The sequence below is a fragment of the Panthera leo genome, chromosome D1 (genome assembly GCF_018350215.1).
Source record: "Panthera leo isolate Ple1 chromosome D1, P.leo_Ple1_pat1.1, whole genome shotgun sequence".
In the NCBI taxonomy this organism is placed as follows: Eukaryota; Metazoa; Chordata; class Mammalia; order Carnivora; family Felidae; genus Panthera; species Panthera leo.
This window is the reverse complement of record NC_056688.1, coordinates 78,892,625-79,036,803: the sequence shown is the minus strand read 5'-3', so window position 1 is coordinate 79,036,803 and position 144,179 is coordinate 78,892,625. Positions and strand designations below refer to the sequence as shown.

The following is a 144,179-nucleotide window of genomic DNA, read 5'->3' as shown; positions in this document are numbered from 1 at the left end:
TGTGCTTCTGCGGAGCCAAACCTCCGGCAGCGGATCTGACTCCCTCCCGCTGCCACAGGGCTCCTCCTGAAGTGGATCACCTAAGGAGAAGCGAGCTAAGCCTGCCCCTCCAGCCCCCGTGCACCTTGCCTACCCACCCCAGCTAATACGCCAGATCCCCAGCAACACAAGCCTGGCAGTGTGCAAGTAGCCCAGACGGGACACGCCACCCCACAGTGAATCCCGCCCCTAGGAGAGGGGAAGAGAAGGCACACACCAGTCTGACTGTGGCCCCAGCAGTGGGCTGGGGGCAGACATCGGGTCAGACTGCGGCCCCGCCCACTAACTCCAGTTATACACCACAGCACAGGGGAAGTGCACTGCAGGTCCTCACCACGCCAGGGACTCTCCAAAATGACCAAACGGAAGAATTCCCCTCAGAAGAATCTCCAGGAAATAACAACAGCTAATGAACTGATCAAAAAGGATTTAAATAATATAACAGAAAGTGAATTTAGAATAATAGTCATAAAATTAATCGCTGGGCTTGAAAACAGTATACAGGACAGCAGAGAATCTCTTGCCACAAAGATCGAGGGACTAAGGAACAGTCACGAGGAGTTGAAAAACGCTTTAAACGAATTGCAAAACAAAATGGAATCCACGATGGCTCGGCTTGAAGAGGCAGAGGAGAGAATAGGTGAACTAGAAGATAAAGTTATGGAGAAAGAGGAAGCTGAAAGAAAGAGAGATAAAAAAATCCAGGAGTATGAGGGGAAAATTAGAGAACTAAGTGATACACTAAAAAAAAATAATATACGCATAATTGGTATCCCAGAGGAGGAAGAGAGAGGGAAGGGTGCTGAAGGGGTACTTGAACAAATTATAGCTGAGAACTTCCCTGAACTGGGGAAGGAAAAAGGCATTGAAATCCAAGAGGCACAGAGAACTCCCTTCAGACGTAACTTGAATCGATCTTCTGCACGACATATCATAGTGAAACTGGCAAAATACAAGGATAAAGAGAAAATTCTGAAAGCAGCAAGGGATAAACGTGCCCTCACATATAAAGGGAGACCTATAAGACTCGTGACTGATCTCTCCTTTGAAACTTGGCAGGCCAGAAAGGCTTGGCACGATATCTACAGTGTGCTAAACAGAAAAAATATGCAGCCGAGAATCCTTTATCCAGCAAGTCTGTCATTTAGAATAGAAGGAGAGATAAAGGTCTTCCCAAACAAACAAAAACTGAAGGAATTTGTCGCCACGAAACCAGCCCTACAAGAGATCCTAAGGGGGATCCTGTGAGACAAAGTACCAGAGACATCACTACAAGCATAAAACATACAGACATCACAATGACTCTAAACCCATATCTTTCTATAATAACACTGAATGTAAATGGATTAAATGCGCCAACTAAAAGACATAGGGTATCAGAATGGATAAAAAAACAAGACCCATCTATTTGCTGTCTACAAGAGACTCATTTTAGATCTGAGGACACCTTTAGATTGAGAGTGAAGGGATGGAGAACTATCTATCATGCTCCTGGAAGCCAAAAGAAAGCTGGAGTAGCCATACTTATATCAGACAAACTAGACTTTAAATTAAAGGCTGTAACAAGAGATGAAGAAGGGCATTATATAATAATCACAGGGTCTATCCACCAGGAAGAGCTAACTATTATAAATGTCTATGCGCCAAATACCCGAGCCCCCAGATATATAAAACAATTACTCATAAACATAAGCAACCTTATTGATAAGAATGTGGTCATTGCAGGGGACTTTAACACCCCACTTACAGAAATGGATAGATCATCTAGACACACAGTCAATAAAGAAACAAGGGCCCTGAATGATACATTGGATCAGATGGACTTGACAGATATATTTAGAACTCTGCATCCCAAAGCAACAGAATATACTTTCTTCTCGAGTGCACATGGAACATTCTCCAAGATAGATCATATACTGGGTCACAAAACAGCCCTTCATAAGTTTACAAGAATTGAAATTATACCATGCATACTTTCAGACCACAATGCTATGAAGCTTGAAATCAACCACAGGAAAAAGTCTGGAAAACCTCCAAAAGCATGGAGGTTAAAGAACACCCTACTAACGAATGAGTGGGTCAACCAGGCAATTAGAGAAGAAATTAAAACATATATGGAAACAAACGAAAATGAAAATACAACAATCCAAACGCTTTGGGACGCAGCGAAGGCAGTCCTGAGAGGAAAATACATTGCAATCCAGGCCTATCTCAAGAAACAAGAAAAATCCCAAATACAAAATCTAACAGCACACCTAAAGGAAATAGAAGCAGAACAGCAAAGGCAGCCTAAACCCAGCAGAAGAAGAGAAATCATAAAGATCAGAGCAGAAATAAACAATATAGAATCTAAAAAAACTGTAGAGCAGATCAACGAAACCAAGAGTTGGTTTTTTGAAAAAATAAACAAAATTGACAAACCTCTAGCCAGGCTTCTCAAAAAGAAAAGGGAGATGACCCAAATAGATAAAATCATGAATGAAAATGGAATGATTACAACCAATCCCTCAGAGATACAAACAATTATCAGGGAATACTATGAAAAATTATATGCCAGCAAATTGGACAACCTGGAAGAAATGGACAAATTTCTAAACACCCACACTCTTCCAAAACTCAATCAGGAGGAAATAGAAAGCTTGAACAGACCCATAACCAGCGAAGAAATTGAATCGGTTATCAAAAATCTCCCAACAAATAAGAGTCCAGGACCAGATGGCTTCCCAGGGGAGTTCTACCAGACATTTAAAGCAGAGATAATACCTATCCTTCTCAAGCTATTCCAAGAAATAGAAAGGGAAGGAAAACTTCCAGACTCATTCTATGAAGCCAGTATTACTTTGATTCCTAAACCAGACAGAGACCCAGTAAAAAAAGAGAACTACAGGCCAATATCCCTGATGAATATGGATGCAAAAATTCTTAATAAGATACTAGCAAATCGAATTCAACAGCATATAAAAAGAATTATTCACCATGATCAAGTGGGATTCATTCCTGGGATGCAGGGCTGGTTCAACATTCGCAAATCGATCAACGTGATACATCACATTAACAAAAAAAAAGAGAAGAACCATATGATCCTGTCAATCGATGCAGAAAAGGCCTTTGACAAAATCCAGCACCCTTTCTTAATAAAAAACCCTTGAGAAAGTCGGGATAGAAGGAACATACTTAAAGATCATAAAGGCCATTTATGAAAAGCCCACAGCTAACATCATCCTCAACGGGGAAAAACTGAGAGCTTTTTCCCTGAGATCAGGAACACGACAGGGATGCCCACTGTCACCGCTGCTGTTTAATATAGTGCTGGAAGTTCTAGCATCAGCAATCAGACAACAAAAGGAAATCAAAGGCATCAAAATTGGCAAAGATGAAGTCAAGCTTTCGCTTTTTGCAGATGACATGATATTATACATGGAAAATCCGATAGACTCCACCAAAAGTCTGCTAGAACTGATACATGAATTCAGCAAAGTTGCAGGATACAAAATCAATGTGCAGAAATCAGTTGCATTCTTATACACTAACAATGAAGCAACAGAAAGACAAATGAAGAAACTGATCCCATTCACAATTGCACCAAGAAGCATAAAATACCTAGGAATAAATCTAACCAAAGATGTAAAAGATCTGTATGCTGAAAACTATAGAAAGCTTATGCAGGTAATTGAAGAAGATATAAAGAAATGGAAAGACATTCCCTGCTCATGGATTGGAAGAATAAATATTGTCAAAATGTCAATACTACCCAAAGCTATCTACACATTCAATGCAATCCCAATCAAAATTGCACCAGCATTCTTCTCGAAACTAGAACAAGCAATCCTAAAATTCATATGGAACCACAAAAGGCCCCGAATAGCCAAAGTAATTTTGAAGAAGAAGACCAAAGCAGGAGGCATCACAATCCCAGACTTCAGCCTCTACTACAAAGCTGTCATCATCAAGACAGCATGGTATTGGCATAAAAACAGACACATAGACCAATGGAATAGAATAGAAACCCCAGAACTAGACCCACAAACGTATGGCCAACTCATCTTTGACAAAGCAGGAAAGAACATCCAATGGAAAAAAGACAGTCTCTTTAACAAATGGTGCTGGGAGAACTGGACAGCAACATGCAGAAGGTTGAAACTAGACCACTTTCTCACACCAGTCACAAAAATAAACTCAAAATGGATAAAGGACCTGAATGTGAGACAGGAAACCATCAAAACCTTAGAGGAGAAAGCAGGAAAAGACCTCTCTGACCTCAGCCGTAGCAATCTCTTACTCGGCACATCCCCAAAGGCAAGGGAATTAAAAGCAAAAGTGAATTACTGGGACCTTATGAAGATAAAAAGCTTCTGCACAGCAAAGGAAACAACCAACAAAACTAAAAGGCAACCAACGGAATGGGAAAAGATATTTGCAAATGACACATCGGACAAAGGGCTAGTATCCAAAATCTATAAAGAGCTCATCAAACTCCACACCCGAAAAACAAATAACCCAGTGAAGAAATGGGCAGAAAACATGAATAGACACTTCTCTAAAGAAGACATCCGGATGGCCAACAGGCACATGAAAAGATGTTCAACGTCGCTCCTTATCAGGGAAATACAAATCAAAACCACACTCAGATACCACCTCACGCCAGTCAGAGTGGCCAAAATGAAGAAATCAGGAGACTATAGATGCTGGAGAGGATGTGGAGAAACAGGAACCCTCTTGCACTGTTGGTGGGAATGCAAATTGGTGCAGCCGCTCTGGAAAGCAGTGTGGAGGTTCCTCAGAAAATTAAAAATAGACCTACCCTATGACCCAGCAATAGCACTGCTAGGAATTTATCCAAGGGATACAGGAGTACTGATGCATAGGGGCACCTGTACCCCAATGTTTATAGCGGCACTCTCAACAATAGCCAAATTATGGAAAGAGCCTAAATGTCCATCAACTGATGAATGGATAAAGAAATTGTGGTTTATATACACAATGGAATACTACGTGGCAATGAGAAAAAATGAAATATGGCCTTTTGTAGCAACATGGATGGAACTGGAGAGTGTGATGCTAAGTGAAATAAGCCATACAGAGAAAGACAGATACCATATGGTTTCACTCTTATGTGGATCCTGAGAAACATAACAGAAACCCATGGGGGAGGGGAAGGAAAAAAAAAAAAAAAAAAAAAGAGGTTAGAGTGGGAGAGAGCCAAAGCCTAAGAGACTGTTAAAAACTGAGAACAAACTGAGGGTTGATGGGGGGTGGGAGGGAGGGCAGGGTGGGAGGGAGGGCAGGGTGGGTGATGGGTATTGAGGAGGGCACCTTTTGGGATGAGCACTGGGTGTTGTATGGAAACCAATTTGACAGTAAATTTCATATATTAAAAAATTAAAAAAAAAAAAAAAAAAAAGAGATACACATTAAATAAATAATTATCAAATACTTAAACACTAGTGTGATAACTGTAATTGTTATATATAACCTTAAGCTAATTGTTTACATCATGTGACCCGCAGTTTTCATAGGTTTAAAATAGGTATCATAAAACATTTTACAAGGTGTGTTGGGATTAGATAGATATGTAAAATATTTGACATATATTAAGCACTCATTAAATAAGAGGTATTGAAAAAAGAAATACTAAAACAATTTGTTTCTAAATGTATTTTTAAGTATTGGGGAGAATCATTAATCACTTAAATATTTTAATAGAAAAATATGCTTGTAATGTTTTCTTATAATTGTAAAGTTAGTAGAGAATTATAATAACTTTAATTTTATAACAAAATCTAATATTCCATAGCTTACGTTATTCAAAGCACATCTGAATACATTTATTCTGCTGCTTACTGTGGGGCACAGACTGAAAATTTTCCATGTAAGAAGCAGCCAGATAAAAACTAAAGCCTATAATATAGATCTTCTTCTTTGATGAGGCTTATTATAATATAAGAAATTTTTAATGATTTCCTATTTTGAGGAACTTAGTGTTACCTGGGCGATAAATACCAATTCTCTTTTGTTTGTTCTTTCTTAATCACTTGTTCATATATTGTAGACTTGAATATCATCTCCCCTGTCTGGATTCACAGTTTCTCCATTAATAAATACTGTCAATGGGGTCACAAGAATTGGTTCAAATATGATCTTACCAGTGATTTACATTATGCCCCTAGATCCCCTTTCTGTGTCAGAATTTACATTAGAGGAAAATTTGAAGTAGTGAATTACTTGACCAGTTCTTTAATATAACATATTTAAAATATTTGAAATCATCCAAATTTCTTTCATTTAAGACATCCTGATGCTGGTGACCTGTCTCTTCCAAGTATTTCCTGGACATTGCTCACTCTGGACTTTATTTTTATTTCCTAATACTAGAACATATCATATCTAATCAACAGTCCAACAGTCTATTCATTTTACTTCATGGTTAATTTCTCTGGAAATCAAATCCTCTCTCTTTAGGTGGCTACACTTTCCTTAAAAATCTTTTTTCGTTCTTCAGAAAGTACATTCCTGACCCAATTCCCTATTCTCTCTAATTTATATATCTGATAATAATATGTGTGTGTGTGTATATATACATATATTTATGTATATATATATATATAATATACATTTCAAATGCATGTATATTGGGGCACCTGCGTGGCTCAGTTGGTTGGGTGTCTGACTTCAGCTCAGGTCATGGTCTCACAGCTCATGAGTTCAAGCCCCACGTCGGGCTCTGTGCTGACAGTTCAGAGCCTATAGCCTTCTTCAGATTCTCTCTCTCTCTCTCTCTCTCTCTCTCTCTCTCTCTCTCTGTCTCTCCCCCCTCCTGCACTCATGCTCTGTCTCTCTGTCTCAAAAATAAATAAATGTTAAAAAGATTTAAAAAAATAAAATGCATGTATATTAAAGTCTACTAAATACTTAATATCTATATATACTATTAAAAAACGATGTAGATATACACCCTTTGTAAAGAATTCCCTAGGGACCCTCCTATAAATACATGCATATTCCCACATAATATACAGTTTATATTTTAAGTCGAACTATCCTAAATGCATCGTGCCAATTTGATAAATATGTATAAATTATATAAGTCTGGTGCCGGGAGGCAGGTAACACAATTCTTCCTATCTTGCAGGAAATCTCACTGGTAGCCATAGGCAACAAAGTAGCTTTATAGAAGTTGCTTCCCTTAAGTGGTACAAAAAGTGGACACTGTAAAATGTTAGGGGTCTCTCTTAGATTCTAAAAGAGTACTTGAAAAGGCAAGAGTGATGGAAAATTTGAGATGAAAAATAGGAAAATCAAAAGAACACGTTCAACCAAATGATCTAAGTGTATTTCTTGGGACTAACAGCTCTAAGTCATGTGGTAGCTGAGCTTTTTAGTACACCAGTGGGAGTATGAACGAAGGCAGTAATTTTCATTTAAAATGCCAAGAATATATAGTGCTAATACCAATTATCACAGCAGTGGTCATGGAAACTTTTCACTTCAAAATTACAGCTCCGCACAGTGTAAAATGTGTGAGTATAACTTGCTGTTTTCACTCCCTCACACCCCCTCACTCTTTAGCCATTTTTAATCTGTTTCCAGCCACTCCCTTTTGAGAAATGGCCTGAGTATTACTAATGGTCCCAAGATGGACAAATGTAGTCACATCTTTAGTAAGTCAACTGAAAAATTTGTATTGAGTGCATCATTCTATGGTCTCATGGATCTGAATACAGGGTTGAATGCGGCAAGAACTCTTGTTCTAAAAGAAACCCCTGTTCAATGAGGAGCATAAAAACATGTAAATATTTATGATTCAAATCACTGTTTTTTCAATGTTTTTTACTTATTTTGAGAGAGAGGAAAAGAGAGAGAGACTGAGTGGAAAAGGGCCAGAGAGAGGGAGATAGAGAATCTCAAGTGGCCTCTACGCTGAAAGCATGAGACTCACAATGCATGGGATCATGACCTGAGCCAAAACCAAGATTTGGACGTTTAACCTACTGAGCCCCCCAGACACCCCAGTGTGTTGTGTTTTGATGTCAGTATAAAGTCCTATCAGACTCTAGAGGTAAGATCAAGGACTCAAAAAATAATCTGAAAGATTTCACTGAAATTTTTAAATTTAAATTACAGTTTTGTAGAATATACAGTTTCTAGAAAATTAGCAGTAGGAGTCACCTCAGGAACTTCCAGTGAGGAAAAAAAGTTATACAAAGGTTTTCTGCATCTAAAAACATTCTGTCTCTCCAAAGCTATCATATTTGTATGTCAGAGAGCATTATATTTCCAAGTTATAGATCTGAGAGTTCTAGAATGGAACTTATTACAATGGAGAGAAGACACAAAATACCCGTCAGAAATGGGAGGAGTAATATCATCACAGATTATATAGACATAAAAAGATACTAAAGAAATATTTTTAACAAATTTATGCAAGTTAATCTGACAGATTATCTGAAATGGACACATTCCTTAAAAAGCAAACTACCAAAGATCACTGTATTAGAGTTCTCCAGAGAAATAGAACCAGCATTTATATGGAGAGAGAAGTATTGTGAGGAATTGTTTCACATGATGATGGAGGCTGGCAGATGTTAACATTATAGGGGTAGTCACCAAGCTCACCCATCCAATGTCTAGCAGGCTCAAGACCATTAGAGCCAATGTTTCAACTCGAGTCTGAAGGCAGGAAAAGGCCAATGCCCCCGTTTGAACCATTTAGCAAGCAGAATAATTCTTGTTTACTAAGATGAAGGCCAGCCATTTTACTATATTCAGGCCTTCAACTTATTGGACAAGGCTCACCTACATTAGTAAGAGCAATCTTCTTTACTCAATCTACCAATTTAATTGTAAATATCATCCCCAATATCCTTACAGAAACACCCAGAATAATGTTTGATTAGATACCTGGGCATCCTATGGTCCAGTCAAGTTGACACATAAACTTAGCTATCATACTCACTCAGGAAAAAATTAAAAAAAAAAAAAACCTGAACAACTCAATATCTGCTACAAAATTGAATTTTAGTCACAAATATTCCTGCCAAGAATCTTCCATTCCTATGGTTTCCTGGTAAATTCTACTAAACATATAGGAATAAATCGTACCAAGTTTATACAAATTCTTCTAGAAAATTAAAGGCGCAGAAATATTTACCAACTCATTCTAAAAAGATTGGCATTATTCTGATACCAAAATAAACGTAGATATAATAAATTAAAATAGAGACCAATACCAAATATCAATGCAAATTTTAACATACTTTTAGAAAATCGTATATAACAATACGTAAAATGGATAATTCATCAATTCCAGGTAGATTTTATCCCAGAAATGCAAGTTTAGTTTAACATTTGAAAATTAATCGATATAATTTGCCATGTTATCAGGCAAAAAAGAAAAATCATCTGGTCGTCTCACATATGCAGAAAAATCACTTGAGCTGAGCCAATATTTCCTAATCAAAATCTTTAGTAAGATGAAACACCTGGGTGGCTCAGTAAGTCGAGCATCTGACTTCAGCTCAGGTCATGATCTCATGGTTCATAAGTTCTAGCCCCACATCAGGCTCTGCACTGACAGCATGGAGCCTGCTTGGGATTCTCTCTCTCCCTCTCTCTCTCTCTCTGCCCCTGTCCCACTCGGGCTCTCTCTCTCTCAAAATTAATAAATAAATAAACTTTAAAAAATCCTTAATAAGCTAGAAATGAAAGAAAACTTTTCAACCTTGTAAATATATCTTTCAAAAACCATTAGCTTACAACATATTTAATGATGAGTGATTGAATGCTTTCCTCCTAATATCAAGAATAAGGTAAAGATGACTGCTCTTGCCATCTTTAACATCATACAGGAGGGTCTAAGTTGTATAATAAGAAAAAGAAATATGGGCATCCAGGTTGAAAAAGAAAGAATAAAAACTTTTTTTTATTCATAGACAAAATTATCAACTATTTAAAATATTCTATATAATCGACAAAAGTGTTAGTATAACTAAGTGAGTTTATCACAGTGGTAGGATAGAAAAATCAATATCCCCAAATTATATTTTTACACAGTAACAAAGAAAGAGCCAGAAATTGACATTTTAAAAATAGAGTTTATAATAGTATAAAAATATGATTTCTAGAGGTAAATCTGACAAAATATGTACAAGATCTATACCTGAAAATTAAAGATTGTTGATGGAAATTATAAATGACCTGAAGTAAATGGTTGTGCATGATACATTTCATCCACATTGATTGCAAAAATAAATATCGTTAAAATAATAATACCTCCAAAATCAATCTATGAATTAAATGGAACCACCAGTTTATAAATTGGCAAACTGATTCTAACATTGATATAAAAATATAAAGGAACCAGAAAAGCTGAACCATCTTTGCAAAGAAGAACAAGGATGGAGGACTTAAGATTATAATAAGTCTATAGTAATCATGAGAAATTTTTTGCTGGTGATAGATATGTTGTTTGTCTTAAAGATGGAGATTGTTTCGTGGCTATTTACATATCTGCACACTTGAATACATGTGATTCATTATATATCAATCATACCTCCATAAAGCTTCAAAAAAACTATGATAATGTGAATACATTTTTGGGCATTCTCCCAGGCTTTGGAAAAGTTCTATTAAAATGAGGACCTCTGATATTTTACTTGCTCAGATTTACTATAAACCTATAATGATTAGAATCTGCATCTGGACTTATACTGGCCAATGTTTTGCTCCATAAATGAGATAAGGGCTTGAGCATAAAGTTCTATGAGGAGAGGTACTTTTTAATGCTTATGTCTGCTCTACAGTGTTCATGACTGTGGGCCAAAGAGATATTTAGACTATTAAATGAATGAAATAAGTCATCTATCATAATCATCAGAAAGTGCTTGGCCATCAGAAATTCATCTATTTATCACCAAATAGTTAAACTCTTCTAAAAGAATGTGTAACTAAATGATTTGCCACCTCATAAATATTGGAAAACCTAGAGATCCATTTCTATTTAGAGTGAACCAATGAATTCTTTTGAGAATTAGCTTTCAAAAGAAGGGACAGCATGACTACACTTTGCCAGAATTATTATTTATCTTTTTTTCCCTTTTATTACCACCCAGTAAAACTAAGAGGTCACAAAACCAAATTTCATTATGTCTAAAAAAAAAAAACAAACTGTGAGATAGATAATCTCAGCCACAGGTAACAGTGAAGAACATTAGGGCTTAGCAATATAAATAACTTGCTTGGGTCCTAGAGAGTAAAGTGGCAAAGCTAACACTTGAATTAAGAAGTTACTGGTTCCGGGGCGCCTGGGTGGCTCAGTCGGTTAAGCGTGCGACTTCGGCTCGGGTCATGATCTCGCGGTCTGTGAGTTCGAGCCCCGCGTCGGGCTCTGTGCTGACAGCTCAGAGCCTGGAGCCTGTTTCAGATTCTGTGTCTCCCTCTCTCTGACCCTCCCCCGTTCATGCTCTGTCTCTCTCTGTCTCAAAAATAAATAAAAACGTAAAAAAAAAAAAAAAATTAAAAAAAAAAAAAAAAGAAGTTACTGGTTCCAAAGCTATGATCATCCCTTCTATTGTGGATGGAAATTATGAACAGCATATCTAGGAATATTTTTTTCAATCTTATGATGAATGACTTCTACATTTAGGCTGCTAACAACAACTTATACATGGTGTTCTCTCTGACTTTGCTGTATTTTCCTTTTAAGGGCTTTTACTCATTAGGCAAGTACTTTTTTTTAATTTTAATTATGCCTCAGGAAGTCACTTATGACCACTTTCTTTATACATTGTAGACTTTGAACTCTCTCTTGGGCTGGAATCAATAGAACATTTTGTGTTGAGATGGAACATGGAAGAAATAAAGAAAGCATAAATTGAGCAGGGAGGAATGAGGCCAGCTGAAGGCAGCATCTAGAGAAATTAAGTGACTTAGGAATTCAGGAAGTATAAAAGAAGAACAGATGTAATGGAAAGAGGGCCCAAGAAGATTAGGCGCATTCATTAAGTTTTGAAAAAAAGTCGTCATCAAAGGTAACAAATGTGGTTTACTGATGTGAGAGCTAGCAGTGGTAAAATATGAACTTAATTTTTGTTTCCTCGAAACTACTAAGAAAAGCAGAAGAAAGAGTGAAAAGGGGGGGGGAGAGTGTGTATCTCAGGAGTAAGTGAAAGATGTGCTTGAAATAGAGATCACACCAGCATCAGTGATCAGAGAGACTGATGGTCTCTCCAAGGGAGACTTGGTAAGGCCAAGGAGAACCAGCAGACTGGGCAGAGAGGGGCTGCAGCATGCTTTTGTGTGCACTGTCTAGAGACTCCATGCTCACAGGACTCACGTTCCTGGAGGAGGCGGCCTCAGTAGTCATCTAGTCAAGGATTCCTACATACGGATGGAGAAGCTAACATCGGGGGACCTAGCCAGGTCAACAAGCTCATACATTCCCTTTGTCCTGCCATCATACCACCCTGCCCTTATTGATAACCAGAGTTAGCTTGCACTTGGTTTCCCTTTCACGTGCATGCATATGTGTGTGTGCATCCTTCTAAGGAAAGAGTAGAGGGAGCATGTCACCTATAGAAAATCCATCTGTAACATATTGCCTGATGACTGAGAAACCCCTAAGAGGAGGATGTTGGGATCAGCCAGCTAGTGAGTAATAGAAGGAAAATTTTTCTCCATGTAATGCCTCAAATGACATCCCCCTATTTCTATTTTATTAATCTTAATTTCAAAGGAATAATATCATGTGCCACTAAAGTGCCTTCTAAGAAGTATCCTGAATAAAAAATACAAAAACAAAAACATAGACTATCCTGGGAATCAGAGATTTCATTGTCGGTTTTACCACACATATGCTGTGTGGCATTAGGTTTTTGTGTACTGTCTGTGCTGTGAGATTTATTCAGAATAAAGAAACATGATCTCTATTATTTCCTCTCACACTGGCATTCTGTAATGTGTCATAAAATGATAAATAACAACTTTCCATAGACTTACAGCAACCTGGAAGTTCCTTTTCTCACTGCCCACCACTCACAGAACTATCCCCAAGTTCTGTTATTCCATCCACACTCTACCCAACCACCTTCAAGCAGAAAAAATTGGAACAGACTATATTCTCCATGATGACCAGGGTTAGGACTCATTGTGAAACTTGTGATACGTGTTAGTCTTTGCTTATTTATTGAATGACTATAAAGGTCATTGAGGATGCAGTATATAATTGTCTACCTAGCCAAATAAAAATACAATCTTCACACTGTACTTAAAGATCTTTAAAGATTGTATTTCTTTTTTTTTTTTTTAATTTTTACATGTTTATTTTTGAGAGGGAGAGAAAGAGACAGAGAACAAACGGGGGATGGGCAGAGACAAAGAGGGAGACAAAGAATCTGAAATAGGCTCCAGGCTCTGAGCTGTCAGCACACAGCCCAGTGCGAGACTTGAACTCAGGAATGGTGAGATCATGACCTGAGCCAAAGTTGTACGCTTAACCAACTGAGACACCCAGGAGCCCCTAAAAATTGTGTTTCTACTTATTGTGAAACTAAAGATAAGTCTTCATCATCATCATTGGCAACATTTTCTTAAAAAACAAGAACATATATTTAGTCATATGTAATAATAGACAAAAACATACAAAGTGATAAATAAAAACAATTTTAGACCAGAGACTGCTAATAGTCGTTTTATTCCTCCCCCCCCAAAAAAAGATATTTAGTCTAATCTATTTTCACAACACACCTGAGAGAGTGTCCCATACTTTGGCTGGCAAGATGAAGTTTGAATATTGTATCCCTGCCTGTTTCTTAATGTTATGAATTTGGCAAACACTCTATGAGATCTAAAATACATAGGCATCATACAAGGCACTAGTTATAGAAGGCTGAATGAGGTAGGTTTTTTTACTTCAAGTTCAGTCTATAGCAAAAGAGGCAGAACTCTAAATACAAATTTACTGGATACAAATTAAGTTCAAAATAAAGTTTGTATAAGGTGTTACTGAGAACAGAGAATAAGTGGCAGCTAATTCTGCTCGAGAGACATGAACAATTTCACAAAGAAACTGGTTTTGTTGAATAAGAGATTTCCCCCACTCTTTAAGAGGATGTTTCCTTAGAGGGAAGGCAGGGGGAGTTTTGCAGATTGAACAACACCAGACCAGAGAGTTGGATATGGAGAGTGAATTTAGAGACTAGATAATAAAGTGATGTTGGAGCATAAAGCTATCCTTATCCTAAAGAAGTGTCATGGAGAAGCTAATGAATTGGATAGAGACAATGTAGTAAGAGGACTTATATATCAATAAAAAAAAATGGATATGCTGACCCATGCTAATTTTAAGACAATATTCTGTATAGACATTTTCCCCAATATCTGACTCCCCCACCTCTTTTTTCATAAAATAATATAATTTCTTTGAAAGACCTAATTCCCTTCTATATTCAGTCAGTATTGTTTTACTAGAGATGATTCTAGTAATTAGAATGTAACCAAGGCCTGATAAGTTGTATACAGTGTTTTTCTCCTGACAATGATAGTGACCTAAGAATGGATATGATTCATGTTAGTCCCCTAAGAATATAGCTCAGAAACATTGCTGTGATGGTTAAAAGAAGACAGACTGAAGCCAGAGCCTAATTTAAAGGCAGAAATTATCCTGAATTTTTTGGTTTGTAAAGCATTAAAAAAAGAAAAGGCCCATTTTGCTGTAGCTAATTTGAATTGAGATCCTTTCATTTGCAACCAAAATAGAGGAAAGAATGAGGATTTAATATGGTAATATTTTATAATGTTAAATACAATTGTATATTTAAATATAGATGACTGACCCTCAGATGCCAGTTTATGGCAGATTGCAGAGAGTATGAACCTGAAAAGATCAGGCTAAAATCTACTGTGATGGAGCCTCCTTGAGATCCTCTCTCTCCTCTCTCTGCCCTTTCCCTGCTCATGCTCCCTCGCTCTCTCTCTCTCTCTCTCTCTCTCTCAAAAAAAAAAAAAAAAAAAAAAAAAAAAAAGAAAGAAACTTTAAAAAAGAAAGAAAGAAAGAAAATGGAGATTACCCTTGGTGAACGTGGTATAATCAGATGAAAACCTTTAAATAAAAAATTGGCCTTTGCTTGTAAGGGACAGACTCTTTTACTGCCTTTGAAGAAGGAAGCTACCATGTTGTGGGACAGTGATATGACTGTATATATTACACACTTTCTTCGTGCCCGGCTCTGGGTTTGGACCTGGGAATTCAAGGTGGAATGAAATAAATGAGGCTTCTAGCCTCCATTTCTAGGATCACTTCATTAATCTAGGCCCTTATCATTATTTTCCTAAGATAAGTACTATGTGATTTTGTTACTATTTGTTATGCCATTCTTCATCTTTAAAAAAAAATATGTATTTTTGAGAGAGAGAGAGAGAGAGAGAGAGAGAGAGAGAGAGCTAGCGAGAGGGGGAGGGGCAGAGAGAGTAAGAGAGGGAGACAGGATCTGAAGCGGGCTCTGTGCTGACAGCAGAGAGCCTGATCTGGAGCTCGCACCCATGAACCGTGAGATCATGACCTGAGCTGAAGTCGGAAGCTTAACCGACTGAGCCACCCAGGTGCCCTGCCATTCTTCATCTTTTAGTGCATACTGTAATTAATGAAGAAAAAATTTAACTTCCTACTCAAACTTGAGTGCCTCCAGGTCAATACTTAATGCTTTCTTCCTCCTGGTATATCTCAGTTCCTCAGAAATGCGTGGCACTGTGTAGATGTCAGTAAATATTTGTTTAAAAAATGAAATGAGAAACTTGAAGTTCTCATATTCATAATAAACACTTTTAATAGAAATATAGTTGTGTGTGTGTGTGCGTGCATGTGTGTGCGTGTGTGTTTCACATTTCTGTGTTCAGGCTTTAGTTTCATAATGCATCCACGATTCAAACCCTTCTCACCACTGAAGCAGTTGCTGTCCCCACCACGTTAATATTCTCCCAGCACTTCCCTCTACATGATAAAGCCTGCTTATTTTGAAAACCACGAATCTCCACCTGAGGGCTTTTGACTTGCAATAGAACATTCTTGACCACAAGAGGGCAAATCAGAAATGTCCCTTTAAGTAGTCCTCAGCCACTGATTAGCAGAAATTTGACGGAAATCTCCCCCAGCTTCCTGACCCCTTGACTGGAATAACTCTCAAGTATGTTCTATCCTTTCTCCCAGAGGTTTCCAGAGAAATTGGGCACCAGATGCCTGCAGGCAAAGTAACTTGTTAGATGATGTATTCTCTGTTGACTTTCTTTTTTTCTTTCTTTCTTTCTTTCTTTCTTTCTTTCTTTCTTTCTTTCTTTCTTTCTTTCTTGTCTATTCCAGTCCCCTGCTTTCTCTCCTGTCCGCTTGCCCTGAAATACTTGCCTCAAAATCTGCATCTGGGAAACACACATAAAGGCTACATCTTCACTGCTACACTTGTCCACACCACCATTATCTCTGGTCTGGATTTTTAAGGTAATTTGTGGAATTTTTGTCTTGTTTTCATCTTTGCAGTTCCTGCAAAATATTCTCACTTCACCAGCTAGAATGTTTCCTACAAACTTTTCAAATTGTGTCACTTCTCTGACCAAAATCTTTGTTAACACCCCCCCCCCCCATTTATTAGGGTGCCTGGTGTCTCGGTTAAGCGACCAACTTCTGCTCAGGTCATGATCTCACAGTTCATGGGTTCAAGCCCCGCTTCGGTCTCTGTGCTGATAGCTCAGAGCCTGGAGCCTGCTTCCTACTATGTGTCACCTTCACTCTCTGCCCCACTCACGCTCTGTATCTCTCTCTGTCTCTCAAAAAATGAATAAATATTAAAAAAATTAAAAAAAAAACCCTCATTTCTTGATATTAAAGGACTTGGAAGGCTCTGCATGATCTGACTCCAGGCTTCTCTGACCTCTCCTTCTCCTCCTCCTCTCTCTTTTGCTCACTCTGCTCTAGCTACACTGCCTTCCTTACTGTTCTTCAACACAGTAGGCCCAATATTCTCCCAATTCCATCAGCCAGGGATTTTGTGCATTCTGTTACTATGGTCTGGAATGTTTTCCCCATCGACAGCTGAATGATGCTTCCCCTTGTATTTCAGGTGTTATGCAAATGCTATCCTCTCAGTGAGGATATCCCCCATAATAATGAAACTTTTCTCCATTATAGTTATCACCTTCCAGCCTCCTTCAAAATATACACCTCCACCCCAGAATTCTAATTCCAGACTTATATACACACCTGCTCTAATACTCCACTGGGGATCTGGACATTTCAGCTCAACGTCCCAAGCTGAACTTCCAAACCTGATTCACACATTCAGTTGATGGCAACCATATACTTACATTTTCTCAATTGCTCAGGTCAAAAGTCTCGAAGTCAACTTAACTTCCTTCTTTTATTAAACCTCAGGTCCAGTAGATCAAAAATTCTATTGGCTCATTACTTAAAATGCATTCATAAATCCACCGCTTATCAGCATGTCCAATGTTACCACCAGCTCAAGCCTCCATCATCTCTCATCTGGATTATCCGATGACCTCTCTTTGATTTCATTGCTTCTATTGTCAAAATAGAGCAGCCAGAGTGATGAGTTTATGACATGTCAACTATTTTACTCATTGCTCAGAAACTTCAGGGTTTGCCAGTTTTAGTCAGATTACAAACCAAAGCTCTTGCAATGGCCCACAGGACCCCACTATCCTTCTTAACATCTTAGCAGTTTTGCTCTTAGCAGCTTAGCTGTTCCCACTTCTTAAAGTACTCTACCATAAGATATTTGGCAAAAATCCTTTACCTTCTTCAAGCAATATCTATCTGACTACCCTATTTATTGCTGCAAATTACTCAGCAATTCCTACTCCCTCAGGTCCCCCTTGCCATGTTATTTGTTTGCTTATTTTTATATGACTTATCACCTTTTAGCCATGACTATAATTTTATTTTTGAATTTTTAATTTTTTGTTGCTTTTGTAAAATTTTCAAGTATCTACCTCCTCTCAAGAAAATGTAAAATCTCAATAAAATGTAAAAAATAAAATATAAAATGAAATTCAGAACTTTTGTTTATTTTCCTCTTCAAGATATCCCAAGTATCTAGAACAGAGATGTGAGTAGTACACAAAAATAGTCACCAAGATATACTGAATAATTAAACTATGTTTTGTGTTCACATTGTTCAGGGTGTGTCATATTATGTAATATGCATCGTGTAGTCTATGTGAATGGTATTGTTGGTAAGATTACATGCACAGTCTCTGAAACCCAAAAAACTAGACAGAGATAAAGATTACTGTCTATTTTGTTCCCTGCTGTATCTTCAATTCCTACAACAATATCTTACATAGAGTAGGCATTCACTTAATTACTATTTAATAAATGAATGAATGATGAAATAATCCATTATAAAATATTAGAAGGTTGCAACTCAACTGAGGTTGATAGCTTAGACATTTTAAATGTAGGGCTCCTTGACATTAGTACAGTGAATGAAACATTTATCTATATGCTGTCAAATAATAGATAAAATCAATGTTTATGATTTAGTTGGAAGAGTAAAAATCAAGAATAGCAAGCTATAAATTTTATTTCTTCACATTCACATTCTTTCACACTACACTCCATCATATTTAATAGCCACGGGAAAAAGGAAAGGGCAGAGAAAATCAAAGATACAAAATATTTTTTTGCTACACACAGGTAGGGAATTGGTATAAGAGATTCCATGAGCCAGATCTGCAATAAACAGGGTGAAATTGATATTCATTACCTGCTGGATCTCTGATAGAGTCTAGTATATACCAAAGAAGCCTCTGAATGAGGTACATAGGCATTTTGATATCTTATGTCAACAATAAGAAATACATAAACAAATTTAGAAATGACAAAAGAACATTTCTGGAAAAAAGAGAAAAAGGATGCAGTATATAACATTCACATTCTCTTCCTCTCTCTCTCTCTCTCTCTCTCTCTCTCTCTCTCTCTCTCTCACACACACACACACACACATCTTGCTCCAAACTCTTAGATTGGAATTTCTGTACTCTGAAGTAAGATGATTATAGTGGGGGTAGTTAGGAGACTTTCAGTTTCTATTATTGCTTATTCATGATCATATTTCACTCTGCAGTGAAAAATAACAGGGACTGTAGGTCTGCAATTTTAATCATCAATATGATGCCGGAAAAGATCTTTGGCTACTAGATTTCTACTTTTGTGCCACTGATTGCCTCAGACAGATGCTTGTCCACATTTAATTTATCCTAAAGATTCTACTGTGTTAAAATTGTACACATTTTCAAAGCTCAGTCATCATTTATGAAGATAGCTGCTTTTTGGACTGTAATGGGGTTTGTGAAATTTCTATGGTAATTGATACTTTGCCCACTTTTCACCTGGTCACTAAGCATCACCCTTACAGGGAAATTTCTAATATTCCCAAAGTAATGGAAGGAACAAAACTTACTTAGAGCCATAGGAAAAAAAAAGCAGACAATGATTCTGTGCTAGTTGAATTTACTTATTAGTTGTGGAAGACAGGCAGTAAATGGAAAATGGGTAAGTACATTGTATAGTAGAAGGTGATAGGTGCTACTGAATAATAAAGAAATAAGAGGAGCGCCTGGGTGCCTCAGTTGGTTAAGTGTCTGACTTTGGCTCAGATCTCATGGTTCATGAGTTTGAGCCCCACATCAGACTCTGCACTGGCAGCACAGAGCCTGATTTGGATTCTCTGTCTCTCTTTCTCTCTGCTCCTACCCCACTCACATTCTCTTTCTCTCAAAAATAAATAAATAAACATTTAGAGAAAGAGAGAAGAGCTAAGAGACATGTATTGTAGGTGATAGAAATTTTGCAGGTTTAAATTGGTAGTTACATCAGGTTCTCAGGAAACTGACCCAGAGGTCAAAGTAAGGGTACAAATGACTTATTACAAGTGTTATCAAAAGAAAATGTTGGGGCAAACAGGATAATGATGAAAAAGAAAGCAAAGATTCAATTTCAAGTGAATTACTGGCCCTAGCCTGATACTGCACAGGATCTCTGGACTCTAAATCAGTTTCTGTCTCAACAAGAGATGAGAGGGCTGGGCTATTATACTTCCACATCATGCTGAGGGCTACCCTGGTGGGACTGAGATGGGATGTAAGCTCCCAGGCACTTCTGGGTCTCTGGAAATGGCAAAGCGGCTCCAGTGGCACAAGAACAATCTTTCATAGAGTGTCGTGGTTGCAAGTGTTAGAAGGAAAGCTAGGAAAATGGTAAAAGGAAATGGAAAAATGAACATTAGGGGATTGGTATAATGGTGTCTGCTACAAGAGTCATGGGAGGTTTCTTTGACAACGTAGATTTGCACAAAGACTTGAGAGCTGATGAGTGTAGCCAAGCAGAATCAAAGAGGAGAACATTTCAACAAATAAGGAGAGCTAAAGCAAAGGCCTTTCGTAATTTAAGTAAGTCCACAAATTCTTTGGCACTTCCTTCAAACATTGGATCTAAATTCCCTTCCTTTTTAATGTGGCCCAGACTTTGTAGTTTGCTTTCAATGCATCCAATAAAACAAAAGTGATATTATGTGGTATCTGAAACTAGGTAATAAAACACATGGAAGCTCTGTCTTGGTCTCCTCTTGGGTCAGTCACTCAGTGAAGCCAAGTGTCATATTGTGAGGACACACCAAACAGCCATAGGAAGAAGGCCCTGGTGAAGAACTTAGGCCTTCTGCCTGTAGCCATGTGAATGCACCACTGGGAAGTGGATCTTCAAGGCCTAGTCAGTCTTTCAGATGACTACATCTCTGGCCAATATCTTGACTGTAAGATCATGGGAAACCCTGACTAGAGCCACCTATTTAAGCCACTCGTAAATTCCTGACTCACAAAATCTGAGGTTATGTAAATGTGTTATTTTAAGTCACAGAATTTTGGGGTAATTTGTTGTGCAACAATAGGTAATTCAGACCCTAAGTATAAGACATATCTAGCAGGTTCAAGAAACATCAGACAGGTAGCTTGATGTATTAAAGACTAATTTAGTAACAGGAAGACAGATTGTTATAATGCCAGATTGTTCTCAATAAGCTATATGGTTTATAGATTTTTAAAAAATCAATTGCATATTCAAAGTCAATTTTTCTATATAAAGTAGCATAGTCACAGGTTCTGGGAGACCTGGATATATTTGGGGAACCATTATTCAGCCTACCATGGTTGTTAACACTCATTTGCGCAAGACAGGACTTGCAAAATTAAGGTCTGTGAAAGCTATTTCTGCAAAGGCAAACAAGGCAATTGAGTTTCTTTTGCTATCTTTTTTTTTCTATGAAGCCTCTTGAAAACATATGGTACCAAGGTTCACTAGGATCTGATTAGAATAAACAGGCCTCAGCAAGCATGTCTCTAATTTCTTTTGGGAAAGAATAGCAAAAACCCCAATAGTGAGGGCTGAATGCTTGAGCTTTTTGAGTTTTGTTTTTATTTTTTACTTTGCCTCTGATGACCAAAATAACTATTTCAAAGGATGCCAGTTAGAAGATGGAATGAAATTATAAAATATATCCATTATTTATATTGGCAAAATGTCCAAAAGATTCGTCATAGGTAGAGAAGGTGTGGAGGGTCCAAAATGAGCCCAGGCTAAGTTGTGGCCCTGAGGTGCGGACGAGGGGCCATGGGCACAGTGTGGCTGTTTCCTGGTGTTAGAGCAGAGGTTCTGAAAGAGGACAAGGAGTGGAAAAGAGAATTCTGGGAGAATATAGGGTAGAGGAATATATATATTTGAAAAGTCACGTGTAATGTTATAATTCTGTTTTATATCTGAGAAACAAAAGACAGTATCATTGTTTTCATAACACAAATCGGAGACATTTTCATGAATTGAGAGTTAGGGGTTGAAAATGATTGGGAAGCACTGCTTTAGAGAATATGCATGCTTAATCCATTAAACACACGAATATATCATTTGATGAAAATCTTCCATATTCGATTACATTTTCTTCTTTTAACTCTTCAATATATTAGGAAAAGTTATCATGCATCAATTTAAATACAGCAATGCTCCAGAGTGTCCATGCAAGGCGCAGCAAGATAGAATGGTTTTATGTAAGAGAAAGGCATGAAGATGAAAGAAAAGGCATGACTGTGTTTTTAAAATTCTCATGTACTAAATCCGTACACCATGCAGTTAGCACTGAACACAGAGAAAGATTGTTGGTTTTGTGAATGTAATCAATTAAAGGGATAAGAAAGTCAATTGTTAATGCAGGTTTAGAATATGTCTTTAAGGGGCACCTGGATGGCTCGGTTGGTTGAGCATCTGACTTCAGCTCAGGTCATTCATGATCTCACGGTTCATGAGTTCGAGCCCTGCGTCAGGCTCTGTGCTGACAGCTCAGGGCCCGGAGCCTGCTTAGGATTCTGTGTCTCCCTCTCTCTCTGCTCCTCCCCTGCTCACACTGTGTCTCTGTCAGAAAAAAATAAAGATTTAAAAAATTTAAAAGAAAAGAATATATCTTTAAGGAAGGTTTATTGAGGTATAATTTACATAGACAAAATTTGACTCTTCTAGGAAGATAGTTCTATGAATTTTGTCGAATGTATACAGTCATATAAACACTACCTCAGAAAAGTTGATACCGAATTATTTCCGTCACATCCAGGAGTTCCCTCCTGCTGTTTTGTAAACAATCCATCTCTTCTCCCTCCATTCCTGAAAGCCACTCGTCTGTTTTCTCTTTCCAAACATGTCTGCCTTCTCCAGAATGCTGTATATATGAAATCATGCAGTAGGTAACTTCTAACTTTTTTACCTGGCATAATGCTTTTGATAGGAAATGCATATTATTGCTTGTAGTTTATTCATTTTTATTGCTGAGTACTCAAATGTACAGAGGTACATCAATAAGTTTAAGTAAAGCTGTGCAAAGTATTCATAAACAGGTTTTTAAAAAATTAGCATGAAATCAACTCTATGCACTTAATAAATATAATTAGGTAAGTTTGATATTTTTATATGCCTATGTGAACATCAGAAATCGAGTTATGGACGTACAGATGATTGTGAAATTTTCCATATGCTCCTTTGCAATCCCCCTCTCCTGCCCCTCCCCCATTTTCATACAACAGCAGCTTGCATTTTCAAGAATTTTCTACAAATGAAATTATACAAAATGTAGCTTCTTTTAACTGGCATATTTCACTCAGCATAATTATTTTTAGATTCATCTATGTTATTGAGTTTGTAGTCATTCCTGTCTATTGCATAGTAGAATTGTAGGGATCTCCCACAATTTGTTTTTATCCATTTACTGTTAATGCACATTTAGAATGTTTCCAATTTTTGGCCGTTACAATGAAGATGCTATGAACATTCATGTATAAGTACATGCGTGGACATTTTCTTTCATTTGGGGGGTAAATACTTAAGAGTACCTTGGTAGGATAATAGTTAACTTATATGATATGGTGAATATTTAACTTTTAAAAACCACCCAACTGTTTTCCAAAGTGGTAGTATCACTTTACATATTATCCATTAGTGCATGAGAACTCTAGATGTTCCACATCCTTGCCAAAACTAGATATGGTAAATCCTTTAAATTTTATCCATACTTATAAGTATTTAGATATATTACATTGTGGTTTTAGTTTGCATTACCCTAATGACTAATGATATTAAGCATTTTTCTAATGTGCTTAATTATCATTCCTGTAACTTCTTTAAGTGTCTTTCCAAATGTTTCACTCATTTTTTACTGGATTGATTTGTTTTGGTTATTTTACCATTATAATTGAGATTTAAGAGTTATCTATATATTTTGGATAAAAGTCCTTTATCAGATGTATAATTTGCAAATATTTTCTCCAAGCCTGGACCTGTGTTTTCATTCTCTTAACATAGTCTTTCAAAAAACAAAATTTCTTAATTTTGATGAAGTCAAATTTATCATTTCTTTTTTTCTTTTTTGGACTGTGCTTTTTGGTGTTGCATTAAAGAAACATTTGCCTAACACAAAGACAGAAAGATCTTTTCTCATGTTTTATTTTTACATTTAAGTCTGTGATCCATTTTGTGTTAATTTCTGTATGTGGGCTGAGTTATACATGAATCAATGTTGTGTTGTGTTTTGTTTTTGTTGTTTTTTCCATGTAAGTGTCTAGTTGTTGCCCCGTCATTTTTTGAAAGACTTTCTCCCTTGAACTGCCTTTGTTCTTGCATCCTAGGATAAACCCCACTTGATCAGGATCTATTATCCTTTTTACATATTGCTGGATTTCATGGGCTAAATTTTTGTTCAGAATTTTTTCATCCATATTAATAAGGGACATCGGTCTGAAGTTTCCTTTTGATATTAGAGTAATTCCTGCTTCACAGATTAGTTGAAATATGTTTACTTCTCTTCTGTTTTTTTGGAAGACTTTATATAATGTTGGTATTATGTCATCATTAAATGTTTGACAGAATTTTCAGAGATTTTATCTACCTCTGCAATTGTATTTGTTGGAATGTTTTCTTAATGGACTTTAAAAAAATATGTATTTATTTTTGAAAGGTGGGAGAGAGTGAGAGTGGGGAAGGGGCAGAGAGAGAGAGAGAGACAGAGGATCTGAAGCATGCTTTGGTACTAGCTCAGAGACTGATTCAGGGCTCCAGCTCACAACCATAAGATCATGACCTGAGCCGAAACCAAGAGTCTGATGCTTAACCAACTGAGCCACCCAGGCCATCCAATTTGCTGGAAGGTTTTTAACAAGAAATAAAAGTCTTTAATAGATATAGAGTTATTCAGATTATCTTTTTTTTGAAGAGTATTTTCATCTTTCAAATTATCACTCCATTTTGTTTATATTGATCAATTTATTAGTATGAAGCTATTCAAAATATTCCTTGACAATCCAGCATATAGCTAAAATTTTGGGATACCTGGCTGGCTCATTCGGTTGGGCGTTCAACTTTGGCTCAGGTCATGATCTCATGGTCTGTGAGTTTAAGCCCCCCTGTCAGGCTCTGTGCTGACAGCTTGGAGCTTGGAACCTTCTTTGGATTCTGTATCTCCCTCTCTCTCTGCCCCTCCCCTGCTCACGCTCAGTCTCTCTCTCTTTCTCTCCCTCTCCCTCTCTATCTCTTTCTCTCCCTCTCCCTCTCTATCTCTTTCTCTCATACATAAACAAGCATTAAAAAATTTTTTTAAAAAATAAACAAAATCTGTAATGATACCCCTTCTTCTATTCCTGGTATTGGTAATTTAGATACTCTCCCTACTTACACATACCAATGCTTAGGTAATTTGTTTTCAATGTGATGCACTATTGCTAGCAAGGTCTTGAAAAAGTAGTTCTTGCCAAGATAAGAAAAAAGTTAAAAAAATCTTACTCTTTTTATCTGAAAATCACAGATATATATATATATATATATATATATATATATACACAGTATAGAATACACTGTAGATATGCACCATACAGATACACACAATACAGTAGATATGTACCATATCTGTAGTATTAAAATTTCAAAAGAGGAAATTAGGCAATTATTGGAGAAAGAAATAACTAAAAAAATCCCCTTCAGGACTAAAAATTAGTGAAAGTTTGAGAAACACTGACTTAGAGATTTAGTAATTTTATTGATCTAAAGAATCAGTTTTTGGTTTTTTTTTTTTTTTTTCTCTTTCTCTATTTCACTAGTTTCTGCTCTAATCTTTATCCCCTTTCTTTTTCCAGCAAATTTTTGGTGTCATTTTCTCTTTTTTACCTAGTTCTTAAAATGGAAGTTGGGTTCACAGATTTGAAAACATTGTTTTTTCATATATATTAACTACTCTAGTTTCCCTTAAATACTTCTTTAGCTGCATCTCACATATTTGATATGTTGGCCTGTCACTCACATTCAGTTCACATAAGATCTGTTTTCTATTTTGCCTTTTGACCTTTTAAAAATGTATTTAATAGTTTTTTGTGTTTTTGTTGTTGTTGTTGTTGTTGTTGTTGTTGTTGTTGTTTTAAGTTCATTTACTCAGGTAATCTCCACCCAATGTGTGGCTGGAACTCATGACCGAAAGATCAAGAGTCACGTGCTCTTCTGACTGAGCCAGCCAGGACGCCCTATTTTAAAATGTTTATGTATAAGGGTGCCTGGGTAGCTCAATAGGTTAAGCGTCCAACTTAAGCTCAGGTCATGATCTCTTAGTTCATGAGTTTGAGCCCCACTTGGGGCTCTGTGCTGACAGCTCAGAGTCTGGAGGCTGCTTTGAATTCTATGTCTCCCTCTCTCTCTGCCCTTCCCCTGCTCACACTCTGTCTTTCTCTGTCTCTCAAAAATGAATAAACATTAAAAAAAATTAAAGGTTTGATGTATTTATTTTTTATTTAGTAATCTCTACATCCAACACGGGTCTTAACTCCTGTCCTGGAGATCAAGAGTCACATGCTCTTCTGACTGAGCCAGCCAGATGCCCCTGACCCAGGAGTTATTTAGATGTTTCTATTTAATTTACAAATATTTTGGAATTTTCCCAGGTACCTTTCTCTTATTCTAAATTTCTAAATTAATTCCATTTTCTAGAGAAAATACACTTCGCCTGACTTGAATCATTTAAGTGTGTCAGTACTTGCTTTATGGTGAAGAACAGGTCTATTTTCATAAGTTTTCTGTATATACTTGAAGGAAATGTGTATTCTGGTATTCATAAATGGAGTGGTCTTCATATATGGGTCTATACATCCAGTATTATGTAAAGGTAGTTCACAGATTTCAAGTTTTCTTTATTCTTTCTGATTTTCTGTATACATTCTATCATTAGTGAAACACTGATGTGAAAAGTTCTGACTGAAATTATGGTTTTGTGTACTTCTGTGTGTTATTTTATCAGTTTTTACTTCCAAGTGTTCTGAAGATCCATTATTAGGTACATAACCATTTGGGGCTATTAAATTTTCTTAATGAATTAAAAGTATTATCATTATAAAATGATCTTTTGTATCCCTGGTAATATTTGTTGCACTGAAATAGACTTTGCCTGATATAAATATAGTCACCCCAGTTTTTTCCCTTAATACTAGCATGGTATATCTTTACATCCTTTTGCTTTCAACATAATGATGTCTTTATATTTAAAGTGGATTTCTTGTTGGCAGTGGATAATTGTGTCTTATTTTTTTCTTTTTCTAAATAAAAGAGACAGCAGTCTTTGATGAGAAGTCTACTAAAATGCGTATCTTCTAGTTATCTGCATAATGCGATTATGGAGCAAATAAGAGATATTTTAATGGCCTAGAAGTAGCAAACATCACCTTTGCCTAACTTATGGTAGCTATAGTCAACCACATAACCACATCTAACCGTAAAAGAGGCTGGGAAATGTAGCTTTGCTATGTTTCCAGGGAAAAGAGAAAATAGGTTTTGGTGAAAACATCACCTCTTCCACATTATACCTTTTGGATCACCAAACCTTCACATTATCCTTTTTCAGTATATAAAAACATCACATTCACCCTTCCCCAAGGGAACAGCACCAATAACTGCTTTGAACTCAAAAGTCCAAGATCTGTGTATGATGTGCCATTTTCCCATATCGAAGCTCCATATTATCTGGCAGACTGTTAAATAAAAAGTTGCCTTATTTATCTTCTGAATACACATGTACACTCCATTTGTGGTGGTGGATCTGAGATGATAGCTCCACCAAGAGATCATAGCAAGAATTCCTCCCATTGAAACAAAGAGAAAAATGGAAAACATACAACATTCACTGGCTCATAGCAATAATGCCAGGCAAAGATTTTGAAGCTCTTTTTTTTTTTTTTTGTGGACAGAGGGCCCTTATAATTAGACTCTCATTATCCTGAGTTATGTGAATTTCCTTGTTCATTGTTTTCCATGGTCCCTGGATCTCCCTTCTGTGCAAAAGGGTATCAACTCTCTGCTTTCGTTCCTTTTGCTAACGTCCATCTTCTCTAGCTCAGAGTCAATGGTGAAGAAGACTAAACAAAGAAGTAAATTACAGGTAGCTGGTTCATTAAGAGTCATCAAGGTAGCATAACTTCAATTAGTTTTGAATTAGAAAGCTGGAATTGTACTGTAAATCCAGCCCCCAATTTTGGGTTTGTTCTACTCTCTAAAACACCAGAATGCTTGAGGTTTCATTAGATAAAATGTATTTGGAAAAAAAAAATGGTGTATCAAATTGATAGTCAATTTTAAGACACTGAACATTTGCTTTCACACTCAAAGTGAACTTTACTATTTGGTTTACTTTTTTTCTGAAGACACAAGGTAACACCACAAAAAAAGCCTCACATAATAATCATCCTGCAGCATTCATGGAAAAGAACAAAGAATACTTCGACTTCCATAATTTCAGCCTCAGACCAAGGACAAGGCTCTCAGTCTTTGAATTAGAACGACATAAATCTTATAGCTTCAATCCAACACACACACAAAATCCCTGCTCTTGTCAGTTTTGGGGTTTTATTTTAGAAATTGGTGAGTAAACCCTTGAATATAAGAAATTATAAAGGACATTAAAGATCTTAAATTTCCAATCTCCTTGTTTTATGCACAAGGATAATTAATTTAAGGGAGATTAAGTGATTTTCCCAGAGTCTTATAATTAATTAATGATAGAACTTCCAATTTGATAGTTCTTTCCAGTAAAATGATTACCTAACACATTTCTATTGCCTGTGTCTTTTATGTCAGATTATGCCCTCCTCCCAGACTTTTCTGTCACGAAAAAGGAACTGCTTTTCTCAGGCATCATCCTTTCTCATCAAATTAGGAAGGACATAGTTTTAATACCAGGTAGTGGCACAGCTCTAGAAACTCATTATTGCTGTCTTTGTCCTGAATTTTCACACAGAGAGGAGGTGCCATGGTTTGACAGCTGATGAAATGCTTTACTTTCAAGATAAATTTTGATGGCATGCAGATTTTCAACATTTTTGTGCTGATAATTTTTGAAACTATGCAGGAAATAAGGAGTTATTCAATGTATTATTCATATTACAATATGTGTGGTCAAGCATGAGAAATTGATCTTACTGCCTAGTGTTTGTATGCGTGCCTAAGTAACATAGCTGGTTTTTATTGTGAGAAAGTGAGAGACTGACTTCTTTGTCTAATTTTATTTTGTTCTTGGATTCTGTATTTTGCTGTACTATAACCTAATGGCAGATCTGAATTCATCCAATTATTTAAAAAATGTGTCCAGTAACAAGAAAAAAAATCATTACAACGAATCGGCAGCATTGTTCATTCTTATCGATTTTCCTTGTAACAAAAACTATATTCTAGGAATTGTGCTAGCCATGTTCTGAGAACTGTTAAAAGCTGTGAATAAAAATATGAACATGGGGACACCTGACTGGCTTAGTATGAGGAACATGTGACACTTGATCTTGGGATTGTGAGTTCAAGCCCCACATTGGGTGTAGATATTACTTAAAAATAAAATCTTTTAAAATAAGATGAACACAAAATGGCTTTTGCCTTCAAAACTCAGAGTCTAACATCAATGAAGTATGTGCCATAGAAGTGGAGAGCAGGAAATGAAGCCCTACCTAAGTCGTGAACACAAGTAAGGGGGTGATAAATTAGAAATCATGCTTTATTCTTCTCAGTTTTCTGAATTCTTTTAGATAAACTTCTATATCCCATAAAAGCTTCATCTGCATCTACCTATCACACCCTCCAGCTCTGCCAGATCAATATTAAAGATGAACTTTATTTTTTTTAAAGTAGCTTTATTGAGGTATTTGATATACAAAACACTGCCCATATTTAATGTATACAATGTGATGAGTTTGGACATATATATGCCCCATGAAACTATCACCACATCATGGTAACAGACATATGTATCACTTCCAAAAGTTTCTTTGTGTCCTTTTTCCTTAAACTTTGTAATATAAATATTTAAAATGAGATCTACTCTCTTAACAAATGCACAACATAGTATTGTGAACTTGGACACTAGATGGTACAGCAAATCTCTAGAACTTTTTCATCTTATATAAGTGAATCTTTAGACTCATTGAGCAAACTTTCTATGCTACAATCTAAAACAAATCTTTGCATTTAAATGCTGGATCAATTCCCTATTCAAGGACAATGAACAAGTAATTTTACTTTATTTTGTTTTATCATTTTTAATATAATTTATTGTCAAGTTGGCTAACATATAGTGTATACACTGTACTCTTGGTTTTGGGGGTAGATTCCCTTGATTCATCATGTCAACATCATGTAGATTCCGACTAATAATGACCAGTGACTGTAGCATGCTTTCCCGAAATGTACAAAGGTTGTACTAAATAGTCCTTTGATTTTAACATTAGGTCAGTTCTTAAAGGTTGCTTTCCCATGATACAACCATCATTTCTAAAATGTGGAGGATACAAGTTATTCTCTAAGGCATTTATCACAAATGCACTGGTGTAAACCCTAGCCCAGACACAGAACTGATTCATTGTTTTTTAAAAGAGCAATCTATCAAGTGATATAATTACTGTATATTTTCAGCAGTTTAATTCAGATGTTTATTCAAATACTGTAGCCCAGATGGCAACCAAGGCATTGTAGATAATTACCATGACTAAGATAGTGTTATTTCTTTGAAGAAACTTAGCATCTAATGTGAGATAACACAAAAAAATGTACATTATTTAAATATATATTATAGGAATATATGTGTGATTATATGCATTTGATAAAATGCTGTGAGGAAGGTTTGCTTTCTCTAGGGCTATAATAGAGGACTTAATATGGGAAGAAGACTATGAATTGGGTCATAAGTATGTGTTTAATTTCACCAAGTGTATAAAGAACAGAATAGTAGCTGTATCCTAGAAAAGCTTGGAAAAGCTTGGAATTCACTTAGTTCTATTTCTCCATTTTGATAATAATGAAACTAAAGACCAGAGAGGCTATAGGATATAGCCAAATTTTCATAAAGATTTTGAGATTGAGTCAGATTGGGTCCCCAGAACTATTTGTGGATTAATCACCTTTCTGTTGTATAATATTATACCTCAGATTGCAAAGGAAGGATGCTGGTGATTTTGTTTCTCTATATCTTCCATTAATAACTAGCCACTTCTTTATTAACAAAACCTTTATTAACAAAAACCTTTTTTTTTCTCTGTCTTCTCCTATGTAAGAGACTGGAGGTAATTCCTAATAAATGTAAATTCTTTTACCCTTTTAACAGTTACTTTCAGAAAAAAACACCTGATACAGTTCTGCCCAATAATGTCACAGGAAGACCTTTAAGAGTTGCTTTCTGGTAAATCTTTTATCCTTGATAAAAAGAGAATTATGGTGTATCAATCAGAATTCCATCCAGATTCAATTTGCCTAGCCAACTGGACACATAAAATTATCACCCATAGTGGAAGAAAGGCCTTCTTTTTCTGATGAAAGCCTTTCTGAAATGCCTGGAACTTTGCCAGTCATCTTGTAACCCTGGGTCAAATTAAACTGACACACTGAAGATGTCAGAGAATAAAGATGAAAAATTCTGGATCCTTATAACATTGTTAGACCACAGATTAAACTAACCCTGGAGCTACTTTTATAAGATGATAAGTCTTTTATGTTTAAGCCAAGTGAGTCAGAATTTACTGTTGCTTGCAGCTAAGAGCATCCCACTATACTTTGTTCTGAACAATCTCAAAAATAGGTATTAAAATAGAAATACTTTTAAGATTACTATGTTCTTGCATTTAAGGTTTGTTGTTTGTTTGTTTGTTTGTTTGTTTTTCTTTTTTTTCCCCCGTGAATGTTACCCACAACTATACCAGATAAATGAATGTTGCCTCTGCCTTTAAAAAGTCCATCTAACTTTCTGGTCCTAATTGGTTTAATTTAGAATACCGGCATGCTTTGCAATAAGTTGCTTGATTAATGAACGATGATTTGAGGTCCCTCATTAAATACAATATTCACATTTGGGGATATCTTAATTAGCTAAATCCACAGGCTTGCCTATCAGCATGTGGGCTGATTTTGAAGTCAAAGTCAAAGTAGAGTGTTAAACAGAAGTGAATGTGGAGAGAGTGAGTGCCTGCCTGCTGGGATAACCCCACAGTTTTCACTGCTGGTAATGGTTTTCCCTCAGGAAAAGGAGAAATCTGATGGACATCAGAAAACTGGTATATATAGGGCCCTGAGGGTAAACAGGAAGAACAATGAGGATCAAGGTGACTCATATGTATATGTAGATGTACACATAGTTTATCAGCAGAGTAATACATGTCCTCCCAGCGTGTATCCAGACCGACAGAAACGTTATTGGAAAGACTTACGTGAAGTTGTCCCCAGCGATTTTCCCTGGATGTGTGGAATTTGAGATCACTTTTTATTTTGTTTCTTTTCATGACTCCGTATTTTTCTCTAACGTCGATTGCTATTATATGTGTAAATGTGAATGAAATTAAAATCGTGTTAGTGAAATTAAAATTACTGTGGTGGCAATTTCTCCAACACTTCAAGAGATCGCTGTTGGTTAACGGCCCAGATAACTGAGATCGAATGGTTTTTGATTAATAGTCCTGGGGCTACTACCTATTAACTCGATAACTGTACTGGTTATGTCTTTGTGTAGTTTTGTTATTTATAAAATGGGGTCATAATGATACTATGCTCCCATTGTTGTAGTGAGACAGTGAGATAGTGCATGTAAACTACACAGTAAGGGTCCAATAAATAATAGATATTTTGTCACTCTTGCCTTGTCTAATTGAGAAATAACCGACATAAAACATTGTGGAAGTTTAAGGTGTACAAAGTGTTGATTTGATACATTTATATATTCCAAGATGATTACCACACTCTTGTTAGCTAACACCTACCTCTATAATGTCATATAATTGTCTTTTTTTTTTTTTTTTTTTTTTTTTTTTTTTTTTTTTGAGTGTGTAGTGAGAGCATTTCGGATCTATTGGTGACTATAGTCATTCAGCTGTACATTAAATCTCCAGATTTTATTCATCTTCTAGGTACAAGTTTGATCCTTTGACCCGTATCTTCCCAAGTGCTCTACTCCCCAGACTCTCGTAAACCCCATTCTACTCTCTGTTTCTTTAAGTTTGGCTTTCTTAGAGTCCACGTATAAGTGGTATCTTACAGTAATTTGTCTCTCTCTGACTTACCTCACTTAGCATGATGCCCTCAAGATCCATTCATGTTGTCACAAATGGCAAGATTCTCTTTTTTCTCATAGTTGAAAAAATATAGTCTATTATATATTTTTGTCTATTGAGAGAGATATTGATATCTATCCATCTATTTTTTTTAATTTTTTTTTTACATTTTTATTTATTTTTGAGAGACAGAGAGAGACAGAGCGCAAGTGGGGGAGGGTCAGACAGAGAATGAGACACAGAATCCGAAGCAGGCCCCAGGCTCTGAGCTGTCAGCACAGAGCCCAATGTGGGGCTAGAACTCACTAACTGTGAGATCATGACCTGAATGGAAGTTGGACGCTTAACCAAATGAGCCACTCAGGTGCCCCTATCAATCTATTGACTGATAAGATACATATAGGTATATATATCCTATATCCTTTATCCATTTATCTTTTGATAAACACTTAGGTTGTTTCCATATCTACCTTACCTATTGTGAATAATGCTGCAATAAATATGGAGTGCCAATAGCTTTTCAATATCTTGTCTTCACTTCCTTTAGATATATATATGCAGAAGTAGAATGGTGGGGTTACATGGTAGTTCTATGTCTAACTTTCTGAGGAATTTCTAAACCATTTTCCATAGAGGCTGAATAAATTTACATTCACCAATACTACACTAGGTTTTATTTTCTCCACATCCATGCCAACACGTATTTCTTGCCTTCTTAATGACAGCCATTCCAGTAGGTATGAAGTGATGGCTTGTTGTATTTTGTTTCAATGTTCATTTATTTAATTTTTTGGGTTTAATTTGAGGGGGGGGAGGGGCAGGGAGAGAGGGAGAGAGAGAAAGGATCCTAAGTAGGCTTCACGCTGCCAGCACAGTCCAGTGCAGGGCTTGGACTCTTGAAATGTGAGATCATGACCTGAGACGAAATCAAGAGTCAGACACTTAACCGACTGAGCCACCCAGGCACCCCCTGCTCCTTGTGATTTTGATTTGCATTTCCCTAATGATTAGTGATGTTGAACATCTTGTCACTATTGTTGATGTTCCTGTGTCATGAATGAAGTCAAGGAAGAATAATTAGTATCACTTTTGCAAAACAAAGAACACACACATGCACATACACACACATGATTAAAACCAAACCTTTTAAGCAATAGAGCAGAATGTTAATGCAGCAGGTTTCTAAGGGCACCGAAGACTCTTGTAGCACCTGACATCATTTTGCTACTTGAGGTTTAGCCCTAATTACTATCATAAGCATAATCATGAGGCCACAGTTTCAGCGATTGGAATCTATATCAAGAGAACTTTCACCTCTGGGATGTAGCTTAACAATTCTATAGGCTAAGTGCTCAATATCTCAGATACTTTGAATATCTAAAGTCTTTGCGTCTACATGTTTGCCCAGTTGAATAACTTCAGAGTTGAAGGAAGGATGAATTGAAGGTAAGAATCAATAGATGTGTAAATATTTACTAGCAGCTGCCTTATAGGGTATATAAGAGCATGCACATATACAGATATTTGTATATATTAAAGGGGACAATGCATAACACAATATTCCCTTTTCTACCCAGATAGTATAAAACTGTTCTTTCAATACACATACATACGATTGGCAGAGACACTGTGACTGGAATGATATATGCTAGCACAAGAATTTTTGGCACAGAGATCTCTTTGGGGTGCCTGAGTAGCTCAGTTGGTTAAGCGTCTGTCAATTTCAGCTCAGGTCATGATCTCACGGTTCATGAGATCAAGTCCACTGTCCAGCTCTGTGCTGGCAGTGAGGAACCTGCTTGGGATTCTCTATCTACTCCTCACCCACTTGCATTCTCTCTCTTTCTCTCAAAATAAATAAATAAACTTAAAAAAAAGAACTTAATCATCCTAAAAATATTTTAGATGTCTTCACAAAATGATACCCATGCTTTATTTTTTTGGGTTTTTTGTTTTATTTTTGTTTTTTCTTTTAATATTTTATTATTTATTTATTTATTTATTTATTTATTATTTTTTCTTAGGGAGGCCCCATGTTGAGGAATTTCCACTCTCATTGAGAACACAGAATTGTGCTTATGTTCCATTATCTGTATAGCCGGTTGCCCTGGTTCACTGTCCGTGTCAGGTGTGGGGAATGGCAGTGTGTCATGTTGCAGTGACACAAAGCTGTCACCTACTGAGGCAGTCACAGAAGTACCCAATAGTATTTTGGCTCTGATTTGACTGGCATGAATTTATATGCATATAAATTATAATACAAAATAAAGGTGTATGTTGTGATGTGCAGTAGAGAGGGGGATGGTGTTTTGAGATGCCTGGACTAGGATATAAACCTGGCTAAAGCAATATAACTTCAAGTGGTCTGGATTTTTTAGGCCTGTCTTCTTGCTGTTTTGTTTGTGTATGTAATGGGTACAGTGATGCCCAACTCTCAAGTCTGTGAGGCTGAAAGAAAAGAATATAGAGGATCCCCTAACATGCAGTGGAGTATCTAGGAGGCAGTAAAAATTGTTGACCCTCTTTCCCTTCTCATTTATTTACATGACTTCACAAATTGTGTGTACTTGCACACACAGTATATGCACACACACATATGCACAGACATAGAGGGTTTTCATTTTTTATTTTTTTATTATACTTTCACGCTTTTTTGTATGGTTCTTTAACAACTTTCCAAACAAAGCACTTACAGATCTTAGGAATACCAAAGTGAGAAATAGATAATGGATGGTGAGTTCATATCACATATATTTGATGGAAATATATGAATCTTCTATTTTTTGTGGTCAAAAATTGCTGAATATTGACAGTTATACATGCTTCAACCTGATACATTAGAAAGGCTCTGAAACTTTTTTGAGGAAGTTGTGAGTTAGAGAAAGGATATGCTTTTCTCCATGAAGAATGGACAAGTTCTAGATAGACAGCAGTTGGGGAGGAAGTTGTAAGGATCAGAATAAAGCTCTAGCCACAGCAAGCTTATTTAGAGTATACCAAGCCAAATAAAGCCTGCCAGGTGTTCCCAGTGACAGAGACAAAAATCTACCCTTCCTGCTCAGCTAAATGTATTCAAAATTTAAGGGAGGAAATGACTTAATACTTATTGGTAACTGCTTTAATTACTTGCATTCATTATAGCTTACTTGTGATCAAGTCTGGGTATTTTGAGGACAGTAAAAAGTTATTGCAATTCTTTACTTCATGAATAATCTTTCTCTTGCCAGGACGTGTATTTTATAAAGAGATTCTCATTACAATCCAATGCTTCATTCCGATCAAATTGTCCATTGCAATTTCCAGGAAATAAGATATGCTCAAGCATCAACATAGAGTTATTTGCTAGATGCCTTATGTTGCCATTAGAATTACTCCTAATGGCTTTTGTTTGGTGCAAAACCTAAATTCCCTGATGCATTAAGTGCAAATGATGACAAGCATAAAACCGTGTCTGAGTCTTGCAGCTAATGAGGAAGCCTGTCAGAAGAACCATCGTTTCCATGTTGAGACTATTCTGTGCTACAGAAGATATAACAAAGGTTTTACTCTCGAAAAATCTACTGTCACAGCTAGTCTGCTGCTTGTTAGCTCTGACTTTGGACAATTACCTTAACCCCTCCATGCCTCAATTTCCTCATCTACCAAATGGATATAATAATAATTGAATATATAGTAAATGAGTTCATTTTTTTTAACACTATGACAATATTCCTAATAGTGTTTGCAAATGGTAAAGGAAGGTCCGTATGCTTGTTTTGGTTCAACAAAAAGCTTTTAGGTGGTTACTAAGTGTCAGACACTGGATCCACCTCTGGAGATACACAGATGAATACAGCAAGGTCACTACTCTCAAAATCTTCTAGTCTAGTGAGGAAAATGGTAAGACATGATTTCCCTTCAGTGTTGTAACAGCTGGTGCAATAGGTAAAATTTATGGAGCCTTTCCTATGTTTTTGGATCCTCTGCAAAAGACTTTATTTGCATAATATCATGCAATCTTCTCAATCTGATGAATTTTCATTTTAAACTTCATTTTGGAGATGAGAAGAGAGTTTTTAGAAAGGTTAAGGTAATTTTCCAAAGTGGGGGAGGAGGGATTTGAATCCCTATGCACTTATCTCCATAGCCCCAGTCTTGGCCACCACACCATAGTGCTAGGATTGAGGAAGGAGCAATCTGCTAATGCAAAGGTCGTTTACCTAACACATCCTTGAGGTTAAGACTCTCTAGAATATATTCATGGAGAACATAACTGAGTTTCGTATTATAGAATGAGTACAGGTTACTTTTGATAAAAAAAATAGAAATTTATAAGCACAGGCAAAAGATTTAATCAAATCTCAGAACACTGAAATAGCATGATGTTTTTTCAGAATCGCAATAAATATTTTGTTACTGGAGCATTCTTTGTGAAAGAGGAATAGCTGGTGATTGAGGGGAAAAGAAGCAGGGCCCAAACCAAGGAAGTTCCTGTAAGCTGTGCTATAAAATTTATCTCTGCCCAGAAGATTATGAGGGACCATTGAGGTGTTATAAAATGGGGAATGATATGGTCAGACTTTCGTTTAAACTATGGCATCCCGTAGAGGCAGAGAGTCAAAAAAGGGTATCACAATAGTTTGAGTAATGGACAATTAAGGGCCTAATCTTTGACCATGTAAGTAAGGATGTTGGGTACAGAAGAAACATAAGAAATATTAAAGATGTAAAATTAACAGAACTGCATGATTGATTGGATATATAAGGAAACATTTTCTATAAGTTTCAAATTTCTTGCTTGGCTGATATAGACAAGTTACAGGCTGATATTCATTGAGCTATGAATACAGAGGGTATTCACTAGTACTGTGATCATTGTTACTAAGAGACCAAATGCCAAATGTGACAACAAATGAGCAGACAACACAGCCAGCTTGGGAAATGCTATATCCAACATAGAAAAATATATTTGTTAATTCCCATTCATCCATATATCCAAATTTAAAATTATTTAGTACATATAAAGTTTCAGGAAATGAGGGTTAAGTGTGATAAATGCTATGTTTTTAGTAATCACACAGTTCCAAGAGCTTATATAATGAGGTTTGTACCTCACTTTTTGTATGTAGCAAGTTATATTCTGATTTATTCAACGTTAATTTGTTTAATGTTATCTTTTGTACTAGGTATTGAATTTCTTAAGATCAATGACTATCTTATTAATTTCTTTTTGTCTAGCAAGGATTTTAACTTTTTCAAACAGAACAATTTCCAAGTAATTCTTTCTTTGGATTGATTTAAATGAGAATGTAATCCAGATGAATCATTAAGCTTTTTATGGATTATGTAATATACTTGAATGTTCAGTTTTGTATGTGTATATTTATTTGGGTTATAAAAACACTCAGCTTTTTTTAAGTATCATAAATATCTCAGTTACGTTGCAATCATCAGCCAACTTGTGACTTTAGGGAAAAAAAATCAACTAGTATCCTTAATACCATCTATTCCATCAGCCTTATTTAATCAGTTAATCTTATTGCTGCTGGGACTCTTTGAGCTTATATCAACATGTGAGGATATCCTGGTAGGTACAGCAGAAGCTGTGGGTGTATAGCAATCAGAACATAGTTATCCTTATTGCTTTCTATGAATGGACAGAGTCAGGGAATTTACATAGTATATGCTAGATCAATAAGTGGCAAAACAGAAAAAAAAGCAGTGATCTTTAATCAAGTATCCATTAAGACTTTCACATATTTTCTTTTTCATTTCTTATATCAACTCTAGGAGATAGATATTGGTCAAATGTCATTATCATCATTTTAACAATTGGAAAATTGCAGCTTTGGAGGTACTCCAATATTATTTTTGATGTGTCAGTATTGTATTCTTTTATTTTGTGGAAATCACCTTTCAGTGGAGCTTGAATTTTTCTATGCTTGTGCCCAACTACAATAATCATCTTCTATTTTTCCCCCAACCAATCAGATTAGATTGCAACTTTACTTAGGTGTTAATTATTTATACACCCACTTACAAATAATCACACGCTAAGAAATGTTGAAAGAGTCACTACTTTTTCTTTTTAATATCTTTTTTTCTTCCTCTATGCTATATCCTAGGATTCTAGAGCCCACTTCTTAGCAACTGAGAAAGGTTTATTTTTCCATTCACAGATTTCATTCTCATTTCACTATATCAACTACTGAACTAAGTGCTAAAGTGTGTAAAAAATCTTAAGCAGCAAAAATATCTAGGAAGTAAAAACAATATGTTCAGAAGGAAACACGCATGCACACTCAAGGTAATAAGTGCGATCAATGAAATAAACAAAAGGTGATAAGGAAGCAAAAAGGAGTGACCTATTAACCCTTCCTGGAAGACAAACATTTTATTTGAGACAAATGTCAATTATGTTATTTGAATGGTCACTTTGAATTCAGATTTTTGGCCGACTCAGGTTAGAGAAGACTCAGTTTCAAGATATTAATCAGAAGAGGCAACCTGGAAACTATACAAGTTACTCTCTTACATAATTCTCATTTAACAAGCCAACACACAGTTGGTCAATTTAACAATGAAACAGCTATGAGCCAACAGAAAAGAAGGTATGCACTACCTTGTTCCAGGACATTAGTCACGTTCCTACTTTGGCCTACTGTTTACTTCTAAATATTGCATCAGAGCAATCCTTTGTTTGGGTGTGTTCTTTAACAAAACAGTTCTCGGTTATGGAAATGACCTATGCCATTCAGATATTCTGTGTCAGGCTAGGCTCCTTATGCTAATTAGGATCCTGGACCATTTAGAAACAACTTGTTTTATTGGCATAACAGTGTATCATCCCTATCAGTACTTTCATATTGTAGTAAACAAGGATGGGACTTACACATGTCACTTGTATGCAAATCATGTTTTCATATACATCCTTACAATTTCATACTGTTTATGGTATAAGTGTATGTATATCAGGCAGTTATCAGAGAGTAGGTGGGCTAAACAACACTGGTTTATCCTTGAGGGAAGCAACTGTCATGAATAACATGTTATATTTTAGTAAATTAGCCTAGTGCCCTAGCAACAATGATTAAAAGTTTAAATTTAAAAATATATTTATTTACAAATTGTTTCTTTTGCCCACAGTAAATATTAATAATACAAATTTTATAAATTACACATATCAAGAGAAGGGGTGTGAAGGCTAATAGATGATCCCATAGGATAGTGCTGAGCTGGAATTAGCATGAGCTAATAGGTCAGATTACATGAATTTGGATTCTCATACTTTCACTTACTTGTTGTAAGTATACCTGTAAAGTCTTGTTGACCTTAATTTGTAGAAAGGGTTAAATGGCTAAAATCCCAAATCATAGGCTTTTAAAGATATAATTACAGAAGATATATATAATATGTACACATAAGAGACATTCAATATGTAATATGTGGGGCACCTGGGTGGTTCAGTCAGTTAAGCATCATACTCTGATCTCACAGTTCCTGAGATCCAGCCCCGGGTAGGGCTCTGCACAGAGCCTGTTTGGGATTCTCGCTCTCCCTCTCCCTTTTCCCTTCCCCTCCCCCTAAATACATAAATAAACTTATTTTTTTTTTAAAAAAGTATGTAACAATCAGGACTATAAACAAAGGTAGTATTGAATTAAAATATGCTATTGAGAGTATAATGCTAAGTAACATAAGTCAGAGAAAGACAAATACCATATGATCATACCAATATGTGGAATTTAATAAACAAAACAAACAAGCAAAAGGAAAAAAAGAGAGAGTGAGAGAAACCACAAACCAAGAAATAGACTCTTAACTTTAGAGAACAGATGGTTACCAGAGTGGAGGTGGGTGGGTGGGGTGGGAGAAATAGGGGATGGGGATTAAAGAATGCACTTGTTATCGTGAAAAAAAAGAAATAAAATGAAAGAATACAATAAAACCCCCAATATAAAATAAAATGAAATAAAATATGCTATTGAGAAAATAAATAACTCTATTTATTTATTTATTTATTTATTTATTTATTTATTCATTCATTCATTCGTTCATTCATTCCATGATTCTGGAAGAAAGCATGCAGATATTGGAATTAGGTTGTTTGGAGTGTTTTTTAAATTTTTTTAACAATAATACCTACCGATGATGAAGTTTTAGAAAAATGGAAACTTGTACACTGCTTGTGGGAATGTAAATAGTATAAATATTTTGAAGATAAATTAGGTAATATGTATTCAAAAGCCTAAAAATTCAGAAGCATCACCTATATCATTCCAGACTCCTGGTGGATGACAGTATCCACTGTACCTAATTTGAGACAACAAAGATTTATTAAAGAGTATTCATTTACAGAATTAATGGGGCCTGTAACCAACACATCTGCCACAGAAGTCAGAAGAACTAAACACTACCACCTCTATGCTTGAAGGAGGACCAATCCCCTTGCAATGGCCTTGAACCCTGGAATCTAGTAAATGTAGTTTCTCAAATGCCAGAGTGCAGAAGGGAATCTAGAAGGGAGGCAGTCAGTATTTAATGAGCCAATCTGCAGTATCTTCCTCATTATTTATAATGCTCTTTTGTATCCTGAGGGAGAAAGAAATAAAGGGGTTACACAAAAATGGAAGTAAAAATCTTTATTATACCAAGTTGAAAAGTTTGAAATAATATAAACAAACAACAATAAGTGTATGGTTAAGTAAGAAATATTTCATTTCATACAAGGACGTAATATTTGGCCAATTGAAATGGTGCGGGTGAGGATTGTATAATGGCATGTGTGTGTGCACATATGTATGTGTAATTACTGTGAATGGCTTTGGCCGCTTTGTAAAACAAAATAGAACAAATAGTACTGAAAGGATCAAAGCTAGTTTAAAATGACAGAATGTTGGAGGCCATAGCTCCTTCAGCAAGGAGAGGGAGGACAAAGCCCCATGGACCTTGCGAAGGGGCAGATGCTATGGTGACTAGCTGAGCTGCTACACGACAGTGACTGTCTATCTACATCTATGAGCAAAGGGCCGTCAGCAACTTTGCAGTAGTATTTCTTTCAACATGTCACATATTCAGTATTAAAACATGGTACCAAATTTCAGAAATAGTTTTTGAACTGTTTCTGAACATTTCAGAAATGTACAGTTTCAGAAATAGTAACAGCAACCTTATTTCTTTGATACCTATTTAACTAAGGACCTATTATTTGCCAGAATTTGGGAGATGAATAAGGCCTGGATCGACCCTCAATAAATTTTCACAATCCTGTGAGCATTATAGACATAGCAAAGGATTTCAAACGTGTTAGGATTCTTCCACTATCTACCTAAGTGAAAGGAGTAGGACAAAAGAAGGAGTAAGCAATTGCTCTGCTGCAGGGGGAGGGTGATAACAAAGGTTTACAAAAAAGGAAATAAGCAGGTGTAAGTAAGACAGCCAAAATAGGATAGTAATAAATGAAGCTTTGGATTTCTTAAGATGTGCTAAGTACTTGGCATAATTTATCACATCTAATCATATCACAGCCTATGACATAATTATTATTATTATTATCTCTATTTTGAAGAGAAGGCCCTGAGGAACAGAGAAGTTCAAACTTTGCCCAAAGACAATTAGTTCGATAGGGGAGGGGAGTTCGATCTTTGCTAAAGCCCTTGCTCAACCACCGTACTATACAGTTGATCTTATAGAAGGAAAGAAAAGTATCTCTGGCAGAAGGCATATGTATAAGAGCCAGAGGTGAAACAGCACTGTGCTTTTGGAGAGCTATAAATAACTCAGCATGGCTGGAACAAAGGCTGTATTTGGGAGTGGTGGGGTGAGGGGTCTGATGGAAGCATCAGGAAGCAGACAAAAAGATGTGAATGTGAAAGATGAAATGCAGAAAGGTAAGACTAAGTAGGTCAGGTAATCAGTGAGAGAAGACCACAGTAATCAAGGTAATAGCACGGTGGTAGACTGATTAAAGCAAATAGTAAGGATAAAGAGGCAGGTAGTGCCGAGCAAGGGAGTGATGACAGAGGGTAGACAGAGTTTGGAAGTTCATTGAATGTGGTGAATGAAGAAAACTAGAATGACTTCCAGATTTATCTCTGAAGCCAAATTGGTAGATGCTAATGCCATAAGCCAGAAAACAGGGAAGAGTTGCTTTCTCAGAAATTAGAATCCTTCAGTCTGCTGTCTTTGAGTGTCATGCACATCTTTTAGATGTGCCTACACCTAGTGAACCACTGTGAAAGCAATCATTATTCATCAGAAATTTATTCAAGGTAGCCAAGCCTCTCTCCTTAAACCTTCATGCAACCATAGAGGAATGGCATCCCTGGTGCAGGCAAGAGAGGATCTCCCTTCACCTTTCCCCAGTATTCATAAAGTCACTGAAAGAATGCAATTTCATGGGTTTCCTTTTCAGCCTCTGGGTCAGAAATTCCAGCAAGCTGCTCCAAAAACAGTTGGCCCCCCTTTTTTTCCCTAAGACATTCAAATTGTTTCATAGACATTATCTCACCAATAGCCATTTCATCTTGGTGAGGAAGGCCAAGGAACAATTTATTCGTATCTTTAAAGGGTAAAGAGAGGTTAAATGACTCATCTGGGGAGCTGGAAATAGAAGCTCAGTCTCCAGAGTCAGCTCTGTGTGTAAGAGCAAGTGCCAAATGACTCTGTAAATGGGTGTGAGTTAAGGGTTATTGATATCTCACAAGACCTGAGTTGTTGGAGTCATCATTTACGGGTAAATAAAGAGCTCAGAAATGGAACAGGAATTGAAGTTTGTTTTCAGAGGGTAGGCAGTTTTTCTGTTTTCTGCGTAAGCTTTCCTCTGACTCATAGACCCTGTAAACAAGAATAATAGGGTGATTTTTCAGCATTAATAGAATATCCATAGCACATGGACAAAAGTGTGTACTATGTTTAAAATAATATAAAATATGTTTATATTATATATCATCCATTATGCTACTAGTCATCATTATATGAGGATGGAGAAGTATAGGTGACATTTAATATCTAATGATTTTATATAATCCAGATGTTTCTTCCATACAAAGACATCCTAAGAACTGGTCTGTCTCTATATTCTTTACTATAACTTGGTAAAATCTTGGATACAAAACTGTAGTCCTGCATTCCTAATGAAGGAATATATATATATATATATATATATATATATATATATATACACATATATATGTGTGTGTGTGTGTGTCTACCTTCTGAAAGGTAGATTATATATACAAATATATAATCTACCTTTCAGAAGTTCTCAATCACTTGATTTTCTTGATATACTTCTGGTCATTCTGTGCCAAGACTTAGCTCTCAGACCTCTTCTCTTTTCTGTGTGTGCTCACTGCCTACATGATCTCATGTAGTTTCTTTATCCTCCCTCAGGCTTGCTGTAGTCTATCCACGTTGGCTTCTTGCCTTTACCAGGCACTCTCGCTTCAGGGCCTTTGCACTTGCTCTTTCTTCTGTTGGGATTTTAATAATCTATAATACATTAGAATAATTATTTTGTCACTCCGTTCAGGTTTTTTTTCTATTCCTTGAGATAAGCCACTTTAAACTGCTTTCCCCATTTCCACAACCTAATCCTCTTTCTCTGCTTTTCCTTTTTTCTTTGAAATTATTAGTATTGCAAGGGAAACAAAAGCAAACATGAAGTATTGGGATTTCATCAAGATAAAAAGCTTCTGTAAAGAAAAGCAAACAATCAATAAAACTAAAAGGCAACCAATAAAATGAGAGAAGATATTTGCAAATGATATATCTGATGAAGGGTTAGTATCCAAAAAATCTATAAAGAATTTATCAAACTCAACACTCAAAAAACATATAATCCAGTTAAAAAATGGGTAAAAGACATGAACAGACATTTCTCCAAAGAAGACATCCAGACAGCTAATGGACATGTGAAAAAATGTTCAACATCACTCATTATCAGGGAAATACAAATCAAAACCACAATGAGATACCACCTCACACCTGTCAGAATGGCTGAGATGAACAACACAGGAAGCAACAGATGTTGGCAAAGGTACAGAGAAAGGGTAACACTCTTACACCGTTGGTGGGAATGCAAACTGGTGCAGCCGCTCTGGAAGACAGTATGGAGGTTCCTCAAAAAGTTAAAAATAGAAGTACCCTATGATCCAGCAGTTGTACTACTAGGTATTTACCCAAAGGATACAGAAATACTGATTCAAAGGGGTACTTGCACCCTGATGTTTTAGCAACATAATCAACAATAGCCACATTATAGAAAGAGCCTAAATCTCCATCAACTGATAAATGGATAAAGAAGAAGTGGTGTATATATCCGTGGAATATTACTCAGCCATCAAAAGGATGAAACTTGACATAGATGGAACTAGCATGTATTATGCTAAGTAAAGTAAGTCAGTCAGAGAAATACAAATACCATATGATTTCCCTCATTATGTGTAATTTAAGAAACAAAATGGATGAACATAGGGGAAGGGAAGGAAAAATAAAAGAAGATAAAAACAGAGAGGGAGGCAAACCATAAAAGACTCTTAACTGTAGAGTCTGAAGCAAACTGAGGGTTGCTGGAGGGAAGGTGGGTGAGGGCATGGGCTAAATGGGTGAGGAGCATTAAGGAGGGCACTTGTTGGAATAAGCATGGGGTGTTATATGTAAGTGACAAATCACTAAATTCTACTCATGAAACTAGTACTATACTGCATGTTAAGTAACTTGAATTTAAATAAAAAATTTTAAGAAAAAAATAAATTTTTACTATTTAACACATCGTAACTACCTTTTATTTATTTATATTATTAATTTTCATTTCCTTACTAAATTGTGAATTTTGTGAGGGTAAAGAAATTGTCTCTTCTGTACTATGCCCTATACACAGCAGCATATGGTCATGACTCAATAAATATTCACTAAATGAATGAAGAAAAACTAAATCTATGATTAATAGAATAGCCTAAAATTTTACAGTGCATATTGATCATAATTTCAGCCATCTCATCATGAAAAATATCTGTTAGCTGTTACAGACCTATCAAAAATTTTGTGTCTATTTTCTCTATTAAATTGAACCATATGAAATTGCCAATAATTGACTCATTTTGAATTATAAAAGCATTAATTTCATGATTCAACCTAGATGTAAAATGAGATCTGGGAAAAATGCACAACAATCTAGACAAATATACTACTAATAAAATTGTTCTGTTTCTTCCTCAATGATGATTGTTTCCACTTTTGACTTCCTGAGGTTTACAAATACAGTTCTCCAATTATAAAATCTACAAACCAAATGGAGACCTGTTATTTGCATTAAAAAATAAAATTAAAAATATGACAATTACCCAGAACCCAACAGTATGTGATATAGCCTTACCTCTGCAGTTACCAGTAGGTTTCTGAGAAAGTTTTATGCAGGAAAGGTAATAGAGTTGGCAGCTGAAATGTGTGTCCCATGGATGATTGACAAGTATGTAGTTGAGGAATGACAATGTTCAACATCTGGTTGAGTGACAGCAATGGTGGAAACCAACTTATGTGGTAAAATATCAAGTTAATGGGTAGGCTAACACACTGATTCCTGCAACAGTCACTATACAGTGATTCTATACTTCATATTTAAGTCAAGAAATGCTTCTGTGGCATGAACCTTTTTAACTTCAATTTTATCAGCTAAGGAAATATATTGATAAGAATAGTTATTGAGTTTTGCAATTTTTCAAATTTCACAGTTAAGTAGATTGCACATCTATTTAGAAGCACTATTAAAGGACCTCAGAGATAGGAACCAAACAATTACTTAGAATTGATCTTGTCTATTTAGGAAACAATTGTTTGGACTAAAGTATATGGCAACAGTTACAATATGGATCTCTTGGATTTTCCTGGAGTAACTTGAATAATTTGAAATTAAAGATGATCATATATGAGAAAGTGCTTTAGAAACTATAAAGGTTCACAAAATATGCATTGTTGTTTTATTTCTATTACTATCATAATAACTTCTGTTTAAATGTTCTTAACTGATTTACTAATAAAGTAGCACAAATTCGAGCAATATTGTCCCCCTATCTGTTTCTGGGGAGACACGGTTTCCATTTGATGAAAATAGTTTTATTTCACTTCTGATCTCATTCACCATTTGTATGTAACCTCTGTGACCATTGGCTCCACAGTCTTCTTTCAGTTTTCATGTATTGAAATAGACCCTAACCAGAGTTGCCCGGTGTGAAGTATCCAGATCATTTCTTTCCCTTTTCTGCCCTTTGTTGTCTCTAATGGATCCTAAAGAGTACTATTTGAATCTCAAAACATTTAGTCATCTTTTAAATTGAATATCTATTTCTGTCCTTTCCCCCTAAACTGGGTACTTCTTTACCACCAAATAATTCATGCATTATTCCATAGAGATATGCACAAGGATCTCTTTCAAATAAGAAAGCTATGGTTGTTAGAATTTTCCCTCTGAAAGTAGACTAAGTCTTTGATGTTATATCATAGTTTTTCTGAGCCAGGTATTCTTTTCATGATCAGTCCCTTTCCAGGAGCCTCAGTCAACACTCATGTGGATTTGTTTGACTTACCCACCAATTTTCTAGAGGTAGTTGATCCCCAGGACTAAAACAACTGAGGATCAATATAAATACAAATAGCAAACTCAGAAAAATAATTATTGTATGGAGATACAGTAAAACCTTGGATTGTGAGTAAATTGTTCTGTGAGTGTTCTGCAAGACAAGCAAACATTTCTAATAAATTTTAACTTGATAAACAAGCGATGTCTTGTAATACAAGTGGTACGTGACGTTGAATGCCACATGATCACAACTGAGTTAATGGTTCTTGAAATTCGCTTTGATATAAAGCTGCTTTGGATTACAAGCATGTTCCCAGAATGAATTATGCTTGCAAACCAAGGTTTCACTACAAATATTACATTATAGCTCAGTTGTGGGTTGAGGCTACTTGGTGTGACTTCCGTCATGGTTTTCCTTCACATTGTGGCATTTTCACAAGGTATGCCATGTGAAACTCATGCCTGAGAGCTACCAGTTTATGAAAAGTGATTTAAACTTTATACCAGATCACTACAACTCTGATTAAAATATTCTAAAACATCAACTCAAGGGCTTTGAGAAGGGAGGAAAATTGGTGTAACCAGTACCAGCCTCAGCTGGTCAAAGCCAAGGGTTTGATTGTTGATTCAGATAACTTATTTCATCACATTTCTCGGCCTCATGTTCTCGCTTAGTAAACAAGAATAACCCTCCATGCATAATTTTTTAAATGGATAATAAATATAAAATAAAGAATCAGAAGTTCTCTGTTGAGAAGAGGTGAAATAATAATACCAATGGCATATTACTAATGTATTGGTATCAATATGTTAATATATTAACTAATATTAAAATATCATTATATTATCTAATAATACCTAATTTTATTAGGTAATCATAATTTATATGATGGTTATAACAAAATGTGTATTTTAGACACAGGTTGCTGGAAAGCTTTGGTCTCAGAAAATAGAGCCAGTATTAGAGGCTAAGAAGAGAATAGATAGAATTAGAACGAGGAAGGTGTGGTGTGTTCCAATTGGTTGGAGGCCAGCAATGCAGGAGTAAAAGAATTCACCCAAGACAGAAGAAAGGAGATAGAAGTTTATTGAATACAAGGCAGGGGAGCAGCTGAGAGGACAGCAAAGGAGAGTCTCTATGCCAGGAGGTAGTGGTAAGGGACTATAGTTATAGGGTGGAGTGAGGAAGTATGGGAACACGGAATTTTCCCTTTTTTGGTAACTGTGCCTAGTTGTAATTAGCCCATTTGTTAGTTAGCACCTATGGCCATTTTGGGGTAGCCTGTTTGTTACTGAGCCTGTTTGCAGTCTGTCATCACTGTGGGCCCTTTTGCCTTGCTCAAGTTTGCATTGTTCAAGTTTATTGCCTAAAGGCGACCTCTACAGAAGGAACAGGAAATTGTTGTCACAGATTCTGGTTCCCACTGCCTTAACTCTTACCAGACAAATCTATGTCTTCTTTCTACATTTCTGCACTTTTAGTCCTTACGAACATATTACTACTTCTATAAACCTAATTTTCCTTATTTGTAAAATATAGGCAATGAGATTAGATCTTAGAACTCTAAAGTCCTGCTAAGAAAGTCTAGTCCTATACAATGTTTGGGAGATAAAAGGAATGTTTGTTAAACTGTGTGGCAATCACTCATAATATACCCCTATCCAGACGCTACACAATATATATTTCATTCAAATACTAATAGAACTGAAAGGACCTAGAGTGAAAAGAAAAAAAAAAAAAAAAAAAGAAAACAGAACTTGCTTATGTTTGCCTAACCTAGCTCTTATAAAAATAATGTCTAAGTTTATAAGGGCATTAGCCCCATCCAGAACCCCTTCCTCTTACCATTTTAGTGCAAATCTGCCAAAATTCAATATGCCATTCCCTGCTTCCTCTTGCCTGGGGGCTTTCTCTGTCCCAACCCTCAGTGTTTTATGTGCCTATAACAAGACTAGAAATGCTGAGTAATTAACTCCACCCTATCCCAGCATCACTGCAGGAGTTGAGGTGCTGGTGTATTCTAGTTCCCTCACACTCTGAGGTATGTGTGTGACTGGCTTCTGGACTAAGCTCAGGTCATCCTAGTAGAATCTGTCACTGTAATGTACCCCTTCATTTGGATTTCCTTACTTATTCTTCTTTCCTGATCTTTGCTTTACCTCCCAATAAACTATTTCTACTCAGGATCTGTTTGGGGTAAAGGGTGAACATAAGTTAATTTACATATTTGGAAATTAGTGGGCTACAATACCTTAATGGCTATTGCCAACTCCACTATTCAATGACCCAAATGCATTAAGAGATTATTTCTGACAGTTTCAGGACACAAGTCTCCAGTACCTGGCTTCTATGAGTCACTTAATAAATGTTTCCTGAATAAATTAATTTCTTCAGAGGACAGTACCATAAGTCTTTGCAAAGGAAAAAGCATGAATTCAGAAGACCCCCACTTTTAACCTTCCTATTTCTTAGGAGACTTAATGGACATGTAGTCTATGTCCTGGCTGTTTTTCCACTGCCTCTTTGATAGATCTTTTTGTCTCTCCTGCGACACTTACCTCCAGTGACTCAATGTCTTAGTGCCCTTTTCTTCTTTCAGTTTTTGAATACAAGAAATTCTTATTCTTTCTATGTCCTTTACAATTCACCTTCAAGAAGTGGAGGAAGAAGAACTCATTAAATCCAATATCAAAGCCACCTACTAAAAGTCTAATATGTGCACTATGGTAGAATATATATATTTACACATATATAGTGATTTCATTAACTCTTGATTAAATCTTGGTATATATGATTTCATTAAATCTTCAAAGAAGCCATCGTCATAATATTGTTAGTCCAATTTGCAGATGAATAAATGAACTCTGGGGAGTTTAAGTAATTCTTCCCAAAGTCATATAGCTATTTGGGAACAGAATCAAGTTTTTTTTTAAATTTTTTTAATGTTTATTTTTGAGAGAGAGAGAGCTGTCAGCACAGAGCCTGATGCAGGGCTCGAACTCACAGACCGTGAGATCATGACCTGCGCTGAAGTTGGATGCCCAACTGACAAAGCCACCCAGGTGCCCCCAGAATCAAGTTTCTAAATGACATATGTAGGATGTCAAGTTCATCTCTTAATCTCAATACTACCTTGCTTTCTGCAGTAGTTTACCTTTTTTTTTTACATTTTAGATAACATTTATTAATATGCTTTTAACACATAAAAGACTAAGAACAAAAATGACTCACATTTTCATTGCCAAAAACAACCTGGTATTTTAAGCTTCTTTAAAACATTCAGTTTTAAAAATTACATATAATAAAAATGTACCTTTTTGTCATTTCAAGTCTTTAAATTCTAGGTAGTTAACATACAGTGTAATATTAGTTTCAGGAGTAGAATTTAGTGATTCATCACTTACATACAACACCCAGTGCTCATCACAAGTGGCCTCCTTAATAACCATCACCTATTTATCCCATCCCTCACATAATTCCCTCCATCAGCCTTCAGTTTGTTCTCTGTAGTTAAAAGTGTCTTATGTTGTGTCTCCCTCTTTTTTCCCCTTATGTTCATCTGTTTTGTTTCTTAAATTCCACATATGAGTAACATCATATGGTATTTGTCTTTCTCTGACTGACTTGTTTCACTTAACATAATACACTCTAGTTCCATCCATGTGGTTGCAAATGGCAAGATGCCATTCTTTTTGATGGCTGAGTAATATTCCACTGTATATACGTACCACAGCTTCTGTATCCATTCATCAGTTGATAGATACAGGGGATCTTTCTATACATTGGCTATTGTTAATGCTGCTATAAACATCAGAGTACAAATTTCCATCCAAATCAGGATTTTTGAATCCTTTGGGAAATACCTAGCAGGCAATTGCTAAGTTCTAGGGTAGTTCTATTTCTTTTTGAGGAACCTCCATACTGTTTTCCAGAGTGGCTGCACCAGTTTGCATTCCTAACAACAGTGTAAGAGGGTTACCCTTTCTTTGCATTCATGCCAAAATCTGTTGTTTCCTGTTTTTTCATTTCAGCCATTCTGACAGGTGTGAGGTGATATCTCATTGTAATTTTGATTTGTATTTCCCTGATAATGAGTGAGGTTGAGCATGTTTTCATGTGTCTGTTAGCCATCTGAATGTCTTCTTTGGAAAAATATCTATTCATGTTTTCTGCCCATTCTTAACTGGATTATTTGTTTTTTGGGTGTTGAGTTTATTAAGTTCTCTATAGATTTTGGATACTAACCCTTGATCAGATATGTCATTTGAAAATATTTTCTCCCATTCCGTCAGTTGCCTTTTAGTTTTGTTGAATGTCTCCTATGCTATGAAGAAGATTTTTATCTTAATGAAGTTCCAGTAGTTCATTTTGGCTTTTGTTTCCCTTGACTACAGAGATGTGTCTAGCAAGAAGTTGCTATAGACAATGTCAAAGAGGTGGCTGCCTGTGTTCTCCTCTAGGATTTTGATGCTTTCATGTCTCACATTTAGGTCTTCATCCATTTTGAGTTTATTTTTGTATGTGTTGCAAGTGGTCCAGTTTCATTATTTTGCATGTTGTTTGTCCAGCTTTCCCAAAACATTTGTTGAAGAGACTTTTTTCCATCGTATTTTCTTTCCTACTCTATCAAAGATTAGTTGACCATATAGTGTGGGTCCATTTCTGGGTTTTCTGTTCTGTTCCGTTAATCTGTGTGTCTGTGTTTTTGCCAGTTCCATGCTGTCTTGATGACTACAGCTTTATAATGTAACTTGAAATTGAGAATCGTTATACCTCCAGCTTTGATTTTCTTTTTCAAGATTGCTTTGGCTATTTGGGGTCACTTGTGGTTCCATATAACATTTTAAGATTGTTCTAGCTCCGTGAAGAATGCTGGTGTTGTTTCCATGAGGACTGTATTGAATGTGTAGATTGCTTTGGGTAGTATAGATGTTTTAACAATATTTGTTCTTCCAATCCATGAGCATTGAATAGTTTTTATATTTCTTTGTGTCCTTTTCAATTTCTTCCGTAAGTGTTCTATAGTTTTCAGTGTACAGAAATTTTACCTCTTGGTTAGGTTTCTTCCTAGACATCTAATGGTTTTTTTGTGTCATTGTAAATGGGATTGATTCCTTGATTTCTCCTTCTACTGCTTTATTATTGGTGTGTAGAAATGCAACAGATTTCTGTACATTAATTTTGCATTCTGTGACTACTGAATTCATGTATCAATTCTAGCAATTTTTTTGGTTGAGTATTTTAGATTTTCCACATAGAGCATCATGCAGTCTACACATAATGAAAGTCTGACTTCTTCCTTGTCAATTTGGATGCCTTTTATTTCTTTTTGTTGTCTGATTGCTGAGGTTAGGACCGCCAGTACTATGTTAAATAACAATGTTGAGAGTGGAGATCCCTGTCTTGTTCCTGACCTTAGAGGAAAAGCTCTCAGGTTTTCCTCAATGTGGATGATATTAACTGTGGATATTTAATATATGGCCTTTATGATATTGAGCTATGTTCCCTCTATCCCTACTTAGTTGAGGGAGTTTATCAAGAATGGATTCTGTGTTTTGTCAAATACTTTTTCTGAATCTATTGAGAGGATTGTGTGGTTCTTATCCTTTCTTTTATTAATGTGGCCTATCACATTAGTTGATTTGTGAATATTGAACGATCTTTGCAGCCCAGGAATAAATCTCACTTTTTTGTGGTGAATGATTCTTTTAATATACTGTTGGATTCAATGTGATAGTATTTTGCTGAGAATTTTTATATCCATGGTCATCAGGGATATTTGCCTGTAATTCTCCTTTTTAGTGGGGTCGTTGTCTGGTTTTGGAATCAAGGTAATGCTGGCCTTACAGAATAACTTTGAAATATTCCTTCCATTTCTGCTTTTTGGAACAGTTTGAAAAGAATTGATATTAATTCTTTAAATGTTTAGTAGAATTCCCCTGGGAAGCCATCTGGTCCTGGACTTTTTTTTTGTTAGGAAACTTCTGATTAATGATTCAATTTCTTTGCTGGTAATTGGTCTTTTCAAGTTTTCTATTTCTTTCTGTTTCAGTTTTGGTAGTTTATATGTTTCTAGGAATCTATCCATTTCTTCCAGATTGCCCACTTTGTTGGGAATTTTATTTATTCATTCATTTTATTTATTTGGGTCATTTCTTTTCTTTATTTCTTTTCTTTTTCTTTTTTGATAAGTTTGGCTAAGGGTTTATCAATTTTATTAATTCTTTCAAACAACAAGCTCCTACTTTCATTGATCTCTTCTACTGTTTTTTGTTTGTTTGTTTGTTTCCTTATGATTAATTTATGCTCTAGTCTTTATTATTTCCCTTCTTGTATTGGCTTTAGGCTTTTTTGTTGTTCCTTTTCTAGCTCCTTTCTGTGTAAGTTTAGGTTTTGTAGTTGAGATTTTTCTTGCTTCTTGAGGTAAGCCTGTATTGCTATATATGTTCTTCTTATGACCGCTTTTGCTGCATCCCAAAAGTTTTGGACTTCCATGTTTTCATTTGATTCCATGTATTTTTTTTTAATTTCTTCAATTTCCTGGTTCATCCATTCATTCTTTAATAGGATGTTTTTCAATCTCCGTGTATTCGTGGCCTTTCCATTTTTTTTTTCTTGTCTTGTGGTTCACTTCAAGTTTCATAGTGTTGTGGTCTGAAAATATGCATGGTATGAACTCAATCCTTTTGTACTCTTTGAAGCCTGATTTGTGACTTGGTATGTGTTCTGGAGAATGTTCCATGTGCACTTGACAAGAATTTTTATTCTGCTCCTTTAGGATGAAATGTTCTGAATATATCTGTTAAGTCTACCTGATCCAAGTTGTGATTCAAAGTCATTGTTTCCTTGTTGATATTCTGCTTAAATAAACTGTCTATTACTGTAAGTGGGATGTTAAAGTCGTCTACTATTATTGTATTATTATTAATGTGTTCCTTTATTTTTGTTATTAATTGATTTATATATTTGGGTACTTCCAAGTTGGGGACATATATTTATAATTATTAGATCTTGTTGATTAGACCTTTTACTATGATATAGTGTCCTTCCTCATTTCTTATTACGGTCTTTGGTTTAAAATCTAGTTTGTCTCATATAAGTATGCCTACTCTGGCTTTCTTCTGATGTACATTAGCATTATAATGGTTCTCTATCCCCTCACTTTCATTCTCCATGTGTCTTTAGGTCTAAAATGAGTCTCTCGTAGGCAGCATATAGATAGGTCTTGTTTTTTTATTCATTCTGACACACTATATCTTTAAATGGAGCACTTATTCAGAGTGCTCCATTCAGAGTGATTATTGGTAGACTTGAATTTAGTATCATTGTATTACATGTTTGTTTCTGTTCTTTTCTAGTCGTTGTCACTTTTGGTCTTTGTTTCCTCCTCAGAAAGTCCCCTTTAATATTTCTTGCAGGGCTTGTTTAGTGGTCACAAACTCCATTAGTTTTTGTTCATCTGAGAAACTCTTTATTTCTCCTACTATTCTGAATGTCAGCCTTGCTGGATAGAGTATTCTTGGCTGCATATTTTTCCCATTCAGCACGTTGAATATATCAAGCCACTCCCTTCTGGCCTGCTATGTTTCTGTGGAGAGTTCTGCTGCTACTAACCTTATTTATCTTACCTTATAAATTAGGGATTCTTTTTCTCTTATTGGTTTTAGGATTTTTTTCCTCTCATCTCTATATTTTGCAAAATTTTCCACAATATGTCTTAGTATGGCTGGCTTTTGTTGATTTTGATGGGAGTTCTCTGTGCTTCCTGGATTTGGATGTCTGTTTCCTTCCCCAGATTAGCGAAATTTTCAGCTATAATTTCTTCAAATAAACCTTCTTCCCCTTTTCCCCTCTCTTCTTCTTCTGGGACTCCTATGATATGAATGTTATTATACTTTATGGAGTCACTGAGTACCCTAGGTCTACATTCAAATCCAATATTTTTCTTTCCTTCTTTTTCCCTTTCATTATTTTCTACAATTTTGTCTTCAATATCACTTATTCATTCCTCTGCTTCTTCCATCCTTGTGGCCATTACATTTAGTCAGTTTTGCATCTCAGTTATAGCATTTTTTTTTATTTTCACCTGACAAGTTTTTGGTCTTTTATCTCTGGAATAAGGGACTCCCTTGCATCTCCTATGCTTTTCTTAAGCCCAGCTACTATTCTTATGATTGTTTTTTTAAATTCTGGATCAGGCATATTACTTATATCTGTTTTTATTAGATCCCCAGTCATGAACTTTCCTCTTTTTTTAGATAAATTCCTGTCCTGGTATTTTGTCTAGGTGTCTGTCTTCCGGCTCTTAAGAACAATGGGTTTATTAAGAAGAGGTCACATACTGTCCAGGACCTGGTACTTCAGGAAGTGTTTTCTACTTCATGCTGTATGCACTCTGCTGCCGTGTTTTGTCTGCTTTTTCCCTCAAGTTAGTCCTCTGCAGAGTTTCTCCTTGCCTATGGGCCAGAATGTGTCAAGTTTTAACTAGATGTGATCTGTCTGCTTGTTAAAAGAGGTCTGATCCTATTTTCCTATGTCTACTAGAGCTGAAGCTTTGTAGCACTCTATGGTCAGTAGATGTGGTGCATTCAGGGGTGAGGGCAGGGAGGGGGTTGAGCTGGTTTTCTGGTGAGGGGCCTGCTGCTCTGGTTCTCAAGCACATTCGCTCTAGTAAAGAACGACCTGCAGAGAACATTAGGGTGGGGCTTGGTGTAAGCAATTTTAGCAACTACTGTTGGCTTACTGACTAAAATAAATAAATAAACATACATACATACATACATACATACAATCCCTGGAGAGGGGCATTTGCACCTACTGCTGTCTGGAAAGAGCAAACAATCTCCCATTGTGTATCCCAGGCATCCCTCAGATCCCTACCTTCACTTTATCTTCATCTGGGCCATCTTCCCTCCCAGAAGCACAGTGCACCTGTGTTTTATCCCTAGCATATTGGCTGAGTTTTAAAATTTCAAACTTTAGGGCCCACACTGGTCCTCTTGGGGAGGGTCTCACTGTGCTGGGGTTGGTGCAGGTTTGTCCCAGAAAGGCAGTCCCACCAATGTATGGGAACTTGGAGTTTGGCAGAAAGTGTGGCAAAAATCCAGTGTCCAGTGCCCTCAGCAGGTATTTTTGTCCTTTTGTTAAAGGACAGGGGAGCACAATACTGCCCACAGCTCTTTTGTCCCTGAAGAGGCAATGTCATGTCTCCCAGATGTAGTCCAAGAAAGGGGAACCATTTCTCTCAATGCATCCCAGGGGATCCTCATATCCTGTCATCTGCTCCTAGGCTTCTTCCCTCCTTGTCCACAGGAGCAATGCAGCACCCACCAGGCTCAACACCAGCCACAGCATGGAACTCTAAAATGCATCTTTGAACTCTACCAGTTGTAAAAACTCACAATAATCAATCCCTCTCATTTCCCCAGTCAATGGCTTTGGAGAAGGGTTTTCCTTGTGCAATCCTGTGCGCTTCTCTCTCTCTTTCTGTCTCTATCTCTCTTTCATCTCTCTTCTCTCTGTGATGAGGGATTCCTCTCTTTATCAGCACCCATGATCTTTTTCTCCCTTAAATCATGTCTCTGCATCTCTTACCTTCCACTATGTGGTCTCTTCTCTCCCTCTGGTTGTACAGTTTGTTCTGTTCTGTCAGTCCTCAGATCAATTTACTGGGTGTTCAGAATGACCTGATATTTATCTAGCTGTGTTTAAAGCATCAGACAAGCCTAGGGTTCTCCTACTACTTTACCATCTTCGCTCGAAAGAAAATTGTCCCTTTTTATGTGTACTATTTTTTTTTTAAGTTTATTTATTGGCTTTTAGGTTGGGGGGGGCAGAGAGAGAGGGAGAAAGAGAGAATCCCAAACAGATTCCGCACTGTCAGCAGAGAGCCAATGTGGGACTTAAACCCACAAACAGCAAGATCATGACCTGAGCTGAAATCAAAACTCAGATGCTCAACTGACTCAGTTACCAGGCACCCCTAAGTGTACTATTTAGTAAGTTTTGGTAAGTGGTTTAGAAGTTTGTTAGAAAAAGCAGAAGTGGTTCCAAACATTAAGTCTGTCACTTTCTAGCTTTGTAGCTATAGTAAAGTATCAAAGATATTGTAAGCATGTTTGCTCATCCTTAGAATCATGCAAATTATAATATCTATTTCATAGTCATTACTAAGCACAGTTTAATTGCAGAGGGGATTAGGATACCAAAATAATATTTCTGTAGACATTTTTGTGTGTGTGCCTGGAAGTTAATAAAAGTTTAATGTTCCCTACAGAGACGAGTCTAGACACCAGGAAAAATTTAACAATTGATTGATTGCTACAGTCAGGGTGACTTTTAATTGAGGTTCTGAATTAATTTAGTTAATGAGTTAAACAATGCTTGATGTCATGGAAAGTAAGCCAGGGCAGGAGTCCCATGTTTTCAGTGTCCATAGTTCTGCTCCATAAACACCAGGATTTCCTTTCCTTTCCTGTGTCTCACTTCATATAACTATCTCTTTTATTTCCTCCTTAAGGAAAGAAGAGATTTTTCCAGGGTTGGTGTCTTATCAACAATTGCTATGAAAATATTACAACTATTTTTATCCCCATTCCAACTCTTCTGTACTTTTTAAACCTCCTTGACATACTACTAGGGATCTATTTTAATCAAATCTTCCAATTGCCAACTGTTTACTAATAAAATAGTTACTGGTTATTGCTGTCTTATCTGGGGTCACCAGATAAAGTACAGGACATGTTTCTTTAGTATGAGTACATCCTGTACCGGTATATTTGGAACATGCTTATATTTTTAAAAATATATTTATTGATTATCTGAAATTCAAATTTCACTGGATATCCTTTATTGTATTTGTTAAATCTGGTGACAGTTTTGTATCTAACTCAGCATTTTTATCCCTTTTTTTTTTTTAATTGTCTGTATACAGCTAATTTCTTAGGTGGCTTTTAGACTGATTTAACATCTTAATGTCTCTCAATTATTAATGGATTAACTAAAATAATTTTATATTTGAATGAAAGCCATGATTTTACCTTTAAAAAATGATACATTAACAATTTATATTGATCTGTTTATTCACTGGTACAAATTACTTTGCCAAAATTTTGATATATTATTTTTATTAAATATCAACTATTCCTATTTAACGATTAATTTTATAACAATTAATTTTAATGAAAACACACTGCAATATCCAAATTGTGTTCACCTCATGTTAAAATAAGATAGTAGGGGTGCCTGGTTAGTTCAATTGGAAGAGCTGGAGACCCTTGACCTCAAAGTCGTGAGTTTGAGCTCTACAGGGGTGTAGAGATTATTTAAATAAATTTTAAAAATTAAAAAAAAATCCTTCAAGATAGTAATACTGTTTCTATGAAAATACAATATTCAAATATTCAGAAATTTAAAACATATCTAGATTATCTCAAAAGTATTGGCATTTTGAAAATATTGGCCTAGATAGAATTCCAGCAGGTTTTAACTCCATTGAAAAAAATTAGTACTCTTAGAGAACAGTTATAAAATAATTCTCAGAAAGACAATTTATTTTTTCAAAACATAGTAATTATTCTTAGTAAAATTCAAAGGTTAAAACTCTTACTTTTAGACAAATTGCATTTCATGTAGAACAAGTAAAGCCATAAAAATCACCCAAGGTAGTAAAATGTATAAAATGCACTTTAATATCTTTAAACACGCTGGCCACATGTGAGAGCACATTTGCTTTCAAAGTCTGTAAAGGTTCTCTATTAAGAACAGAGGTTTTGACAGATTTGCCACTTTGATTATGAGAAGGGAAAGAGCATAAGGGGAAAAAAGTATTGTGAAAAGAATTAGATCAAAATAAGTTCCCTGCTTAAAATCTGTGCTTTACTATATTTTGATATAGCATCTAACACCATCTTCCTGCTTAATAATATTTATTTATGAATTTACTAAATACTATGGGTATTCAAAACTTTGATTTTTTCATAAGTGATATATACATTTTTTCCCTTTCAATGAACAAAAAGCATAATGATAAAATAATGATAATAAATTCTAAGAAATAATATAAGAAGGATTTTTTTTAAATTTTTTTTAACATTTATTTTTGAGACAGAGAGAGAGCATGAACAGGGGAGGGTCAGAGGAAGAGGGAGACACAGAATCTGAAACAGGCTCCAGGCTCTGAGCTGTCAGCACAGAGCCTGATGCGGGGCTCGAACCCACGGGCCGCGAGATCATGACCTGAGCTGAAGTCGGACGCTTAACGGACTGAGCCACCCAGGCGCCCCAAGAAGGATTTTAATAACTTTATCAGAAAGAGACTTGAAGTGTTCTTTAACATTCAGATTATCAAATCAATATAATTAAATAGCTTATAGCTACTAAAGAAATATGAAATGTTCTCTTTGTAATTGGAAAATTAATCATTATGTAATATTGAAAAGAAGTGTTATTTTAGTACATTCATGTATATGTGGCGTGCATGCTTGTCATACACCCTGCACATTCTTTCATAGTTAGAAAAATTTTGCAGTGGAAAAGTTGACACTTTTAAAATCTGTTGTTGGCATGTCAAAGAGCTAGAATCACAGGTGATTTCTATTTTTTTTCTTTTCCTTTTCATTTTGTATGTGTCATTTGTGTGTTTGTTTTCTTTCTGTTTTGCATTCTGTTCTAGGACAAAGCCAAGGCTGTTTATTCATTTCCCTCTTGATGGACAGTTGGGTTGTTTTCAGTTTGGTATACTTATAAAATGTTGTTATAAACATTAATATAATTCTTTCATGAACATAAGCACTCATTTTCTTAAATGTTTACTTAGTAGTAGTAATCAGTTACCGGATACATGTAAGTTTAATTTTATAAAGTAAAAAGACTTGTCTCAAGTGTTTGAACCATTTTATACTCCTACCACAGTGTGTAAAAGTCTCAGCTACTCCATATCTTCATCAACACGTAGACTTGTAACACGTAGATTTGTAACACTTTATTTTTATTTTTATTTTTTAGATCAAAAGACAGAAACTTTTAATTTTTTATTTTGTATTATGGAAGGCTATTCTTTTTTAAAACTTTATTTTAATTCCAGTATAGTTAACATACAGTGTTATATTAGTTTCAAGTGTAAAATACAGTGATTAAACAGTTCCATACATTACTCAGCACTCATCACAAGTGCCATCCTTAATCTCATCACCTATTTCACCCATCCCCGTCTACCCTCCCCTCTGGTAACCAACGTTTGTTCTTAATAGTTAAGAGTCTGTTTTTCAGCTTGTCTCTCCCTCTCTGTCTCTCTCTCCCTCTCTCTGTCTCTCCCTCTCTGTCTCTCACTTTTCCCCCTTTGCTCATTTGTTTCTTTTTTTTTTTTAATTCCACATATGAGTGAAATCATAAGCAAAAATTGAAATCAGGGCCTTGTGTGTGTGTGTGTGTGTGTGTGTGTGTGTGGTGAGAATCATATTTCTCTTTCTAAACATGGGGCTGCAATTGCTGAAAGATTTGTAATTTATAATACTTTACCCGTTAGCCATTCTGGGAGATGTGTAGCAGTATTTTCCTGTGATTTTAGTTTGCATTTTCTTGATGACTAGAGAAGTTTAGCACATTATAATATGCTTTGTGGCCATGTAGATATATTTTATGAAGTGCCTGTTGAAGTCTTTCCCTTATTATTGTATTGGGATGTTTGTCTTTTTCTTTATTTTATTTTTGTTTGTCTTTTTCTTATTGTCTTATCAAAATATTTGTATATGAAGGGTATAGGCTTTTGTCGGATATATGTACTGAAAATATTTCATATGGTTATAGGTTACATTTGTTTAATGGTATCATTTGATGAGTACAAGTTATAGGTTCCATATATCTGTTCTATAAATTTACTACGCATTATGTATATATATATATATATATATATATATATATATATATATATATAACATATACATGTTATGTATATGCCCACACATGAATTTATAGATAGACTATTAACTTGTGTGTTGTTTAAGAAATTTTTTTATACCAAATAACAAAGACATCCTCCAATGTTTTCTTCTAGAATGTAAACATTTTAGACTTTCTTATTTTGACCTATATTCTATTTTAAATTAATATTTTAGTATAGTATGATTTAAGGGTTGACTTCTTTCCATATGGATAGCATTTACTTCAGCACAGTTCATTAACTAGATCTTCTTTTCATAACAAACTAAATTTGTTTGAAAATAAACAATTAAAAAAAGTGATTATACACACACACATACACACACACATTGACTCTTATACCCTCTATCTTCTGTTCCACTGAACACTTTATATTTCACATTAATCCCTCACTGTATTAATAATTGTAGCTTTTTGGTATGACTTAAAATATGGCAGTTAAATTCTTTAAGTTTTTCCTTTATTTCAAGATTATAGTTCTATAACTTTAGTAGAACCAGATTGTTTATATCTTCAAAAAACCTACTGAGATATTGATTAGGATTATGTTGAACCTATACACCAAAATGGAGCAAATTTTTATCTTGGCAACAAAGACTCCACAAATTGATAAGTATCATATATCCCTCCATTGTTTTAGGTATTTTAAAAATTTATTTCAGAAAATTTATGTAATGTTTTAACACTCTTGCATATTTTTGTTAAATTCATTTCTAGGTGTTTGATGTTTTTAATGCTACTGCAACTGGTTTTGATCTATTTTCAAATTTGTATTTGGTAATGTATAGAAATACAATAAACTTTTTATAATATTTTGTACCTACTAATACATAAATTCAGTAATTGTAGTTACTGTAGATTTTTATGATTTTTTAAACAAGATATTGCATATGTGATTGAAAATATTTTGCTTTTTTTTTATATTTATGCCTTTTTTCCCCCTTTCTATAGCACTGCCTAGGACACCTAGTACAATGTTGAATAGATGATATCATAGTGGATATCTTTCTATTATTCTGATAAAAGAGAGTCATAAACGTAATATTTTATCATTAATATGATGTTAGTGTTTTTTTTTTAATTTTCTGTGGATATTCTTTACCAGATTGAGGAGTTCCGTTGTATTTCTACTTTATTGAAAATTTGTATATAAATTAATATTAAATTGTATTAAATGTTTTTCTTAAATCTATTGAGGTGACCATCAAGATTTTCTTCCTTTATTTGCTAATGTGATAAATTACATTGATGTTCAGTTGTTAAACCTTTCATTCACCTTAGTTATGGCCATCATGTATTACCCTTTTGATATATTGCTGGTTTTATTTTCTAATACTTTATTTAGATTTTCTGCATTTATATTCATGAGCAATAATTGGGCAACAATTTTCTTTTCTTCTCATGTCAGATTTTGTATTAGAGTTATGTAGGTCTCAAAAAAATTGTATTTGAGAAGTGATTACACCTTTTCCATTACCTAAAACATTTTATTTAAAAAATGGTAATATTTGTCCTGAACATATTGAGTGGAATTCACCAGTGAAGTTATTTGAGAATGGAGTTATCTTTATGGAAGATATTCAGTTACAGATTCAATTATTTAATTAATTTTCTATTTATTTTCTCTCATTTAATAAGTCATGTTTTTCAAAGAACTTGTCAGTTTTATACGCCATATATACTGTTATAAAAATTTCCACGATCTTCTCTTATCTCTCCTATAACCTTGGATTGTTCTTAATATGGGTAATTAATACTATTATCTTTGTTCTTGATCGTTCTGATTGGGACTTTATCAGTTTTACTATATTATTATAGCTCTTGATGCTACATATTTGACAGATTCTGCAACAAATTGCTCCTTTTGGTGTTTAAACAGCCAGTAGTCTTTTATTTTTTAATATTCTTATATTTCTTCATATACTTCTTATGTTTTCAGTAATGATTATTTTTCTAATAGTTCCCTATGTTCTTGTATATTTATTTTCATCATCCTTAGGAATTTCTCTCAGTATTTTAAACATAAGGAATACTATTGATAAGCTATTTTTACTGCTTCTTGTCTTGAAACGTGTATATTACCTTATCAATCTCTTTGAGTTGACTTTGAATGACCTACAGAGATCTAATTGCTTCTGTAGTTTAATAGAAAAGAAAGAAAAGACATACAAGTAACATATATAATATGCTGGAAAGCGATTCCCTTGACAGCTTACCAGGATGTGAATTTACTAGCTAGAGAAAAAGTTACCCAAGTCTTGTTAATAGAGTGAAATTTATTACTCCTAACTGAGGAGTACTACTCCTAACTGAGTAATTCTTATATACTCAGACCTATGTCATTATCAGAAATACTTTGAGGCCTAAGTCATTCTGTGAAAATGAAGACAGAAAACTTCTCAATATGAACTTTGGAATGGTCTTTTTGACTAGAGACATTGAAAGGAAGCCTATGCCAGAAGCACTTTTCTATTTTTGGTAACAATCATGTTAATGAGGTGGGCTCTCTGCTTCTCTTGCTGAAAACAGAAAGCAACAACGACAACAACAAATATCTTTTTGTTCCACAAAATTACCATGTATAATAGATGGCTTCACAAATAATTTCTGTTTTTAAAAAACATCACTATTTTCTACTGAAAAAGAACAAAACAAAAACAAACACCCAGCCCTGACTGTTGTCAGCTGGCTCTAATAACTATGTTATACCAAACATGACTAATGTCACAGAACACCAACATAAGACATGGTCATTATCTGACTGTAATGGAAGGAGATAAGATGAAGACCACTCTGTGGTTATGTCTGAACACAGACAAAAATAAAAACAAAACTACACACGTGACCCAAAAGTCTACTTCTAGCACACATAAGTGACTTCTGCATCTTTTTCAATTATACCTTTTGTCTTGCTCTTTACCTTTCACCTGCTAATTTAAATATTTAGATACCTGACTAAATACTTTATCACAAGTCCAACTTGCCCTGAGCCCTCCTTAGTCCCTTTAAATGAGATCCCCACACTTCACTTTGGTATGCTATCTCTCTTGTTGCCTCATTTCAATTAACCCAAGTTTGCCTGTCTATTGTTATGGTTTTGGCCTGGAGGATATTGACTTTATCAATGAGATATCTTCTCAGAGAGATCTAATGTTAGATGAGATTCTGTTTTCTTTTGTTTCTTTTTTAATTTCCATTTTTTTAAATTTGAGATGGAAGAACAAACTTATTTAAGAAAAAATAGGAGAGAAAAATCCATTTTAAAATTTAAAACTTTCCAATTTGTGTTAGAATTCCCTCTCTTAGTTCCCAAAATACATGCACATGAGAGTTCTGCTTCCAGTGACATAGAATAAGCTCCTAACACATAATTCTCCCAGAAGAAATTACTATAAATCTTGAGCAAGATACAAAAACTCTCTGGAGGATGAACAAAAGCAGTCAGATTTTGGCTATGAGTCAAAACTTGAATTAGGGACTGTCACTGGGTGAGTTCTCCAATTTTCAGATTTAGCTAGAAGTTCAACTGCATTTGGAGCACAGAATAGCTATAGCCCTTATCAAAAACTCATCTTTCTAGCCTTAAAAACAAGGGAATAGAGCTTGGACAACCGCAGCTATTACGTGTATAAACTAATTCCACGTATAAACTCTACATTACTGACAGGCTGATTCCTGAAACATGCATAAGCTAGACAGTATCAAAGAAGCTTGTAATTAAGACCAAAAGAACTAAACAGATTGAAAATGTTCAACAAAGACAGAGTCTGAGTGTAACCTAATAAAACAAAAACATCAAAACTCTTTAGAGAAATATAACAGAACCAAGAATCTCTACAATGTAACATAAAATATGTCCAGAAGTTGTTATTAATACATTGTAGAAACCTTGGATTAACTTAAATTTTTCTGAAAAGTTTTTTGTTTGTTTCTTGTTTTTTTCTTTTCTTTGCTTCTTTCTTCATTTCTTTCTTTCTTTCTTTCTTTCTTTCTTTCTTTCTTTCTTTCTTTCCTTCCTTCCTTCCTCCCTCCCTCCCTCCCTCCCTTCCTTTCTTTTTTCTTTAAATTAATTGGCACTTTATTTTGTTGGACTCACACTCCAATCTTTATCTCTTTTATTCCAGGAAACATCTGAAATCTTTGCTCAGTTCTTTCAACTTCCAACTGCTGTCTTTGTCTAACACTTTGAATTATCTTCCATGCATGTGTCGTTCAGTGTTCAGGCAAGCATTTGGAAAGGGTTTAGTACAGATTGCAAATATTATTCTCCCTGCAGCTCTCTCCTTTTTAGGATTGTATTTTATTATTTTTCTTGCTGGTCTGACAGTCCCGAAAACTGTCTTCTGACATATCTATCCAGTAAATATTAAGCTTTCAGTATCCCACCCTCAGACAAAAACGTCAAATTCCCATCTTTAAATGTTGATTTCCTTCTAATTTCTGCCTATTTTGGTAAATCTACAGTTCCATTACTTTGTAAAAAAAATAACATCTTGTCAAAGCTTTGTAATTTTTATATAGGTGGGGGTTAATCCAACTCCACAATTACTGCATGCTGAATTCCCATTGCTCAGTTTTTGGTACCATTATTCCATAGCACTCAACATAATTTTGTCTACCTATGCATAGGCAGAAACTTACTGAGGTCTATCTGACTAAGGTATGTAGAGGTCAAAGAGGTCAAACTATGTTCAAAAATTTTAGTAAAAAGTGTTTATGATACATTTATATATTTAGCAATCTTCTTCCTTTTCAAATTCTTACTGAACACTAAAATGCATCAAGAAATACATGAGCTTTTTTTTCTATTTTTTTAATTTTAAATTTTGTCCTTGATTTCCTGTCTCTCAAACTATTGTACATTTCAGAGTTTATCTTGGAAAAATAAAGATTTATAATTTTACAATAGTCAATATGGCAAGCAGATCTGGAGATGGGAGTTGGGAGAGAGAATAAAAGCAGGGGAAATGGAAAAGAGCTTCCTAATTCTAAATTTTAGAAGTTTCTGAATATTATTTGTGGTTGTTTCCTCGTGGCTTTCCAAAGACTGTTTAAAGAGGGGGATGAGACAGGAGTTTTTTGTTGTTTTTTGTTTGTTTGTTTGTTTGTTGTTGTTATTTTTGGTTAAAAATGGAGGTTAATGTTTCTTTTAACTGTATGACCATGATATGCCAGCACTTATTCCTAGAAACAGTAATGTACATAAAAACCATGCTAGTGAGCTCAGTTCTAAGAACACATACAGGAATTTATGATACCTACTGATACATCCCAGTGCCCAGTGGGTCAAACTGAATGAGATGACTTTGGGCCTTTGTAAATTCAATAGGGGGAGAAATTGTTCTACAAATAATCTAAGTCTCTTTTCTATAAGAGAATATAAAAATAGTATCTCCACTCTGTTTCAAGTTTTACTGTGTTCTCTACAGGTATGATAATACTAGGTCCAGTTTAGTTTTTTCAAATACAAAGAGAAATAAATAGTATCCTTACATAAATCCAAAAATCACACAGTTCATGATTAAAGAAGTCAAAGATAAATAGCCATTTATTGGTCCTTTCTATTTGGTCCTTTCTATTTATTATTGGTCCTTTCTATTTATTATTTATGATCAATACATTAAGTCCACAGAATTCTAGAACCATGTTTAAAAAAAAATTTCTGTAGTGATAGGGTATTAAGAAAACTGTTAAAATAATAGAATTCCTCAACCAGTAGATGTTTGTTTAATCTGAAAAAGCCAAAATTAGCCTACAATGACTTAAGTAATAAAAGAAAAAAAACACTGATATTTTTCTGATAGGCAAAGAGCTGCTGGGCAGCTTCTGAAATGATTACCAATGATCCTTCTCTCTTAGTGTCCATTGCCTTGTGTATATAATCCCTTCTTGTTAAATGTGGATAGGACACAGTGACTTCTAGCCAATAAGATATAGCACAAGTACTAGTATGTCATGTCTGAGATTAAATCACCATAAAATTGACTTCTTGTATGCATGTCTGTCTCTCTCGTTGTCTCTCTCTCATTTTCTGTCTGGAAATCCCCACTCCGGGAATAGTAGGCTAACACACTGTTAGCTCCCCTGTGGAAAGACTCCTGTCTTATATAAAACATATCTCTAACTAATAGCTTGTAGAGCCCTAAGGACTGACAACAGCCAAATGAATGAGCTTAGAGGTGAGTCTTTCCATAGTCACACTTTGAGACTATCATAGCTCAGGCTGACACTTCAGTTGCAGCTTTGTGAGTAATCCTCATCCAGAATTACAGCTAAACCAAATCCACATTCCTGACCCCGAGACCATGATAATAAATGTTGTTTTAAGCTACTACCTTTTGGGGTATTTGTTATATAGCAAATACATTGTCTTATTAAGCATCCCTAAGAGATTTCTTAGTTGAACATTATTATTTTTTTAATGTTTATTTTTTTTTGAGAGAGAGAGACAGAGTGTGAGCAGGGGAGGGTCAGAGAGAGAGGGAGACACAGAATCTGAAGAAGGCTCCAGGCTCTGAGCTGTCAGCACAGAGCCTAACATGGGGCTCAAACCCACTAACCTCAAGATCATGACCTGAGCTGAAGTTGGACACTTTAACTGACTTGAGCCACCCAGCCGCCCCCTTAGTTAAACATTATAATCATTGTTATAACTATCAAGGTAACCTCATTTCTATTACTAGTATTAGCAGTTGATTTTTCCCCCTTTTCAAGCTTTTATTTAAATTTCAATTACTTAACATACAGTGTGGTATGGTTATTAGATGGGGGTGGCTTCAACAGGTAGGGATAGGGACCACAGAAAGAAAACAAACAGTTACTAAAGAAATATAACTTTCCAAAAATTATAAATAACTTCCAAAAACATAGTAGCTGCTATCATGAATCTTCCAATGTAATAGTGAATAGAGACAAATTATAATAGAGTGTGATGCATTAGAATGGTGATGCAAGATGAACCTCTCACTATGATGAATGACTGATGAGTTTAAAGTTCATAATCAAGAAACAGTCAATGAAAAGAGTTCTGCCAATTTGGAAACAATAATTTGATATTATACCATGGACAAATCAAGAAGTGAGCTTAAAGTGAAAAAAAAAACAAGTTACAAAACATGGATTTAGAGAATAAAAATGCATAGTAGTCATCTGATCTTGGGCATGTCACAAAATATGTTCCTTAATTTCTGTGTATTTGAAAAAAAAAGTAATTTTGATAAGCCTACTTCAGAGGGTTATAAAGAGGGCTCAAAGAGATTACAGATGTCTAAATATACTTGGCAACAAGTTGATTACACACATATTTATTACATTATCAATCATCTGCTATACCCTAATCACTCTAAAAAGAAACTAAAATACAACCAAATATTGATATAACTATATTTTATTGATGCAGTGTCTTGGGTGTCATGGAATGCTACCACCTTCCGGTGTTGTGGATACAGTGAAGATCAAGATACGTTTAAAAAATATATTTTATCTGAGCAAAATCTTAGTCATGATCAATACATGATCAATACAAAGTAAATGTTACTACGCATGTTTTATATCTGGGGAAATAAGACTTGGATTGGTCGAGTGAATTGCCCAAAATTATACAGCATATATGATGGCCCCAGTTTTCAACCCAGATTTGAATGGTTCCATAGATCACTGTAAGTAATATTTTCAGACTAAGCTTCCTGAGGTGACAAACTTTGTCTATCTTGATCATCACTGTATACACAGCACCTGGAGGTGGTGACACGCCATGGAGTGCAGTAGGCTGTGTTAATTAAATGATAGTTACGTCAACCTTTGTTTCCTCAACTATAACCTGTTTGTAATCACGTTTGATTCGCTCTTGCTCATTGGTTGACATTTAGTAAAAATGTAATAAATTATAATTTTTATAATTTATTCTGTTTTGTTATCCCTTAAGAATACATTTACCAAGTACATTTCTAGCTTTGTAGGAAGGTGATTGGGTCCAAGACTCCTAGCCAGGCATAGAGAGACCTAGTGCCAGAAGTATTTCAAGCACAAATCCCTTCACAATCGCTCCTGGTTACACAGCTTTGAAGAATTCTAGCATGTACTTGCATTGCTCTAAATTCACATTGCTTCTCAAGATCCTATGATGTACAGATGCTGGTTACACTTTCTCCAGCCTTATTCAACTGGCAAAATCTTACTCAATATCATGTCGCTGCCTACAGTGCTACCTGAGGAACCTTTCATCCAAACTGGGTTATATTTCCCCTCAACACTGTTTCTTCATGCTCCAAACATAACTTCTAGTTCCTCTCTGCCATGTAGATTTCATATGTCTCTGCACAGTGAAAGACTTTTTTTTTTTCAATTCTGTATTCTCTATACTCTACCCAAATTCAGGTTCAAAAGCATGGGCTTTGGGTTTAAATCCTGTCTCAAAAATTGACTCACTCTGTGTCATTGGCAAAATCACTAAACCTTTTCAGACCTCAGTGTTTCCACCCCTAACATGAGGATAACAATAATAGCTCTTCTGTGAAAATTACATGTACTTATTTTAGTGGAATATCTAATACAAGGTCTTGCAGATATTCAATAAATTGAAGATGTTGGCACCATCATCACCATCATCACATAAATGCATAAGACGTAAAGAGAATGGGGACACTGGTAGACAATGGTGACTGTCATGGTTCAATTTCTTGCTGTTAGCTCTTTCAACAAGTGACTTATCCAATTTAAGCTTGCTTCTTCACCAAGAACGTGGTGGATAATTATAATAATATAAACCTTTTAAATTTGGCATGAGAATTACATGAAATAATGCATGGCAAACTTCTAGAACAATAGTAACTGTTCAAAAAAAGAGAAATATAAGTTATTATGAAGGTGATATATTGCATGAGATATCTGTTTGCCCTTGTTTTTTTTTTAACCTGAAACTTCACCTGTCACAAATAGCCATTTTCATAATGATAATTATCTGTTGCATTTTTACTAAAACCTTATGCTTTAATTGACAATGGTGTCTTTGGGACACCTGGGTGGCTCAGTTAGTTAAGTGTCCAACTTCTGCTCAGGTCGTGATCTCATAGTTTAAGTTTTGATCCCCACGTTGGGTTCTGTGCTGACAGCTCAGAGCTTGGACCCTGCTTCAAATTCTGTGTCTCCCTCTCTCTCTGCACCTCCCCTGCTCACACTCTGCCTCAAAAATAAGCGTTAAAAAATGACAATGGTGATTTCTTATTTGTTTACTTTCTAAAAATGTTTAAAAATATTTATAACATATTTCATTTTGCAATAAACCTTAGTAAAGCACTGAACCCATGGTAGTTACCTAATAAAAGTATAACAACTATTTCTGAAGAGTTTGTTATGCTTCACAGAATTTGCTTGTTACATGTCCTTAGTGTCCTCCAGTCTGAGACATTTTGTTCAGATTTTTCTTATTTTTTTAAAACCTTGACAGTTTTGAAGTATACTGGGCATATATTTTGAATAATGTCCTTTAAATTGAGTTTGCCTGATGTTTTCTCAAAACCAGACTATGGCTATGGGATTTAGGGAAAGAGTACCATAGATATGAAGTAACACTTTCTTCATATCATGTGAGAGGATACATGACTGATCACTGGTGATATTATTAAGTATTTATTGATTATTTGTTAAAATCGTGTCAGCCAGGTTCCTTAAATGTAAAGCTACTCTTCTTCTCTTTCATACTCTATTTCATGAGTTGATAAATCCAATCCATGCTCAAGAGGAGGGAAATTAGTCTTGACCACCTAAATTGGTGTATATCTATCTGCCCTTAATGCTTTGGGAATTGTCTGTAAGAAAGATTTCTCCTCTTTCCACCCTTTGTACCCTCAATTATTTATTTATATAAGTAAAGGTTCATACTTAATTTGTTCTTTGATTATAATCCAATATTACCATTATTTATTTTTTGTGACTCAAATTGTTCCAGTGTTGACTATTGAGAGCTCTTTAAAATTGGCTCTGTGTCCACAAGGGCTGTATGAGGAACTAAATTTCTGTTGTTTAAGCTACCATTCTGTGATATTTTTGTTATGCAGCCCAACCAAATATATTTTGTCCAAAGAACTTAACTAATTGACTCAACTCTATGACGACTCAAGAGCAGTGGCTCTTAAACTTTGAGACTTACAAGCTTCTTTAAGAATCTGGTAAATATTATAAACATTCTACCTATAAGAAAAATGCACTCATACACTCTAAAATTCTACAGAAAAACAAAAAGCCACAGATGTTCAAACCCTTTGTAACCCTTTCATGGATACCTTGTCATTAACGTAGGTACCTTCACTTGTAATTAATGTAGGTACCTGCCACACACTCTTCCTTAAAAATAAAACAACAAACAAAAACAACAAAACCTACTTTAGTTGAAGTCATTTAGATATTTGAAGTCTTTCTAAAAGGGTCCCACAAAGTAAGTAATGGTGTGATTCATCCAATGTCTGTACTGAAAAAGAAGATACACCTATAACTTTTTATTTACATCTACATGTTATTTATATATTTATATCTGTTAGCTTCAAACACAGCCAGAGAGATGATAAAGATAATGGCAGGAGGATTTATGCCAGGTTGTTCAGCAACAGATTGAGCTTCTTAGAGCAGTGCATGGATTAAAAAGCTGCTGTGGTGTCCCGCCTCTCTGAACTACTGCTTTAATCAAATCCTTAGATTAGGAGGCATTGTAGTAACCACGTGGCAAAGTCTGAGCTCCAGGTAAACGTCCCCACTTTGGGAAGTAATACAAATTCATTCCTCTGGCAAAAGCATTATCTTTGCCCCCAAGTTGACTATGATTATCATTTCCTAGGACCAGACCCACTTAACATTTTAATAGGCCTCTGTCTGTGTCTTCAGGAGCAACTGTGAGGATCAGTGGGATGGCATTTGTGAACCACACCGAGTTCCTGAAATGAAAGGATTTATATAAATGAAAGGTGATGATTTCATTACTATAAAGGTGCCTTTGGAGATCGCCACATGTACAAGCAGAGGAATCAGGCAGGCCTATGGCTTTTCATTTATTTTCTCATTGTAGAGTCATTTCCTAACTGGGTATAATGTGCACATGACAGATTTGAAAACCACACAACATACAAGGATTGTCAAATGCAAACAGTAGTCCCCTTCTTATCCATGGGGGATACTTCCAAGACCCCCAGTGGATGCCTGAAATAATGGATTAGTACAAAATCCTATATATCTATATATCTATATCTATATCTATATCTATATCTATATCTATCCTATATATACTATGTTTTTTCATATATTTATATGTATGTATGTATGTATGTGCATACACACACATATATATGTATGTATGTATTATATTATATAATATATACACCTATGATAAAGTTTAATTTCTATATTAGACTCAGTAAGTGATTAACAACAGTAACTAATAATAAAATAGAACAATTGTAACAACATACTATAATAAAAGTATGTAAATGTGGTCTCTCTCTTTCTCTCTCCAAATATTCTATTGTACTGTATTCACCCTTCTTAAGACGATGATGATGATGTGAGATGATAAAATATCTGCATGATGAAATGAAGTGAGGTGAATGATGTAGGCATTGTGACATAATGTTAGGCTACTATTGACCTTCTGACCATACATCAGAAGAAAGATCATTTGCTTCCAGACTGCAGTTGACTGTGGGCATCTGAAACCACAGAAAGAAAAACCACAGATAAGGGGGAGATTGGATATGGCTCTGCCATCAGATATATGCTGCAGAAGGTTCATATCATAAACCAGTCATGAATACCTCCACTACTAGTGAAATGTGTTTTTTAAAGGATACACACAGTTAATCAGAAGGCAACATATCGATCAGGTATTGACAGAGCCAGTTTTTCTATAGTTAGTCTCACATTCTTTGCTACAGCTAGCCTCTTTGATTTTTTTCACTACCTCAAGTCATTTTTGTGTTTTCTTTTTCTGAGAACACTCTGTTTACAGTTATTTTTAAATAAGAAAACAAACGATGAAATAAGTACTCATAAGGAAGTTTTAAGATATCATATTTCAAATAGTCTTTAGGATTCTTGGCTTAGCTATATTCAGATGGCCTTAAAATTTTTCTCCTTATCACTGAAGAAGCGCATTCTTCACCTCAGTGAATCCTTTTGAGCATGAGTGAAAGAGGCCAATTGACGATTGACTAGTAAAAGTTAAAAGTTTAGTAATTTAGTGTTTTAAAATACGTTTGTTACTTTATGAAATACTCCTTATCTTTGTCTTTTTTTCAACCCATTCAAGTGCCTCCCATTTTTCTGGCACTATGATAGGTTCTGGACATAAAAAAATAAATAAGCATCCTAAAAATAGAGATATCTCTATTATATTTCCTACCTTGGCTGTATAACTAACAAGTTTTGGGAATACAAGAAAAAATATTTTATATATCATGAAATTCCCAATATATAGAGTAATTCTTGGCACCGAGAAGATTTTTACAGGTCAAAATTTTCAGGGTTTACTAAATCCTATAAAATACCAATACAATGACTTGACATAGAGCAAAATTGATTTTATAATTTTACTGCCTTAAAGGGGACCACAATTAATAACCTCTCAGAGGGAGTAGGGGAAAAGTTGGACTTTATGGCTTTGGAGTAGGTTAGGTGGATCATTCAAAAAGGAGGTGGGATGAGGGATTTGGTAAGCATTGGACAAAGTTCATGACATAGTAATTTATTTTATTTTATTTTATGTTTATTTATTTATTTTAAGACAGAGAGAAAGAAATAAGGGAGGGTCAGAGAGAGGGGGAAAGAGAGAGGGAGAAAGAGAATCCCAAATAGACTCCACACTGTCGGCACGGAGCCCGATGCGGGGTCATGAGATCATGACCTGAGCCAAAATCTCCACCCAGGTGCTCCAGTGACATAGTAAGTTAGAAATGGTGAACAGAGCAAGGTGATATCTGAGCAAACCTTCAAGAGTAAACAGTCACGTGATGAGCTTTCAACTGTCTTATGAAGGAGGAATTTGCCTAGGAGTCATCTGTTGTTCAGATAAATTTGTTTATATAAGTTCCTGAAAAAACAATAGTTATTTGTCATCTCAGCTTTCAGTTTTTTTTGATTATTGAAACCATGTTAACATAGATAATAAGTGGTGTGTGTATAAATGGATTTAGTTCTTACAAGAAGTAGGTGCCCAGTAAAACTGAATGTAAATTGCTAGCTTTTCAAAGTCAATTGTAAAATGTGATATGTAAGAGGCAGTTGTACAAAGTGTACACAGATGATGCAGAAATTGTGGTAAGCAATAAAATATAATGGATTTCAGGAAATAGATGTAAATCATGACTACACAGAGAAAAATTGTCACCGTGTATTTGATTTTTGAGGGGAAAGTGTGTTTACTCAGAGTCTTTTCTTCTTGTTTTGCCAAAGCATGTCTAGTACTCCTTGCCACATCTCTCTGGAAACTGCTACCATCTTCAAGCTTTCCTGAATTCCAGTTGATGTCACTAAGTCCTCTTATTTTGCTTATTGCACTAAATGCCAGCTTTCTCCTAAAAGACTAAATGTAATTCATATTTTAAATAATAATAATAATAACGTCAACTAAAAACAAAAACTCAAGGGCAAGGGCTCATGCCAACAGACATACTGATACAAGTGAAAACTCTATCGCCCCTAAACTCTGACTCGGACAAGCTAATTAATCTCTGAGCCTCAGTTTTCTTATTTTTTTAAGTTTTTTTTTTTTTTTAACGTTTATTTATTTTTGAGACAGAGAGAGACAGAGCATGAATGGGGGAGGGTCAGAGAGAGAGGGAGACACAGAATCGGAAGCAGGCTCCAGGCTCTGAGCTGTCAGCACAGAGCCCGACGCGGGGCTCGAACTCACGGACCGTGAGATCATGACCTGAGCCGAAGTGGGATGCTTAACCGACCAAGCCACCCAGGCGCCCCTCAGTTTTCTTATTTTAAAAGTGACATCCACTTTTTAAAATACAACAATTGCATTTTTAGTGCAAAATCCCTTTTAGGTGACGATTTTGTGTTCTTTTAGTTAGCAAATACATTGATTGTAAATATAGGTTGAAGCTCAAGATGTGGAAGATGATAAATAAATAGATGGCTGGTTTGATCTGTCAAAGAAGTATGAGTATTTCTGTAAGAGAAGAGAGGAAACGTGAGGTGTGCCCTGAAAACATAGTGTTGGGTGGAAAGAAGATAGAAGGAAAAAGTAAAGAAATGAAAGGAGAGAAATAGCTCAACAAGAGACAGAAGAACAGGGATGAGGCAGAAAACTTGGGCCATGGGAATTAGCAGTAAAGGAAATGGCTAATCAACTTTCAAGAACAAGGATGCCTGATAAGGTATTCAATTTTACATCAGTTTCTGAAATATGCTGTTCCTTGATTGTCCAACATTTTCAGTGATTGTCTTATGTCAGTTGGATGTTGGAAGCCATTAAGGGAGAGGAAGCACTTTTGGGGTCTACTTGGGGTCTATAAGATATATAGATTAGAGGATAAACAAAGAAAGTAACACAAAGAAGAGCAACTAAACATGACTAGAAGTAAGACATGTTAGCAAGACTTTCTTAGGTGGGAGAGAAAGAAGATCCCAGAAAATTCTTAAGGGTATTGAAAAATGACACTGGATCTCCATCTGCATATGGCATGGAATTGGGGATTGAGACAGTTTTTTTTTTTTTTTTTTAATTTGTTATTTTGAGAGTGAAAAAGTACAAGCGGGGGCGGGGGGCGAGGTGGGGGAGAGGCAGAGAGAGAAGGAATCACAGAATCTGAAGCAGGCTCCAGGCTCTGAGCTGTCAGCACAGAGCCCAACCAGGGGCTTCAAATCACAGAGCACAAGATCATGATCTGAGTCAAAGTCAGATGCTAACCCACGGAGCCACCCAGGCGCCCCGAGACAGTTTTTAAAATAATTTTTTTAAAAAAGAAAAGTGGAGCTCCTGAGAATATGTTCAAGCCCGTGATACTTCCCTTACAAAAAAAATCACGTCTGTGGGAACCATGTAGCATTCAGTAAATGTTCTTTCACTTCTTTTTATTTGTCATCAATATATTAACATATGTGATTAACTTTGAAGGATTATCAAAATCATTTCATCTTTAGCACCACCATCATATCATTTTCATAAAAACATTATACATAACAGAGACAGAGGTCATATGGTCAAGTTTCTGGGGCCTCAAAATATGTCTGTTCCTTCACCCATCTGGAAGAGGTGTGTCAATATACTTACTTCGCTACACCACTCACAAGGAAAAATTCCCCATTGTTTTAGGAAGTAGTGTCACCCAGATGGTTGCATGCTTTGGTTTAGCTGTCACTCAGCACTTTCTAAAATGGCAGTCAGCTGCTTTGGGAGACATTTTTTATTTGTTTGTTTGTTTGTTTGTTTTACTGTTTAATTTAATTTTTAGCATTGCAAGCACACAATTTCACTTTAAAAGGATTTTGGAATGTAAACAAGCAATTTTTTTGAAATTATGCATCAATATTATGAATTCGTATACATTTGCACTGATTACATTAATGACCACATTTAAAACATAAAATGTCCTTTTTTAAAGGCCCAGGTGGCATCGTAAACAACTATTAATCAGGGTGAGCAGTAGTGCCTATTGGCATTATTCCAATTAGTGGAGGCCATCGGCAACATTTTAGTTATAATTGTTTAATATCAGTTCCCAACTTATTGTTTTAAAAGTGAAAAATTTTCATACTATCTTGCTATCACCAGGTTGCTACTTTCCAAGAGTTTCCAGCAGGCACAGCTGTTTCTTATTAGCAATCACAAGGAATATATGTTGAGGGTTTATTTGTAGTAGATATTGAAACTAACAGCTTCACAATTGTTTAGCTTCATATCTTCAGAGAACACTCTACCTTGTTCTGGATTTTCTAAAATTTGTCAACTGGCCCATTGGTCCACAAACCCAAATTGGGTTTAATGAAATTTTAGCTGTAAAGAGTTGATTTGAAGAACTATTAGGGAAAACAAAATATGACTATAATCGCCTCCTACAAATACTTGTAAGAATTTTTTTCTCCTTAGTCTTTGCTTCCATCGTCTCTGTTTTATTATATTCTAGCAACAAGTACAACCTACTTTAATTACAAAAGTTTAGAAAGAACAAAACACACTAAAAAATGTTTTTAAATAATCACTGCTCTTGAAAATTAAAATTCAGATAAGTGGTTTATTACTAATTTGATTTCCCTTTTTCCTTCACAGAAGGAGGAAATAACCTGACTTTCTGAATATACAGTGATAACTTGCAAGGTTTATAGTTCAAATAAAACTATCACTATAACTGCTATGTCAGACTAATCAGCTACACATGGAATTACTGTGGTGTAGGTGTGCCTGTTTAAAATTTGATGTATACTGCCAAAATGCCTTCTCTAATCTTTTTTTTTTTTTTTTTTATTCCAAAGTTAGATAACATACAGTGTAGTCTTGGCTTCAGGAGTAGATACCAGTAATTCATCACTTACATATAACACCAGTGCGCATCCCAACAAGTGCCCTCCTTAATGCCCATCACCCATTTCCCCACTCCCCAGACCCCCACCCCCATCAACCCTCAGTTTGTTCTCTGAATTTAAGAGTGTTTTTTGGCTAGCCTCCCTGTTTGTTTTTACCGTATTTTTCCTTCCCATCCCCTGTGATCATATATTAAGTTTTTCATATTTCACATATGAGTGAAATCATATGATATCTGTTTTTCTCTGACTTATTTTGCTTAGTGTAATACCCTCCAGTTCCAACCACATTGTTGCAAATGGCAAGATTTCATTTTTTTCATTGCCATGTAGTATGCCATTGTATATATACCACATCTTCTTAATTCATTCATCAGTTGATGGACATTTGGGCTCTTTCCATAATTTGGCTACCGTTGATAGCACTGCTATAAACATTGGGGCACATGTGCCCCTCCAAATAAGCACTCCTGTATCCTTTGAATAAATTTCCAGTAGTGCAATTGCAAAGTATTAGGGTAATTCTATTTTTAATTTTTTGAGGAACCTCCATACAGTTTTCCAAAGTGGCTGCACCAGTTTTCATTCCCACCAACAGTGCAAGAGGGTTCCTGTTTCTCCATATCCCCACCAACATCTGTTGTTTCCTGAATTGTTCTCTGAATTTTGTATCACATTACCAGAAAACCAATAGGGTCTACTACTACCTATTTCCCCTCGTCTTAAGCAGAACTAGCTACCACTGATTCTCTTAAATTTGGTGTATCTGATTAATAAAAAAAAAACATATACTTGATGATTTATTTTATATTTATCATCATCAAAGAGTGTACTTTAATATGTGTGTTGCTCTTCTGTATTTATGTTTCACTTGAATCATTTTATTTTATATTTGTGTGTATGTACCTAATGTTCTCACTAGAACTTCATTGAAAGGATAAGATTTCTTTTGTCTCTGTTTCGTCACATTAACAACCGAAGTATCTTATAAAAACAGTGTATGAAAATATGCATTTACTATTGGATATTTACCCATGGAATACAAAAACACTAATTTGTAAGGATATATGAATCCCTATGTTTAATGTATCATTATTTACATAAGCCAAATTATGGAAGCAGTCCAAGTACCTATCAATAGATTAATGGATAAAAGAGATGTGATAGAGGTATATAATTCAGCCATATAAAAAATTTAAATCTTGCCATGACATGGATAGAGCTAAGGAGTATAATGCTAAGTGAAATGAATCAGTCAGAGAAAGACAAATACTATATGATTTCACTCATATGTGGAATTGAAGAAACAAAACAAGTGAACAAAGGAGAGAGAGAGAGAAACCAAGAAAGACTCCACTATAGAGAACAAACTGATGGTTACCAGAGAGAAGGTAGGTGGGGGGAAGGGGTGAAATAGGTGAAGGGGATTAAGAGTACACTTATTATGATGAGCACTGAGTAATGTATAGAATTGTTGAATCACTATCCTGTACATCTGAAATGAACATAACATTATGTTAACTATACTGGAATTAAAATTAAAAACTAATAAAATTTTTAAAAAAGGAAAAAATAATCATGTAATAAAAGAGCAAATAATTGAAAGTTCTATTATAAGTTTAATTCAAAATGACCTCTAAATTGTATAGTAAGCACTACTATTCAACTCTCTTATACATATTATTTGTGATTTTCTTCAGTATATAACTTTTTGCCAAATAATTATCATGTGTTTTATTTAGGATTAAACATGAAATAATGTCATAACTGTGCAGTAAAATATATTACAGACAGTAAGCCTGTGAGATCAAGATGTCCCCTTTTTTTGTTGTATAAAGAATAGTACAGTGAATAGAAAAATCAGATTTGTACTCATGTTGTTCTGTTTTCATTTTCATGGTAAAGGTCAACACAAAACAACAAGAAACAGTCAAGAGAATTTCGTTTTAATTTTGAGTGTAGTTGACACACAATATTACATTAGTTCCAAGTACTAGGACATAGTGATTCGAATTTTCTTTATGTCATACTATGTTCACCACAAGTGTAGCTACCATCTGTCACATACAATGCTACTGAAATGTCATTGGTTATATTCCTTATTCCATACCTTTTATTTCCATGACTATCACTCTATAACGGGAAGCCTGTATCTTCCACTCCCCTTCACCCACTTTGCCCTTCCCCCACTCCTTCTTTCTGGCAACCATCAGTTTGTTCTGTGTATTTATAAGTCTGATTTTTATTTTCTTGTTTATTTGTTTTGTTTTTTAGATTCCACATATAAGTGAAATCATATGGTATTAGGCAATAAAGCTTTTAAAGCCAATTTACAATGCTTTATACCTCTTCTTGAGAGCCTTAATGAGATAAGACTGATTTTGGTAGCTTGTGAAATAAAAATTATAGCACCACTACCAAAATTAAAAAAAAAAAATTATAGGAGAATATTGAATTGGTCCTGAGATTCCATATTTCTAAAAGGAACCATTGAATAAATATTTGTATTTAAGTAAATAGAGAGACAATAGGGAAAAATTTTCTGAAATAAGTGTGTATGACTATAAATTGTTTTAAATGATCTGATTAAAATAATTTTTCTGAAAATTTTAGAATATGCACTATATTGTTTTAATTACATAACTTTATAATTAGTGTGATAGGAAAATTATTTTTCTATAATCAACCCATGAAATCAACCTTTGAATTCTCAATTCCTGTTACTAATAGTATACATTGCATCCTATAGAGATGGGTGCTAGGAAGACAAGGACAATCATAATCAATAGAAAGCTCCATCTGGCTGGCTGGATTTCACTGGGTTTTACTGGCCCATGGAAAACCTCATGCCTTTGGTACAAGATATGTACCATTCTCAGCCCAACACAAAGGTATATTTTCCTATGTTTATAAGGTCCAAAATTAGAACAGTTTCTCAAGTCTCCATCCACGATTTCAATTAATCCTCCTACATAACTGAAAACTGGCCCCTTTTATCTAAGAGGATTAATCTTGTTCTCCATTGTTTCTATAATGACAAGTCACTTTCTTGCCCCATGCTTATCCCCAAGGAGAAAATTTTTCATACTTTATTTTTATGTCTTTTGCTTTTAGGGGCAGATCTAGGTTTACAGACCTGGAGTTTTACAACTTCTTATTGCCTTTTTAAGAAAAACAATAAGGGTGCCTGGCTGGCTCAGTTGGTTGAGTGTCCGACTCTTAATTTCAGCTCTGGCCATGATCCCAGTGTCGTGGGACCAAGCCCCACACTGAGCCCCATGTTGAGCTCTGTGCTGAGTGTGGAGCCTGCCTGAGACTCTCTCTCTCTCCTTCTACTCCTTTTCCCTGCTTAAGCTCTCGCCCTCTCTTTCAAAGAAAAGTGAAAAGAAAAGAAAAAAGAGAAGAAAAGAAAAATAATACAATATTATGAATACAAAATAAGATATGCAAATGATTATGTAAAATGAAAAGAATAAAAACAAATTACTAATTAAAGAAACCTGAGAGTTAACAAAACTATTACAATATCCAGAAAAACATAGTATAGTATTTTACCAATAAATTACCTGCTAAATCTCATACTATTCACAATTGATTCATTCATGGGTCTCCACAAGAGTTTTTCCAGGAATATTGCACTTCACTTGAGGTCTTTTCACTCCACCATGGTAATTTTGCCAGACTTTTATCTAGAATCACTCGACTTCATCAGGATAAGTTGTGTCAAATACTGTAAGATATAATCCAACTCATAGGGATGTATGAAACACAACCTCACACAAGTGGACATATCGCATGTTTCAGGAAATACAAGATTTATGATAAATTTCATTCCATGACATTTCCACCAAAATTAAAGTATAGTATGTTTACAATTGCATATCCTTCATTATTGGATAGAATCTTAGCAGAAGTCAGCTTCCATGTCGACTTGATCACCATGTGAATTGAATCCTCTGCTTAACAGTTTATATTCTGGATAATTATGGGATTAATTATGTTGCCAGCTTTTCATTCTGTACATTTCAAACATTACTCCTCTTTCTGACTTCACATTTACTGCGCTCAGAGTATGTACTAGTATCTCAGCAAGACCTCTGAACCTATAGCTTCAGATCATGACACCAGATAAGTTGACACAGTGGACAGTTGAGTTCTGGACCTATCTCCATTTCTCACCCCAGACCAGTCCTGTAACTTCCCTGTGTCCTTAGTTATTTATGTGTGTAAGATGAAAAGTCTAGACTAGCTGTTCTTTAATATATATCATTCAACTACTAAAGTTTCTAAAACATGGGGAGAAGAAAATTATTATGGGATCAAGAAACAAATACTTGGTTAAATTAGATAGAATGAGACAGAGAAAGAAAATGGTTGAGGGAAGGGCATTATAAAAAAGGGATGCATATATACAACTGAACAAAAGTTGGGGCAGAGGCATGACATCACTTCTGATGACCCAAAGATAAAAGATATCTAAAGATATACGATGAAAAAGGTAAAGTTAGTAATTTCAAGAGGAAACTGATTTGATAGTAGTGGTATCAGGCAGGTAAGAAAGCCTGAGATCTCCAGATCTGACAATCAGTAGAGAATTGCTCCAGAAGGAACGGCAAGAATACTTTTCATATTAGGAAGAGAAGCCAAGGTCAACAAGCGAAGCATAATAGCAGACACATGTGAAAGCCTTAGTAGCTTTACCAGAACTAAGGACTTCCATGTGTGTCTATGGAGTTTTGATGAACAATCAGAAAATGAGCACAAAGAAGCCAGGGCCAAGTCGCATACAGTGATTGATGCTATCGTCAGCATTGGAAAAATATGTCAGCAGACAAACTGAGGATTATAAATAAGATTTCAGTCTTTGGAAAAATGAATGCAAAATGCAGCTGAACCACAGTCCTATACAGCTAAGTTTAATCTGGAGACCGAGTCTCAAAAGTCCTATTTTTAAAGCCACACAAAAAGCACAAACCGGGCAATGACATTTTAGACATTCTCATTGAACATATTGATTATGAAGTCTGACTGCCTGACTTCCAACCCACATTATGTAGTTCATCAACTGACTAACGTGGGGTGAGGTATTAACTCCTCTGAGTCCACTTTCCTCATTGTGAAATTGAGGATCGTGATGGTGAATTGGTCATGAGGATTAGATGAGATTGTAGGAGTACATAAGATTTTTTGCTGAACATGTGGCTCAGATGCTCTATAAATGTTAACCATCATTCTTGTTAATATTGTTGTCATTGCTGCTGTTATCTTAATCTACTTTTGGTTAAAAAAATGTATGTAGGAAAAGGAGCTGTATTTTATATGTGGACAGCTCCTGAGAATGAAAACACTGATTGGTAAAGAGAAAGTAATAGAGATTGCAGGGAGGAACAGTACCTGGGCAAGAACCCATTTCCAGCCACAAGGTGAGTTCAGTAGAGGACGTGAGGTGGAAAGATTGAAATGGAAGAGATTACATTTATAGCTCATTTATAGAGATTCTGTGCTTTTGGACCTGTCCTAATGGCCTCAAATACATTTATTCTTTCGTACCACCTCTGGGCATTGGCATTCACATTTCTGGTCCGTGTATTTTATAGGAAACCAAACCCCAGAGAGGTTGTATAGCTTGCTTGTAAAGGAAGAATATATGCTGGTACATGGATGTAGAGATCCTGTGACATCAAGGAGCTACAGCACCAGTGGAGTAATTAATAGAATCACCTGATAAGCCAGTAGCCAAGAGGAGTGTGTGGAAAAAAGCAGTGCAGCAGTTCAGTATAGAAATTGAGAGCCACATGTTTGGCACAAAACCACTTTAGTCCACAGCCTGCCTCTAACATTTATTGTCCCTGTGACTGTAGGAAAGATATAAAACTCCTCTGAGCCTCAGTTTCCTCATCTATAACATGGTCCTAAAAATAGTATCTCACAGTGACATTATGAGTATTAGAAGAAGTAATATGTACAAAGTGCTAGAGAGTGCCCCAAATACCGCAAATGTTAGCTTACTTAGCAAACACTGCTGCTTTTCATAATAATTCTAATCTTTTGAATTTCACAGGCAAGTAAATATCTCCAAAATATGTTTTGGGGAAGAAAAGTAAGTTTTAAGAACTTTGATTTTTCCAAGTAAGGACATTTGAAAGTAATTAACATCCGTCTATTGTCATCACCATTTCATAGGACAAGTGGTATTGTAATACAAAGAACTTAGGAAAAGACATTATCTCAAAACAAAGAATATACGTTAAATGAATCAAATCAACTTGCTGGAAAATGCTGAGGTACAGTGTTTTTTATTTTTGTTTTTTTTCTGCTCAGACATATGAAACTTTATCATAGACCAGTTTATGAGGCACAGCCCAGTGGATCCCTTGGCCATACAAGTAGAAATAAAGCTTCTTCTACGAAATTCTACATTTGGAACACCATGGAAGTCAAGTTCCTTGGCATCTTTGTGGAGGATAGAAAAAGCAACAAGAGCAGGGTCAGACCTTCCTCATAAAAACTCTAAGGACTTCAGTTGTAAGGTAAGAAATCTGAGGCCCAAGTATAATGGGATGGATTAAAAAGTGGCCATGTACAATGAGAAAGAATGAAATATGGCCTTTTGTAGCAATGTGGATGGAACTGGAGAGTGTGATGCTAAGTGAAATAAGCCATACAGAGAAAGACAGATACCATATGGTTTCACTCTTATGTGGATCCTGAGAAACTTAACAGAAACCCATGGGGGAGGGGAAGGAAAAAAAAAAAAAGAGGTTAGAGTGGGAGACAGCCAAAGCATAAGACACTGTTAAAAACTGAGAACAAACTGAGGGTTGATGGGGGGTGGGAGGGAGGGGAGGGTGGGTGATGGGTATTGAGGAGGGCACCTTTTGGGATGAGCACTGGGTGTTGTATGGAAACCAATTTGACAATAAATTTCATATAAAAAAAAATGGCCATGTAAAGGTAGTAGAATTTTGGATGACACTGCTCATAAACACTGGACCATATTACTGCCCAAAAGGGTTAGAAGTCAGCATTTGGGAAGCCAAATTCCTAAGAAGAATTGGATTGTTTCCTATAGGTACCATATGAGAGACTATTTAGATGAGCCTCAATATGAGAAAAATGTAAATGGATTTTGGGTAGATGTACTTAGATCTCTGAGTGGGGGGAATGATTTTTTAAAGCATAATTGCTGAGTTACTCAACTCTACAAAGGGGAAAGGTAACATAGGACATACTAAAGCTCCTTTTCTAGTATATCTTATAACTAGCTTGGGCACATTCCAGAGTGGCCTTTGAATTAAATGTTATGTTAAGAGACAAATGTCTAGAGAGTAATAGTTCCAAGCACTAAATGATACCACAGTTAAGCAGAGAACATGGCTTAGCAAAGGGAAATTAAAAGCTGCAACAATAAGCTATTCCAATGACAAAGGAAGTAACTCAGTGAACTGTCACTTGTAAACCATATTTTTTTTTCCTTTCCTAGTATTCCTAAAATCCTTCCTGCCAATGTTGTACAGACAATTTCTCATACTTCCTTATTTCATACTGAAAACAAAGCACAAGGTGATGTTTGCCAAACTCAGTAACTATTAATGTTATTGGTTTACCTAGTATTTCAATATTCTGATGCATAGTTTTTAAACTATGTCAGGAATGAGTGACATATACATGATAGTGTCAGTCAAACATGAGAGAATAAATCCTTACCAGTTTAAATATAAAGTAGTCTAGTATAATACATGTTTTAATTCTCTTTCAAAAATATTTGGAAACAGGTCATTAAAGTGCATTAGGTAGTCCCATCTTATAGGCAAATCAAAATTCTAATAACAATTAATTAATTTATTTAAAAACATGTGTTGATCATCTATTCTATGCTGGGTAGGGACTGTAGAGTCACAAGAATTAAAAGCAAAACATAGTTTCTGTTGCCATTACTTAACAGAAATAGGCAAGCAGACATTAAGTAGGATCAATGTCTGACCAGGCAACTACAACTTGTAACAGAGAAGGTGAGCGATAGACTAGGTCAGAATGGATGGGTAATCAGAAAAGTCTTTTAGGAAATGATGTATGGGCTGGTTACAGAATGAGACAGGGAAAATTACATATCATGTTACAGGTAGAAGTCACAGCATGTTACAGGTAGAAGTCACAGGAAGTGCAAAGCCTCAGAGGAAAGAAAGCATGGGACTTTCAGAAAAAAGCACCATTTCAGCATTCTCTGGGGGAAGGACTTATGAGGGAGGTTGTAAGAAAAGATAAGAGTTGATAGGTAGGTAGATGCTGGATCCTGAAGGACTAGGGAACTTGAATTCTATTCTGAGGAGAATGGGTGCCTATTTGCCATGCAGGTGGTCCCATCTGAGCATGACTCTCAGAAGGGTAAATTTATACTTGGAAGAAAATATGAATTTTATTTTTGAGAGGATTGGTAAGGCTTATAGAAGAGACGTAAGGTTAACTTAGATTAGTGTCTCAGAAACGCAGCAAAAGGTCAGGTTACTAAGAACAAAAGTGTCTAACAAGTCATTCTTGGCATCTAGCAAAGGCTAATATAATTTGATATGTGTCTTAGTCCATTCAGGCTGTTGTAACAAAATACCACTGACTGGGTAGCTCATAAACAACAAAAATTTATTCCTGGAAGCTGGGAACTCTAAGATCAAGGTGCCAGCAAGGTCGTATTCTGGTGAGTGTTCATAGCCAAGGCCTTCTCATTGTGTGCTCACATGGTGGAAAGGGACGAGGGAGTGCTTGGTTTCTCTTTTAGAAGAACAACTAATTTCACTCCTGAGGCTCCACCCTCAAGACCTAAGTATATCCCAAAGGCCCCACCTCCTCATGCTATCACCTTGGGCATTAAGATTTTAACATATGAATTTTGGGGGAACACCAATATTCATACCACAGCAATACATTATGTTGGTAATTATACCATTATTTCTTGCATCGATAATCCTTAGCAAACTTCAGTAACATAATGCTCACTGAAAGTGGAACTTTATGGTAAAAGTGGTAAGGGAAAGTGACTGTCTGATTAGGGTGAACCTGGGCTGAGAAAACAGAACAGCTTAGGTGAAATTATGAGACAACAGAGCAAGAGTGACCAAGAAGACAGAAGCTTAAGAACCTTAGAAGTATTAATGGGAGATAGTGGTTAGGATTCAGGTACAGAGTTGTGGAAAATTTTATTTAGATTATTTTGTTTGCTTGCTTGCTTGCTTGCTGTAGGCAGCACAGAGCAAAGTGAAAGGAGGTGAACAAAACTAAGCTCAGAACAATGAGCCTTGTAGTCACGTGTGGGATGGATTAAAAGGGGGAACATTAGAGAATGGAGAATAAGGAGAAATTATGAGAATTGAGAAAAGATTTAATTTTTAAGAGAAAAATCAGTTTTAAAAAAGAGAAGAAAAATAAGAGAAATATAAAGGAAGAATTTCCAGGACTTGAAGTTCGTCTGTAAGAGGTGCAATAAAAAGTGAAGGTAGATATGACTCCTTAATCTTACTGCCCTTTGAAATCAAGGATTTAGGATATTGATTTTGGTGTGGTGAGGATGTGATGATAAAAGGACAATGGGTCCTCTTTTGGATGATCAGTTGAAATCTGTAAGATGAACACACGTGCCCAGGAAGGTCAAACCTCAGATGGGTGGGTTGGGGCACGTTGGACCTATTAAAAGGGATGAAATGGTTCATCTAAAGGAGAATGGTAAGCAAATGTGGCACTGTTGGAAGGGTAGGGTATGTATCTGGGGAAAGTACATGCCAGTAATGGAGAATGAGTAAGATGTAAATAAGAAAAGACTGACCAATGTCTTCCTAACTACAGTCAACAGAACATGCTATGCAGTGTTGAAAGATGAAGCCCAGTTCCATGGAAATAGACTTCTCTGTAGAAGGATGTGTGATACAAGACAAGGGGGAATTCACAGTTCATGACTTGTACAGCTTGGCATTACTGAACATTATTAGCAACTGATAACCATTACATAATGATTGGCATGAAGTAGAGAAAGAAGGGAAAAGAAAATTAAAAGGAGGGGAAACAAGGAAAGAAGACAGAAAAGCTAAAGTTCTCCTCTCTAGGCACATAAAAAGGAAATGAAGACTCTCTGATGCCTTTATGGCAGAAAAGGAGCGAGGCTCAGGACTTCCACATTTTTAAAGCTCTTCACAGCTTCCCTGTGCTGCTTGCATAGGAGCACTAAACTTGCTTAGAAGGCAAACATGTCAGATAGTTTTTAAATCTTAAAAAGATATCTATCAACCTTATGTATATATCACCTCAGGGTGATACTTCACACAGCAAGATTAATAATGTCGTAAATATGCTTCCTCAGAATGATTCAGCTTGGGTTCAACCCAGACTTCTCCAAGACCAGCCTTCCCTTTACCTCTTCATTTCATACAAAAGGAAACAAATAGTTAATGAAATTAAGATGGTATGTCAAGGCTGGACAGAGAGTGAGCCAGTGGTACAACCAATCTTTAGGCCCTGTTGCACTTTCTGCCTCCACGATTCCTAGGGTTAGAATTTTCAATTGTGTTTTGAGATGATTAACTGAAAATGTCTTGCTGTGAGGTCACTGATCATACACCTCTCTGATCAAGGCGATAAGAAGGGCTCTGGACCACAAAAATTACATATAATATTTACAAAGTGCATGTTTAATGGGAGATATTACCTTCAATTAAACTAAACTATCCTTGATTTAAAAAAAAAAAGGAGCATGGAGACTAAATTCAGTTTCAATCTATCACTGAAGTCTATACTCTTCCCACTCTTGAGGGGCAAATCACTTGCCATTCATCATGAAGGGACTGAACTTGATAAACACCTTATAAATCTATGACTACATTACTTTTCAAATAGACTATGTTTCTAAGATTTTATTACCTTACAAGCCTTCTCAAGCATTTGTTAATATAGTGGCTTAGAGGTTCTGATTTCCTTTGAAAGAAGAAAGACTTAGATGGCCAATAAGTTTGCAATTTGGAAGGAGATATGGTGATTAATTATTTCTCTGAGTTTATTGGTGGGTTAAGGCCATTGCTATAGCCTCTATGGCTTTTACTTACTATGTTCTTACTGTTAGTACCTATCCACAGGCATAGATGATACTAGGACTATATTAGACATCTATACTGATAAACTATCACGTTGAAGTGTTGCAGTAATGGCACCAATGAATCACTCTTCCCTTTGTCTATTCCTTTGCATAATTACCAGCCACAATGGTCCTGGGTTTGGTCAGATGACTTTCTGCAGCTAATGGGACATCAGTAATCATGGCATAAGCAGAGGCTTGAATAGCATTTGCACCTTGGGGCTTGCCTCCGTGGAATTCTGTCAACATACAAAAAGCCAGGCTAGGACAAAATTGTTGGAGACAAATGGCCCAGCCTACAGCTAGCACCAACATGTGAATGAGACCATTTCTTATTGTGTAGCCCAACCAAACTGTTAGATTTTACAGGCTTATTAGTGGCCCAAGCACACGGCCAAGCAGAGCAACAGAATTTTGGGTAAACTACATCGTTCTTATTTTAAGCTACTAAGTTTTGGGGTGATTTGTTACATACCACTATTTTGTTGTTACAATTACATAGTCCTATGTGCCTATACTATGATATTCTTGTTTCTTTTTGTTTTTCCTCCTTTGCCATATAGAGGTAAAACACATTCCCTACAGGAAGAACTACATGTTTCTTAAAACACAAAATATATTGGTTTTCATTTTCCCACAATCAATAACCTCTAGCTTTTCAATTTATTTGCATTATACACTATTTACATTAGTTTGCTATGTGTAACAAAGTGCAGTCAGTGTGATTTAAAGTGCATTTTCCCTGAAATAAAGTGTATTTTTCAAATGAAAACATCATACTATGCTAACACACATTTTTAGTTAAAATGCAGACCTTCCAAATGCAAGAAGAAACATTTGCAAACACTTTTTAGTAGAAAGTCTTGATTCTACACCATCAAAAATTGGTTTGTTGGATTTCCCCTATCTGCTTGACATTTTAAGGATTCTATGTCAGAAGACAAAGCCATTATTATAATAATGACAATAGGACTTATTTGTAAAATATTCCACAGTTAATAGATTGTCCTAGACTACCATGAAGACTGTATAAATAACACTTTATATGTTAAAAAGAGAGAGAACAACTGGTATTCAATAGTTTATGGCATATTTATTATGATTTATCCAAAATTATCAGTATATGCTATGTCTATATATGACAAAAATTATAGAAAAGCCAAAACTCTGCTCTATTTCCAACTTTTAACTTTTCAGTAGATGGTATATATCATTGAAGGTTTTCTAAGCACTTTAGTTTCTCTTCTTTTGGCCTTGTCTCTGTTCAGTAATTTACAGATGATATTGTAAGTAGGCTTAGCAAGGATGCGAGATGAGGCTCATATGACTTTATTTCACCATCTTCCTTAGTAGGTGTCCAATAATTCTTAGAAAAAACAGTTGATGAGCTGTAATGTGTTTAGGGGATTATTTGAGAGTCAGATTTATCACATTATCTCTGCCACACAATAGCAGGTTGAACTCAGGGTCACCTTTCCTGATTGTAAGGGCTTGATTAATTGAGTCTATTGATTTCCTAAAATCCCTAGATAATATGACTACCTACTCAACACTTGTACCTATCACTCTTTAATTTCTCACATTTCCTTCCTCAGATTTGGTCCAAGTGAATTTAAAATGCCAGCAACGTTGATCCCTGAATTTGCAAAAATTCTTTTCATCTTATATTAGTGTTTCAAGATGAAGTGTGAATATTCAGCTCATAATGGAAATAATGGGACTATTCCTAGAGGGATTAATTTTCTCATTCAATATCCAGTGAGGGTCTCTTATGTGTACTATAGTAGATGCTAATAATAAAGAGCAAATGTAAAACGTAGCCCCTACATAAAAGAAGCTTATATTCAAGCAGAGCTAGTCACTGTAAGCTAGTGTAATTACACTATAATGGAGAATTACACAGAACTGTATGAGCATATTGGAGAGAAAACTATCCACCACATCAGTAGCTCATGATTGCATAGGACACTTCCAAAAGTTGTTCAAATGTATGAAGAAGGACCAGTATTACATAAGAGGACACCAAGGCCTACTGAGGTTAAGTAGTTGCCAGTCATCTCATACCCAGTGCACATCAGAACTGGAGTATAACCAGTGTTTGATTTTGAGACCTGCTGCCTTCTGCTTAACTAGAGTTCTTTCACAGAGAGAAGTAACTTAGTTTTGTCTATCTGCTATTTCAGTACCCTGTAATGGTGAAGGTTATCATTGCCTCTGAAAATGCTTAAAGGATCAGAAGTTAGAATGAAAAAACTATCTAGCTATATGACAGCACTTAGTCCTGAGACTGGAACGAGCTCTTTTGCATTCAGGTCTGAATACAGGAAGTAACACTGTATCTTACTTTGCAGAAAATAACCTTTCAAGAACAAATGTATCTTCATAAATATATGAGCTCTCTCACAAATAAATTCACCTCTTAGTTGTTTTTCCTAAGTTAATAAATTGAATAAGTGCTATGCTTTCTAGAGAGATTGAAAGTCATGCATTGAAGCCAACTTTATTCTTTTTGGATACATTTCAAAGCTAGTAAATACATATTATAAGCAAGAATCAAGTCAACACAATAAAAGTGGCATTGAAGAATCCTGAAAAATGAGAGGAAGCCAGTGTTGCAAAGAGTAGGAAGTTTGGAATTCCATGTAAAGAAACAGTATGTGCTGATTCACAGGAGAAAGTCTCGAATGTTAGTAGTTATCAGGAATTTATAAGCTATTCTTCCAGAGGAGCAACCATAGGAGAAGTGCCAGTCTAAAAAAAATCGAATTAGTCATTATGTATTAGATAAATCAGTCATATTTTTACATAAAAAATGAATTTCGATTTTCAAATTAGAAGGGCTGCTACCCAAAATTTCTGAATTTCCCCCCATCTTCATTCTACCTGTGAAACAATTGCACTAGCAAAGCTTCTATTGTATCTTGTGGTCTGGAGCTGGTAAGGTTGGAGGGATGGACAAGAGGGATGAGATGAGGAAATGGGGGCAGAAGAAAGAAAAGAAATGTGGGAGACGAGGGTACTATTTTGAGTCAACCTGCGAAGAGTTAGTTTTGAACTTGCCCAAAGGACATAGAATTTAATGATGAAAACAATCAAAATAAAGTTTAGAAAATAACCTTTGGACAGAGATTGCCATGAATAATTGAAGCCAATCTAGACACTCAAATTTGCATCCATATGCACGTATACCCTCTGCTGTGCTTTTATTCACTAAAATAAAATAAAAGCAGTAGAGGACATGTAAATGTCATTTTGCATATCCTAAATTATTAAAAAGTTAACTTTGTCTTCTATCATCATTTCCTACTGTCAGTGAATTGTATATTTGAATGGAGAATCAGATGCACAAAAATTATATATTTATAAAACCATTACCTATAGGAGAGCAAGCTGTGTAGACTATATTGCCTGGTGAAAGGGGTTAATCCAGAAACAAAGTTTGCTTTTTTAATTGTGTATTTTTAAACATTATGATTTGTTATTCATATATATAGTGAAATGATTTCTACCGTCAAGCTAATTAACATATTCATTTTCGCACATATTTATCTTGTGTGTATGTGTGGTGACAGCATCTGAAAGCTATTCTCTTAGCAAATTACCAGTATTCAATACAGTATTGTGGACTGTAGCTATCAGTATTATTGACTATACTTTACATCTCTATACTTTTTCATTATATGTAGCTGCAACTTTGTACACTTTGGGCGTCGACCCAGTCCCCGTTCTTGGCTTATTTTATCTAGCATAATATTTTCCAGTTTCTTCCATTCTGTTGCAAATGTCAGGGTCTCCTCCTTGGGGACAAACCTATTTTTAAGTGACAGTTTACGTGCAAAAATGACAGTTGCCCTCATACAGTTTACTTTTCCAGGGGAACCAGAGAAAAGGAAACTTAGTTTCTTGATCTGAAGAAATCATCAACTACACTGTTCTAAGAATTTAGAAAACTGTGTTACCTCACCTGTTTATAGCTACTGTTATTGCTGCTGCTTTTGATGTTATGCAGACTATTATCTCATTATTTATAGAGAAACTGATAAGACAAAAAAAAATATCTGGGTATTTCGCGTTGGGAATATCAGAAAGGAACAGAGATGGTGATTGTACTCCACTTTGCAATGCTCTTATCAGAGCAAATGAGAAAACATACTTACAGGATGAAGGAGACTTTTGTAAGTAGGATTCATGTTAAATCCCTGGGATCATTTGGGAGGGAAGAATAAAGATAAATAAGTCTGGACCAAACCTAGGACTTCAGGATTGAAAAGTGATAGAAACATGATGAGGGCGAATGCTTTTCAAGAATGTATTAGTCAGTAGTTCCAAAGAGACCTAATAATTCAATACCAGGGAGATACTCTGAGGAACAAATCATACAACAATGTGCTTATATATAGTCATTGTATAAATTATTTCCCCTTCAGTAAAAGGCTAATTTATAATGTGTAACTCTTCATAAAGTATCTCAAAGTGCAGGGTGCTCAGTAGTGTCAGATGTATTAGAATTGAAGGAAAAAGCAAAAGATCCAATGAATTTAGCAATTAGAAGCTTAATTATTTTTTTTTAATAAAAATTTTTCATACTGAAAATACTAGTAGAAGCTCATGTGAGGTTAATTTAAGGGCGGATTTTGCATGATAAACACATATATTTTATATATCAAGAGCATCCCAGAACCCAGGAGCTTGACTTTGAAGCAAATAAACTAAACATAAGTTCATGGGAAGGTCTGTTTATTTAACCTGAGGAAAAGTAAAACACATATATGCTTACATCCTGAGAGAAAACAGTCAGCATAACATATGAACTTAAAGGAGAAATAGAGTCTACATGCACAAAACAGACATCAGAAAAGGCAGGATGTAGATTCAAAGCAGAGACACTTTGGTGCAGACCATCCCTCAGGAGGGTGACCAAAGATGGAGGGAAGCTAGACTGGCATCTAAAGCTGCTTTGGCATTTGTGGAAACAAAAGACAAGAAATTCCCAAGGAAACAGAGAGGAAAATAGGGCCCCTCAAGCACAGCTTCACAGTTTCTAAATGACTATGCTGATGATTTTCCCTGAAAGAAAGATTCAGACCAGTGGTCTACAAATAAATGTGTACAGATCAGGATACAATGACAGACAAAACCTGGCTGCTTTCAAAAGTGAGAGAATTTTTTTTATATATGTTTGTGGGTATGATCGCTATAAATTATTTTTAGTATGTTGTTTTTTAAGTACTTCTTTCCTGCTGTGAGTGCAGTGTGTACATGAGGTTCATAAGTCCCCATACAGATACAACCCAAAGAGGACTTCACTAAGACACATTGTAATAAAACTATCAAAAGACAAAGATATAGAGAGAACTTTGAAAGCAGCAAGGAAAAAGAAACTGAGGTCATGCAAGGGAACTCCCATAAAACTACTATAGCAAATTTCCTAGCCGAAACCTTACATGCCAGAAGAGAGTGTAATGATATATTCAAAGTGCCAAAAGTCAAGAATGCTTTACCCTAAAACAAACCACAAGAGACTCATAATGAAAGAGAATAAACTGAGTGTTGATGGAGGTAGGTGGGTGGAAGATGGGCTACATGGAGGATAAGTATTAAGAAGGGCACTTGTGATGAGCACCGGGTGAAAAAGAATGCTTTACCCTACAAACCTTTCCTCTAGAAATGAAGGACAGATAAAGGCTTCCCCAGACAATCAGTTAGACCTGCCTTACAAAATACTGAAGTGCATTCTTCAAGTTGAAATGAATGGACACTAATTAGTGACATGAAAATGTATGAAAGTGTAAAACTCATTAGCAAAGATATATATAGATATAGATATATATCTATATATATCTTTGCTATATATATCTATATATATATATCTATATATATATAGATATAGATATATATATCTATATATATCTTTGCTATATATATAGCAAAGATATATATAGATATATATCTTTAAACAAAATCAGAATACTCTGATATCGTAATGGTGCTTTAAATCGCTGAACTCTAGTATACAGGTTAAAAGACAGACATTAAAACTAGTGATAGCGACAGTAATTTGTAAGTGAATACACAATATAAAATATTTAAATCATGACAACAAAAGCATAAAATGTGAGAAGAAAGGGTAGAGTTTTTCTATGTGATTAAAGTTCTAAGCTTAAAATAGATTGTTATAATGAAGATGTTTTACACAAGCTACATGTTACCCACAGGGCAAAAACCTACAGTAGATACAGAAAAGCTAGAGTAATAACAGCATACTACTAGAGTAAATCATCAAATCACAAAGGAAGATAGTAAAAGAAGAAGAAAGGAGCAATGGAACTAAAATCATCCCCAAAACAATTAATAAGATGGTAATAGTAAGTCCTTACCTATCAATAATTATTTTAAATGTGATAGATTAAATTATCCTATGAAAAAACATAGAGTGGCTAAATGGGTTTTTAAAAAGACCTAATCATATGCCATCTCTAAGAGATTCACTTCAGCTTTAAGAACACACATTGGATGAAAATGAAGGGAAAACTAAAAGAGAACAGAGGTAGCTATACTTACATCAGACAAAATAGACTGTCACTCAATAATTATAACAATGAAAGTCATTGTATAATGATAAAAGAGCCAATTCATTAAGAGGATACAACAATTATAAATATATATGCATCCAACATTGGGTTGCCATATTTACCAAGAAAATATGAACAGAAATGAAGAGGAAATAGAGAGCAATTCAACAGTGGTAGGAGACTTCCATACCCTACTTCAACAATATATTTCATCTAGGCCAAAAATCAATAAGGAAAATATGTATAAACCATAAGGACTTAATGTCTAAAATATAAGGAACACATACAACTCAATAGCAAAAAAAAATAATAATAATCCCATTTAAACATCAGGAAATTGTATGAATAGTCTTTTCTCTCAAGAAGATATACTAATAGCTAACAGGTACATGAAAAGGTGCTAAACATCAATAATCATCAGGGAATTGCAAGTCAAAACTACCTCTTACTTCTTAGGATGGCTATTACCAAAACAATAGATAACAAATGTTGGTGAGGATGTTGAGAAAAGGGAATTATTGCTCATTATTGGTGGGAATGTAAATTGGTACAGCCATGATAGAAAACAGTATTCCTTGAGAAATTAAAAATAGAACAACCAAGAATCCAGCAATCCCCCTTCTGGATAAATATATTGCATAGATATATGCACATTAATGTTCATTGAAGCATTATTCACAATAACTAAGATACAGAAATAGCCTAAATAAGCTCACAAAAACAAACAAACTCATCAAAAAAAGAATTGTTATTGCCAGGGGTTTAGGGGGAGGGGAAATGGGGACATGTTGGTCAAAGATCATAACTTTCAGTTATAGGATGAATAAGTTCTGAGGATGTAATACATCATGATAATTAAATTTAGTAATACTGTGTTTTATACCTGAAATTTTCTAAAAGAGTAAGTCTTAAATATTCTCATCAAAGTGGGGGAGAAATAGATCTATGTGAGTCAATGGACATGTTCGTTAACTTGATTTCTGTAATCATTTAACAATGAATACATATACCAAATCATCACATTGTATACTTTAAATATATACAATTTTATTTGTCAATTACATGGCAATCAAGCTAGAGAAATGAATAAATATATAAGCCATGATTCTATGAATTTCTCATTATTTGATCTTGAGCAACTCATTTAGTTAGCACCATTTAGCAATACCTGTGTATTTGGAAAATTAAAAGAAAATGCCTATGCTAAATGCACCTGGTAGCTGTATAATACATATTAATTCTTCTGCTTTAAGAGAGAAATTAGCAAAATCATTTCATTTTTCATGAAATAATAGCCACTAAATTCATAAAAATAAAGTATGATTTACACTTAACTGTCATAATTATTATTGCATTTCTCTTGAGGAGCCTCATTTCACCATACAACCTTGCTGGTAAATTTGATAACTCTCTAACTGACCCAAGACTTCAGAAGTTTTGTCGCAGTGAGCGAGAATATGTTGGGGCTTATTATGTAGGTCAGAAAATATAACAATATAATTTCTTCCTAGCATTTCCTGAGTGTATGAATGAGTTCAGTACTTCCCCAAACCGAATTGCACATTTAATACATCACGCACCACCAGAGACATCTTTTGATTACAAATACAAGTTCACACTCTAGTCTGCTCAAGAGTCCATTTCTTTACAACATATTTTGTCTCTTAATAAACACCGTACATATAGAACTAAATATATGTGTGAATGTGTGTGTGTATGCTTGTGTGTGTGTTTCTGCTAACTAAAGCAAAGCAAACATCTCCTATGCTCTTCCATTTTTTTAAAAGCTGAATCAAGGGGCGCCTGGGTGGCTCAGTCAGTTGAGTGTCTGACTTCGGCTCAGGTCATGATCTCGCGGTTTGTGGGTTCGAGCCCCGCGTCGGGCTCTGTGCTGACAGCTCGGAGCCTGGAGCCTGCTTCCGATTCTGTGTCTCCCTCTCTCTTCGCCCCTCCCCTGCTTGTGCTCTGTCTCTTTCTGTCTTTCAAAAATAAATAAAATGTAAAAAAAATTAAAAAAAAAAAGCTGAATCAGAGTATCATTCCTCATTCATTTATTCTCCTGATCATATCCATTCCTGTGATGTCTTACAATTAGTAACACTAATGACCTTTAATGCTGTCAAAGATTTGCAAACAGAATTTTAACAAGGTGCATCTAATATTCAGGAAATGAGCTCTTCTTCGATTGCTCTGTATGAAACAAACAGGAACAATAACAAACATAAAAACCACCTCTCCCGTATACTGATTAAAAGTGTTCCTATGGTGAAAGCAGCATCTGTTGAGGTCAGTTAAGATACCTGTCTCAATTTCCTTTGAAATTAAGCTCGTGAATTAAGAATGTGTAAGTAAATTGAAATTTTTATAATAAATTCTAATATAGTGTTTTAAGCTTTAACAAGATTGGAGACATAACTTTTATTTAAGTAATTAATAATGTGATTATTTATAGGATTTTCCAGTGTGCCAAGCATTATTCTTTTTATATTTACCCTTATATATGATATAATGGAGGTATCCACATTCTGAACATGAAAATAATTTATTTCATTTTTTTTTAAGTTTATTTATTTATTTTGAGAGATAGCGTGCTCATGAGTGGGGGAGAGGTAGAGAGAGTGGGTGAGGGAGAATTCCAAGCAGGCTCCACACTGCCAGCACAAAACCCAGCGGGGGCTCAATCTCACGAAATGTGAGATCGTGACCTGAGCCAAAATCAAGAGCCGTACACTTAACCAGCTAAACCACCCAGGTGCTCTGAAAATAATTGACTTTAATTGGCAAGGTATTTTATTCAAGATCAGCTGGAAGACTCAAAACCAGGACAGTTTTAATTCAGGTTCTGTTTTAATAAGCATTCCCCACTGCCCAGACAAAATGATTATCTGTGATCAAGCTTATGATTTGCTCAGCGCTGGATTGTTTATAAATCATGCGAATATCTCATTTTATCAGAGAGGATGATTTGATCTTAAAGAGAGAAAATTGCTGAAGTGAAAGAGCAGGACTTAACGATTCTAAGACACAGTCCTATCTGGTGAGTTTGCCGGTCCAGAGTATTCACTCTAAATTCACTGATAAATTTTTCAAACCTTAACCCCAACACCAGAATCATGTTTGGTCTTACTTCAAGGGGAGAATCAAATGAGGCAATAGAAAAGGAGCTCTGGGGCTAACAGAAGCATCTGTCTCTGGCTCATTGAATAGGACCCACAGAAACCCAAGAAAGGATGCAAATTATTTTAAAAGGGCAGCAGGTGTTGCTTCTAAGTTGCAACAACCATCAGGAGGTTTCATTTAAATTCACATGCCAACGTCTGTTAGATTTTTCTCCTAATAGGCAATCACTTGACAATGAAGCAGAGTAGCTCAAGTTGAAATTTTCCTGGGATTCAGTATTCAGTATTGCCTACAGATTGGTGAGAATTGCCAAAAGCTTAAGGTAACAAAGAATATTGTATTTTTTAGTATAATTCAAAAGTCTGAAAAGAATGAAGTCAATTTTTTGCTGTTTTATAGCAAATAAAAATAATGACTTAGAGATCAAAATCTGTACTGTATCAGATTCATATTTTTCTCAGTCGAGGGCTATGAATTCAATGTGTTAGTTAAAATATGTGATTATAAAAAATAAAACATGTCTGAGAAAAACAATGACAGTATAATCTATGGGGGGAAAATGTTTTATTGTCAGAGCATAAAAGAATGTAGAATTTGCTTCTATAACATAAAACAGTGTAGAAATTACTAGGAAATAGGTTTCATTTTTTCAAAGTTCATTAATTTTTTTGGGGGGGTAGGGGCAGAGAGCGAGGGAGACAGAGAATCCCAAGCAGGCTCTGCACTGTCCACACAGAGCTTGACGTGGGGCTTGATCTAAGGAGCCAAGAGATCATGACCTGAGCCAAAATCAAGAATTAATTTAGAGGTCTGGGAACTTCCTCCTCCTTGGGTTCAATTAATTTGCTGGAGTGGAAACTCAGAGGAACATCTTACTCACTAGGTCGTAATGCAAGAACAGCCAGATGGAAGAGATGTGTAGAGCCAGGTATGGGGAAAGGGTGCAGAGCTTCCGTGCTCCCTCTGAGCCACTCTCCCTGAATGTCCACATGTTCACCAACCTGGAAGCTCTCTGAATCCAGTCATTTTGGTTTTTTATGGAGGCTACATTGCATAGGCATGATTTATTAAATAACTGGCCACTGATGAATGATTTCACCTCCAGTCCCTCTCCCCTCCCAGGAAATCAGGGAGTGGGACTAAAAGTTTCCCTCCTCTATGTTAGGTGGGTTCCTCTGGCAACCAATCCCCTTCCTCAGGTGCTTTCCGAAAGTCACCTCATTAACATTAACCCAATTGTGGTGGAAAGGGGCTTATGAATGACAAGATATCCATTTTACCCTATGGTCCAGAGTCAGATTTCAGGAACTGAGGGCAGGATTAAATATTATGACAAAAGATGCTCCCATTGCTCTTATCACTTAGGAGATTTCAAAGGTTACGGAGCTGTGAGCCAGGAACCATGAAGGAAGGCCAAATATATACCAAATATGCATTTGGTCATCAGCATGAAATACATATTTCTTATAAATCACAATACTGCAAATTCATTTTAGTATATTTTGTTTTGTTTTTAATAGTGTATAGTATATTCATTGAATAATATTCTGAGAAAGGTCTATAGGCTTCATCCAACTGACCAAGGGGTCTATAGCAGAATAAAAATTTAAGATCCCTAACTCCACTCCATAACTTTTCTCTTTCTCCTATTCCACATTCAGTAACATCGTGACCTGTCCCCTCTACCTTCAGAATATATCTCAATCTAACCATTTACATTATCTCTAACACTACTCTCTTATAATAGGCCACCATCTTTCTGACACCACTGAAAGAGCCTTCTCACACATCTTCTTGCTTCCAATCTTGACCTCTAGAGCAGGTGTATCTCAGCTGGGAGTTACTGTGCTCTCCTTCTTGCCAAGGGAATTTGGCAGAGTCTGTGGACAGTTTTGGTTGTCACAATTTAAAGGGTGTTAATTAGTATCTACTGGGCAAAGGCCAGGGATGTTGCTAAACACCATACAGTGCAAAGGATAGCCCTGTACAACAACAATTTACCTGCCTCAAAATGCTGATGGTTCTTAGGTTGAGGACTCCTGCTCTATAGTCTTTCTCCACATATAATATTCTTTTAAAAAATTCAAGGAAGATTGGGTTCCATGCCTTTTGTAAGATTCTCCTCACATTGAGAAGAAACCCAGTACTCTTTACTGTGTCCTATAAAGCCTTGCATGACCTGCCCCCTGACTATGTCTGCGAGACCTCCTCCTCATTCACTCTGATGCAGCCACACTAGCCTTCTTACTGATTTTAAGAGAACTCCACCCCTTTTGGTTTTCTCACTTAAGGGCCTTGCATATCTAAATTCTAGGATCTAGAATATTCTACTTTTAGATATTTACTTGGCTTACTCCATTCTGGGATCAGAAGTCACCTTTCATAACTAAAATAACATCTCACCAATTCACCTGTGGTCCAACAGAACTATTATTATTTCAGTCAGGAACTAATGAGCATGTGCAAATCTGTACCTGGTAATTCTACTATCAGTAACCCCTATGGGTCAGATCTTTCTTTTCATGTCGGTTTTCATTCGGATGGTATTATCTTCTCATCTGCATGGATATGTTTTACTTTGTGCAGGTCATTACATTTGTAGTGACTGTTTGTAGAACTTTGAGCCCTAAGATAACATTTTTGTCCTCCAGGTGGAATTTGTCTGCTTCTATCAATACTTTTAGTGTAAGATCATCTTCATCCACTTTCAGAGACTGAAACTATTTGAAGCTGAGGCAAAGGCCCTGATAAGTTCCTTCTAGTTCATTTGTGCTCCTAGGGCTTTTGGTGGGGTGGAGGTGAAAGCAACCCAAAGCCTTGGCTCCATCAAGGCTTTCCGGACCAGAAAAACATGGTCCAACATGTCTGTGAAAAAGTCCAGTTCAGTCTTTGGAGCTCAGCTGTCCCATCTGTAATCTAAAAAGTTATTCTCTGCATTAACTCCTCAGTATTGATAATAAAGGGAAAATCCTGAAGTGGGAAAAAAAAAAAAACAGTAATAAAGCTAATAGTGTAACCTAAGCATTCTCTGAAAAAGTAAACAGGAATAGAGGCCAGGGTAATAAGCAACAATAACAACAACATTTAACAGAACACTACTGTTGAAGGTGAATAAAGCAGATGAGTTAATCAGATGTCACTGTGAGTGATTAGACTTGGAAGACATGTAGTCTAAAACAATAGTGGAAACATTAATAGAGAAGGTTTTTGTTTTCTTTTAGGAAAATTCATTTAAACTGTTCATTTAGGAATAATTCATTAAGTCCCTGTATGTGTGTATAATACATGCTATATGCCAGGCCCTAATCAATGTTGATTACAATTGTGATTAAAGGAAGCTCCTGGTTTTCAGCTATGCAAATTATACTGTGAAAGGCAGAGAAGTGGACAGAAAACTAGAGTACAGTATAGTATGGTACAATACAGTGTGGTATAATAGGGGTGTATATGAAATATTACCACAGAGAAGGGGTGACTATCTCAGGAAGAAACAAAAATGAAAGCTAAGTAGAAGTCAACCACACCAAGAGTTGGTAGAACATGTATGGAGTGTTTTCACCCTAGGAAAGAGAAAATGTCAGTGAAATCATGGCTTGTTTAAGTAAGCACAAGACACTCAGCATGTATGGAACTACAGTATGAGGTAGATAGTGATAGAAGAAAGCAGGTTCAAAATCACACTTGGACTTTATTTTGAAGACAGTTGAAGAATTTGGGCATCATTCTATTTACCTGATCACAAATAGGTATGACATGTGCTTGTTGTCCTTCCAGAGTAGGACATCTGTGTTGCAATAATGTGTTTCTGGTATTGATGGGTTTATCATTCTCATTTGACGTGAATTATTTAAAGTCTGAAACAGAAACTTTAAAAAAATCATGACAGGAGTTTCTGAGCGGCTCGGGTGGTTAAGTGTCAGACTTTGGCTCAGGTCCTGATATCACATCTTGTGAGTTTGAGCCTTGCATCAGGCTCTCTGCGGTCAGCGCAGAGCCAGCTTTAGATCCTCTGTCTCCCTCACTCTGCCCACCCCCCTGCACTTTCTCTCTCTCTCTCTGTCTCAAAAATAAAAACAAACATTAAAAACTATAATAAGTTCTTAGGTATTTGCCTTTATGACTTAAAATGAGTGTGGGCTTTGAAATCTCACAAACCTTTGCTCAAATCTCAGCTCTGCTCCTCCTGTATGTGGGTGTGAGCAAACCATTTAGCCTTCCAGACTGGGGTGTAATTTCTAACTAATGCTTATATCACACAAATAGCTAAACTAGAGGATTCCTGAAGACCCGGAAATACTAAAAAATATAGATTCAGAACTTTGCCTCTGAGAATACTAAGAATGAGATAAAACATTTTTAAAAGTTACAAGGCAAAAATGAAAGTGCTTTAGAAGAAGCTACACTAGTCACTAAGTTTTAAACATTGAATCTTTCCTTTTGACACTGCAGGTTATGCATGTTTCTTAGAATTCCCCACATGGCACACAAACCTGGCAAGAGATCACTCGACTCTGCACTCATCGTCTTATGATCTGTCTAAAATTTTACCTTTCGCTTTACCAGTTTTTATGCTATTACTTCTTATAATGCCCTCTTCAGCACCTCCAATCTCAGGAGATTATGGTCTCCAGGACCTAAATGTTCAACATTACCTTGCGATCTCTCACTCTAAGTTCATTTCCAGATCATAATCTGAATAGTCTCTGTGACTCTAATTATTGAGAAAACTATAAAAGAGAAAAGCTATAATATTGATATCATTATATCCAAACATACACATACTGTCACTTCCCAAATGCCTCTTTCTGGGACTCCAGGTAACTATAACCAAGGATAATTGGAATTCTAACCACCTGCATGTAATTAACCAAACATCACTGTCTTCGTTTATGATTAGGGTCCCTGTTGACAATAACTGAATTCAAGGGCTTAATTATAGCAGTGTGTAATTGAAACAAAGGTGGCAAAAACTCAAAATACAAAGCAAAACAAAATATATATTTCTTCCATGGTTAATTGCTACTGCTCTTACAAAGAAGCAAGTTCAAATGAATTGAATTCCATAGAGTATCTATCTATCAAACTAAATTAGCTTTTAACTTTTATATGCAATTAGAGAATATAGGATTTCTACATATACATACACATATGCAATATATCCAAGATAATTACCTAAAAAGTACTGCCTACCAGGTATTACAAATATAAAGTAAATCAAATGTAAGGTAGTGCTGTCCAATAGAAATATCATGTGAGAAATATATGTAGTATTAGATTTTCTAGTAGTCACATTTAACAGTATAAAAAATTAAAGGTGAAATTAATTTTAATATGTATTGTATGTAACTCAGTATATCCAAAATACTATCATGTCAATACCATATCAATATAAAAATATTCACTGAGATATTTCTCATTATTTTTTTCACAAAGTCTTCAAAATCCAGTGTGGATTTTATGCCTGGAAGACATCTCATTTCAGGTCAGTCTCAGATCAACTTTTCAGCAGCTGCATGTGGTACTGTTCTGGACAGTACAGATTTAGATAATTGTTTATTTATCTAATAGGATATTCTATTCCAAATGACCACTCTGTAATTTAAGATTTTGTAGAAGATTGAAAGAAGCTGCAGGGGCACCTGGGTAGCTCAGTCGGTTGAACCCAACTTTGGCTCAGGTCATGATCTCACAATTTGAGAGTTCAAGTTCCACATCAGCCTCACTGCTGTCAGCTTGTCAACACACAACTGGCATCAGATCCTCTGTCCCACTCTCTCTGTCCTTCCCCAGCTTGTGCTCTCCCCCAACCGGAAAAAAAAAAAAAAAAAGTATCAATTGACAACATGATTCAATATTAGAATGTTTTAACTCTTTGCTATAAAAATTGAGACTTTACTCTCTTCCTTTCTACAAGTCTCCAGTAGTTGAGTTAATTATTCTATTCCCATAAAATGTGGACATTTAGACATTTATATTTTCCTCTATTAACATAATTCTTCAGCAATATTTTTTTCTTATGTGTATATGTAAATGAGTTAAGTGCTCACACTATTTTTTTTTTGTAAACCATTTCTCCAAATGAAATGTTTAACATTATTTTATTGTCTTTTGACTTAATCAGAGCCTCCCAATGTCAGCGTCCATTAAGAATGGCTCGTGGAAGCTGGTGTCCTTGACTTATCACGTTCCTTCTCCTAAATTGACTGTAGTAGGTACTATAATACCTATATAGTGGGGCCGCACTTTCTCTCAGATATTAAGGTATTGGCCTCCGGCTTCTTCCACTGAGTTCCTTTTTTTTTTTCTTGTGTATTTAACATACAAAAATGTCACAATGTATGACTTGGTCTTTTTATTCTGGATCTTTTTTTTTTCTTCTAGCATGTGGTTGGTCCTTTAAACATGCAGTTCCTATTTTTGTCTCAGGAAACCATTTTTTTTTTATTTTTAATTTTTTAATATATGAAATTTACTGTCAAATTGGTTTCCATACAACACCCAGTGCTCATCCCAAAAGGTGCCCTCCTCAATACCCATCACCCACCCTGCCCTCCCTCCCACCCCCCCTCAACCCTCAGTTTGTTTCTCAGTTTTTAACAGTCTCTTATGCTTTGGTTCTCTCCCACTCTAACCTTTTTTTTTTTCTTCCCCTCCCCCGTGGGTTTCTGTTACGTTTCTCAGGATCCACATAAGAGTGAAACCATATGGTATCTGTCTTTCTCTGTATGGCTTATTTCACTTAGCATCACACTCTCCAGTTCCATCCACGTTGGTACAAAAGGCCATATTTCATTTTTTCTCATTGCCACGTAGTATTCCATTGTGTATATAAACCACAATTTCTTTATCCATTCATCAGTTGATGGACATTTAGGCTCTTTCCATAATTTGGCTATTGTTGAGAGTGCCGCTATAAACATTGGGGTACAGGTGCCCCTATGCATCAGTACTCCTGTATCCCTTGGATAAATTCCTAGCAGTGCTATTGCTGGGTCATAGGGTAGGTCTATTTTTAATTTTCTGAGGAACCTCCACACTGCTTTCCAGAGCGGCTGCACCAATTTGCATTCCCACCAACAGTGTAAGAGGGTTCCCGTTTCTCCACATCCTCTCCAGCATCTATAGTCTCCTAATTTGTTCATTTTGGCCACTCTGACTGGCGTGAGGTGATATCTGAGTGTGGTTTTGATTTGTATTTCCCTGATAAGGAGCGACGTTGAACATCTTTTCATGTGCCTGTTGGCCATCCGGATGTCTTCTTTAGAGAAGTGTCTATTCATGTTTTCTGCCCATTTCTTCACTGGGTTATTTGTTTTTCGGGTGTGGAGTTTGATGAGCTCTTTATAGATTTTGGATACTAGCCCTTTGTCCGATATGTCATTTGCAAATATCTTTTCCCATTCCGTTGGTTGCCTTTTAGTTTTGTTGGTTGTTTCCTTTGCTGTGCAGAAGATTTTTATCTTCATAAGGTCCCAGTAATTCACTTTTGCTTTTAATTCCCTTGCCTTTGGGGATGTGCCGAGTAAGAGATTGCTATGGCTGAGGTCAGAGAGGTCTTTTCCTGCTTTCTCCTCTAAGGTTTTGATGGTTTCTTGTCTCACATTCAGGTCCTTTATCCATTTTGAGTTTATTTTTGTGACTGGTGTGAGAAAGTGGTCTAGTTTCAACCTTCTGCATGTTGCTGTCCAGTTCTCCCAGCACCATTTGTTAAAGAGAGTGTCTTTTTTCCATTGGATGTTCTTTCCTGCTTTGTCAAAGATGAGTTGGCCATACGTTTGTGGGTCTAGTTCTGGGGTTTCTATTCTATTCCATTGGTCTATGTGTCTGTTTTTATGCCAATACCATGCTGTCTTGATGATGACAGCTTTGTAGTAGAGGCTAAAGTCTGGGATTGTGATGCCTCCTGCTTTGGTCTTCTTCTTCAAAATTACTTTGGCTATTCGGGGCCTTTTGTGGTTCCATATGAATTTTAGGATTGCTTGTTCTAGTTTCGAGAAGAATGCTGGTGCAATTTTGATTGGGATTGCATTGAATGTGTAGATAGCTTTGGGTAGTATTGACATTTTGACAAAATTTATTCTTCCAATCCATGAGCAGGGAATGTCTTTCCATTTCTTTATATCTTCTTCAATTACCTGCATAAGCTTTCTATAGTTTTCAGCATACAGATCTTTTACATCTTTGGTTAGATTTATTCCTAGGTATTTTATGCTTCTTGGTGCAATTGTGAATGGGATCAGTTTCTTTATTTGTCTTTCTGTTGCTTCATTGTTAGTGTATAAGAATGCAACTGATTTCTGTACATTGATTTTGTATCCTGCAACTCTGCTGAATTCATGTATCAGTTCTAGCAGACTTTTGGTGGAGTCTGTCGGATTTTCCATGTATAATATCATGTCATCTGCAAAAAGCGAAAGCTTGACTTCATCTTTGCCAATTTTGATGCCTTTGATTTCCTTTTGTTGTCTGATTGCTGATGCTAGAACTTCCAGCACTATGTTAAACAACAGCGGTGAGAGTGGGCATCCCTGTCGTGTTCCTGATCTCAGGGAAAAAGCTCTCAGTTTTTCCCCATTGAGGATGATGTTAGCTGTGGGCTTTTCATAAATGGCTTTTATGATCTTTAAGTATGTTCCTTCTATCCCGACTTTCTCAAGGGTTTTTATTAAGAAAGCGTGCTGGATTTTGTCAAAGGCCTTTTCTGCATCGATTGACAGGATCATATGGTTCTTCTCTTTTTTTTTGTTAATGTGATGTATCACGTTGATCGATTTGTGAATGTTGAACCAGCCCTGCATCCCAGGAATGAATCCCACTTGATCATGGTGAATAATTCTTTTTATATGCTGTTGAATTCGATTTGCTAGTATCTTATTGAGAATTTTTGCATCCATATTCATCAGAGATATTGGCCTGTAGTTCTCTTTTTTTACTGGGTCTCTGTCTGGTTTAGGAATCAAAGTAATACTGGCTTCATGGAATGAGTCTGGAAGTTTTCCTTCCCTTTCTATTTCTTGGAATAGCTTGAGAAGGATAGGTATTATCTCTGCTTTAAACATCTGGTAGAACTCCCCTGGGAAGCCATCTGGTCCTGGACTCTTATTTGTTGGGAGATTTTTGATAACCGATTCAATTTCTTCGCTGGTTATGGGTCTGTTCAAGCTTTCTATTTCCTCCTGATTGAGTTTGGAAGAGTGTGGGTGTTTAGGAATTTGTCCATTTCTTCCAAGTTGTCCAATTTGTTGGCATATAATTTTTCATAGTATTCCCTGATAATTGTTTGTATCTCTGAGGGATTGGTTGTAATAAGTCCATTTTCATTCATGATTTTATCTATTTGGGTCATCTCCCTTTTCTTTTTGAGAAGCCTGGCTAGAGGTTTGTCAATTTTGTTTATTTTTTCAAAAAACCAACTCTTGGTTTCGTTGATCTGCTCTACCGTTTTTTTAGATTCTATATTGTTTATTTCTGCTCTGATCTTTATTATTTCTCTTCTTCTGCTGGGTTTAGGCTGCCTTTGCTGTTCTGCTTCTATTTCCTTTAGGTGTGCTGTTAGATTTTGTATTTGGGATTTTTCTTGTTTCTTGAGATAGGCCTGGATTGCAATGTATTTTCCTCTCCGGACTGCCTTCGCTGCGTCCCAAAGCGTTTGGATTGTTGTATTTTCATTTTCATTTGTTTCCATATATTTTTTAATTTCTTCTCTAATTGCCTGGTTGACCCACTCGTTCGTTAGGAGGGTGTTCTTTAACCTCCATGCTTTTGGAGGTTTTCCAGACTTTTTCCATGGTTGATTTCAAGCTTCATAGCATTGTGGTCTGAAAGTATGCATGGTATGATTTCAATTCTTGTAAACTTATGAAGCGCTGTTTTGTGACCCAGTATATGATCTATCTTGGAGAATGTTCCATGTGCACTCGAGAAGAAAGTATATTCTGTTGCTTTGGGATGCAGAGTTCTAAATATATCTGTCAAGTCCATCTGATCCAATGTATCATTCAGGGCCCTTGTTTCTTTATTGACTGTGTGTCTAGATGATCTATCCATTTCTGTAAGTGGGGTGTTAAAGTCCCCTGCAATGACCACATTCTTATCAATAAGGTTGCTTATGTTTATGAGTAATTGTTTTATATATCTGGGGGCTCCGGTATTCGGCGCATAGACATTTATAATTGTTAGCTCTTCCTGATGGATAGACCCTGTAATTATTATATAATGCCCTTTTTCATCTCTTGTTACAGCCTTTAATTTAAAGTCTAGTTTGTCTGATATAAGTATGGCTACCCCAGCTTTCTTTTGGCTTCCAGTAGCATGATAAATAGTTCTCCATCCCCTCACTCTCAATCTAAAGGTGTCCTCAGATCTAAAATGAGTCTCTTGTAGACAGCAAATAGATGGGTCTTGTTTTTTTATCCATTCTGATACCCTATGTCTTTTGGTTGGCGCATTTAATCCATTTACATTCAATGTTATTATAGAAAGATACGGGTTTAGAGTCATTGTGATGTCTGTATGTTTTATGCTTGTAGTGATGTCTCTGGTACTTTGTCTCACAGGATCCCCCTTAGGATCTCTTGTAGGGCTGGTTTCGTGGTGACAAATTCCTTCAATTTTTGTTTATTTGGGAAGACCTTTATCTCTCCTTCTATTCTAAATGACAGACTTGCTGGATAAAGGATTCTTGGCTGCATATTTTTTTCTGTTTAGCACACTGAAGATATCGTGCCAAGCCTTTCTGGCCTGCCAAGTTTCAAAGGAGAGATCAGTCACGAGTCTTATAGGTCTCCCTTTATATGTGAGGGCACGTTTATCCCTTGCTGCTTTCAGAATTTTCTCTTTATCCTTGTATTTTGCCAGTTTCACTATGATATGTCGTGCAGAAGATCGATTCAAGTTACGTCTGAAGGGAGTTCTCTGTGCCTCTTGGATTTCAATGCCTTTTTCCTTCCCCAGTTCAGGGAAGTTCTCAGCTATAATTTCTTCAAGTACCCCTTCAGCACCTTTCCCTCTCTCTTCCTCCTCTGGTATACCAATTATGCGTATATTATTTCTTTTTAGTGTATCACTTAGTTCCCTAATTTTTCCCTCATACTCCTGGGTTTTTTTATCTCTCTTTTTCTCAGCTTCCTCTTTTTCCATAACTTTATCTTCTAGTTCACCTATTCTCTCCTCTGCCTCTTCAATCCGAGCTGTCGTCGTTTCCATTTTGTTTTGCATTTCGTTTAAAGCGCTTTTCAGCTCCTGGTGACTGTTCCTTAGTCCCTTGATCTCTGTGGCAAGAGATTCTCTGCTGTCCTGTATACTGTTTTCAAGCCCAGCGATTAATTTTATGACTATTATTCTAAATTCACTTTCTGTTATATTATTTAAATCCTTTTTGATCCGTTCATTAGCTGTTGTTATTTCCTGGAGATTCTTCTGAGGGGAATTCTTCCGTTTGGTCATTTTGGATAGTCCCTGGAGTGGTGAGGACCTGCAGGGCACTTCCCCTGTGCTGTGGTGTATAGCTGGAGTTGGTGGGTGGGGCCGCAGTCAGTCCTGATGTCTGCCCCCAGCCCACCGCTGGGGCCACAGTCAGACTGGTGTGTGCCTTCTCTTCCCCTCTCCTAGGGGCGGGATTCACTGTGGGGTGGTGTGGCCCGTCTGGGCTACTTGCACACTGCCAGGCTTGTGGTGCTGGGGATCTGGCGTATTAGGTGGGGTGGGTAGGCAAGGTGCACGGGGGCAGGAGGGGCAGGCTTAGCTCGCTTCTCCTTAGGTGATCCACTTCAGGAGGGGCCCTGTGGCAGCGGGAAGGAGTCAGATCCGCTGCCGGAGGTTTGGCTCCACAGAAGCACAGAGTTGGGTGTTTGCCCGGAGCGAGCAAGTTCCCTGGCAGGAACTGGTTCTCTTTGGGATTTTGGCTGGGGGATGGGCGAGGGAGATGGCGCTGGCGAGCGCCTTTGTTCCCCGCCAAGCTGAGCTCTGCTGTCCGGGGGCTCAGCAGCTCTCCCTCCCTTTGTCCTCCAGCCTTCCCACTTTCTGAGCAGAGCTGTTAACTTCTGACCTCCCAGATGCTAAGTCGGGCTTGCTGTCAGAACACAGTCCGTCCGGCCCCTCCGCTTTTGCCAGCCAGACTCGGGGGCTCTGCTTGGCCGGCGAGCCGCCCCTCCGCCCCGGCTCCCTCCCGCCAGTCCGTGGAGCGCGCACCGCCTCGCCACCCTTCCTACCCTCTTCCGTGAGCTTTTCGTCTGCGCTTGGCTCCGGAGACTCCGTTCTGCTAATCCTCTGGCAGTTTTCTGGGTTCTTTAGGCAGGTGTAGGTGGAATCTAAGTGATCAGCAGGACGTGCGGTGAGCCCAGCGTCCTCCTACGCCGCCATCTTCCCCAGCAATCAGGAAACCATTTTGTAATCATGATATCTTTTTTGTCTCATTTATCTCTTTAATATTAATTTTTATTAATTCTATGTCTGTGGGAACATTTTGGACACTTGTATCTTTCACTCCCCTTACCGTCGCTCTAAATTTTTTCTTCATTTAATTTAAAAAAATCTTTTTTTCTGCAGAAGAAACTTGATTGTCAACCATGAGTTATCTGATTTATTTATGTTCTAAGTTATACAATAGTTTTTGATGGATTTATTTTGGCCATTAATTTGTTTCTTTAGTTCTGCAATCTCCATTTTTATTTCTCTGCTGTGTTATCTTCATATTTTTGAGATCTTGCCATATCAAATTCACATTTTCAACAGATTTTCTGATAGCAAATTTTATGTGTCTGAAATTTTATACTCTTCTTAGGGGATTTAATTTTTTGTCCTGGTATTCCCCACCCCCCATCTTCTGCATGTAAACTCTATTCCCTTTTTTTTTTTTTCCTAATTTTCTTCACCTAGATAATGTCTATTTTCATGAGTTTTAATGTAATCTATTTTCTTAGCCATATTATGTGGGAATCCCCCATCACTGGTTTTACTTTAGGCTCAAGTTTGCTTGCATTCCTTATTGAACCACAATTTAAGTGTCCTTTATTTTTATACCTGATGTAACCGGACAGAGGGAGAACTCAACAGGAAGGAACTCTGTGAATATTTTGTTGGAGAGAATGATTCTAGTTTATTTGCCAGTCTGTTTGCTTCTATGAGATTTTGGTAAATGTCTTATCAAACGTTCTCCGTGAAAGAGGAGTTATGTATTCCACTTCCATGAGAGGATATTGTTGGAATTTGCACAATACCCCTAAATCAACGTGGGGAATTAAGGCATTTGCTTAACATAAGAAGCAGTCAGAACTGGATATTCATTTTTAAATTTTCATCCTGATATTAGTTGTGATCACAAAACATCACAAATATATATATATGAAAGGATTAAGACAATTACTTTATGTAGATTTAATTATTGTTCCAATATATATTGTCTAAATCTACAAGGTGAACTTTTACAGTGATTTTGCAAAGAAATCATATGATCCTTGCCAAATTACATTAGACTGAAACAATACATAATGAGCATAAAATAATTCGTGTTGCTTTCAGCCTAAATTCAATTACTCTGTGTTATAAGAATAATGATCCGAAGAAAATTTAATCTTATAATATAAATGCACATATGTAATGAAGAGAAATACATCTTCAGGAAAAAATGTTGACTAGCCTTTATGGTGTTGACATTACTCACAAGTGTAATAGATAAGGAAGCCACTATTAAAGTCCAATGAGTATTACTTAGTTAAAAGAAGAAAGCAGGAATATATATTCATTAATTTTTTTTCAAAAATACACTTATTGAGCACCTATTATGAGGACAGTGCTTTCTTTTCTAGATTGAAACTATGCAGCAGAAAATGCAATACACAAAATCTTACACACTAGAGTGAGAAATAGACAATATATAAGTAGACAACCGTGCAGCATAATTACAGCTTCCATGAAGAAAAATGAGGCAGGTCAAAAAATAAAAAGTGTGTGTCTTTTTAAAGAGAACTAAGTGAAATGACTTGTGTATCTAATGTATTTGATGAGATAGTTTGGGGAATTTCATTTTTGCGAAATGTTTTTGGTTTATTTGCATGAGAGTTTACATATTTTGTATCTCTTCATTGGATAGAGTTATACAACAAGAGAAAATATGCACGTGTATTTACATAAATTTTAATACACTAGAAACTAAGTAATAAAAAAATACAGGACCAATGTATTAAAGGTGTGCAAATAATGGCAGAAAATTAAAGGGGTACCGGCTCCTGGTAAATCTGCTTTGAAATGTGCTCCAACGATCATGCAATGTTAGAAAGACAAGGATTGGTGATTTAGGTGATGGCAGGATTAACAACAACAACAAAAAAACCATGTTAAATAATGACATATAAATGTGAATTTATCACGTTTCAATTACTGACACTCCAAATATATTTTTAATGAAACAGGAAGTGGTTTGCCAAATGTGTGTTGTTATACTGAAGTTCATTGGCTGTGCTGACGGAAGGTGCTGGTACAAATTTTTCTAATGTGACAAGAAATCACCGTTTTTTCATGACAAAGAAAATCCATGATTGAAATACTTAATCTAATACAATATGATTATATCAAATTACATACTTCGCTATTTTTAACAAGCTAAATAAGCTTGATTTGATGATTTAGTGTTGCACAGATACTACCTTGATGAATGATGCAGAATTCCATGAGAAAATTCAAACAAAGTTTGGGCATATTGAACAATTTGACTTTTACAATTTTGAGTGAATTAACTTAAAGGATAAGTAATACAGGATTAAAAATTTCTAAATTATATTCTTGGAGATGTAAAAGTGTTATATGATATGATATACTTGGATACATCCAACATATAAAATAAGAATATATTGCTGAGAATCTATTGAACTCCCTCTAAATGAAAAATTTATTGATTCAAGAAAATGAGTATTTCATACCTCAATTTTGAAAATAAAATGACATTTTATTTTTTTTCCAACTTCTGGCTCAAGCAATCTGAGCATCACAGATTTAGAAATTGTGTGGGTATTATATTCATAATGATTTATGATTACAACACATTTCAATATCCCATCTTATAATGAGGATATGATTCACAATGGCTGGCAACCAAGGTTTTTTAGATAGTATTTATTTAAATTAAAGGGAGAAATAAATCAATATAGATAACAGGCAACTGTTATCTAGAATAACTAGTTTTTAAACATATAAATCAAAATGATTTAAAAATAAATTAGTAACTAGTTAAATAATAAACAAATGTTAACATATAATGATATACAAATATTTAATGACACAGAAATACATCATTATTTAGTTAAATAGTGGACTTTCACAAATAACTTTATGTAAAATAAATGAATCCTCAGATAAAAAGTTTAAAAATTACTTTTACGGAAAATATGGAACCGTTGAAGGTTTTTTTGAAGGATTATATTTGAATTTAGATAGCTCCTTAAGGTTGCCCAGGGAAAAGTCTAACAAGTTGGGCACAATGGAAGGTAAGGAAGGCAGCCAGAGAACTCTATTATAAAATTAGAGTTAGTTTAAGGGATGGAAATCTAAATTGTGAGAAGAAGGAAAGGATGGATTCAGAATTGTTTTTGGGAATGCACTCAAGATGTTTTTGTTGGTTCAAAGTGAGGAACACATATATATATTCTCTGCAATAATAAGTCATCATTATTACTAGGACTGATAACCAAACAACACAGCAGTGTGTGTCTCACGTGAGTAGTAGGAGAGTGGTGTTAATATTCTCACTGACCTACATCGGTGACGTCAGGGCAGATTTTGCTCTCATCTGAAATCCTCTTTGTATCTTATGGCAAACACACAGAGCCTATGCAACATCTCATTGGACTAAGAATATGTATGGACTAATCAATAACAAGTTGGGTCAAATGATCCTTAATCCTGAGGATTTATTACAAGGCAAGTGGAAACATGTGGAGTACGTGCATTGTCCTACCTTCATCATCCATTGGTTAATTAATAACTCTATTTAAAAGAGGATACTCATCTAAGACCAAATATCCTCTATATCATCTTTATAAGATGATATCATGATATCATCTAAGACTAAATGTCCCCTATATCATCTTTATCATCTCCAGTGAAGGAGAATGCTGTCTCTTATAGCTACACAATTTAATTTGGGATGATGCTAAACATTAGAATGCTCTCTCTTGATTCAAACTGGAATTGCCTTCCCTCTCAACCAGTAATATTACATTTACCTATAATCTGAGGCCACACAGAACAAATTCTAATTTCTCTTTGATTTAATACTGCTTACAAATATGCAGGCAATTTTCATACTTATGGTCCTGAACTAAGAATTAGTGTTGTAGATTAGATTAAATATTCTTATTCCCAAATTCCTGCACTGATTTCTTGGATGATATAAATCTAACCCTAGCTATTTTCTCTTGAATGTGCTACAGTGTATCTGCAGCTCCCCCAGAATTTTACCAAAGAAATCAGACCTTCGTCCAGCAGTCCCACTGTGTTGCTAGAGTAGAAGATGTTCCTTGACTCTGCCTTGTGTTTCTGTCTGGTCACTTGCTGGCAGCTGGGCATGCTTTCACACTACAGTGTGGAAAATTCCAGATGAGGGCTGTGAGAACAGCATGATGGGAGTCCCTCACAGTCTGTTTTCCTGGAAGCTTCAGTAGATCTAACTCAGATGCAGTATACACTTGTGCAATGAAAGGTAAGTGCCTCATCAGCCACTATCCTGTTCACACTGCATCAGGAAGAGTGTACCACCCTCCCTCACTTGCAACCTTCTTATGCACAACTAACCAAACCATACGGAAAAAGCTAGAATAAATAGCTACAATACTAACATGTTTATTTGTAAACCTGACGCTCAAGGAGGGTTGGAGATGCAACATTATCGTGCACACTAGGTTTCAAGACAGCCAAATCAACAAGCACTGGAAGGCAGAAAGCAAAGCAGGTGGAATTCTTGGCTGGGTTATGTCAACACATACATGTCATAATAATTCTTTTTCATTTAGAGTACCACTTGGATGGTGCTATCATGAAACAATAAACACCAGGAAGCAAGCTTAGAATTCCCTATATCATTTGTGCCCTAAAAGCTATTAATCCTTGAATATTTTTCTTAATTTCTCAAATCATTACTGAGCAGATTGCTCAATACCCCCCAAAATGTATTTTGAGTTGTTCTTTCGAAAAGTCTCATTTAAATGGAAAAAAAACCACAACAGACACTTATTGAACATGCACAAGTATCAAATTATATATTAATATATTGACTGTACAAAAGAACTTTAGCACTTTATCTCGAATATTTATTTTTTGTGTGTGTCAATAGTATTTTATGGACACCTTTACTATTGTTTTATAGATGACAGAAACAGGGGCTGAGAAACCCAGCAATCTGCTCATAGTGAGAAACCAACCTTGGTAACCTGAGAGTTGAATCTCATCACATCTCACTTCAAGTCCAAGCCTGTGTTTTTGTCCACTTGCACACTTATTTGTGACTTTGAATTTATACTATCAACCATCAAGTCATTTCTCTGCAGGTAAAACCCAAATCAATTGAATGCCACATACATTTCTCCACACACTGCTAAGTATACACACAAACAGTAAGTATTCAAGGTAAAGTGCTAAATTTCCACTGTCAAAAAAAATTAGGAGTTACTCTCTTGAGTATAAAGAATCCCCTTTTATGGTACAATGGCTTCCCTCTTCTACTTTATCTGATTAAATCCTATACAACTCTCAGGCCAGTTTTAATTTTCTCTGGGTCTTTAATACCTACTCTATCTTTGGTTAGCACCAAACAATTTAATGCTAATAGTAATTGATTTTCAGTTTAGTTTTGTTTATTTAGTTTTAATCTGCTGTTGTTGCTTTGTGAAAAGTAATAGAAAACAGGTCTTCCTCTTGAATATCTGATCAAACAAACTTGACATGTTTATCTGACCAAGGAACAAATAATCCAATTTCTAGTAGGTTATCTTGTTTCTTACTGTTCATAAAAAATGCATTTGCAATATTCATACATTTTAGGACATTCTGTATTGCCCTAGTTGAAAGAGAAGCAGCATTGAGGTCAATGGGACCTATTTAACATTTTCTGGTTGAATAACATGTAGGGAATATTTAAACATATTCTAAAAACATATTCACATTCAATCATTTATAAATACAGTTTCTTGACATCACGGAATTGGAGACAAATGTGATGACACATGAGAAACAACCTGTATTATTTGATTCATTCTTACCAGAACTAAAGAGTATGATTAACCCCAGGAATAAAAACTATAGATGTCGTCAAAAAATTTCTAAACAAAAACAGTTCTCAAAAAAACAGACAAAATTCAGCATATATCTATTCCTATTGGGCTGAAGATTTAGGGGGTGACGAATATTCAAGAAAAGTTTGTTTTCATGCCCTGAATTCGAATTATTTCTCTCTCTCCCTTCTTTAAGTGTTCTATTGGTGTAACTCTGCTTATAAAAGTGTTTTCCTGTTTCACTGCACTTTGAGTATAATACAAACTATTCTGAAGCCTGCTGGCATTGTGTACAATAATGATGTGTATACTCAGCTCACTATTTGCCTGCCTATTGCCAATTTCATAATGAAAGAAGAAAACATGTTTTCAAAGAAAGAGGAGTGTGTGGGGGCGGGGGAGAGATGATGAGAAGCACAGACAATAGTGCTGTGAGGTTTCCAAGAATTTCCTCTTTTCATTAAAGATGAAAAATATGAGATAGTTCTCCTGAATATATTGAAAGCCAATTAACTCATTTTTTTAAGGCCTCTTATTATCAAATTGTCATTTGCATAATTGTAAGAGTGGAACTGGCACATTTCTTTGAAATGCAGATTGGCCTTGGATTCTAGTCACAAAATCCTGAAATTAGGCCAAAGCCCTGGGGGAGAGGAAGGTATGGGCACCGAGAGCTCTCATTCAAGAACATTTGAATGCTGCAGTAGCTATGTTCAAATGTTTCCACAAATATCAGTATTCAGGGCAAACAAACACACGGTTTTCAACAAAGCTAATTAGCCAAGTGCCCAGTAATTGGCCCCCTAACCCCTTGCTAGTATTTTCCTTAAAGTAGTCTTCCAAAAAATTAAAACATGCGTTACTTGGCCATTTCCAATTCCATTAGGGATACTTTTGACACTTTACTTATAGCTATGTCCTGAGAGAGTATAAAGAAACTATTACATGAAAAATTACAGAAGTATACATAAACAATGAACTTGACTACGCAATTAACATATATGTTGTGTTAGAAATGTTCTTTCCTACTTTCTTTCTCCCCACCCATCCTGAGCAAATCAGGGCTTGCACATTAAGTTACATTTTGGTCCCTTTCACCATGTATAATAAAATGGATCATTAATTCTAGAAGCAATATGGCACAGTGATTAATACAAGTAGGAGCAAGACAAATCTGAGTTCAAAACTACATTTTACACTCATTGGGTGTATAACCTGGGACTAACTACCTCATAATTTTGAACCTCAGATTCTATCTACAAACCGTGAACAACAATAACACTGTACTCATAAAATTTATTGGATAAATGGATGAAAGCTGGCTTTAGATCTTAGGCACATAATAGGAGCTCAATGAATACAGACACCTTTCTATTTATCTCCATTAAGCTCAGAGTAACTGGATTCAGGGCAAGTGTTGTGCAAGAACACAAGGACACCAAAGACAAAATAAGAGAAAATTAAACTGATGGGTTTATATTTGATTTTCAAATAAGTAGTAAATAGGTCATAGCAATTACAAAAGTATTTATTTGTAAGTGACAAAAAGCCTGACCACCAGTGTCTTTAAATATAAGGGTACCATTTCCTCATGCAGTATGAAGCAAAGAGGTGTGTTACCACTAGCATCAGTGATTTAGTTCCTCAGTAATACTATCAGAGACTCAAGATTTTCTATTGTAAAGTTTTGCTATTTTTGGCTTTTAACCTTGGTCCCCTGTATTTAGTCTCATGCTTGTAACATCACTGTTTCCGCCGGAACCACCATATCCATATTCAATACAGGAAAAAGTGAGGACATGTGCTATATGTGGGAGACAGCTAATTCTGCTCCTTTTCAGAAAAGGAGATGATTTCCCACATCTCTATAAAAGACTTGCTCATGTCTTATTGTCTAGATCTGAGTCAAGCTGTTAGGTCCAGCTGTAAAAGAGAGCAAGTTTTTAGCTGGGCAAATTGCTACCTCCAACAAAAACCTTTTGCTCACAGGGAAGATGGGAGAGAATGGGGACTGGGTAAACCATGTTAGTGTCTGCATAATAGTCAACAATAGAAACATCAAAATGGTATTAGATTTGTATTCAGTCATTTTATGGTTTCGTCATTACTGTTCTAATATTTAGGTAATGTCAGTGAAGATAGAGGAGTGAGAAATTCTTCTCCTCCACAAAAGCAACAAAGAACTTGTATTAACTATCAGAATCAACCTTTTTGGAACTCTGGATTAACCAATTTTACAGCAACCCAAGGAGCGCTTACAAAAAAAAATCTGATTTTTCTTTAAGAACAACAAATTTTGTATTATTTTAACTTACCCCTATACCCTCTTTCGTTCACCAGCTCGTCGGTAGCCATGAAAGTAACAACCCTCATTCCCACTACCAGAACCAACCTCATTTGTCAAGATTTGCAATTATTCTGCCAATTATCTGGCCTGTCTGGGGGCTGCCTTGAAAACTGGCTCAAGAGGTTTGTGTTTATTTCAACCAAGTCAAGCTGACCATGTGCTGAAGCTGGACATGAGATGGGGGAAGATATCAAAAACATCTATAAGCTAATGTTTTAGTCACTGTTCTTTGGGGCAATAGATAACACTTGGAGAGATCAATAGACCCACTAGGCTAAGGATGTTTCACATACAAAATTTCTAAGGTTCATTGCATTCAGCTGGGTAAATAGTATCAAGTCTACTTAATGTAGTAGATACAGTCAGAGTGCCTGAACCACTCACCATCTCCATGGCTGGAAAGCTTCCCAAGAGTCAGGATCGCATCTCACTCCCACATCTAGCCTTAGAAGAATAAATAAATTGAGGACACAGAACTCAATACTAGTCAAACCTTAGGATAACCAAAGATCTATTTATTATAAACTTGGCATACAAACATGACTTATCCAATCAGATGCTATTTTCTTGAATATTTTTACTAAGAAACATCAAAGAAATCATGGCACTTAGCAGTAAGTAAGAATGGAAGCAGAAGAAGCATCATGAAGAAAGAGCAGGGAGAAAACCAAAGATAAGTGGCAGAAACTATGAACCATAACAACTCACATAGAGAACATGCATGTAGACTAGTAGATGAAGGGGATTGATCAGGAAAGAGAAAATAGGAAGCAGTTACTTCTTAGCCACGTGTGGCAAATCCTGAACAGAAGCTCCAAGTAGCTACCACTGTTGCGATTGCCCTGGATCCAGAAACAACCATCAATCTCTACAGGCTGGACTCCTTTTTTGTTTTTTTGTTTGTTTTTAGTTCAGACTTCAATAAACCCAGTGTGAATTTAGTTACCTTTAGGATGCCTAGACAAAATAGCTCGATAATAATTGATTGTGAATGGAATTCAAATAGGATTTCAATCAGACAGAACTCAAACAGTATAATGTGTATTTCTAAAGGATTAGCCCATAAACCTATGGTGTTCACACTTAGCAGTTTCATTGCAGTGTTAAGATTTTTTAGTTGGTTTGCTTGATTTTGGTTTAAACAAATCATCAAACCCAGATAAAATTGAATAGTTACCTCCCAAGACTTGACACATCTCCTAGACATTTTTTTTAAACTCCATTTTACAAGGTATATTCATTCAGTCATGTAAAAAGAAAAACGAATAATTGTTTTTGTTTCTATCTCATTTCATTTAAAACCATAAATAGCATTGCTGACCCTCATTACCTACCTTATTGAGCAACTGAAATAATTAGCTGGTTTTCAAAATCAATCATCTATCTGTAAAGAATAAAAATTTTCATTTACTGAGTTTGTTTACAGTAATCTATTCCAGGTTCCTGCTGAGGACCTCTAGAAATTCCTATGTATTATTGAAATAAGTCTCCTGCTATCGATGCTCATTAAATTTAAGAACATCATTTCGATAATGTAAGAAAGAAGTTCTGGCTGGAGTCTATCCCTTTTATTTGATTGATGAGTTGAGAAGATTGTCTTCTCAAGATTTGAATCTATAGTACTTTTAGTGTGTCAACAATTAACTTTGACTAGTTTTGAAACTTTTCTATCATGTCAACCAATTTGTTTTTATTATATTACCCAAACTTACCTGTCAGATCCCTCCAAATAACAGTAATACTAGAAACTAACACACACAGGACACTCTTCAAATGTCAGATAACATTTTTAGCTCTTTAATAATTCAAGTAACTTTTATAGCACATACAAAAATGATAACTAACATATAAGTATTAAATAATTTGTTTCTGATCATACATCAAGTAAATTCAAGTAACTTTTATAGCACATACAAAAATGATAGCTAACATATAAGTATTAAATAATTTGTTTCTGATCAGACATCAAGTAAAAGATGAAGATAAATTCATTGCTATAAATACCTATATTAAAAAAATGAGAAATATCTAATATCAATAATTTAAGCTAAAGTTTCAGAAAGAAAGAAAAAGAGCTAGTAATACCTAAAGCAAGTAGGAAAATAATGAATATGAGGGCTGAAATCAATATTACAGAAAACAGAAGTAATATACAAAATCAATGAAATTAAAACCCAGTTTTTGAATACATAAATTACACTGGTAAACTTTCAGCTAGACTAAGCAAAGTAAAAAGAGAGAATATACAAGTCAACAAATTAAGCAAGGAGGAGAGGGGCCTACTAAAATTCTTACCCAAATTAAAAAGCTTATAAGGGAATATTATGAACAACCTATATATAACAAATGACTACTTAGATATAATGGATAAATTCCTAGCAAAACCTAACAGCTATCTCAAGAAGAAATAGAAAAGTTGAATAATACATATAAAGTTTTTAAAAAAATAAATTTGTAATTACAAATTTTCCCACAAAGAAGAGTTCCAATCCAAATTGTGTCTCTGGTAAATTCTAACCAATATTTAAGAATGCAGTATTACCAACACTATACAAAATGTATCAGAAAATGCAGGAAGAACTATCTCTTAATTTATATTAAGAGAAAAGACAGAATTTCACAAAACATGACCTATATATTTCATGAACACAGATAAAAAATTCTTTTTTTTTAGTGTTTATTTATTTTTGAGAGAGAGAGAGAGAGAGAGAGAGAGAGACAGAGCATGAGCGGGGGAGGCTCGGCAGAGAGAGAGGTAGATACAGAATACGAAGCAGGCTCCAGTCTCCAAGCTGTCTCCAAGCTGTCAGCACAGAGCCCCACGTGGGGCTTGAACTCACAAGCTGTGAGATTATGACCTGAGCTGAAGTCAGACGCTCAACCGACTGAGCCACTCAGGCACCCTGATAAAAAATTCTTAATGAAACATCAGCAAATTAAATCCAGCAACACATAAAAAAATTAACATGCTATGACCAAGTGAGTTCACCCAGTAATGCAAGGTATGTTTGACATATAAATATCAATGTATACTATGTACTATATTCATGGAATGTAAGATATAAACTATATGAAAATCTCAGTCGACCCAGAAAATAATTTAAAAATCTCAATATCCGTTTATGACAAATGCTATAAACATAACAGGAATAAAAGGAAACCTTTTCAACCTCCAAAGGAGCATCTGTTGAACACCTACAGCCAAAATTGTATTTAATAGTGAAAGATTGAGTGTTTTCTAAGTTCAGGGGCAAGATAAAAATTTCTTCTCTCACAACTTCTGTTCAACATTAGTACTGGATATTCTACCTAGTGAAATAAGGCCAGTAAGTAAAACAAGTCAGAAAGATCAGAAAGGAAGTGGTAAGATGGTCATTATTTAAGGCAGACCTGATCTTATCACCAAAATGTCCTAAGGAATTTACAAAAATATTAATATATGAGTTTAGCAATTTTGTAGCACAAGAGATTAATATAGAAAAATCATTAAATTGCTGTTACCAGAATAATGCATTCCAAAAATGAAATTAAAAGGATTTAATTTCATTTGCAATAGCATCAAAACTAATACTTGAGAATAAATTTAGCAAATGAAGGGCAAGACTCTTACATTAAAAAATGCAATTCATAAATATATAAAAATCAATATATGCAAGTATATGAATATTAGAATATAAATATATATTAATATATAAAGAATAAATTTAGTAAATGACATATAAAACTCTTATCTAAAACATTGCTGAGTTGGGATGCCTGGGTGGCTCAGTCAGTTAAGCATCTGACTTCAGCTCAGGTTATTATCTCCTAGTTCATAAGTTCAAGCCCTACATCAAGCTCTATGTGCCTGCTTCAGATCCTCTGTCTCCCTCCCTCTCTGTCTCTACCCTGCTTGCACCCTCTCTCTTTCAAAAATAAAATAAAAACATTAAAAATTATTTAAAAAATATAAGTAAATAAAACTTTGCTGAGAAAAGTTAAACAAGATTTAACTAAATGGAGAGATACACCATGTTCATAGATTGAGAGACTCATTATTGAATAGCAATTCTTCCAATTTGATATATACACTCAATGCAAACCCTATGAAAATTCAAAAAGGCTACTTTGTAGAATTTGACAAGCTGATCTTAAAAATAGCAGATTATCACATTAGTTATAGCAAATATAAAATTCAGTGGTTTCAATCAAGAGTCATTTTGTCCCCACCCCTCCAGAGACATTTAGCAATGTCTGAAGACATTTGGCTGGTCATAAATGGGTAGAGGCCAAGAATGATTCTTAGCATCTTACAGTGCACAGGGCTGCCTCTCATAACAAAGAAGTATTGGACCCGAAATGCCGATAATGCTGACTTTGAGAAATCCTGATATAATTGCATTAGAAAAAAAGTAGATTAATATCTCCAGCTCTTAAGCCCAGGTATTCTACCTCACCACAGCAAAAAGGTGTAGTAATAGAGAAGAAAAAAGAACTCTTTGAGCCCTTTCATACTTGGTGAGTGCCTTCATGGATTCTGCCAATTCTGGCTATACAAAAGCTCTCTTTTGTACTATCGCATGTCTTAAAACTTTCTTCTTTTTATGGACGCTTTCTTCCAATATCTAATCAACTGATCATGGTCACATCTTTCAAGCATAACAGCCGCTTGCCTTTGTTAATGTCTGCTCTAAGGCATTAAATGTAATTTTTAAAAATAATATTCTCGGATAATAAAAATTTACATTTTTCTTTAATTTTGAAGCACTTGTCTGTAGTTTCTGTATGCTAAAAACTTGTATTAAGAGTGTTTTAAAATGGTTGACTTACTTTGGCATTCTTATATACAAAGTGGTGATTTATCATCTTTCTCCCTTAATGTTTATTAAACAACACAAATGCTCCAAAGTCTCTAACCACTATTTAATTCAATCTATGAGTCTCTGTGCTTCTATGCTTCTCAGAGACCAGATTGCTTTGGGAAATTTTAGTGTCAACATGTAATAGTAAAATTGATCAACTGCATAGAAACTAATAAGTACAAATTTGATTTTCTTCTAAAAAGTGATTATTTGGCTCTGAGGTAAAACAAAACTCATATTTATAAGATGTAGTATGTATAATGTGTCATTTTAATAATCACATGATAGAAAATAAGGCATCTTAAGTATGGATATTATGATTCTTACAACCAATTTCAATGTATTTTTCCCCCATACCACCGAACACTTGTCCGACGCCAGCTGCGTGTTTTACAGTTCATCTTTATTCTGACATTACCTACCTGGAGATATCATCACATCTCACATGTTAAGGGCTCAATCTTACAAGACTGCACACACACACACACACACACACACACACGCACACGCACACATGCACGCACACATACCCACACATGCACGCACACATACCCACACACACCATTTGTAGGTGGGTGATTCTAACCGCCAGTCTATGGACTGGGGGTTCTAAATGACTCCCTCCTTGGGTGTGATTAAGTTGCTAGAGCAGCTCACAAAATCAGACAAGCAGTTTACTTACTAAATTACTGCTTTATTACAAAAAAGTTCCAAATCTCAAACACATAGTTGGTTCCCTTGGCAACAAACCCCTATCCTTAGGTGCTTTCCACCAGGCACCTCATTAACATAGACTCAGGTGTAGTTGAAAGGGGTTTGTTATGAATATTCAAGACACATTTTTCACTGTTACCATTTAGAAAATTTCAAGGGTTCTAAGGTCTCTGTCCCAGGAATGGGAACAAAGAACAAATATGTATTTCCTGTTATAAACCACAATATCACATATACAAAAATAAATTCCTGTCTTAGCAGACAAGTAAAAATTAAGGTCTTCTAACAACATTTCATATGACACATGAAATAACATAATCAGTGCTTCCTATGGTCTTTTGCCATATATCAAAAGATGGATATTGGATATTGATTCAAGGCTTCAGTGTGTTAGCATGACACATTGAAGCCCATACTCAATATTAGAACAACTTTTAATTCATTTAATAATTTTGAGATTTAACAAAAGCCATCATTTTCTGTCTCTATTAGGATATTTTCTACCATTATTATTATAATAATAGTTTATTTTTTTTCTGGTAGTTGTTGCTTTTCAAATAATTGGGTAAAGAGCAACAGGTTAGAAATTATGAAACTGGCTGTGTCAGTTTCACATTTACAAAACCTGTAAGTTTCATTGATTGCTGCTCTCCTGCCTCATTCTATAGCTGGCTAAAACTTGCCTTCTTATTAATGAAAATCTACCAGGAGGCAAGACAATATAAACTATCGATGAAATGTCTAAAGGGGAAAAATGCAATTGTGATTTACTGTGAAATTCCACTTGGGAATCTGTTTTAAGGCTTCACACTTTAAAGGTAATTTTATTTGTTTTTCTCCTGCTTATAAGCTAGTGTTTCAAACCGTAGGTAGTTGCTGCAGGATGCAGCAATGATACTTCCCAAATTTCTTTCCAGCAGACACAATTGAAGGAATATAGTCTCTTTTGTACCACCCCTATTGTTACTGGAACCTCCCTCTCCCCAGGACCACATGTATTTCCATCTCCCCACTCTCCCCCTCCCAGGGGAAGATAGGAATGGAAATAGCTGCAATTTATTGAGGGATTATGAGTGTCCAGACCTCTGTTCGGCATTTCATGGACATTGCCTCTTTTATTAAAATGATAATCTCCCAATTTTGATATTTTGCCGCAATTTTGTAGAACCTTAAACTCAAAAGGTCTTAATAAGTTGTTTGATGTTAAAACATAATAGGAAGGATCTTTCAAGTTGTAATACTTGCTCCTAACCAGTGAGTTTCTCTCTCCCTGCATAACACAATGCCATCAAGTGGAGGGAGACATCAGTATTCTCCAGACCATTATTACTGCTTCCTATTCACTATACCTCCACTTTCACATATAAGAATGATTTTTTAAAAATCTCATGCTAATCTTCCTGATAAGCTTCTATCATATTATTGAATGATCTGTGAAATTCCTGATTAATCCCGTTATCTATACTGAGCCTTTTCCCTGGCCTTAGGTGTTTCAGTGTTCCTGTTGACAATCTGTACCAAACATTAACATCTCTTATTTGCTTCTCCAAGACTCTGCAGATCCACTCCAGCAAACTATACCCATGATGTGTCTAGACATTGTCATTAACCCAAAATGCTTGATACATGAAATATTAAGACTTCAACATTTCGCTCATAACACAACCAGTTGTTTGTTCCATCATTATTATTTTACTGTTTGTTTTGAAATTTACCTCATCATTATCCTTTTATGTCTTCACTTTTCAATTTGTGTCTCAATTCTGTTAACTCCCTTATTTTTTCAATTACTATCTCAACATAGCAAAATGATAACAGCATCAAAAATAAATAACGCCATCTATTTTTTAGCAACTATGTGCTAGAGACTTTGTATGTTATCACAACTGAGGATTATAGAGGTAAGGCAAAACATCCCAGTTCACACAGGAAATAAATGATATAATTGGGATAAGGAAACATGTCTTTCTAAGTGATTCCAAGGTCATGTTCTTTTCACTACCTCATACTGCTACAACGGCAAAGATACAGTCCTTTAATTATCTCTCATCAATTTTTATTTGTATTTGTTTTTGTTTTTGTGAGATCTGTTCTCATCTGCCCAGCACAGCTCAACCTCTGAATCATTATTCACTCCAATAAAAAATTGGTTCTTGGGTTGCAGAGAAGATGAAAATAAATTAGTTTATATAATTGTTTTTTGTTCTTCAAAAGGCATACAGGGCATGAAAAGTGTATCATAGTATTAAATTTTATGGGGTGATGGGACACCAGGGTGGCTCAGTCGGCCAAGTGAATGGCTTTTGGTTCAGCTCAGGTCATGATCTCACCATTCATGGGACGGAGCCCCATATCCAGCTCTGCACTGACAGCGTGGGAGCCTGTTTGGGACTCTTTCTCTCCTTTCTCTCTGCCCCTACCTCTGATCACACCCTCATGCTCTCTCTCTCTCTCTCTCTCTCTCTCTCTCTCAAATAAATAAATAAATGTTAAAAAAAACTTTTATGGGGAGGGCAATTAGGAAAAAAAATCTCTTAAAAGGCTACTCAGGGGGAGAAAAGATGTGGACAAACAATGCCATCAAGTCACATTTTCAAGCTACTACTTTGTCTTCGATATTGTGTTTAATGTCTCTGGATTATTCCAGTCAACTCTCTGTCTCCTTTATTTAGACTCTCACTTCAAACTTTATTACTCCTTAGACTCCTCAAAACTCTTGGCAACCAAGTATGTGTAAACACACATGCATGGATGCACACACAGCAAATGATTTTACATCCTACCTCATGGAGAAAATTGAAGTTTCAGGTGAGAGATTTCTCAATAGTCTGCCCCTCCTTACTTGTCATCCTCTTCTATGAGCCTATACTCACATTCAGAGCATCTTCCCTTTTCCAGTAGTGTGGTCCTGTTTACTTCCATTCTGGGATTCTAGCATCTCAGTATCTTGATCCCTCAACCTATTTCTCTATTAATTATATATATTTTTCCCTTTTAGTCTTCACTAATTCAATGAACATGTAATTACTTATCATCTGTGCTTTCCCTGCAAGAGACAGAAAACACAACTATCAGTGACTTAAACAAATAGAGGTGTTTGGTTTCTTATCATATAACAAAACCTACAGGTAGGCAGTTGCTGTCATTGGTTTGTTAGCTTAAGAATATCAAAAGCTGGCGTGTCCTTATTATTTTGCTTTTGCCTCATGGTGTTGACATGTGGCTGTAGCTTTGTGCATCACATGTCTTTAGAAACTTTCTACAGACATCCACTTTGGTCATATTGGCCAGAATGCATTGTTGGAAAGGTGAATATCTAGTTTTTCAGGCCTCAGAAAGGATGTAGAAAAGAAGAAGGAAGTCAAGAAAGAGTTTAGAGTTAACTAAGCTGTAATATATAACTACATTATAGTATAGTGAAAATATAACTAAACTATAGTACAGATGCTAACCTGTAGTATCTATAGCATTCAAGTTTACTCTCTTAAAAGAGGAGGGTTATGTAAAAAAGAACCATGCCAAATGTAAAATGTTTATTTTTCCTGTTTTTCCACTTCATATCTTTCTCTTCCCTGCATGATAATCAGTCTGTAAGTGTTAAGAGTTTGGCTGAGCAACCATTTCTCTATTTTCTGGATCCCTCGGTGTGAGCATTTCTAGATCTCTCTCTATAAGCATTCTGAGGATTCCAGAGAGGAATCCTCTGGATTCCTTTACTCTGATATAAGAATAATAAGTTTTCTTTCCTGTCTCAAAAATTATATCTTGAGTATTAAGCGATCTTTTCTTGTTTTCTTTTCAGTTATAGGTGTCTGCATATTTTTATCCTTTTAATAATATTGTAATTTATTGTGAGTAGAGAAGAAATAAAAGTATATTCAATATGCTATCTTTAACTGGATGTTTTATAAACATATATTGTTATTATTATTTTATGTATCTGTATAAATTGGAAGACTATGAGTCCTTGAAGGCAGAGACCATCAATTCTTTTTTTTTTAAATCTCAGAACCAAATACAATTAAACAGCACTCACTTAGTTACTGCAAAATGTGAGTGAAAGAAAGAGAGAAAGAAGGGGAAGAAGTAAAGAAGAATACTTACAGGGGTGCCTGGGTGGCTTAGTCGGTTAAGCGTCCAACTTTGGCTCAGTTCACGATCTAATGTTCGTGGTTTTGAGCCTGGCGTCGGGCTCTGTGCTGACAGCTCAGAGCCTGGAGCCTGCTTCAGATTCTGTGTCCCCCTCTCTCTGCCCCCCTCCCCTGCTTGTGCTCTGTCTTTCTCTGTCTTTCCAACATGAATAAACATAATTTTTTTTTTAAAAAAAGAAGAATGCTTACAGAATATAGTACAAAGGGTTTTAGAATTTATAACTGAACTCTCTCAACCTTTGTGAACCATGAATATATATTTGTCTCTGGTTATCAGTTTACTTCTTGTTTAATTTTGAAATGATACTCTCTATTCATGTATCTCAAATGACATTGCTAAAATGAGAACAGATAATGAATATGAGCATGTTTATGAAGTATAAATAGTATAGGACAATCATTTTGACAATCATTTTATTGCAGCATTGATGTATTGATGAATATAAAACCCCACTGAATTTCAGTAAACTAAGAATAGAAGGAACATCTTTGACTTGATAAAGAATATCTCCAAAAAGCTTACACTTAATATCATACTTAATGCTGAAAAACTAGAAGATTTCTTGCTAAGATCAGGCAGAAAGCAAGGATGGTTCTTCTTGCCACTTCTTTTCAGCATCATACTGGAAGTTCTAGCTAATACAATGAGAGATATTGGGGAAAAATGTATATTGACTAGGAAAGAAGAAATAAAATTGCTTTTGTTTGCAGATAACATGATAATCTCTATATAAAATCTGAAGCAGTCAACAAAAATTCCTGAAACTAAAGAATGATTATAACAAGGTTGTAGGATATAAGGTTATTATGCAAAATTAAATAACTTTCTGATATACCAGCAATGAACAAGTGGAAACTAAAATTAAAAACAAAATGCCGTTGTATCCTGCAACTTTACTGAGTTCATTTATCAGTTCTAGTAGGTTTTTTTCTGTATTGTCTTTAGGATTTTCTCTATATAATATCATCATGTACAAATAGTGAAAATTTTACTTTTTTCCTTACCAATTTGGGTGATTTTCACTTTTTGTTCTTGTCTGATTGCTGTGGTTAAGACTTCCATATTTTGGTGAGAGTGGACATCTCCATCTTATTCCTGACCTTGGAAAAGCTCTCATTTTTCCCCCTCTGAGTACAATGTTCATGGTAGGTTTTTCATATATGACCTTTATTATGTTGAGATGTGGTCCCTCTAAACCTACTTTGTTGAGAGTTTTTATGAAAGGATGTTGTACTTTGTCAAATGCTTTTTATACATGTCTTTAGATGATCATATCATTTTTATCCTTTGTCTTGCTAATGTGATATATCACATTTATTTGAGAATATTGAACCACACTTGCTTGTCTGGGTTAAGTGACATTTGATCATGGTGGCTGATTTTTTAAATGTATTATTGGATTCAATTTGCTAATATTTGTTGAATGAAGATTTTTACATCTATGATCATCAGAGAACTGGCATGTAGTTTTCTTTCCTTGTAGTGTCTTTATCTGGTGTTGGTATGAGTAATGTGGGTCTCATAGAATAAACTAGGAGGTTTTCCTTCCTCTTCTATCTTATGGAATAGTTTGAGAAGAATAGGTATTATATTTTATATTTTTATATAAAATGTCCATGTTTTTCTATTTATATATTTCCTATACTTATATTTATATATGCATTGTTCTTATATTTCTTAACGAGAAAAATGAATTAACAACACTAAAATAACTTGCCTAAATGTGACATTTGACTATATAGCTCTTGGAATCAACCCTATTGTCCCCCAACTTGCACACCTACTTGCCTAATGTGTGTGAGGTTCTTTTAAAAAAATTATGTTTATTTATTTTTGAGAAAAGGGAGAGACAGAGCATGAGCAGGGGAGGGGCAGAGAGAGAGGGAGACACAGAATCCCAAGCAGGCTCCAGGCTCGGAGCTGTCAGCACAGAGCCCGACGCGGGGCTCAAACCCATGAACCATGAGATCATGACCTGAGCTGAAGTCAGACGCTTAACCAACTGAGCCACCCAGGTGCCCCAGTGTGAGGTTCTTTTTACTATGTTCACAAAATGCTGTTTCTTTAGGGAAAAAACCAGGATAAATAACAGATAATCAACACTAGCACAAGCCATCTTATGCTATTAATTTACTAATTCTTCCCCATAGATTTTCAGGTTGGTTAAGACAAGCTAAAGAGACAAATTATGAAGATGGTGTTCTATTAAAGTGAAGAGTAGATCGTATTCCACTCTATTATGTAACTCTTCTGTGTGAGCAATGGACTTTGCAAAATGCTTAAAAGAGTTACATGTTTAAAGAAGAGTATTCCACTGATGCAGAAAAATTTAAATATAGAAGCATAATGATTTTAAGATTAAGAGTCTCAGAATTTTAACTTTTGACAAAGGAAATTTTCACCTTTAAGGAAATTTTTATTTTGATTGCTAAATCCAGTGTGCCATGTGTGTTTCAAGAATTTAATATATTACCAAAACCCAAGTTTGGCTCCTCGCTCAAAAAGCCAATACTCAAGAGAGGAATTTTGATTGGGAAAGTATATGAGCTTTATTTAAGAGGCCAGCCACCTAGGGAGAAGGCAGACTCTCGTCCAAAACCCAACTCCGAGGTTTCTGCCTGACCCAGGGCTTTTTAAAGGTTTTTAGGGTAGCTGATCAGTAAAGGGTTGTTGGTAATATTTCTTGATGATGTGCAGACTCAGTGGTGCCAAGTACAGATATCCTGGTGCTCGAGGTGTTGTACAAGGGCGTTCGGTTCCTGCTTTGTGATGTGCAGGAGTACCCTGTTCTTTCTGCAAAGGAGAGCAAGGTCTACAGATACACAAGGGGAAGTTAGAAAAATCATTTGTGTGGCCTAAAAAAGAAAAACATTTTGCTAAAAATTTGCCTAGCTAATCAGAAAGCAGAGGCAGCTCAGACCGGCTGTCTGGCCTCTGTGGCCTGGGAAAGTTTTGACCTTCACTCAAGACCAGTGGTCAGTCTGCTATGAATCAAGAGGCTTAGGTCAGCAAGTAAGGAGTGTGTTAACTTGAAGTAAGTTAACCCTTGAGGCTGGTTAAAGTACTGTTGCAAAGATAGGATAAACTACGTTAGAAATGGTTGAAAAGGGTGCTTATTTCCCCCTTGGATTTCAATGGAGAAAAACAAATAGGATATTGACACATATACAAATGTCCAATACCTTTATGAACTAAATAGGAAAGGACACTTTTATAAGAAACAAGAAACAAAATGTGATGTGTCTGGAAGAGCCACATGGAGTTAATACACCGGAGACAGGGAGGTTCCAGTTCAAGTCTAGGCATTGTGCCACTCAAGATTAGTTTATCTCTGAGTTTTTAACTGGTCTTCAAGAGGATAATTTTTTCTAATTTATTTATTTATTTTGAGATAGAGAGAGAGAGAGAGGTGGGGGCGAGGTGCAGAGAGAGAGGGAAAGAGAGGATCTGAAGCCGTCTCCACGCCATCAATGCACAGCCTGATGCTCGTGAACTGTGAGATCATGACCTGAGCTGAGATAAAGAGTCAGATGCTTAACTGACTGCACCACCCAGGCGCCCCCAAAAGAATGATTTTAAAATATAACATTTGGGGCGCCTGGGTGGCTCGGTCGGTTAAGCATCTGACTTCGGCTCGGGTCATGATCGCGCAGTTCGTGAGTTAAAGCCCCGCGTGGGGCTCTGTGCTGACAACTCAGAGCCTGGAGCCTGTTTCCGATTCTGTCTTCCTCTCTCTCTCTGACCCTCCCCCGTTCATGCTCTGTCTCTCTCTGTCTCAAAAATAAACGTTTGAAAAAAAAATTTTTTTAAAAATATATAAAATTTATGGGGAACTGGTCACAAAGTCTTATATACACTTTGCTTCTACATATTAGGGAAAAAGTCCATGGTACGAGAATAACACACAGGAATATTATCCAGATGTGCCAGAGTGTGAGTAAAAACTTCCGGGAGGAGGCAATGTCTCAACTGGATGAAGGATGTACTTAGTCAGGTGAAGGAGGAGACAAGAAAGCTTTCTCAAACTAGAGGAACTGCAAGTGGCCCCAAGGCAAGGCAGACTGTAGTAGACTGCCACTTCCAGCTGCTAGCAATAGATCATGGTAGATGACAGATACTGAGGCTGGAGAGAAAGCAAAAGTAAAGTTAATCAAGATTAGGACCAACCCAAATCTCCAACCATTTATCTTTTGCTTCACATAAGGTTAGGAAAGGGTGGTGGTTAAGGTATCAATCCATGAGAACACTAGCTGCTCCAGCCCGGGAGCAGGGTCCAGAAAGACTATGTTGGTAGAAGGATTAACCATTAGGACCTGAGTCATGGAATGTTCTAAGGAACAAGGATCAGGGCAGTGTGATGCTCAACATAGTAGCTATTTCAAATTACTATGGAAAATTTTCAACATTTAAACAACCACAATACTCATCTCTTTGTGTAACAGCTAATCAATCAGATTTAGGTTAAAAGACCAATAAATCACAGCTTAAGTTCATCTTTACTTTGAGCTTACTTTACTGTAATTTAATATTCTGCTTCTATTCTCTGTGTGTATGTGTGTGTGTGTGCGTGCGTGTGTGTGCGTATGAATTTCTCAAGATATACACTCCAACTATCAGTAAATAGTCCAGATTAAAAAAAAAACACTGCATTACTTATTTATAATTTTAAATTAAATTTATGGTATTAAGTTGGTGATTCTGGCACCATATACAGTGTCATCCAGCTAAATTGACCTACAAATCACAGACAATCACATTTGTATAGAACCTTGCCAGTTTCAAAAGTATGTCCATATTATCAAATGTAATCCTCACGACAACTTGGTTAAGGAAATGGAGCAGCTATTCAATAATTTACAAACACTCTTCAAGTTAACTTTCATTGCTGCAATTCCATTGGGAGCAAAGGGGGGCAGGTATTACTATCATCTCTACTTTGTAAATGAGGAGCTTGAGACATGAGAGATAAAATGAATCTTGACAGCTAAAATGAGTTTGGTATCTGTAGGCTGAAATTTCCAAAAGAAATATGTAGGGGTATAAAAATTTAAATTAAAGAACTTGCACAAGTGTTCTCATTGCAGTCCTTATTTTTTTTTTTTAAGCCTAGAAACTACTTTCCTCCAAAGTCTCTAAAACATACAACTTTTGGAAGCAGATTCTCTCACCTCAAAAGCTTCTTTCTGGCATGCCATTTTTATAAAGAGTTAACAAAATTACAATTTAGTTTTGGAACCAGTAACTAAAATATGTCTATTTTAAAATACCTCTCCTGGAATTCACAAAATACTTTTGGTAGATAAGAGGCAACAACAAGGATTACAAATGAAAACAGAAGAATGTGGGTGAAATAATGCCACTTTTAGTAAAACTGCTTCAAAACCTTCTTACAGTCTTTGTAAAAGTTACTACTAATATTGATTTTACTAAACAATTATTGAAGAGGTCTGAGGATACAGATGATATGGCCTGTGTACATGGTACTATCAGTCTGTTATGATATATATAAAGAAGTGTTATATAAAGAAGTTTTATGGGAAATACTAAATTTGTAATCAGAGAAAACACTTTAAAGTTAAAAATAATAAGAAATTAACAAGAAATTTCAGATACAGTAAGCATACCTTCCAGTTTAGTACCCTTGGCAAGTTTCTTTGGAAGAGCTGGTGCCTACAATGTGTTATATGTAAAAAAATATGATATGTTGAGGTAAAGTAAAAATCATACAAGAAGAAATAAAATGAAAGGGAGAGAAAAAGAGGAAAGTAGAATGAACTCATTGATTAGTCAATAAATAGAAGTTAAATGACCACATTAAAAATGACAAAGTAGCTAGCATAACATTAAATAAGATAGCAAGAAACTAAGAACTGTTTTTAAATTTATTTTGAGAGAGAGAGAGAGAGAGAAAGCATAACTGGGGGTGGGGGGAGCAGGGAGAGAGGGGGAGAGCAAAGAGTCCCAAGCAGACTCTGGGCCATCAGCACAAAGCCCAATGGGGAGCTTTATCTCATGAACTGTGAGATCATGACCTGAGCCTAAATCAAGAGTTGGATGCTTAACTGACTGAGCCACCTAGGTGCCCCAAGAACGTTAAAAATATATATATAAGTACAAAAGTTAGTGCTAATATAAAAACACAAAACTCCATAAATATCCCCCTAAATCTTTGTGAATTAAAGAGTAAGAAATATACATTTTCTATAGAAACATAGCAACTATAACACAATGCACAGAATTGAAAAACATCATGATGGAGTTAAGATGAAACATCAGTCATGCCAATAAATGTGAAAGGGTTTAATATACCCATTGAAAAACATATTTTTTCCATTTGAGTTAAGCAAGGTCCAACTATGCTCTGTACATAAGAGACAAATCTAAAACAAAGTGGTTTAGAAAGGTTAATACTTAAGAGATGAACAAGATGAGTGGAAAAAATAAGAAAGCATTGGCAGTGATCTTGATATCAGATAAGTAGTAAGTAGCCTAAACAATATAAGTTGGACAGATACTATGGACACGTCAAATTTTATGCCCCCTAATGAGCGAGAATAAACCTCTTCTTGTGTATTCATGCAACATTCACAGAAAGCAATCATATAATTGGTCACAAAGGAAATATTGTTTAGTTCCATGAAGTAAATGAATTACAAGCAAAACCTATATGTGAAAAATTTGAAAGTATTCCTGAAAGAAGCAAAAGTAGATTTAACAAATAGTAAAACATCCCTCAATCTTAGTTAGAATGAATCATATTAGGAAGATACCACTTCTCCCTCTGTTGATTTATAATTTTAAACCACTTTATGTAAAATAAAGATTTTATGTACAGGTAGATAAGATGATTCAAAAGTTCATATAGGTAAACAAATAGGCAAGAATAGTTAACAAAACACTAAAGAAGACAAACTAAAAATGAGGATATTAAAACAGATAAACCAGATATTAAGACATATCACAAAAACTCTATAATTAAAACACTGTAGTATTGATCCATGAACAGAAAATGAACTAATTTCAATTGTATGAGGCATGGATCTATTTTTATCTTTCCATAATAGGTTACCCAGTGGTTTAGGCATTAATATTCCATTCTTGTTCCTGTAATCTGAAATGTCACCTTTAGTCTATCATATATAAGAATAAATTCAAAATGTGTTAGAGATCTAAATGTTAGAAATTGAAATCATAAAATAACTAGAAAAATACATGAGTAGAGAAAGTCTTTCTACACTTGATTTAAATTCCAGAGGATGGGGGTTCTGGGTGACTCAGTTGGTCAAGCATCTGGCTCTTGGTTTCAGCTCAGGTCATAGTTCTAGCCCTACATCAGTCTCTGTGGTGGCAGTGCAGAGCCTGCTTGGGATTCTCTCTCTCTCTCCCTCTCTCTCTGCCCCTCCCCTGCTCTCATTCTCTCTCTCTCACAATAAATTTTTTTTTTTTAATCCAGAGGCAATACAATTCTGGTAAATATAAACACATAATTAGTTTAATTACATAGCCAGAAAAAAAGCTATAAACTAAGTCAAAAGACAATTGACAAAGCAAGAAAATCCTTGCAAAATATTTCACACAAAAAATGGGGAAAAAAGGACAAAGGGGAAAGTCGTGAACAGACAATTTACAAAAAAAAGGGAAATAAAATTGTCCTAAAACTTATGAAAGTCATTCAAACTTACATTTATAGAATGCAAACCAGAAAGTTATAAAGGCACCATTTTTTTTACATATCATATTGGCAAAAATTTAAAAGTGACAACATATTCAGATGAATGCTATGGAGAAACAGGCTTTCTTACACATTGCTGGTGGGAGTGCAGACGGCTGCAATCCTTCTGGTGAGAAAGTTGGAATTTATATTATACATCCACTTCTAGATGCATATCCTGAAAATTCAATGATACAAACAATGATATATAGGCACATGTTGGTTTGCAAACTGGCTCCAGTACATAGAGAGCAAGGAGAGACCTATGAAAGAGACAAAACACTCCAGATTGGTAAGGGGCATATTTAATCCACAAGGGAACTTAAATATTAGGCTTACCTTAGATGGTCTCAGATTGAGTAAATTTCTGCACCCACCTGCCAGAATCTTAAAAGTTTACATAGAGACCTTCACAGGGTTCAGTCACCTACACAACCCAGTCACCTACACAACCCAGTCATGGTCTCAACAACACCTTAGTGTCTCAAGCCTCTGTCCTTAGAACAGCTCCTACTGCAGGAATGGTAGGTAGAATGCACAATACAAAGGCAGGGGAGGGAATGAGGAGCCTCTAAATCCCAGGTCTAACTCAAGGGTCAACCATGGTCATACCCTCTCAATAACTCCCTCAAATAGTATGCAAATGTCTGTAACTGCAAAACATTTGAAACAGCCTGAATGTTCTACATATGAAAGTGATTGAGTAAACCAAGATATATTTACACAATGGAGTATTGTATATCTATAAAAATGAAGGAGAAAGATTATGACTTCCCATGAGTGATTTTTAGCACGTATTATCAAAGATGCATATAAGATATACATGTCAGAGACAGACAGAAAGAAAGAAAGAAAGAAAGAAAGAAAGAAAGAAAGAAAGAAAGAAAGAAAGAAAGAAAAAGATACCAAGGGAAAAAAGTAGGAAAATCCAGAGACTAAAGAGGTGTCTTACTTTTACAGGGCACAGGATGGAATAAGATAGAAAGAACACAGGAAGAGAAACAGGTTACAAAATATGGGCTCAGTGATGTTTCTGTGATGATACATTTCTGTATACTTTTACTTCTCAAACCATAGAAAAACTTTACATAACCGCCAAAATAAATCAGTTAAAATCAACCAGGGGGTAGGTGGAAGATAAATTGGATTACTAACAGCAATAAATAATCCTAAATGTATTACAGATGCATATATTTGCATGTCTAGCAAAACTTCACTTGTTGGTGTGGAATTTAATTCTAAAGTTAATTCTAGAAACAAGATTTTGACAGAAATGCAAAATAACTATACACAAATACTGTATTCTAGTTGGTAAATTTGTTTTTCACAGGAATATGTGTTAACAATTCTGAAACTATGTGAATTCTAGGTTTGAACAAAAGCATAGATTGTGTAAAACTTACTATCCACGAAAGAATTTACAAATAAGGAAAGGGAGAAGATTAGAATGAATCTTTTGGTGTCGGATTAGATACTGGTGTAGAAACAGTGAAAATATGTTTGTAAATAGGGTAAATGTGTATATTTCTATGTGGGTAATACATGTATTTTCTAGCTATCTCCTTTGGGAGGATGTAGAAACAATGACATTCCAGTGGTGATGAGCACACTCAGGGTTTTGGTTTCTAAATATCACTGCTACGTGAAAGATGGGGAACTCCTTGAAAAAATAGACAGATTCCAGGGTTGAGCAGAAAAGTACAATATGAGTCAAAATTATCTTGTGCCAGAAAGTAAGGACTTTAAAATTGATGGGGTCATGTTGAGATTACACAGAATCCAGTGGCCAGATGGGGGGCAATTTAAGCAAAATAAAAAAGTATAGTAATGGATTAAAACCCATTAAATAAAAGATATATTAATGAGTCTGTACTGATATAACTAATTTAATTAATAAATGAGGTAAAAGTACAGCACTATTTATATTAGATTTTGAGCTAATATATGTGGAAGGAAAACAGGAAGTTACCATGTGAAAACACCAGAGTTCATCAATGAATGCCAAAATAGTAAGCAGACATATGATGAGAAAAAATATACGTATATAAAGTTTTTTCTCTAATATACTTGTTGACTATAAAAGGAAAAATTGTCACTTCACAGGGGAGAGACCAGATATTTACTACTTATTTTAATTAAGTGATCAAAGTTAACATCATAAAAAGGCAATTTCAACATCATGTACCCCCTGATGTTATGCATTTAAAAGGGTGTATATAGCATCACCCCTCTAGCAATTTAGACCAAAGTGCATTACTGGAATTTAAGCATAACACAGCAGACTAACCAAAATAGGTAGACATTGTGCAAGAAAGGTCGTCAGTAGACTTCAAAGGCATCAAGGTTATCAATGCAAATGAAGTCTGACTGTCCTAGATCAAAGGATTATGACAAACTAAGGAAGGAAAATAGACAATACTTTTATATGATAAATACAAGTGCCTTTAAATTTACAAAGATAAAGAAAAGAAAAATAAACTGATTATGTGATTGCTATTAACACACCAGGACAGGAAAAAGAGACTACTTTATAGTGAATCATTCGGTATGGCACATCTGTAAATTAAACACAAGAGGATCTGACAGAAAAAGAAAGATACACCCAATGAAGAAAATTATAGCAAGAGAACCCACTACATGGATTTTTCATCCTTAAAAGAATATTTCAATAAGTTAAGCTTCAGACTCTTGATTTCGACTCAGGTCAGGATCTCAGGGTCATGAGATCCAGCCCCAGTCTAAGCACAGAGCCTGCCTAAGATTCTCTCTCTCTGCGCCTCCCTGACTCGCTCTCTTCCTCTCCCTCTCCCTCTGTCTCTCTCAAAAGAAAAAAAAAAAAAAAAAAAGGAATGCTTCAGCTATATTACAAGCTTTACATTAAAAAATGAGTTTTCTATACGAGCCATAAAATGTCTGTAATAAGCTGTTTACACACAAGGAATTAAACATTGCAATACACTTCCAATGAAAAATTGATTAATTGATGAAGGTTATGCTCACTTCTTTGGAATATTTGTTTTCAGCACAATGTTTGTTGCCCTAACTCCTTGACATAGAACTGATTATCACATATATATCTTTAAGTTATTGTTTTGAATTTCTTTTCCTTTTTCTATTCCCATTGCCATTATCTTTGTTTAAACTCTCAACTTCTTTGGCTTAGGCTATCAAAGTTTTCTGAAAGTATGATTTTTCTCTTCCTCAAAATGTCTTCACTATCTTGAGTCAACTCTACAAAGATTGATCATTTGAAAACAAGTCATTTCATACAATTATTGGTGACTCAATACTTCCACAAATCTAAATACATTGACATTACACAGATAGTATGGTCTAAGACTTTTATACCCTTTATCTCCTATTAGAACCTTAACATTACAACCGTATCTAATTATTTTCTCTCTCTCTGTCTCTCTGTCTCTGTACACACACACACACACACACACACACACACACATATATATATATATATATATATATATATATATATATATATAACATTTTTTGTGAAAGTGGGTATATTTAATGGTTGAGAATGTGGGCTTAGCTCTAGGGAGAGGACAACTTGGTTTAGATTTGGCTTTGCCACCTATTAGCTGTGTGACTTAGAATCCTCTTTTGGTGTCTTCATTTCTTTATCTGTAAAATAGTGATAAATATTGTATCTACATCTTTGACTTTTATAAAGTTTAAAAGGGTTAATCTTTAAAAATTTAGGACCTCACATGGAATAGAGTAATAGCTTCATAAATGTTAACTATGAAACAATGATGATATGGTACTGATGCTGATCATAGAAGCAAACCTCAATATTTTTGAAATGTCTATGTTCTTTTCCAGAAACACCATCTTTTCCACTCTAGTTCTCAGATTAGGAAACTCTGAATTATATTTCATGACCTGGGCAAAGTTTCACATTATAAAACAAGTCTTGCCTGAGTCCACGAATATCTATAACAGAGGCTATCCTATAATACCGTGTATATTTACTTGTGTGTTATTGCATATATTATTTATATAGTATAAATCTGTGTATTTATCTGTAAAATGATCATAATACTCCCTACATTATAAGATTTTATGACTGCTAAGTGAAATATCTCTGTAAATTTCTTCCCAAAGTGATTGACATATCATGAACTATATCCAAGTGTTATTTGTGGTTGCTATTTTTTTTAATTTTATAAACTTTGAGTTCCTTGGACTGTGATTTATTTATAATATCTCCTATATCCACCACATATAACACTAAACATGATTTCACTCATGTATAGAAGGTGAAAAAGTCAAATTCATAGAAACAGAAAGTAGAATGTAGTTACCAGGGCCAGAGGTTAGATGAAATTGGGAGATGTTGGTCAAACTGCACCAGCTCTCAGTTGTAAGATGAGTAAGTTCTGGATACCTAATGTCATGGTGTCTATAACGGATAAGGCACTGTATACATGAAATTTGCTAAGAGAGTAGACGTCAGATGTTCTCACCACACACACACATGCATAAACAGAAAATCTAACTACGTGTGGTGATGGGTATGTTAATTAGCTTGATTGTGGTAATATTTTCACAATGTATACATATATCAAAACATGTGGTACATCTTAAGGACATACAATATTCATATTTTCATTATATTTCAAGATGGAGAAACAACATTTTAACTTATTAACGAATGCTCCAATTTATCAAGATTTAAATTAAAACAAACTAAGACCTTTAATTGCATTTCTAGCCCCTTAAAACAAGATTTAGAAACATTGGAGACAGTGTAGGTCAAATAAGCAATATTTCTAAATTATGGACCATGAGTTAAAACAAAATAGTACTCAAAAAGGGTTTAGTTTAGTCTACATTCCAGTGTCTTTATCATAAGTTAGTCTTCAGATGCAGTTCTTCAAAATACAATTCTAGATACTTACAAGCTCTAAATACAAAGCTCTAGCTGGACTCTAAACTAATAATAACCAACTCATACTTCATAAGCAGAATCATTGAATTCTGTGAGTTTTTGAACAATCCTTATTGATTAAACTAAACAAATGTCTCCATCCAAACAAGGAAGCCTAGCAGCATTCTTTCATTAAATGCTTACTGTGAGTCAATTCTGTGCAAAACATTATGCTAAGCATTGGTACCCTGGCTAATGAATGAACATGATCTCTCCTCACAAGGAGATCTGAGTCTATAGGGAAGACAAACATTAAATAAGAATAACTCTTACCTTTTAACCGTTTCTTTTGTTTGTTTTTGTTTTTTCGCTTCCAAACTATTTCTTAAACAGAGACATTAAAAAACTAGATATTCATAGAAGATATATGTTACTCTCTGCCCTTTATTACCTTTTAGTTGCTTCCCATTTTATATTCCATTCCACTTCCATTTAGCCAAGTATAGAATTTTCACCAGAAAGCCACACAGACACTCTTCTAAGATGTCCTGTCGTTCCTGAAAATGGACTGTTAGGTGCCTTAGTGATGTTGTTGGTATGTTAAATTCTTGATAACTTCTTACTGAGCTGAGAGCAACAGGACAGATATTAAAATGGAGTTCAAGCTCTCAAATGCTACAGATTAACCAGTGGCCCTTTATGTAACTTGTCACCATGCAAACACATGGAATTCAATAAACTCAAATCACTCTACAGTCTTATGATTCAGCCTGAATTTCCCAAGTGTCAATTTCTGGGTAATGCATAACAGTGCTTCATAGAGGGCTTTTCTTTACTTGTGGTTATGTAAGAGGTCTCTCACTGGTAAGAAAGACAGTGTGTTTTCAAGAATTCAATATCCCTAAAATGGATACATGAGAGCCAGTCACAGAATCTTAAACAATCTCAGTTTACCCACCTGTCAGTCTTTTTTTTTTTTTAATTTTTAATGTTTATTTATTTTTTGAGAGAAAGAGACAGACATTGCATGAGCTGGGGAGGGGCAGAGAGCGAGGGAGACAGAATATGAAGCAGGCTCCAGCCTCTGAGCTGTCAGCACAGAGCCAGATGCACAGCTTGAACTCACGAACTGTAAGATCATGACCTGAACCGAAGTTGGATGCTTAACCAACTGAGCCACCCAGGTGCCCCCTGCCTGTCAGTCTTTAACCTGGTACACAATAAATATTGGAGATACCTTCTTCACAGGCAGGGTAGAAGAGTCCCCTAACACACATTTAGTGCTCACCAGAGTTGAACACAGTGCAAAACTGAACCCTGAATTTAGAAAAGGAAGTGGCCACCACTCTCTGTGTGAATGCATCTATCTTCCACATCTCATCAATAAAATTTCCTCTGCTTTGGATTGATTGAAGGCCACTGTTAAAATGTTACAACATACATCACCCACCAGATGGAGAGAAAAGGTCCCTTTAGAGTTTTAAAATAACACTTAGGCCAGCAAGAAAAAAAAGCCTTATATTTGGTAGACAGCCCTCATAGACAACTCAATTTGAGGACAATGTTGACCACATCTCTGTATTTCACCCCCTGTCATATGGTTTATATTTACTCTGGCCTATCCCAGTCTAGAACTTTTTAACCTGATCCAGCTTGAATTTCCTAGTCTTCTGTGCTCAGATGGCTCCTCTGGATTTCATTCTAGGAAAAGGGAGATAGGAAAGTATAACAGGCTTCTGGCATCCATCCATATCAAACATTGAATAAGGTTGGCTAACTGTTACCTTAAATAGCCAGCCACTTGTACCTGAGAAAGTTGTCAAAAATGTGACTCCATCAGATCTTCCCCAAAACATCAAGTTCTCATTTGGGCCCATTTTGTAGAGGAAGAAAAACCCTTGAGGAGGATAAGTGAATACAGTAACAGTACTTAACTTTGGGCTTTATTCCTTATCTCCTGTTCTTTGCACCATATCATATACTTACCAATAGTTGAGGTTCTGAACAGTTTGCATTTTTTCTAAGCAATAAAATATTATATTGTGATCAATCTGTGTATTGCTAAAGTACGATTACAACATATATTAACCTACATTGTAAGGTGAACAAATTTTTTTTAGAAACCCAACTGTATCTCTCATTATTAGACAAAGCATATGGAAATAAAGCCGTGTGTGTGTGTGTGTGTGGTTACATATTTTGCATTAGGCATAAGAGTTTCTCAGAGTATCTCTCATTATTAGACAAAGCATATGGAAATAAAGCCGTGTGTG

General features: G+C 35.6%; 1 long non-coding RNA gene across 1 annotated transcript; it reads left to right on the top strand.

The window, feature by feature from the left end:
- The first annotated feature begins 48,775 nt into the window (after nt 1–48,775).
- Nucleotides 48,776–119,833, top strand: LOC122200656. Its single transcript, XR_006193884.1, has 5 exons — nt 48,776–48,891; nt 84,510–84,718; nt 104,427–104,475; nt 115,418–115,686; nt 119,594–119,833. It is a non-coding gene; the product is annotated as an uncharacterized LOC122200656 (long non-coding RNA).
- The last annotated feature ends 24,346 nt before the right edge of the window (nt 119,834–144,179 follow it).